Below are 144,179 nucleotides of genomic sequence, written 5' to 3'. Positions count from 1 at the left end.
AACATGGATACAAAATTGGCTGAATAATAAGTAGAGAATAATAGTCAATGGATAATTTTGGGCTGGAGAAGGGTTTGCGGTGGTGTCCCCCAGGAATCGGTATTGGGATCTTTGCTTTTCCTGATGTAAATTAATGACCAAAATCTTGGTAAGCAGGAAACAATTTCAAAGTTTGCAGATGATGCAAAACATGAAAGTATTGTAAATTGTGAACAGGACAGTGTAGAACTTCAAAAGGGCATAGACACATTGGTGAAGTGGGCAGATAGATGGCAGATGAGATTCAACACGGAAAAGCGCAAGGTGATTCATTTTGGTAGGAAGAACAAGCGAGTGACAACATAAACTAAGGGGTAAAATTCTTAAGAGGGTGCAGAAGCAGAGGGTCTTGGATATATATATGCATAGACATTGAAAGTGGCAGGACAGGTGGAGACAGCAGCTAATAAAGCACATTGTATTCTGGACTTTATTAATAGGGGCATATAGTACAAGAGCAAGGGGGTTATGCTGAACATGTGCAAGACACCAGTTAAAATATTATGTACAGTTTTGGGTGCCACACTATAGGAAGCATATGAATGCACTGGAAAGCGTGCAGAGGATGTTTGCAAAAATGGTTCCAGGGATGAGAAACTTCAGTTATGATAATAGATTGGAATGTTCTCCTTAGAGAGAAGTAGGCTAAGACAAGGTTTGATAGATATTGAAAATCGTGAGTAGATAGACCGAAGTCATTCCAACTTGTAAAAGAACCAAGAATGAGAGGGCACAGACTTAAAGTAATTTGCAATAAATTAAGTGTTACATGGGAAAAACCTTTCCACAAGCAAGTGGTTCGGGTGTGGAAAACATGGCCTGGAAGTGTGGTGGAGGCAGGTTCAATCGTGGCATTCAAGAGGACATTAGATGACTACTTGAATAGAAACAATGTGCAAGGGGTACAGTGAAAATCCAGGGGAATGGCACCAAGTCATCACGCTCATTTGGACAGCCAGTGTAGATATGATGGGCCAAATGGCCTCTTTCTAACCATAAAATTTATCGCAGGAGCACAGAATTGTTAAGTTCCACTGTCCCACACTCACCCACATATTCATCCATGTTGAATGTCTTCACGTATTTGAAAGACAGACTTCCGTCATTATAATATTCAATTAGCTTTTTATAGCATCCCAGTGGAGTGCTTCCTGCAGAAAGATATTAAAGAAAACAATACTGCATATGAATTCTGCAGAGTTGCACAGCAATAAAAGAAACAAAATTCAATCACCCACATTTATTTATTGCCTCAGCCAGTATAATGGAACATATGGTCTGTGATTTAATCAGAGCTGAGTTTTAAAAGAAGCTCTCATATTTCTTTCCTTCTTTCATTGGATGTGGGTGCTGCTGAAAAGCCAGCAGCTGTTTTGCTATCTCCTGTTGACCCTCGAGTGGCTCACTGAAGGATAATTAAGAGTCACCCACGTTACAATGGATCTGGAGTCACATGTAGGCCAGATCAGGTAAGGATGGCAGATTTCCTTCCCTAAAGGACATAAGTGAGCTAGATGGGTTTTTACAACAATCAATGATAGAAGTTTCATGGTCACCATCACTGTGGCAAATTTTCAATTCCGGAGTTTATCAATTGAATTTAAATTTCAAATGGTGGGATTAGAACTTTTGCCTTCAGAGTATTAGCCTAGGCCTCTGGATTACTGTGACATTAGCACTGTACCATCATCTCCCCCAGATGGCAATATCTATGGATACAGACATATCTGCTGTACATTTTAGGCAGGATTATTTTCACAACTTTGAAAGGCTGGAAGCTCCGGCTGCTCTCAACCGCATTTCCCATCGAAAGCACCTTTTGTCACCAGGAAACTTGGTAGGACTGGAAGATCTTGCTGGCATGAATGGCTGGACAGTGTCGGCCTTTGTAAAATATGCACCATCCTATCTTTAAGCTTCACTTACAGGAGCTTAGAACTTAAAAGGTATAACCAATTCGTGAACTAGGATGTTCCGCTGGAGGCCAATCGAGTATGGCTTTTCAATGCGGAGTCAGGAACCCGACACCCAAATAAATTCCAAGTCTTGTGTTGCATTGCTCTTGCAATGCCATTTTTAAATGTAAATAGGCTACTTGGCCAAGAGGCCACGAGGAGGTGAGAGCTGCCTGCTTCTATCAAAGTAGGAGGCACCCATGGTAGTAGCTGCTGTTGCCTCCCATTCGGAGCTGGCAGCTCCAGGGAAGCTGGGAAGACCATGGAGATAAAACAAGGCAGACAGTGGCCTTGCACAACAAGATAGCACCAGCAATTGCTCCAATGCTAGTTAACCCCTTTGAAAATCCCGTCCTGGGAGTGTGACTGCTCCAATGACTCATGAGACAAGGTAAAACCATTTGGTTTAATAACTGCACTTGAAAGCAATAGACTACAGACTGGAGTCGGAATGCAAGTTTCTAAGCAAGTATCAGAGGATAGCACATTCACATCAGGTTTTACCCCAGGTGACTCCATTGCACTACCACTGCAACATGTACGTTCTAACCCTTCTTCCCAATTCCCAAATCCTGCCATGGCTTTTACTGAGTTTAACACATAATTCTCCCATTTAAATGGTTGCTCGCATTACTGAGTTGCTGCACATGTCAAATTCAGAGAAATGAATCACTTCAGTGAATCGCTGAATCAGCAGCCTGAATAGTGTTTAGCCCCCAAGTTCAGATTAGCTCACCTTAGAGTGCAGGAACCACTGGTTCATAAACTCATATACTTGTGATAGAAGCCCAGCAAATATATACTAGTGTCAAAGTAGTTTCAGATGATAGGGTGGTAGGAAAGAGAAGGAGAAGAAAGAAAAACTGTCAGGTGGAAAGGTCTACTGCATTCATGGAAATGGCCACCTGCTGGACCATTTGCAGGCTTCTGGCCAAAAGTACCACTTGTAGTTTTTTTCATATTTATATAGAGAAAAGAGAGAGAAATATTACACATCTGTTTATTTCGTTCAGGTCTGACTGGCTGTTAACAGGACATCAGAATACAAATATTCAATCTCAGAAATCAACCTTCAAAAGTGCAGCATGGTGGCATTGCTGCCTCACAGCGCCAGGGACCCGGGTTCAATTTGGGCCTCGGGTCACTGACTGTGTAGAATCTGCACATTCTCCACACGTCCATGTGGGTTTCCTCCAGGTGCTCTGGTTTCCTCCCACACTCCAAAGATGTGCAGGTTAGGTAGATTGGCCATGCTAACTTGCCCCTTAGTTGTCAGGGGGATTAGTAGGGTAAACACGTGGGGATGCGGAGATAGGGCCTGGGTAGGATGCAGACTTGGTGGGTCGAATGGTCTCCTTCTGCACTGTAAGGATTCTATTTAAAAAAATGCCAAATAAGATTGATGGAATACAAGACCTAGATGATGAGTTTTCTTTTTAAACACATTGTCAAGAATACAACACAAATCCACCCATAATCAGACACTATTTTGTACCACAGTGAAAAGACCTATCTTTTGATGTTAATGGGCATTGCTGAGCATGTTCCTGCACATCAAATTCAACTCTGAAAGATTCAACCAGACTAAATGACCAACATTACAGACTCAATTCATATCAAATATCTTTCATTGTTGCTCTTGTTACATACCAGTTGGCAAACCTAGGGTGAAGTACCTGTCTGGACCAGGATTGAACATAATGATCCGATTCCTAATGTATTTTGCAGCCCATTCGCTGACTTTCATGCCGTCCTCCAATATTATTAATTTCATAATTGTTTCTCATATATTCAAGGAAACTGGAAAAGGAAAACAAAGGGCTTGGTGTTAACTCTTTAAATGTGCAATGCTACCTCAATGAGGTATCCGAGTTCTGCCTGGATCCTGGAGCAAAGGATCCAGTGCCCTGTTGGCCAAAATATAACAAATTTCCTTTAAAATATTTCAATGACAGAGACATTATTTTGCAATTATAAATGTGTGAACTAAACATCATTGCAGGGAAGCAGAACATTATGCTTGTTAAGTAACAGGAGAATGTGTCTAAAAGTTGAGATATGACAGAATGTTTGCTGAATGTAGTTGAAAGCCAACTCATTATTCATAGGGTGCCCATCATTAATTAGAGTTATTAGCCAGTTCTGGGTAATGTGCTCTTTCAGAGAGTCAGTGCAGACTCGATGGGCTGAGTGGCCTTCTTCTGCATTGCAGGGATTCTATGATTCTGCTGTTTCTTCAAGTCATTTATAGCCTTTAAAGACCATGTGCTGGACATCAAATTAAAGTGTTTACTCAAAGGGAGGAAACAGGGAGGATTAATTAACTATTGTAAATCATTGAATTGTACAAACACTGTCAAAAATCAATTTCCAGTTTTGGTTTCCTCCCCTTACACTGAGATTTTTCAGTAAATGAATTATTTAACCATTATTAGATAATAGGCTGCCTTAGATGATGACAATTCAAAAACTTGCAGTGAAAATAAATAAGTTAGCAGGAAGTGAATTTTATTTTACTTAGTTGATATTATTCCTGTTGATGAATATAAAATATATTGCTCCTCCTTTCCTGATTGGGTTTTTTTCTAAGTGAGTGGGAGTACAATCAGGACATCAAGCAGACCTGACTGCTTCCATTCAGCCTCAGCCCACTTGTACCAAGTTCCGTGCTCTCTTTCCATAATGGATCAACAATGAAGAATGCAGAGAACAAATTGTTCAAATAGTACTGGAGGGTGTACCTGTACAGGCAATAAGTCCTGGCCTTGTCAGCAATGCTCATATCATAAGCATGAAAGTAAGTACCATTCAATGGGTCACACAATTTTGAACAGCACTTACCCCCAGGGTTTAGGCTGAACCTTTATGACTGATGATTTTACCCTGCCAATGTGCCATTTAAAGCCCGTAGCTACATCAATACATCTTCTAGCTAAGTGTCAGGAATAATCATAAACCACACACATTGGGCTGAAGAGTGGTTCAGCACCAAGCTGAACATACAGGACTCTGCATAGCAAAGGGGCCCGTATTGCAATTCTTTCATTCAAAAATACATTTAATTAAATAGACTGGAACACTAACTTCACACCCACCCTAGAATTGGCTTCCTAGCTGAAGAGGTCATGTAGAGGAAGATGAGAGACAGGTTTGATTTGATTTATTATTGTCATGTGTATGAGCATACAGTGAAAAGTATTGTTTCTTGCGTGCTACACAAAGTATACCATACATAGAGAAAGAGAGGAGAGGGTGCAGAATGTAGTGTTACAGCCATAGCTAGGATGTAGAGAAAGATCAACTTAATATGAGGTAGGTTCATTCAAAAGTTCATTCAAAAGGGCAGCAGGGAAAAAGCTGTTCTTGAGTCAATTGGTACATGACATCAGACTTTTGTATCTTTTTCCTGGGGGAGGAAGGTAAAAGAGGGAATGTCCAGGATGCGTGCGGTCCTTGATTAGGGGATATCAGACTATGTTCACAGGAAACAATATAAATGGATAATCAAAACAATATATTTTAATATAGTATTATTAATTGAAATGCTTTACTGAAGCATTCTAAAATAAAGCATTCCGAGAAAAGTTTAGGTCAGATACCTAAAAGCTTGGTCAAAGAGATATGTTTTATGGAGAAAAGAACGAAGGCAAGGTAGAGAAGTGCAGAACATGAAAAGGGAATTCCAGACCTTGGGGACCAAAGCAACTGAAGGCACGGCCACGAAGGGGGATGCACAGGGGGCCGGAATTGAAGTGGCACAAATATCTCAGACAGCTGAGGGGCTGGTGGAGATTACAGATACCCAGAATTTACCAGTCTCCTTTTTCAGTTCTGAAATTTGTTTCCCTACCTTTGAGAAGAGTGCCAACAACAACAAAAAAAAACACAAATGAACTGAAATCTGCATGCAAAATGGAAGAAAATCTGATGAAAATCAGCTGAAAGGTTTTTCCTGGAAGAAAATCGGAAAGCAAAAAAATGAAATAAACAGACACAAAGGGACCGAGTAGCCATCAGGCTGTTAACCTGAAGAGAAATATGCAGGTGTTTCAAGGTGTTTGGTGCAGCTTTTAAACAGACAAACCACCACCATTGCTGAATGAACCAAACAGCTCCCTCTGTGGGATTAAGCAAAGAATTGCTGTTGCCAATGGCACAATAGATTTAAAGAGGATGTTTAAGAGGACACACAGTACAATGAGTGAGGTTGTTGGGGTGGTGGTATAGAGAGGTGGATGGGGCAGGAAAGAGAGAGAGGAATCACAGAATCTCTACTGTGTTGAGGTGGCCATTCAGTCTATCGAATCTGCATTGACTCTCTGACAGAGTAACTTACCCAGCTCTCTCCCCTGCCTTATCCCCATAACCCCACACATTTCCCATGCTTAATCTCCCTAACCTACACATCTTAAAGTTAAAGTTTATTTATTGGTCACAAATGAGGCTCGCATTAACAGTGCAATGAAGTTACTATGAAATTCCCCTAGTCGCCACACTCCAGTGCCTGTTGAGGCCACCTAACCATCTAACACCAAGGGGCAATTCAGCATGGCCGATCGACCTAACCCGCACATCTTTGGACTGTGGGAGGAAGGAAACCCATGCAGACACGAGGAGAATGTACGAACAGTACAACAAAAACGAATAATCACCCAAAAGCAATGTGACCTATCAGTGGTGAGCTACGCTCTCAAAACAGGAAATATAAAACAAAGCACTGAATATTCATACTTTAAAAACACACAACAGAACTCTACTAATCAGTGTCTGCGAGAAGAAATCTGCTCTTCAAGATGTAAACCAGTGGTGTCCAAACTGTGAAAGTGCAATCTAACTGGCTACAAGGTCCAAGATACCCAATCTCATTCACAATTCTATTTCTTATGTGCTGTTAGTTCATTTATATTGCCTGGACCATTCCCAGTGATGTTAGCTATTCAATCTAAAAGCACAAGACTTTAATATGAGCAGCCTGAGGCATATGCAGATGAATAAGAACAGTTGCCCCAAATAAGCCAACGTCACCCGAGAGAGGGAAAGCCTATGGGCTGCTGCAGTGGACGGTCCAGTGATCACCAGGGAATACTTTAAACTCACCTTTCACACCAGATACAGTTATGATGCAATTTGGTTTGGCTTCAAAGCGAAGGTGGGACAAATGGGGCACTCAGCCCCCCATATACCTGGTAACAGGTATATTGGGGGCTTTGGGCACTTTCACTACTACCTTGTTGAGGAGGGTCAGACACAATTTCCACCAGCCACACTGGGGGGGGAGGGTACACACTGATAAAGGGATGGTCTTTTTGTTTCTTCCCCCCTCCCCGGAAAAAAGATCTGGAAACTGTACATTTGCAAATTAAAGTGTAAATATGTCCAGCTTGCTTGTGTGAGGAAGCATTTCAGCCCCAGCCCCGCCAAGATAAACTTTGAATACTGGTAACGCAGCCGGTCTGCACCTTCTGTACTTCCCGCCTTCCATACAGTAGGAGATACAATGCAAGTTAGCTCGTTGATACTAATCTGGAGCGACCACCCGGATCCTACAGCCCACCCTTCCCAGCCAGGGTGCTTTTCCACCTCCCGGCTGTCCCACAAATAGCCGGGTTACTATTGAGGTTGGTGTGGGTGCAATTTAACTCCCAGTGCTACACTGCCCCCCCCCCAAAAAAAAGTAGCAAAACAGACAGCGAGCTGCAATCACACAGCACAACCCCCGGGGACAATGCAACATTGGAGCGAATGTTGCAGTTTCTGTTCCTGCTTTCAAACCCGTCTGAGTGGCGAGAGACACTTTGCAAGTGAAATGCAGAGACCCACTGGCTAAGGGGGGCGGGTAACAAATTGCAGAATCTGTGTTTTTAAACAAATGGCAAAGTGGATAACTGATGGGCAAGAGTTTAACCCTCCCTAGAACCACTATCAACCTCATTTCCCCCGATCTCTGATTCAAATCTACAGCAGGTGAAAGGGACACACACACACACACACACGGGGCGGAATCTCTGCCCAGACCAGCAAGGTTAAGCGGATTGATGATGTTGTCACATTGCCCGAAAAATTAAAAATCTCACTTTGCAACACAAGCTCAACAATTCATTCAATCTCCCCGCAGAGTGAGTCCCGTGGTGCTGGTGAACTCTCTTGTTCTCAACACAACACTCAAACCAGCCCCGTCAACATCCCCAGCAAGGAGCCTATTCGATAGGTTGCAGCTCAAAGGGATTTAACATCCTGCTCCCCAAGACTTCCAGTGACCCTGTCCCTCGCCCATGACAGTGAAATCACTTACCCGGGACTCTGGCGCTGACACTTTCACTGGGTTTTGTTATTTTTTTAAAAAAAAACACCACCGGCAAATGCCAGCTCTTCTCACCCTCTTCATCAAATGGTAGGAATCCCTTTTATCTTCTGGCTTTCCTCGTCTTACAAGCCCCCCAGCGCAGGAGAGAACAAGTCATCTGATTTTGCTGCCGGTCAGATGATCGGAAGGAAACAGGGGCAGGCAGAAGCCAAACCTCTTGTTAGGATGGTCCGGAAAAGGGCTGACTCTGCTTTCTGAAGTTTAACACCAAACCCCACACACATAAACACCACGAAAAAAGGTCGCCAAAGCATAGTTATTCACCTTTGTGCTTATTTGTCTCCATGTCGCTTTTTTTTTAAAAAGACAGGTTTGCATTCTACATCATTGATAATGGACTCCCGGGTATTTCTGACATTTACCCTGTAATCTGAACTCACATTAATGATCGGGGTAAAGGGACTGAAGGGATGGTTTCTAAATTTGCTGTCTGCATAGATAGATAGGGAAGTAAATTGTGAAAAGGATAATAGCAACGTAACAGTTAAAAATGTTATTTGTTAGTCACCAGTAAGGCTTACATTAACACTGCAATGAAGTTACTGTGAAACTCCCCTAGTCGCCACTGTCCGGCACCTGTTCGGATCAATGCACCAAACCAGCACGTCTTTCAGAATGTGGGATGAAACTGGAGGAAACCTACGCAGGTGCAGGGAGAACGTACAGACAGTGACCCAAGCTGGGAATCAAACCCAGATCCCTGGCGCTGTGAGGCAGCAAGTGTTAACCACTGTACCACTGAGTTAGTATCAGAAGTAGGCAAATTCAGCTCTTTAAGCCTGCTCTGCCATTCGATCAGATAGATAGATCATGGCTGATCTCTCCTTGGTCTCAAATCCATCTCCCCACCTGTTCTCCATACACAAAGAGGCTACAAGTGGGTGGGCAAAAATCTGGCAAATGGAATATGGGTAAATGTGAAATTGACCATTTTGGAGGAAGCATAAAAAAGAAATTTATTATCTAAATGGTGAGAGGTTATAGAGCTCTGAAGTACAGAAGGATCAGGGTGACATAGTGCATGAATCACAAAAAAAGTGTACACATACAGCAGGTAATTAGGAAAGTTATATAATGATATTGTTTGGTGGGAAGGGTTTTGATTACATAAGAACATAATAAGAGCATAAGAAATAGGAGCAGGAGTAGGCCATCCAGCCCTTCGAGCCTGCCCCGCCATTCAATAAGATCATGGCTGATCTGTCGCTGCTCAGTTCCACTTTCCCACCCTCTCCCCATAACCCTTAATCCCCTCTCCTATCAAAAACCCATCAACCCGCGTCTTAAAAATATTTAGCGAGGCAGCCTCCACCACTTCAACGGGCAGAGAATTCCAGAGATTCACAAAAATAGTGAGGTTATGCTTCAGTTGTGCAGGGCATTAGTGGGATCACATCTGGAGTTTCCCTGCCCCCTCTCTCCCCTTCTTCCCCTGCCCCCTCCCTCTGCCCTCTCTCCCTGCCCCTCTCTCCCTGCCCCTCTCTCCCTGCCCCCTCCCTCTGCCCTCTCTCCCTCTCTCCCCCTGCCCTCTCTCTCCCCCCCTGCCCTCTCTCTCCCCCTGCCCTCTCTCCCTCTGCCCCTCTCTCCCTGCCCCCTCTCTCCCCCTGCCCCCTCTTCCCCCTCTCCCTCTGCCCTCTCTCCCCCTGCCCTCTCTCCCTCTCTCCCTCTGCCCCTCTCTCCCTGCCCCCTCTCTCCCCCTGCCCCTCTTCCCCCTCTCCCTCTGCCCTCTCTCCCCCTGCCCTCTCTCCCTCTCTCCCTCTGCCCCTCTCTCCCTGCCCCCTCTCTCCCCCTGCCCCCTCTTCCCCCTCTTCCCCTGCCCTCTCTCCCTCTGCCCCCTCTTCCCCTGCCCTCTCTCCCTCTGCCCCCTCTTCCCCTGCCCTCTCTCCCCCTGCCCTCTTTCCCCCTGCCCCCTCTCTCCCTGCCCCCTCTCTCCCTACCCTCTCCCTCTGCCCTCTCTCCCTGCCCCCTCTCCCCTTGTCCCTTCTCCCACTGCCCCCTCTCCCTCTGCCCCCTCTCCCCCTGCCCTCTCTCCCTCTGCCCCCTCTCCCCCTGCCAGTTTCTGAAGTTAGACTCAACCCCAACTCTGACATTTGAATCTGGTATTTGGGTGAGCATAATGTATCTGACTGTAGATATGAGGCAAGTGAGTCACGAGGAAGCTTTTGGCTCTGCCCGTTGAAGTGGTGGAGGCTGCCTCGCTAAATATTTTTAAGACGTGGGTTGGTGGGTTTTTGATAAGCGAGGGGATTAAGGGTTATGGGGAGAGGGCGGGAATGTGGAACTGAGCCACGACAGATCAGCCATGATCTTATTGAATGGTGGGGCAGGCTCGAAGGGCTAGATGGCCTACTCCTGCTCCTATTTCTTATGTTCTTATGTTCTTATGTATTGTGTACTGTATTGTTCTTATTTAAGGAGAATATAAATCAGTTGGAAGCATTTCAGGAGGTTTACTAGGCTAATACCTGGAATAGGCAGTGTAGATTTCTGTGGTTTCCTGTAACACTGGCTGCAGCAAGAACCATAGTAACAGTAAATTTATTTAATTAACTCTGTAGCTGCAAGAAACACTTCTCCACTGCCCAAGGTACCAGGGAATTCTGGCCAGCTTTCATCACATGACCACATAATGCCCAAAGTGACCTTGTCATCACTTAGTCATGTGATGGCCCGGTATACATTCTCCCCACTTAGTTTGCGTCCTCCATAGTATGAGGTGCAACGATGTGTGCAGTGCAAACTATATACAAAGATCTTGGTTTTGGATTGAAGACAGCATTGGTCAAGCAGTTTCCTGTTTGTTCAATATGCCACAAGATTGTGTTCTCAGCCCCTTATTTTATTCCTTATACACATATGAGTGTGTGGCCAAGTTCCCCTCCAATTTTCAAGTTTGTTCACTGCGGCGCCGTAGTGGGTCGGATTGCAAACAATGACAAGACAGAGTACAGGAATGAGATAGAGAATCTGGTGAATTGATGGAGCAACAATAATCTCTCCCTTAATGTCAACAAAATGAAGAAGATTGTCATCGACTTCAGGAAACGTAGAGGAGAACATACTCCTGTCTACATTAATAGAGATGAAGTAGAAACAATCAAGAGCTTCAAGTTTTTAGATGTCTAGATCACCAATAACCTGTCCTGGTACCCGCCCTGCTGAACATAGTTCAGAAAGCCCACCAACTTTCTCAGAAGTCTAAAAAAATTTGACATGTCAGCTTTGACTCTCATCAACTTTTACAGATGCACCATAGAAAGCATTCTTTCTGGTTGTATCACAGGTTGGTATGGTTCCTGCTTGGCCCAAGATTGCAAGAAACTACAGAAAGTCATGAATGTAACCCAATCCATCACACAAACCAGCCTCCCGTTGCCTTGGCAAAGCAGCCAGCATAATTAAAGACCCACGCACCCACGTTCTCTCTTCCACCTTCTTCCATTGGGAAAAAGATACAAAAGTCTGAGGTCACGTACCAACCGACACAAGAACAGGTTCTTCTCTGCTCCCATTAGACTTTTGAATGGACCTACCTTGCATTTAGTTGATCTTCCTCTACACCCTAGCTATAACTGCAACACTACATTTTGCACTGTCTCGCTTCCTTCTCTATGAACAGTATGTTTTGTCTATATAGTGCACAAGAAACAATACTTTTCACTATATGTTAATATCTGTGACTATAATAAATCAAATCAAATCAAATCAAAACATGCCCATCATTGAGGCACTAATCACTCAAAACCCACAGAGCAGGACATGTCATTCATATTCCTGACAGCAGGCTGCCAACGTAATTCTCTACAGAACTCAGTTATAGCAGGAGACTGCCAGGAGTTCAGCAGAAACATTGTAGGGGTATTCTCAGTGCATCCCTGAAGAGGTCAAACAGCCTGGCCAACAGGGAGGAGTCCAGGCTTTGTCACCAACCAAAATGGAGAAGGATGATTCAGGAAGATATGGAACATTACCAGTAATGGGAACATACAGAGAGTGAACAATGTTTCAAAAAACTCATCTATCTGACCCTCCAACACCACCTGGCCTACATGTGGCAGAATTTGCGGATCCCACATTGGACTTAATAGCCATCTCATGTCCACCAAACTGGAGTGGAAGCAAGTCTTCCTCAATCATGAAGGACTACCTAAAAAGAAGACTGGAACATTGGCCACTTTTGTCCTTCCCAAATCTGAGGATTTTGAGATCAACTGTTGAGTCCCAATAGCAACCTAGTCAAGGTCAGATAACTCAGCACTGTCTGAAATTTGAACCTAGGACTTTTCTAATCTGTATAGTTCAGTTAATTACTGTTATATTTTTCTAACATAAGCTAAACAATGACCTAATTTTTTCTTATTAAAAAAGGAAAGAGTTTAATGAGGAGTTGGCATATTTGTCCCCTCTCCCATTTTAGAATAAGTATACATCAGGTTAGTTTTACCTCAAAAGGGGTTCAAAGGTTAAACTAACTGTTATAGCTAATGGCTCATTTTAGATCCCAAAAGGGAAAATGCTGGAAAATCTCAGCAGGTCTGGCAGCATCTGTAGGAGGGAAAAGAACTGACGTTTCGAGTCTAGATGACTCTTTGTCAAAGCTATTTTGGTTTCAGATTCCAGCATCTGCAGTAATTTGCTTTTATTGACTCATTTTAGATAATGAGGACATTCACTAGATTACTAATGTGGTGTTAATTTGGCCTGGTGGAATGATCAAATTCAGGAATTGACTGATATGCAGGAAGGGGATTGAGCTCGGAACTAGTGAATGCTTCTTTATGTATTCCGAATATGGAGCTGTGGACTGCATAGTTTCAGGGCAAAGATATTTTACAGTGAATCCTGAGAGGAAAATGGTGGCAGTCCTTCAAAGCTACCTTAAAATGATTGGTAGGGACCATGATACCCACTGAAACCTCCACACGTCCCATCATTTTTACCCGTAGCATTCTACTGTTCCATTGTGATGACTTCTCTTGCTCTAGCTGCCTTTCAAAAGCATAATCAAAACCCACATGTTATTGAGACTGTCATAGATTAGGTATCCTAATTATTCAAGGCATTGATGCACTGGCACATTCCATAATCAGACTGAGCTTGATCCTGTATATCTCATATGGTTAGCAGTCAATACTGTCTGTTGCATCAGAGGGTAAGAACACGAAACAGGAAAACCAGAGGGCAAATAACATCAAATGATTGTCCTGCCTCACCGAGAAGTGAGTAAAAGTTTAACTGTCACAGGAGGCTAGGGGCACATCTGGCTTCATTATTGTGTAATAACTTATGGTATCCAAAGAATGGAGAGCAAAATGTAAATTTCAGTAAGGGTTTTACGTCAATTGCCCATTGCTTAAAACATGTGCAGCACACCATACTTTCCATATGGCAGGTATCCATAACATCACAAATCATCCATCAGACTTTAGTAAGCCAAAAATTCTTCCCCATTTAATATCTCCTTATGAGAGTTAGTGTCAAGGACTTGTAAAGAACCTGGGAAATTTTTATAATTTGCATTTTTCCAGGGAAAAATGCAAGTTATTGTTATTTAATAATCATACATTAGTTGTGGTATAAGTTGATTTGCTCAAGTATTTTTCTGGCACTGGACAGTTAGGAAAATCTACCACTGTAATGTCCTAACTATGTTAGAGATTGTGGGCTTTACGCAGAGGGGACATGGGCAGCATGGTGACCCAGTGGTTAGCACTGCTGCCTCACAGTGCCTGGGACCTGGGTTCAATTCCCAGCTTAGGTCACCATCTGTGTGGAGTTTGCACATTCTTCCTGAGTCTGCATGGGTTTTGCCTGGGTGCTCCGGTTTCCTCCCACAGTCTGAAAGACATGCTGGTTACCTGCACTAACCCAAACAGGCACCGAAGTGTGACAACTAGGGGAATTTCACAATAGCTTCATTGCAGTATCAGTGTAAGCCTTACTTGTGACTAATAAATAAATAAATAGACTTCACTTTGAAAGAAAAGCTGTGATCTGCACACGTAGATTCAAACAACAACACAACATGTTTTATTGAAAAGCTGCTCTCGTTGCACTGCAGTGTACAAAATTGAAAGTAAAACAGCAGCTTAATGACCCTAATGACATCATCACTAAATCATGTGATCAGCTCTTAAAGCAACCTGCACCCTTTTTTAAATATATAACAACCACTATTATTAAGGAGAAAACAACCCAGACAAAACCAATTGAATAGTTAAATATGCTTTATCAGTCAGAGCCGAGAGCATTCCTTACAAAGAAAATACTACCGTGGATGGCTAAAGAGGCAAGGGACAAGATAAAACAAAAAGAAAAAGCATTCAAAAATAATAAAATCCAGCACGTACTCTGGCAATTGGGAGAAATACAAAGAACAGCAAAAGATGCCATTCAGATGGAGTAACAAGAAGGGAGTAAGAAAAGCAACTTACACAGTATATCAAAATACAAAAAATTGTTACAATTATATTAGGAAAAGAAAATCTTCATGACACTCAACAACTCAAAAAAGGCGAGAGAGGGAAATCAAAGAACTCTAGACTAGTTAATATGACATCTGTTGTTAGGAAATTACTATAATCTATTATTAAAGAGTGACTGAACACCATTTTAAAATTTTCTGTGTTTCCAAGAGAGCCATCATAATTTGTAAACGCTCGGTCATGTCTGACAAACGGGTACCTTTTTTTGAGGAAGTAACTAAATTGGTGACAGAGGGATGTCTATATTGTCTACATTTCCCGCTGCCTCAGAAAAACAACCAGCATAATTAAGGGCCTCACACACCTGGACATTGTCTCTTCCACTTTCTTTCATCAGGAAAAAGGTACAAAAGCCAGAGGACACATACCAACCGACCCAAGAACAGTTTCTTCCGTGTTGCCATCAGACTTTTGAATAGACCTATCTCACATTAAGTCGATTTTTCTCTACACCCTAGCTATGACTGTCACACTACATTCTGCACTCTCGCCTTTCCTTCTGTATGAAGGGTATGCTTTGTTTGTATGGTGCACAAGAAACAATACTTTTCACCGTATACTAATACATGGAACAATAATAAATCAAATCTATGAATGTTATTCAAAGGGACTTTGGGGAAGCAGTTGATAAAATGTCTTATAAGACACTTATTTAAAATTGAAGCTCATGGCATTGAAAGCAAGACCTGGCTAAAAACACTGACTGAACGGCAGCAGACAGAGAGTGGGAATAAGGTGCAGGTAGTCTAATTGTCAGATATGATCACTCATGTCCTGCAAGATTCTGTGTTGGGGCTTCAATTATTCACCATTTTTTAAGCAATTTAGATGCTGAGATAAAAAGTCACTCATCAATGTTTGCCAACGACATAAAGATAGGCAGCATTATAAAGAGTAGATTGTGATGATACTGTGCCCTTAAGAAATGTATTTGAGCCACGTTCTTGTGCATGATCTGTTGGCGCAGTTTTTTATGCACTCAGAGCCATTGTGTCTACTATTATGCTGTATTGTTGTTGCAGCAACCTAATTATTTCTAATGGTTAGAATGTTGGTTTTAATCTGAACTAATGCTCTTCTGCTGTTTTCCCCTGGGATTTTGCAGAGTGAGGCTTCATTGGGATGATTGGCAGGTTATGTGATGGGGAAGTTGGGCTTTTTCACTGAATATTAAAACTTAAATGCTGCTTTTGAGTTCTCTTTACACCTCACTAAAGTTGGAGGCAGCAATCTGCCTGGAGATAAGTCTCTTTTTTGAAGACTGTGCTCTATGACAGTTGCTTCTTTGGAAGTTGTAGAGGGACAGGTATCCTTTTCTGTCTCTGGGGTCTGGAGACTGAGAACTGCAAGAGGCTGGGTTTGATTCTCTGAAATTTTGCTCTTTTGAAGACATATCCTTCACTGAAAACTGTTGCCTGAACTTTAGCACCGTGTAAGTGCTAAAAAACTGAAAACCCAGCATCACGTGAGCATTCTTGTTTTTGTACTAGTTCAGAAGAAGACTCTGTGTCTATGGGGTAACACTTTAAGTTGGAACAACAGAGTTAGCTAGCTGTTAAGAAATATACTGTGTTGTATTTAAGTTTTGTAATTTGTAAAAGTTATACAATTCTTTTTGTTATATTCTAACTGTGTTGAATAAACTTTGTTTGATAAAAGCTTCCTAGTGGGTCAATTGAATCATATCTGGAATGAAACACCTATGCTCACCCATGTCAAAATCGAATGTACCATTGCCAAAAACAATGGCCTAGCCTAACTTCACAAAACACCTTGGAGTTTCTGGTCTGGGTCGTAACAAGATAGAAGTGTAAAATTGCGAATAGATATTAATAGATTAAGTGAATGGCCATAACTGTGGCAAATGGATATCTGTGTAGGCAAATATTAGATCATTCACTTGAACCTATAAAGGTTAGAGCAGAGTACTTTCAACATGGTGAAAAGCTGGAAATAATGTGGCTGAAAGAGATTTAAGGATCCAGTCACATACGTTAAGTGTTATGAACATGGACAGAAAATAATCAGAAAACCTGTTCTTTTTTCCTAGAGGACAAAATACAAGGAAATAAAAGTTATGCTTCAGTTGTACAAAGCCCTCGGTAGACCACAACTGGGAGCACTTATAAGCAATACACGTTTGGAAGTTACGTGTAGATTTACCAGATTGATACTTGGACTCCCAAAATTAAATGGCAAGGAGAAATAACGTAAAAAGTCTGACAACACCAGGTTTTAGTCCAACCGATTTACTTGATAGTAAACGCACAAGCTTTCGAGGTTTCCCTCTTCATCAGGTGAATGGAGAGTTCTGGCCTCAGACAGAGCATATAAAGCACAGACAGTTTAGAGATTACAGATTAGAATGCGAATCTTTACACCTAACCTGCTGTTCAAGTCCTAAAGTGGCTGACAATGTGTGTGGAAGGAGCACTGATCACAGGTTAAAGAGATATGTATTGTCTCCAGACAGCACAGTGAGTGAGGTTTTGCAAACCCAGGCAAGTCACGGGGGTTACAGATAGTGTGACATGAACCCAAGATCCCTGTTGAGACCGTCCTCATGTGTGTGGAACTTGGCTATCAGTCTCTGCTCAGCGACTCTGCGCTGTCATATCAGTCTCTGCTCAGCGACTCTGCGCTGTCGTGTGTCGTGTGTCGTGTGTCGACAGCGCAGAGTCACTGAGCAGAGACTGATAGCCAAGTTCCACACACATGAGGACGGTCTCAACAGGGATCTTGGGTTCATGTCACACTATCTGTAATCCCCGTGACTTGCCTGGGTTTGCAAAACCTCACTCACTGTGCTGTCTGGAGACAATACATATCTCTTTAACCTGTGATCAGTGCTCCCTCCACACACATTGTCAGCCACTTTAGGACTTGAACAGCAGGTTAGGTGTAAAGATTCGCATTCTAATCAGTAATCTCTAAACTGTCTGTGCTTTATATGCTCTGTCCGAGGCCAGAACTCTCCATTCACCTGACGAAGAGGGAAACCTCGAAAGCTTGTGCGTTTACTATCAAATAAATCGGTTGGACTAAAACCTGGTGTTGTCAGACTTTTTACTGTGTTTACCCCAGTCCAACGCCAGCACATCCACATCAAGGAGAAATAATACAAACTAGAGTTGAATTCTCTGGAATTTATTAGGTTAAGGGGAACAAATAAAATAGACAGTGAGATTTCTGCTGGTTGAGGAATCTCTGATGAGGGGATAGCCAGGCCATTCAGGCATGAAGTTAGTAAAGACTTATACACATAAAGGGTAGTCGGGGTTCAAAATTCTTCTGCAGAATGCTCCATTATTTTAAAACAATAAGCCTTCCGACTCACTGTAAGCAAAACCACAAGGGATTAATTATAATAATAAAAATAACGGCATTCAGTCACCTTAAAGTGCTAAGTGCCAAATATAGAAAATATAATTTAATTCTACATTATAGCTAACCTTGATGGAAATGAGTCCACATATGGACTCATAGTTCAAAAATGTGAAGTTATCCACTTTAGTAGGAAAAGTAGAAATGCAGAGCATTTCTTAAATGATGAGAGAAGTGTTGATGTCCAAAGGCTCCTGGGTGTCCTTGTTCATGAATCATTGAAAGCAACATGCAGGTTCAGTAAGCAATTAGGGAGGCCAATCGTATGTTGACCAATTGCAAGGGATTTGAGTACAGGAGTAAAGCTAGTCTTACTGCAATTGTATAGAATCTTGGTGACACTGCACCTGGGTTATTGTGGTCGCCTCATCTAAGGAAGGATAATAATTGCCACATAACCGCTAAGGTTCATCAGACCGACGCCAGAGATGGTAGGTTTATCCTATAGGTGACTGCACCTGTAATCTCTAGAGTTTAAACGAGTATGAGATGTTCTAATTGAAGCGTACAGGGCTCAATGGGGCGGATACAGAAAGGATATTTTCTGTGGCTAGAGGGTCTAGAACCAGAGGGCACTGTCTCAGTTTAAGGGGTAGGTCATTTAGGGCTGAGATGAGAAGGAATTTCTTCACTCAAAGAGTGGTGAATCTTTAGAGTTTTCCACCGCAGAGGCCATTGGAGACTCAGTCAATTAATAGTTGGAGACAGCGATGAGTAAATTTCTCGATGTTAAGGGATATAGGCATAGCAAAGGAAAATTGCTTTGAAGTAGATCAGCCATAGAAATCATAGAAACTCTACAGTGCAGAAGGAGGCCATTCAATCCATCGAGACTGCACTAACAACAATCCCACCTAGACCTTATCCCTGTTGAAGTGGAAACTTTCCTGCTTCTTGACTGTGATAGTAAGACTCAACAAAAGTACTTCCGACAAAATAATTAGTCTTTATTTGCGAAAGACTGCATGCAGTATTGGCAGTAACTTGAGTTTGGAGGGCAGTTGTTACGACTTGCTAATTCCTTCTCAAATCCACACTTACATAAAGAATCAGTTCAATATTTATACATAATCGTTATCAGTTTGCATGACCAGAGCTTATTCAGGAATTCGATCAGTAGTAGCATCATAAGCAATGTCATAAATCATGGTACAACCTGCTGACCTCCTAGAACTCTTTGTCTCATCAGTCATACCTTTATCTTGTCCTTTGATAGAACAGAAGAAGGTCAGTGACTCCTTCATCCCTGACCTTATCTTGTCGTACTCATACAGCCCTGGGTATGTAGATTCAGCCTTGTCAGGTCTTGATCTTCTCTGGTCTTATTCATATCTTAGATTATGCAGAGTCAATTTTCCTTATTTGTACCAAATAGTTGACCAATTTTCCCATCATGCCATTACTTCATTCGTAAAACACCCCCACTAGCTCACACATTTACCCCATTAATCCCTCTAACCAACACATCCTAGGACACTAAGGGGCAATTTAGCAAGGCCAATCAATCTAATCCGCACTTTGGATTTGTGGGAGGAAACCAGAGCACCCGGAGGAAACCCACGCAGACACAGCTAGAATGTGCAAACTCCACACAGACAGTGACCCAAGCCAGGAATCGAACCGGAGCTGTGAGGCAGCAGTGCTGACCACTGTGCCACCATGCCACCCATAATCTATTTGAATGGCAGAACAGGCTTAAGGGGCCAAATGGCCTTCTCCTGTTCCTATTTTCTGTGTTCCAAGAACATCTCATGTTTCCTTTAATTAAATATTTTATGAAGCAACTAAAGAAACAATTGCTCTGTATTGTTTGTAATATTAAGTTTTCAGATAGACCCGCAGTTCACATTATCGTCTCCCTCTTTCAACTGTTAATGAATTAGTTATACCGCACCCTCTTGATAACAATACCAGCTACACCACCTGCATTACACCTCACTATAAAGATCCAAGTGAGAAGCGTATAAATCCCATTATAATACAAAATATTTTTACCTTTTGCATGCAGCAGTAGCTCATCATTTTGTCCAAAGAAGGTACTTAGAGCAATCCTGAGCAATAAAATGTATAACCTCCAGCAGATTGAAAAGGTGGGTTTTGACTTTTCTGAAGATAAAATGTGAACAAGTTCCAAAGGTTCCTGAAAATGCTACAATCAGAGGTGAGGCCAAGGTAGTCTTTTAATATTCATTTAATTAGCTGGTATGTTATAAACCCGGACAGGTTAAAACAATATCACAACAGGCACTTCAAGTCTGCAGATTCTCACAAGATAAGTTCATAATTTTGGTTGTTTCATTAAGGATCAGTGCACAAAAGGGAGACTCCACATGAAAGCAGTTTTGCAGCACAGGTTAGCTATGGAAAGGTGTGTTTTGCATACTTGGACTTGTGTCCTTTGTCTTTTGCCCTGAGGAGTCGATTTCTGTAGCTGGCAGGAAGTCAAGATGAAAAAGCAAAGGTTAATGGGGTCAGTGCTTATCATCAGGTGAACAGTGAAAATGTGAATATCTTTTATAAAGCAGACTTTGAAACAATAATCTTTGATCTTCCTTTCAACTAAAAAGAACTACAGAGAACTCATGCAGTTGAATTTTTCATTTAATTTCTCATCTGAATCATTTTGTGGCTATTCCATTCTGGTCATAAACGTGAATGGTTTCTGGAGTAACAGATATGCTTTTATTGAAGGGTCCAAAAAATAACTCTGTTAGGAAATTGATTAGTCCGTGGAATGATTTCCTTTCATAGTTGGCCACTCATAATTATATGCTCCTTTCTACTAATTAATAGTAGCTGTGTCAGGTCTGATAAGGTTAGTCGCCATTACTGATTAAAGGCAGGTTGTTCTGGGCCTTTTGACAAGTTCAATAAGTGCAGGATCTGTATTGACGTTGCGTTTAGAACGGAGTTGAGGAGGAACTTCTTCACTCAAAGGTTGGTGAATCTCTGGAATTCTCTGCCCGTTGAAGTGGTGGAGGCTACCTCGCTAAATATTTTTAAGACGCGGGTTGATGGGTTTTTGATAAGAGAGGGGATTAAGGGTTATGGGGAGAGGGCAGGAATGTGGAACTGAGCCAAGACAGATCAGCCATGATCTTATTGAATGGCGGGGCAGGCTCGAAGGGCTAGTTGGCCTACTCCTGCTCCTAATTCTTATGTTCTTATGTTCTTATGTATATTATTCATTTTTCTCCTTCGATTGTATTAATGTTTGTAGTTGCCCTCACAAACCTGCAGGGTGAACTCTAGAGAGACCACATTTTCTTTAAATTAATGTAAAGTGTATTTTTGGATTGTACACTCTTTTGGTCTGACCTACCCCTGACCCTGTGAGTGGCACAGGTTTCTAAAGAAAATTAACTAAGGCAAATTGTCATTGGAAGAGTCCACCAAACTATAAGAAAATCTTTCCAAAATTCGCCACGCGATCCGAAAATCTTTTCTCATTCAGTTTGAACTGATGTTGATGAAAATAAACCACTAACTAGCTACGGGTGTGATCAAAGTGATTCTGATTTAGTCGCATGCAGTAAAATAACTGCCGCTTCTTGGCCTTTTGACTAAGATCAAGTGTCAGATCAAGCCCAAAATGGGGTGCAACGCCTTATCTTGTCAACTTGGATTTTGTTTGTTTCTGTTGTGGGGACTATGAATTGGATTCAATTGAATTTTGAATTTGATTTTTGGAGCAAGCAAGGAATGGATTTGGAGCTGCAAAGTCCATGCTAAGCATCAGCTTTATAACTTTCAGAACGGAGTTGATTCTTTCAAAAATGACAGCTCAATGGACATTGTGTGCAGATTTACTTAACAAATATTTAGAACCATTTATGAACAACCTTAGCCGTGTTTCTCAATCATCTAAGTGTGGCATGAATTTATCAAAGGAGCACATCTTGGTGTGCCTTCTAGATTTTTGTTCAGATGTTGCGACCAGTATTTTGACTTTCTCAGAGTGATAGTGTGAGGCAACATTCTTGGCGATGAAAATCACAAAGCCGGTCCCAGCTCTCCATCTGGAATGTGGGCGAGTGCTCTTTGTCTGTTGACATAATGTAACCTTTTAGAGCTGCCCCATTATTACTGAGGCCTGCCAACTTGGAAAGTTGATTGATGTGAGCTGGGCTGAACCCAATGATGTACTCACCCTCTGTATAATGCTGCTGCTGCTGTTTCCGTGGTGCTGGTCCAACTTTTCCACATCCCCCATCTCCCCGTGTAACTCACCATTTTAATAGATAAGTAATAATCAGTGACCAAAGAAGTAAAGACTACACAGTGATTCAAAAAAAAATACTATTTAGCTTTTGGTCTTGATTTTAACCAGTAAACTTAGAAAGAGCAACTGCTGTGTGTGGTGAGATCTGGGGCTGTATTTTACAGGGGTGGGGGGGGGAGGGAGAGGCAAGTGGAGGGTGCAGGCAGCTTGTCACCCGAGGAAGGAAAGTTGGCTGGATACCTACTTGCTCCATGCCAGCCTGCCCCACCACCATAACACATTGCGGCGGGCCAAACTGGTGGAAAGTGGGTCTTCTCTCCCCCACGAGGTAAACTGTTCCATCCTGGGAAGCTGCAGGTTAATTGAATTAGCCAGCAATCCCGGCAGCACCAAGCTCTCATTAATGGGCATTTGTCAGGGCTGCAGCCAGATACAAGAAGGAGGCCCAATGGATTTCAGACTGCGGTCTGTCCAGTATATTGAGAGGGGAGGGATTGGCCAGTTTAGGGGGTGGTGAGCTTTAGGGAGCATGGGGGGAAGAAGAAAGGACAGGAGTTCAATCTTAGGAGGGCTTCCCCTCACCACACAAAGTACGCTCCTTAAAGATAATAACCCCTTTCTTCTCACCCTTTTAAAAACATTTTTTAAAAATAGCGTGCCCACTCCTGACCAACTGCCCAATCATATGTCAGAATGGGCAGTATATTATCAGGGTCAATTGGCTTGTTAACAAGTTCAATTGACCTTTAATTATTTATTTATGTATGGTGGGCACCCATCCACCTATTTTGTTCTGGGGGCAAGTAGGAAGATGGGAGGCTGGGCACCTATCCTATTTTACATGCGTTCCCACTGAAAACACACCCAGTGGCGAGCATATAATATCCAGCCCCAGCATCTATTCATTGCTAATTTACACATCAAAAATACAATTAGCCATATCTGGTTGCCCTATTAACCAAATGTGGGTAGTATATATATTAAACAATGCTATTTTAGACAAGTTATAGTTTCACATCTAGATTTTTTTCCCCATTGCAAGTTTTTGTTCAATCCAATGCCAAACAAAGTTGCATAGTGGTTGGCACTGTACCTGGGTTCCATTCCCGGCTTGGGGCACTGTCTATGTGGAGTCTGCACGTTCTCCCCAAGTCTGCATTCCCTCCAGGTGCTTCGGTTTCCTCCCACAGTCCAAAAGACAGGCTGCTTACTTACATTGAGGGAGAATTTAGCATAGCCAATGTCCCTGAGCAGGTACCAGAGTGTGGCAACTAGGGGATTTTCACAGTAACTTCATTGCACTGTGAATGTAAGCCTATTTGTAACTAATGAATAAACTTTAAAGTAGGTATATGTAAGTAATAATTTAATTGCATTTGGCTTTTTGAAGAATGTATATTTAGAATTTTGTGAGTTTTAAACAGGTTTGGAGGTTGATTGAGCGAGATAATGGAAGTGAGCAGGTAAACAAATCCAAGCAGTACTCAGAGATCTGTTTTCTGCTGTTGCCATTGTACAACAATCCATGTAAATGTATTGTTTTCTAAAAATATACTTTATTCATAAAAAAGTTGCAAAATTACATTCTACAACTGTTTAAATTGGACATTACCAAATTTGCAACCCAATTCAAGTTTTCTTCCATGCAGTATGTGGCAGTCTTGAGGCACTGCAGTACAATTGCAATTACACATACTTAAAATGTACATACCATATAAAGATACCACTCAAGGGGTAAAGTTCATTTATTAGTCACAAGTAAGGCTGACATTAACACTGCAATGAAGTAACTGTGAAATTCCCCTAGCACAGTTGCAATTTCTCACTCTTCAGTACACATTGACAGATGGACCTTAGACAGTGTCCTTTCCCCATTGAGCCAGTGTGGTGGCTACCCACACTTTAGTGTGTCCCTCAGCACATGGCTCTGGACCTTGGAATATGCCAGTCCGCAACACCTGGTTGTGGGTGCATTGGGGGACCAGGAAGTTTCAAGCAGATCAAAGAGCATCTTCACCAAGTTACTTCAGCAGCCATCGATATTTGTCTCGAGTGCGTCCCTGGGAATAGCCCGTACGCCACAGACTTCTGAGTCACAGAGCTGCATGATGAATTTCACCAAAACCCACAGTTTCTCTTTCCATATTTTCTTTGTTAAGGCACATTCTAGAAAAAGGTGAGCAAAAATCTCTTCCCCACTGCAACCGCCTCAAGGGTAATGTGCAGAAGAGGGTGAAACCACATTACATGTTTTGACTCCTCCAGTAACAAACACAAATAAAAGACATACATTTTCCAGTTGTATTTGGAACACGTTACAAAACACATAGGCTTCCTTCAAGTCTTGCTGACTGATATTCTTCCCCCAATGACTAGTTTCTGTCTTTGATTCTTTTACCATCTTAGGCACCTGCAATTGTGGGAAATCAACTTGTGTATGGTGCACAGAGTTTGGCATTCAAAGTAATCTCCAGAGAAAGGTTTGAAAGTTAATGTTTCACATTGTTCTGATGTTTCTTAATTTATAAAAACAAATTCAGTTCACAAATTCAGAACAACATTCACTTGGCAAGCACTGCTGCCTCTCAGCACCAAGAACTAGGGTTCAATTTCAGCCTTGGGTGACTGGTTGTGTGGTTTACACTTTCTCCCGTTTCCATGTGGGTTCCCTCCCATATTGCAAACATGTGCAAGTTAGCTAGATTGCCTATGCTAAATTGCCCCTTAGTGTCCCAATATGTGTAGATTGGGGGGTAAGTTGGGTAACGGAGATTGGACCTTATTTAGCAGAAAGGAAGGAGATGAAATCTGTATAAGTCAATGGAATAATAGATAATGTGGAAGTGAGATTGGCCAGTGAGCAATGCAGAGGAATGGTAAAAGGTCGCTGGAAAGAATCAAGCAGCAAGTTTAAGACAAGAGGATGGGGGAAGGGAGGAAAAAAAAGAAAAATCAGTCCCCTCAATCCAATAAATTGGGCTTGACAAGCCTGGTTAGTTATGCAAAAACATTTTAAAAGGCATGACATTTTCAAAAGCAATTTAAAAGAAACGGGAAAGTTCATAACAGGGAACAAAGAAATGGCTGAGGAACTAAATTGCTACTGTCTTCACAAAGGAAGGCATGAATAATGTACCAGAAGTTCTGAGAGAAACAAATTTTAGAGAGGAGCTGAAGCAAATCAGTATTAGTAGTGAAATGGTTTTGGGGAATTGAAGATGAATAATCTTCAGGTCCTGATAATCTTTATCCCAGAGCACGTAAGGAAGTAGTAGATCCATTGGTGGTCATTTTCCAAAATTATTTGCGCTCTGGACTGGTTCCTATAGATTGGAGGGTAGTGAATGTAAGCCCGCCATTCAAAAAAGGAGGGAGAACGAAAATGGGGAACTATAAATCAGTGAGCCAAACATCAGTGCTGGGGAAGTTGCTAAAGTCCATTATCAAGGATTTCATAGCTCAAAATTTAAAAACTGGTATAATTAAAGTCAGCATGGAGTTACAAAGGGGAAATCATGAACCCAAAAGAGAAAATGCTGGAAAATCTCAGCATAAGAACCCAAAAAAAAAGTAAGAACTAGGAACAGGACTGGGCCACCTGGCTCCTCAAGCCTATTCTGCCATTCAATAAAATCATGGCTGACCTTTTTGTGGACTCAGCTCCACTTACCTGCCCACTCACCATAACCCTTAATTTCCTTACTGTTCAAAAATTTATCTATCCTTGCCTTAAAAACATTCAATGAGGTAGCTTCAACTGCTTCACTGGGCAGGGAATTCCACAGATTCACACCCCTTTGTGTGTCGAAGTTCCTCCTCAACTCCTAAATCTGCTTCCCCTTATTTTGAGGCTATGCCCCCTAGTTCTAGTTTCACCTGCCAGTGGAAACAACTTCCCTGCTTCTATCTTATCTATTCCCTTCATAATCTTATATGTTTCCATAAGATCTCCCCTCATTCTTCTAAATTCCAAAGAGTATAGCCCCAGTCTGCTCAGTCTCTCCTCATAAGCCAACCCTCTCAACTCTGGAATCAACGTGGTGAATCTCCTCTGCACCCCCTCCAGTGCCAGTATATCCTTTCTCAAGTAAGGAGACCAAAAATGTACACAATATCCCAGGTGTGGCCTCACCAACACCTTATACAGCTGCAACATAACCTCGCTGTTTTTAAACTCCATCCCTCTAGCAATGAAGGACAAAATTCCATTTGCCTTCTTAATTACCTGCTGCATCTGCAAACCAACTCCTTGTGATTCTTGCACAGGTCCCTTTGCACAGCAGCACGCTGCAAGTTTTTATAATTTAAACAATAGTCCATTTTGCTGTTATTCCTATCAAAATGGATGACCTCACATTTATCAACATTGTACTCCATCTGCTAGACCCTCACCCACTCGGTTAGAATATCAATACCCTTTGCAGATTTTCAGTGTCCTCTGCACATTTTTCTCTGCCACTCATCTTAATGTCATCTGTGAATTTTGACACGCTACACTTGGTCCCCAACTCCAAATCATATGTGTAAGTCGTAAACAATTGCAGTCCCAATATTGATCCCTGAGGCACACCACTAGTCACTGATCGCCAACCAGAAAAACTCCCACTTTTTGCTTTCTGTTAGTTAACCAATCCTCTATCCATGCTAATACATTACCCGTAACACCATGCACCTTTATCTCATGTAGCAGTTCTTTGGTGTGGCACCTTGTCAAATGCCTTCTGAAAATCCAGATACACCACATCTACAGGTTCCTATTGTTCACTGCACATGTAACGTTCTCAAAGCATTTCACTAAATTAGTCAAACGTGTCCCGCCCTCTGTGAACCCATGCTGCAACTTCCCAAAGAGACAATTTATATCTCGATGTCTCGCTATTTCTTCCTTGATGATAGATTCAAGCATTTTCCCTCCTACAGAAGTTAAGCTAACCAGCCTATAGTTATTTACACCTTGTCTTTTTTAAACAGTGGCGTCACATTTGCTGTTTTCCAATCTAAGGGAACTACCCCAGAGTCCAGCGAATTTTGGTAAATTACCACTAGTGCATTTGCTATTTTCCCCACCATCTCTTTTAGTACCCTGGGATGCACTCCATCAGGGCCAGGAGACTTGTCTACCTTTAGGCCCATTAGCTTGCCCGACACTAGCTTGTTCGTGATGATAGTTTCTAGGTTCTCATCTGCCATAGCCTTCCTGTCATCAATTTTTGGCATGTTACTTGTGTCTTCCACTGCGAAGACCGACAGAAGATACCAGTTCAATGCCTTAACCATTTTCTCATTTTCAGTTATTACATCCCCCTTCTCATCCTCTAAAGGACAAATGTTTACTTTAGCCACTCTTTTTCATTTTATATATTTGTAGAAACCTTTATCTGTTTTTATATTCCTAGCTAGTTTATTCTCACAATCCATCTTACTTTTCTTTATAGCCTTTTTTGTGGCTTTCTGCATTTTATTTCAATTTGATACCCTCAGAGCTGACGCTGAGGCCAGATAACGCTTTGTCAAAGCTTTGCCAAAGGGTCATCAGGACTCAAAATGTCAGCTTTTCTCTCCTTATAGATGCTAAGATTTTCCAGCATTTTCTCTTTTGGTTTCAGATTCCATCAGCCACAGTAATTTGCTTTTATAAAGGGGAAATCACGCTTGACAAACCTATTGGAATTTTTTTGAGGATGTAACTCGTAGGGTTGACCAAGAAAAACTAGCAGGTGTGAACTAATTAGACTTTTAGAAGGCTTTTGACAAGGTCTCAGATAGCACACTACTATATAAAGTTACAATGCACGGGATTGTGGATAGTGCTTTGAACAGAACAGAAAGCTGGTAGCAGACAGGAAGCAAAGAATTGCATAAATGGGTCTTTCTCTGATTGGCAGTCAAAGACTAGTATGGTTTTGCAGCATCCTATGCTAGGATCCCAACTGTTCACATTATATATTCATGATCTGGAAGAGGGAACTGAATGTATTATCTCTAAATTTGCAGTTGATACAAAGTTGGATGGGAAGATGAGCTGTGAGGAGGATGCAGAGATGTTGTTGTTTCTTTTTCAAAACTGTGCAGTAACTGGTCTGTATTAAGAACTAGTTGTGTGTGTGGGTATATGCAATATACTGGATAAAAATGAGGTTATCCACTTTGGTAGGAATAATAGGAAGGCCAATTATTATCAGAATGAATGAAAATTGAGATTGGTGGATACTCAGTGTCCTTGCTGAAAGCAAGCACACGGGCAATAAAGAAAGCAAATGGTATGTTTGAAGCGAGAGGATTTGAAAATAGGAATGTTTTACTGCAATTGTATATGGCATTGGTGAGGCCACACCTGGAATAGTGTGTGTAGTTTTGATGTACTTATCTAAGGAAGAATATCCTTGCTAGGAAGTACAGCAAAGATTTACCAGGTCTGTCATACGAGGAGAGTCTAAGTCAGTTAGGATTATATTCACTGGAGTTTAGAAAAGGGAGAGGGAATCTCATAGAAACTTATTAGATTCTAACAGGGTTAGATAGGGTAGATTCAGAAAGAATGTTCCTGATGGTGTGGGAGTCCAGAGAACTGGGGTGGAGGAGAAATTCTTCACCCAGACTGGTGAACGTGTGGAATTCATTACCATAAAGTAATTGATGCCAAAATGTTGTGTGATTTCAAGAAGAAATTAGATATAGCACTTAGAGATAAAGGAATCAAGGGATATTGGGGAGGGAAAGGCAGGATCAGGATCAAAATGAATGGCAGAACAGGCTTGAAGGGTCGAGTGGCCTACTTCTGCTTCTATTTTCTATGTAAAACTGATCCCAGCCACAGAAGACAAGATTTCCTTTTCTTCAGTGGAACAGAACAAAGAACAAAGAACAACCCAGCACGGGAAACAGGCCCTTCGGCCCAACGAGCCCGCGCCGCCGCATCACCCTACACCTATTCTACCCTGCGTGTCTACGAATGGAACCCCTAACTTAGCCAGATTCAGGGGAGAATAGTGTCAATTTGGTAAAATCAATCAGCCTAAGAGCACATCTTTGGGGTGTGGGAGGAAACCGGAGCGCCCGGAGGAAACCCACGCAACCACAGGGAGAATGCACAAACTCCCACAGACACAGGCCCAAATCCATGTATCTGCACAGCTAGCAGTGCTAGTCACCGAGCTGTTGCGGCGCCCGTCTACCGGTCCAGGATCAAGCACACACACCGACACAAAGTACTAGGCCACTCCCGGAACCTCCAAGAGCAGCCCACACACGACCCACCGTGTGCATGCCCCTCGTTTGACAACGAGGTGGACCTCCACCTGCGGAATAAAAAGACAAAAACATTAACCTACAGGTCTGCATTTCCGGTGTCTCCCGAGGTTCTGACCTTATCTAATAGCCCCTACCATAACCCTCCATCCTCGTTTCACTCATGTGTCTATCTAACTGAACCTTAAATGAGTCCAACGTTCCTGCCTCCACCACCCTACTCGGTAGCACGTTCCATACCCCCACAACTCTCTGCGTAAAGAACCTTCCTCTCACATCCAAATTATACCTCTCCCCCCTCACTCAAGAGGAAGCCATGGCTCATGGATAATCCTGTGTCAGCAGATATTTAGGGGAGATCAGAGAAGCCAATTGGGCCTTATGCAGTGATTACAACACATTCACTTTGTGGGAGGTTATAATTACAGTACAAATTCAAATTGGCAGTTTGTTATAAAATTAGATGTTGGAATTTATTGCTGAAAAACTGCAAGATCTTTAATACAAACTTACTTCGTTACACACGTAAGTCAAAACCAAGTGTAGTCTTTAGGTAAAGTAGTATATACTTGAATCCTACACAAGCAAGAGCACAGGAACTGTTCCAGTGAATGGGGTTCGAAGCTTGACAGATTTACGCAGTTTCTCACTATTATAAACGTGGAAGTAACTTATAATGCACAATATTGATAGGGAATGCATTTAAAAATATACTATGGATCTACATTGGGAAGATGAAATTTTCCATTATAGTAATCTTATAGGGGAGAAAAGCCTTTTCCACTTTATGATAAATTAGTGTTCAATTTCAAGATCAAACACAAAAAGCTCTGTAAACTTTACCAAAGAATAAAGCCTAGGCCAATGTGTCCATCAATTGTTTATTTGACAGAACTGTAAACCTCCATCACATCCTTTGATACAAGAAAATTTTCAATTTTAGACATCTTGTTTGTATATCTTAACAGTTCAATCTAAATACACTATTTCACACAGGTAAGGTTTTTATTGTAAAACAATATAATCTTTGAAGATTGTATTTTTAAAAAACACATCTCAAAATTATGCCTATTTGAAGAATTTCATAAAACTAAGAAAGCAACATTTCCCGATAAGACTTTTCTAGTGAGCTGATCTAATTGTAACATCAGTTTTGGGTAACAGAACATGCCATGAAAAGTAGAGCTATGTGGATAAAACTAGGTGTTTTAATTGAAGACCTTAAATCAGGAGTACAATAGGAAAACTCTTAGTGATGGCAAGTTCAGAGGATACCAGAGGGATCAAGTATGTACCCAAGAATGTAGCAATCTTAGGATTAAACAACATCTTAAATGGAGGGTGCTTCCACCATTTGCCAGTTTCTCCAACTAGTACTAAACGTGGTAGACGTGCTTCCTTAGTGAGTTAATAAACCTCAGTGATTATAAACTAAACATAATGCACCAGTATGAAATCACTACACTGCACATTAGCTACAAAATGATCTCTTATCAAATCAGATTTAAATGATCTACATTGCAAAAGTAATAGGATTTTACCATTGTGCATACTTAAGTAATTATAGGGGGTCACTAAATTCAGGAGGGGGTGGAGGGCACAGCAAGAAAGGAAACACTAAATGTTCAAATAAGTTACTTGTGTTATTGCATTGAGTAATTATCAAGGATTGGGATAAATCACTGAAAGCTCAGGTGCATTATCATGGGTAACCAGATATAATTAAATAAAACAGTTAAAGTTGCCAAGTGTGACTTCCTTCAGTGTGGACTTTGTGGTTTTTTTAAGCAGGAGAAATTTGATACAAATCCAGAATGGCCACTAAATCAAAACCAGGGTGATAGAAGGACAGTGGGTCAGGTAAACATGTGGCTCCATCAATCATAGTAAACTCAAATACTGCGTGCTATGCTTTTATGTTTTTTAAAAAATTTCAAATTTACAAAGTGATCAGAGATATACTTTTCAATGGCTACACCCATTAATGAAACCCCAAATAATTTGCTAACTAAGAAAAGAACTTGAAGCTCTTTGGCTATTTCCTTCACAGAAAAACTCATTGTTGAATGTTAACTTGTAACATTCACTGCCACTGAAGTAAAAATGATCGGTGCACATTTTGTCCATGTCACATTACTGAAATGAGACTGTAGGCTGTACTATATGACATTATATTAATTTAAACCTAAGTTAAACCTAAGTTAAAGCACCCAATGATTATTCAATAGGTACATGGTTAACTAAAGATAACTAAATATTTTAGTGTTGTTGAGAACATAGGATTACCAGAAGTCGTGAAAAAGTCTTTTTATTCAATTACTTCTTGGATTTTAAAGAATGTTTCTTTTCCACGATACTTTAAATGAGACTTACACGAAGGAACATGGTGGCATAACAGATTACGATTGCACAGTTTAGATGAAAGAAACGCCTTCCTTAAAGGCATAAAGCCAGCAGTTTGGCTTATGTAACAATATCAAGGAAGCATTACTGGAATGCAGTCCAAACAACTAAAAAGCATTTATAACATGACAAGCTCATCATTTTGGCTGATCCATCCTTTAAATAATTTTAGATTTAAACCCCTTGCTCATTTCTATCACGCACTTGCCCAGGAGAGGGATTACAGATTTGCTCCTGGACCAGCTGAAACAGAAAGGCCAATAGGTTTATAGTGCATTGCAGATTGAAGGAGCTGACAGACATTTTCCTCTCCCTTCATAGATGGAAAACTCAAGGATCCAATTCCCTTTCTTCAACTGACCAGAATCCTGCTAATGCCATAGTTTACTATTTGCACTGAGTTTCTCAACTGAGTACAATGTTGTTTCACTAACACCCAAAACAAATGGGTCATTAGGAAACAAAGAAAAAAACCCAGGGGATTTCTACGTGTATCAAAAAACAACAGAAAGATGTTTGGTTTGTGAAAGTACTAAAATCCAGCTCAAGCATATCAAGAAGGTAAATTGCCACTTAGAGATTCAAACCCAATTCACCCAAACAGAATATCATAACCAAATGTCTTTCAAAATTACAAACAATCATTAACCTGGATATCCATTTTTATTAATTTCTTGACTATTTATACAGAGTTGAACTTGCTTGGAGGAGATTATAAGCTTGTTACATGGACTTATAATCACTTATGAAGGTTATTGTGATTTCTAGGTTCTGCAGATTCCTTTATTTGAAAAAAGTTGTCACTGTATACTCCAATATATTGCTCTGCTATAAGCAGCTTGTTTTGAAGTATGAAAGGCAAGGAGGAGTGCAAAAAAACTGTTCTTATTCAAATTCTTGCCTATAATATTTAAGTTACAACTGCAATAAATGCCAATGAGTTATGGCTCTCTGGTTTACAAATTCTTGTTCGCCATTCCTGAAATAAGTAGAGGTATCTCCTTCTTGCAGCAATTCTCTATTTTAGTCACCATCACCATGAGACATTGTGTATGCATATTTAGAGGAAATAAATAAAATGCTCAAATGACTGACAAGGCTTTTGAGTGAAGATGGATACAGTGAGAAATAGCAGGATGAGGCATCATAATTTTCTCCACAAACCAGCATTCCAGCAGTAAAGTGCACCCAAGTGATTACAATAGAGAGCAAAAAATGAATTAATTTCTAGGAAAGGAGTGGTACTGGTGGTTGGGGGAGGTGGCTGAAGAGAAAGCAGAATAAAATCTGACTAACTGGTCCATATTTGTCTAAAGGAGCATTAATTTCACCTTTTAATTTCTAAAGTGTCTGTTTCCTCCTGTTTTAACATGTCATAAATCATTCCTTTGGTGACAAGTTTTGGGCAAGCAAAGGCATCAAATAATGAAGAGTTCAAAGGTGCGGTTCTGTGTAACAGATAACGAGTGCCACCTGCCATGGGAATTCAAACAGCACTGGAACTCAAGGATGACTGCTCCATTATTACCACCTTGCACTTTTTTGCATTATACAAATGTAAACTTTTATATGGCTCTTTTCTCTCTTCCCTACCACATACCACCACCACCACCTGCCCCCTCCCCACCCCACTGCCTTGCTCACCCCCACAAAAACCAAGTTACTGAAACCAGTGGGTAAAAACATTAATTGAGAAAAAAGGCAAAAGACTGTGTATGCTGGAAATATGAACTGAAAACAGAACATTCTGGAAACACTCAGATTGGTTGGTATCTATGGGATAGAACAGAGTCAATGTTTTTGGTTCTGAAGATAGATCATTGACATTAGTTGTCTCTCTCTCTCCACAGATGTGACACAATATGCTCAGTATTCCCGGCATTTTATCTTTTTATATAAAAGAAACATCAGGACTAGGATAAAACCTGTGTCTGTTCCAATGTCCAAACTGAAAATAAATCAATAAAAGCACAAAGTAGGGAAATTCCATTCAGAAACTATAGCCTGTGTTGACTTGCAGACCTCCATGATAAAGTTTGGACATCAATATCTTCGCCAATAGGTCAAGAGCTGCAGCAAGAGGTCTACAAACAATTGCTACAGTGGGCATTATTTCAAGGTCAAAATTTCTGGAAGTTGGGAAGGTTGTGGAGGAGAAAATCTTCTATTAAATTGGAAAATCAAAATAGCATTGATATTTCTCTACGGTCAATTATTTTTGAAAATGGCTCTCATTGATAAGAGTTCTTAATTTTACTCAATTATATGAATACTTTTCTCTCAAGTTAAATGAAACATGATCTTCCTCTCAAATTAAGCTTAATCTGCTCAAACATATTGTGCGTGCATAAATATTTAAAGGTGAAAACAAAAATCCCTGCCATACTATATAATCTGAGCCACATGTTTCATCACAGATAAATGCTAAATCATTGCCAGGGTTGTTTCAACTATGATTGATGGCACTGAAGAGAAGTTGCATTTCAGTTTAAGTGGTCAAAACATGAGCTTTACGTAATGATGGTTCAGTAGCTTCAGAAAATAACTCAAACAATTCCATCATCATCTTCATCGCTCAAGAAATCCTCTTCTGCTTCAAACTCAATACCTTGGAAAAGCCTAAAAAATAAAAAGTATCATTATAAAAAGCCCACAATTGAATCTCTCGAAGCTTGACCTACCCATTTCATTATTTCAGTTTAGTGTGCAACAGTCATAACTGCAACATTTAAAAGAGCAACTTTTGGGCTCTAGGACAGGGCTTAAATATAGGCACAAGGCAGTTGGTATGAGTCTTCTGTAAAATTAGTTCTGTTAGTTGAGTGGACAATGTTGTTTTTGTCATCAAGCAAGATCAACGGACATTTTATGTCTGGAGTACTTTTTCTAGACAACAAAACTGTAAACAGAACATGGGGAACATTCTGACACATTTACAGGAAGCAAGCAGAGACTGATTTCTGGGAAATTACATCTAATCAAAGCACACAAATTTGTCTTCAAACATGTTGCTGAAGAACATTTCCAAAATTCCTTTCAGCACAGGATGGGTCATTAGCCACCCAACAATAAATCCGTGAAAATATAATTTATAACCAACATATTCTGTGGAAACAAAACTTGTCAAGACTCACCTATTATATCTTTCTATAACAGCAGAATGTTTATTTCCCCTCTTCTTGGTAGCTTTGTCTTTGTTACTTCTATTTCATTTATCTAACACTGGCTCCTGACACTTGGGCCTCTATGTATACATCATAATACAGGACTCTGCAGATTCACTGCTCCTTATGAAACATGTTTTCACAAGTGCATGTGTCATCTTCTCTACAATGATGGATTCTCTATACAAAATATGCCACACATGCAGCAAAAGTCCATATCATTATTTCACTGGGCACACCACAGGACACAGATGTATGAATATTTTCAATTTGCACTTAACTTCACCACTGTTTTCACAATTACTGGGGACGTTGAGACTGCTTTTGATGTTTTAATCTGTATTACCAAGGAATTAGGACTTCTCTATGCCATTCTACTACCTTTCTTATCCTACAAAGAATCAGTGAGCACCCTCTTCTCTGGTGTGAGATGCCATGGAGCAGTCTTCTACATTAATAGGTGCTGAACCAATAAAAGTTGTTGGGCAGGATCTTGAACCTTCACTCTCCATCTGCAAGATCGCCAGCAGGGGCTCAGGATTCAGCAAAACCTGGAAATCATGAATCTCGCTGGTGAAATTGTGAGCTCCAATTTCTGCTGCCCCTCACCGGCAACACACAAGAGAGAGGGACATGGTCTGGCTGTGCCCTGGCACTGCCACCTGACAGGTTGGCATTGCCAGGCTGGAACAGACATTGTGAGCAATGGAGATGCCGACAATGTTCGGTGGAAGGCGGCAGGCCACAGATACCTTTGAGTTGAAGAGGGAGTGGAGGGAGATTAATTTTTGTTTCAGTGATCTGAGTACTCTTTAAAACGGGCACCTGCCCGAGCCACAGTGCAAATGACACCCACGTTTTCTTTTGGCGGTTGGTGACAAGATGTTGAAAGAAAACCGGTCAGTGGAGCTGGAGAGTTCCACGTCAGTTTTCTCACCAGAACTGACACTCTACCAAATTCTCCTAAAATTCTGCCTGTGGCTTCTGCCCCTAACCTTCGTGGGATGGTTTCATCTTGACAGCTTGGCCACATTCAGGTTGCTCTACTTTCAGCTCTCAGCCATTACAAAATCTCTCTTCTCGTTGAGCTGCACTGTATATACATAGCTTTGTATCCACCAATGCTATTCAGCCATCTCCAAACTCATGCCCACAAGTCGGAGGTTCACAGCAATTTCAAATTGACATCACTATCCATAGTCCGATGTCCAAGCCCCTGAAATCCTCCATCCTTCTGGCCCCTTCACCTTAGAATCATTCCACTTGCTACCCATTCAAGTGCTTCTGGTGAATTACTGCACTTGTTAAAAGCAATGCCACAGTAACTCTACAATGCCGTTGATTATAAATCACATGTTGCAAGTCTGTTAAAGAAAGGTACAACCTACAACTCAAACATCAAATTTACTACTTTTTTTTAGTTAAAATGCAGTTTGAACTTGTAGCGACCTATAATTCATTTACTTTGTTTATGAGATATAACAATCACATGACAAATACAGCAAACAAATAATAGGTGAATGTAGTTTCAATCTGTATTACAGCAAGGAATTAAATAAACTAAATACGGACACATCTTCAAATTTACAAGATTTGCTGCAGTTTGCATCATTTTGTGATCAAGACAACCTGCACTATCTGAACAAATACAGCTGTTGGTCAGCACTACAAGCAGCAAGCTATCAGAGGAAGATAAACAATTTAATGTTTAAGAAAATGGCAGAATAAAACTATTTTAATAATTAAACTCACTCATTGAAGCAGGGTGATGTGGAATCGCTGAAGTGACTGTATGGATTTACTTTTGAAAGTGGTCGAATACAAAGCCAACAGAAGTACTGCTTACAACCAGTACAAGTCATCTTATTGCATCCATTCACCTTCTGGAAAAGAACATAAATAACATCTTACTGCAGCAATCAATAACAAAGTATTCCATTATAAACTAGTTAATTTTACACTGTTACCAGGCAAACATTTGGTAGTTCTTATTTTACTTATTAGTGTCATAAGTAGGCTTACATTAACACTGCAATGAAGTCACTGTGAAAATCACCACACTCTGGTGCTTGCTTGGTTACACTGAGGGAGAATTTAGCATGGCCAATGCACCTGACTAGCACATCTTTTGGACTGTGGGAGGACATCAGAGCTCCTGGAGGAAACCCCGTGCAGAGATGGGGAGAACATGCAGATATGTGGCTTAGGGCCATTGATGGTAGGAGCTGCAGCCACAGAACCAATCATCACGAAGCTCTAACAATATCTGAAGTTTATAGAAGTAGAAATGTGATAAAATGTGCATTGTGTATAAGAATTTGCAGTTAAGTAGCATCCCATGATATCCACAAGCACTTTACAGCCAACAAGGTACTTTAAGTGGTCACTGTTGGAAAGCAAAGAACTTAATGCCAAGCAGGTTTTATTTTCCGCCTGGTTCCCAATATCAAACTTGTCACTGCACAACAATGATGAGTACGCTTTAGCCATTTCCCCATCAGGGTGAAAGAGCAAAAAAAAGGATTTCCTTGGGTTACCCCACTACACTTTAGTAGCTGACTCAATCTGTCTTAATACCAGAGCCATTACCATTACCAGTATCATGCTTAAAGTGGCATACAAGTAGACATACCTGGGGATTTCTGAAAATGGATTCCTAAGAATGATCAAAAAATGTTTAGCTTAAATAGTAAAAGTACTAAAAAAGTAGTATGAAATTAAATGTTTCTATTTTAACCAAATAGTTCCAATCAAGTTACGTAAACAAAGAAAACTGTGCCTTAATGTAACAAAAACAAGATAATTAGATTGGGTTAGGCATTCAAACCTCAATTATAAAGGGTGGCATGGTGGCACAGTGGTTAGCACTGCTATCTCACAATGCCAGTGACTCAGGTTCGATTCCTGGCTTGGGTCACTGTCTGTGTGGAGTCTGAGCATTCTCCCCATGTCTGTGTTTCCTCTGCTCTGGTTTCCTCCCACAGTCCAAAATACAGGCCGGTTAGATGCACTGCTATGCTGAATTCTCCCTCAGTGTACCCGAGCAGCTGCCGGAGGGTGGCGACTAGAGGATTTTCACAGTAACTTCATTACAGCGTTAATGTAAGCCTACTTGCGATGCTAATAAACTTAAACTTAGAAATCTCTTTGCAACAGAGCAAATTAAAGTAAAAACACTGAATTCTATGAACAAGAAAATTTGAAATATTTACACAGTACATGAAAAACATCTAAAACAAATGCAAAAATGATCAACATTTAAAATGTTTCAATTCAATAAATTTGTAAATTGCTGAAAAAATATTTTTAAAATTGAAAAGACAAACCTCAAACTGAAGATCACAAAGAACAATGTCTAGTAATGTTAGAATAACAACATGAATTCAGTGTGTCCCCTTAGAATGATCAACTAACCTGTATGTTTGTGCCACAGCGAGGACATGGCTTTGAGTTCTTATCAAGCCATTCCTGGCTACAGAGCTCCTCCACAGCTTTTTGAAGTACTCGGCGCCCATAAGACTTCTCCAAACGCTGTTTGCCAGATTCATCAGCCTTCAAATACTCATCGCGCAGTGCAGAAAGTTTCTCTGAAATGGAAGAAAATCCCAATGAGGACTGAGAAACAAAGTAACTAGCTGGCTCACAAATAACAGATTTCTTTCCTCATACTTCCTGCCCATCTAGTCAAAGTTCAAGTGTGAATTCAAAGCCTAGCACGTCCTAGTCATCAATTCTATTGCTCCAACATTTGAATTACCAGAACGAACATTATGTAGAAAATCAGGATCGTCACCAATTAAAATGACAAGTAATACAATTAGTCAAACCAAACAATACAATCCTTTTTTCATTTAAGATCTAAAGATGCTCCTTGCTAAATTGCACACGTGATGAACAACTCATTTTCCATGTGCTAAATTTGTATATCATTGAGATCTAATCTACCTCAGTGGAATTAAGGCTCTTTAAACAATATGGTTTATTTATTAATTTTCAATACAAATTGAATCAAGAGCATTTCTAAAAAGCAATATCAATCCGAATGCCTGACAATTTATATATAAAGTAACTACCAATAATTAATAGCTCGAATTTTTCACCCGGTGGGTGTGCACACTCGACAGGTTCAGAAGCAGATGTGAAATGCATTCCTGGCCTTGTTCAGCTCTGGGGCACAATTTCACTCTGGCACACCAATTAACAATCATCCACAGTGAAATGAATTCTGTGAAAGGCTGAGTGCTACAATGGAGGGCAGGAAGAGGGTAGGTACTGAGGAAATCAGCAGACTGGCACTTCCAATGTACTCCCGCAGGGACAGCCACTGTGGAACTATCTCAGGGAGTCACTGACCTCTTAAAAATAAATATCAATGTTAAAACTATGCCACGAGCATCCAGATAGCACATTCATACAGAGACCTCAGTCCCCAGATGCACTTGTTAATTTTATTTGAGCCCTGACTTTCATCCTGCCCTTGATCGAGGTTGCAACATAAATGTAAAGGCTGCTTGTCAATCACCCCATTTGCTAACCGTAAAGGCAGATGGGCAACATAAAATCCCAGTCAACGGCTGCTTAATTAAGATAAGTCGGCTTTGATTGTCAGCAGGCATGTAGTAAGGCAACTCAGGGAGCATGGGCTGCAGCAGGAGAGGAAAGAAAGGAAAGAGATCAACAGACAACCTGACTGTAGCATCCACACTCACTGCAAGCAGACAGATGGCAAATTACAAATAACTATATCCCAGACAGCACTAAACAGTCACACAGCAGGTGAGATCTCTCTGAGGTTACAGCAACAATAGGAGAATCAATATCACTTAGCAAGACTCCACAATGTCTAGAAGAGCTATTGTGCCTCTGAAAAACTAATCAAATATCAGGGAAATGGGGACAATTAACACACCATTGAAATCAACTTGATAACTACAACACTTTGATATCACAAACAGGTAGAAAGGATATGTTCAGAAAATGATTAAAGATAAAGCACACAGGACAATGGATCAACATAACGCAATCAAAACAGAACTTTAAAATATTTAAAGTAATAATACGATGACCTAATCCAAGTCTTAGCATTTTATAACAAAAAAGTATAAGAATGTGTAAGAACCTATGATTAACAGAGCAGTTTAGGATCAAGCTGGAATTACAGCTCCGAGTACTGCTCTTCCTCTTGCATGTTGAATAAAGCCATTTTTATTGAAGTTCTATCCAGTCTCAGAAGACTCAGTTTATTCATTCCCTCCAACACGCCATGCTTTTGGCTTGCAAGCACATGCCAACCAAAATATTGGGCAAGAGCTAGACCACACAATGGACATCTTCCCATGTGGTTTTATGTCCTTCCAGGTCAGGTGCACACCCAAAATTCTGGCCCATACCTAATTCCACTTTACATATTGTAGGTGAAGACACAGATGACTGAAGTTGACCATCTTTTCACCTACATCTAATTCTAATAGGTACAGGGAATAGAATTATTTCACGCGCTCTGCTGACTGAAGTTTTCTCCATCCAATTATAGTTGGTTAACCAAAACAATAACTTGATTATCTGCATTATTAAAAATTCAGACAGTGAACTTGACAAAAAGAAATTAACAATTCGGATTATGTTAAATAATGCAAATTTTGCACATGTTGTAATATTCAGGAGCTACATTCAAGATCAGTAAAGTTTCCCGACAATTCAAAATCATCTGGTAATAAAAGTTCTATGATTCTACGAAAGGTGCTATATAAATTCAAGTTCATCTGCACTTTTGCACTTCCTGTCTGTACCCTTGACTTCCATCATATTTTATGCCAACTATTTCCCCATTATGATTTATGATGCCCATATTTATTATTGTTTTGCCAAAATAAATTATTCAAAATGTAATTACAAAATCTGAGTGCTGAAGGGTTCCGTATCAACTGTTCAATCTTTTAGAACATTTTCAGAGCCTACATCCACCTCTTGTGTTCTCTTCAAGTACATTTAAGTTTAAGGTTTCAACTTTTTTTGCCAGAATTTCTCCCACCTGTGTTTTATCCAACAGCAAACTTAACAGGTCCATCACCACCATTGTTGCTGACCTACAGTTCTCCAATGTCACATTTAAAATTCTCATCCTTGTGTTAAGATCATGGTCTCACTTCCTCCTCACTTCTCCCATCCCCATAACTTCCTCCAATCTCCCCTTTCTGAACTTCCCTTCCTCTAAAGAAAAGTCAATGGGACAGTGGAAGACAGGATATCAATTTAAGAAAGCAGCCAGAAGTGGAGGGGATACAGAGAGGAGAGTGTGTGCCCCTTTCCCCACCCCATACTAACCTATGGAACACTTTAATGTAGTTACCATCCATCTATTAAAAACTTTCCAAATTAGGTATACATTAATCCAAGACAGACTAACAAAAGTACAATACAACTATTCTTAGCATTTTTGTTTAAGGGAAAACATGGCCCTTACCTCTTTTCAATCTACACGGGGAAATTCCATGATAAGCCATTTCACATAACGCACAAAAAGCATAACGACATCCTGGACAGAGGCCCATGGTGTTTCCAGGCTCAAGCATCACCACTGATCTGCAAACAGTACGAGGACAATACACTACATCTGTCATTAGGTCCAATGTAGACTGAAGGAGAAGGCGATCATATCGTGCAAATGTCTCCTCCTTGACCAGTTCTTTGACCTATAAAAATACAATGCTTCAAAACGTTAAAATCAAATTCCAGAAATTGAAACTTATCTTAAGACAAGTTTAATTCAATATTATTTTTAAACATCTAAACAGGGACAGCACAGTGGTTAGCTGTCCTGGGGACCTGCGTTCAATTTTGGCCTGGGTGACTGTCTGCATGCAGTTTCAGGCTTTGGAGTAACTGCCTGTGTGCAGTTTCCAGCCTAGGGTGACTACCTGTGTGTGCAGTTTCTGGCCTTGGGGTGACTGCCTGTGTGCATTCTCCCCATGTCAGTGTGGATTTCCTGAGTGCTCCAATTTTCTCACACAGTCCAAAGATGTGCAGGTGGATTGGCCATAGCAAATACACAGGGTTACAAGGATAGCTTTCAGAAATCCATGCAGACTCTTTCTACATTGTCAGGATTCTATGGTCCTAGAGGACCTTCTAAAATGGATTTTAAGATCAATCTGTTTCTTAGCTGATTCCTTTTTCTAACTTTCTAAAAATTCTGCTCAGATGAAATTTGGAACGAATTAACCATTACTTCAAAATACATGCATTAGTAATCAAATCACTAATGTTCCAATACTAACAGAACAATCAGCCTGAATACAGAATTTCTGGCAAAGTAGCAATGATTCCATATGGGTGGAATAAAATATTTTTCTTTCTGTAGTTTTTTTTCAGCCAGTACTTGGGAAAAGTAATGAAGATAATAAAAAGGGAAATAAATAATTAAATTTTAATTTGAACTAATACATTAGAAAAGCAAGAAAAGACTTGGGAAGACTTGAGATGAAAGTGTGATTAATGAGAAGTGGCAGATAGAAGCAATTAAGCAAACTAGAAGGAAAAATGGAGTCTGGATTAAGTCAGGTGTGCGCAAACTCAAGAACTCCTTCCTAGGTCACAATGTTTTAATCCAGCAAGGAAAGAACCTTGATTTCAGTCTGGGAAATGAAGATCGTAGGAGACTCCCCATTCCACCCACCCAGTGCCTTTCCGATGTTATTCTAGTACAATAGGTCACATACTGCCCTATGTTTCAAATTCCTATATGGCAAATCATTTCCCTCATATCTATGAGGATGTGCCTAGGGCGGTGGATAGAGGAGAGCCGGTGGATGTGGTCTTTCTGGATTTTCAGAAGGCGTTTGACAAAGTACCTCATAAGAGGTTATTGCAGAAGGTCAGGGGACTTGGAGTTGGGGGTAGGGTGTTAGCGTGGATAGAGGATTGGTTGTCAAATAGGAGGCAGAGAGTGGGGGTCAACGGGTGCTATTCGGATTGGCGGACGGTGACTAGTGGAGTGCCCCAGGGGTCGGTGCTGGGGCCTCAGCTTTTTACCATTTATATAGATGATCTGGAGGAGGGAACCGAGTGTAGGGTGTCGAAATTTGCGGATGACACCAAGATTGGGGGAACGGCAAATTGTGCGGAGGGTGCGGAGAGTCTGGAGAGTCTGCAGAAGGATCTAGATAGGCTGGGCGAATGGGCCAGGAAATGGCAAATGGAATTTAATGTTGGCAAGTGTGAGGTGGTCCACTTTGGAAGGAAGAATGGTAGGAAGGACTATTACTTACGTGGCAAAAAACTGCAGCAGGCGACGGTGCAGAGGGACCTCGGGGTCCTTGTGCATGAGTCGCAAAAACCCAGCTTGCAGGTGCAGCAGGTGGTCAGGAAGGCGAATGGGATGCTGGCCTTCATAGCGAAGGGGATTGAATATAAAAGTAGGGAGGTCTTGCTGCAGCTGTATAGGGCATTGGTGAGGCCGCAGCTGGAGTACTGTGTGCAGTTTTGGGCGCCGCACCTGCGCAAAGATATTTTGGCCTTGGAGGGAGTGCAGAGGAGGTTTACTAGGCTGATACCGGAGTTGAGGGGGTTGAGCTATGAGGAGAGGCTGAATGAACTAGGCTTGTACTCGTTGGAGTTTAGAAGAATGAGGGGAGATCTCATTGAGACGTATATGATGATGAATGGGATGGATAGGATAGAGGTGGAGAGACTCTTCCCGCTCAAAAAAGACAGTAGGACTAGGGGGCACAGCCTCAAGATAAAGGGGGGGCGTTTTAGAACGGAGTTGAGGAGGAACTTCTTCACTCAAAGGGTGGTGAATCTCTGGAATTCTCTACCCGTTGAAGTGGTGGAGACTGCCTCGCTAAATATTTTCAAGAAGCGGGTTGATGGGTTTTTGATAAGAGAGGGGATTAAGGGTTATGGGGAGAGGGCCGGAAAGTGGAACTGAGCCACGACAGATCAGCCATGATCTTATTGAATGGCGGGGCAGGCTCGAAGGGCCAGATGGCCTACTCCTGCTCCTATTTCTTATGTTCTTATGTTCTTATCTCAGTAAACTGAGGACAGTTCACTTTCATAAGCCCTTTGTAGTTTTCTGTTGGATATTTACCAACTCATATTTCTCACTTTAACTGAACTGTTTAGTTATTTTAGCTGATTAGCTGGAGCGGCATGGTGGCAGAGTGGCTAGCACTGCTGCCTCACAGCACCCAGGTTCGATTCTCGGTTTGGGTCACCAGTTGGAGTTTGCACTTTCTTCCCATGTCTGCGTAGTTTCCTCCGGATGCTCTGGTTTCCTCCCAGTCTGAAAGACATGCTGGTTAGGTGCACTGACCCAAACAGATGCCAGAATGTGGCAACTAGGGGAATAACACAGTAACTTCATTGCAGTGCTAATGTAAGCCATTCTTGTGACTAATAAATAAATTTTATTTTACTTTATTATTGATAACTGACTTGAAATTCTGACTTCAGAAATTAGTTAAGTGCAAATTTAACACACTTCAGAAATCTGTTTGAGATGTTAGGGATGCAGTGTAAAGCCAGCAGTGTTTCAGCTGTATATATGTGCGCACAACCCATTTGAGTTATGATGCCAGTAACCAGACCAATGCTTAATGCTTTGGCTGTGTAATAGAGTCACACTGAATAAATAAACTAGCTAATGAACAGTTAATTACAAAGCTTGAAATTCAAAAGATCTTACTTGAGCTGGTGTGGCAATAGAAGTACACTTTGGCTCAGGGCAGTTAAGGCACTGAACATTTCCATCGCGGATCTGTATCTCAAAATATTCTTTCAAACAAGCCTTACAGTACACATGTTTACACTCCTTGAAGTGCATGCAGTCAATGCCCAGCTTTTCGTAAAAGCATACATTACAGGTGAACATCTTGCTATTAAAGACTTTCTGTTGCTGATTCTGATCAAAGTCCAAAATTTCACGCAAAACACAAGACCATGACTCCACATCCTGAATAGCTCTTGGGTCAAGAGGAAATTCTTTCAAGTTCTTTGGTTTGTTCTGTGATCCAAATTCTTTATCCTTATTATTAGAGAAAGTGCCCTCAGATTTCTCAATGTTTTCTCGGATTTCTAATGGAGACTTGATCAGTAAAAAGGAGAGTGTTTCTTCTTTTAAGAACTGCATCCATGAAAATAGCACTACACAATTATCATTTTCCTTCCAAATTCTATCCAGGTGAGCACAAAGTGCAGAGAGCTGTTGGGAAACAAATAAGCAGATTATCAAGCAACATGAGGAACAATGTAACAGCCCGAATTTTCAGATCAGCATTGAAGCAGAGTGCTCAGCGCTGACCTCAAAGGTCATAAAGATTCTGATGGCAGTTTAAATCAAGTCAAGGGGCTCTTTTGAGATATCTTCAAGCAGGTTGGCAGCATTAAAGTATCCATACACAGCAAACCAGGAAGTTAAAAGTATTTGAATCTATTATATTTAAGTTACATTTTCAAATGAATAAATTATTAGATTTTGAAGCTAAAATAAAGATAAGAACACAAGAAATGGATTACCTATTTGCCTCTCCGAGCCTGATCAACGAGATCATGGCTGATCATCTAACTCAATTCCCCCTTACCAAACTATTCACATGTCTCTTAGTACCCAGAAATCTATTGAATATATTCAAAGCAGAAGTCAATGATTGAGCAACCTCAGCTGTCTGGGGGTATGTGCAAAGATTCACAACCCATTGAAGAACTTTCTCCTCGCCTCAGTCCTAAATAGGTAACCTCTTAGAGTCTACGAACAAGAGATTTTAGCTTTCCCAATCAGGAGGCGAATCATTTTCTCAGGGTCCACCCTCTCAATATTACTTAATATATTATTTTTTAATGTGAATTTTTAAAATCATCATTATGGAGAAATTTAACACTTGACAAATGTAAAATTAGCTTTTCAGGGCCAGTGAAGGCGTTTATTAGTAATCATGAAGTTAGTACATCTTTGCAGATAAGGTTGCACTTCCTTCAACAAAGTTTAACATCTAACAACACTAACAGCATTCAGGTTCATTCAACAATTCAGATTTCCCAATGACTGCAAACTTGCTGGGTGTGGGGTTCCTTAAAAGCATGCTCTCTGAAGAAGCATAGAATCACTGGTAGGGACATCTGTGCTGACTTCAAAGGACGCCATCAGTTTCTACATAATAACGATGAATAAGGTTTTGTCGTCATTACAGCTTCAAAAATGCAGGGCATAGAATGAACACCAGCAGTAGAACAAGGCGTAAGTAAGTGAACATAAGAACGTAACATAAGAAATAGGAGCAGGAGTAGGCCATCTAGCCCTTCGAGCCTGCCCTGCCATTCAATAAGATCGTGACTGATCTGTCGTGGCTCAGTTCCACATTCCCGCCCTCTCCCCATAACCCTTAATCCCCTTGCCTATCAAAAACCCATCAGCCCGCGTCTTAAAAATATTTAGCAAGGCAGCCTCCACCACTTCAACGGGCAGAGAATTCCAGAGATTCACCACCCTTTGAGAGAAGAAGTTCCTCCTCAACTCCGTTCTAAACTGCCCCCCTCTGACCTTGAGGCTGTGCCCTCTAGTCCTACTGTCCTTTCTGAGCGGGAAGAGTCTCTCCAACTCTATCCTATCCATCCCATTCATCATCTTATATGTCTCAATGAGATGTCCCCGCATTCTTCTAAATTCTAACGAGTACAAGCCTAGTTTATTCAGCCTCGCCTCATAGCTCAACCCCCTCAACTCCGGCATCAGCCTAGTAAACCTCCTCTGCACTCCCTCCAAGGCCAAAATATCCTTGCGTAAGTGCGGCGACCAAAACTGCACACAGTACTCCAGCTGCGGCCTCACCAGTGCCCTATACAGCTGCAGCAAGACCTCCCTACTTTTATATTCAATCCCCCTCGCTATGAAGGCCAGCATCCCATTAGCCTTCCTGACCACCTGCTGCACCTGCAGGCTGGGTTTTTGCGACTCATGCACAAGGATCCTGAGGTCCCTCTGCACCGTCGCCTGCTGCAGTTTTTCGCCACGTAAGTAATAGTCCTTTCTACCATTATTCCTACCAAAGTGGACCACCTCCCACTTGCCAACATTAAATTCCTTTTGCCATTTCCTGGCCCATTCGCCCAGCCTATCGAGATCCTTCTGCAGACTCTCCACACCCTCCGCACAATTTGCCGTTCCACCAATCTTGGTGTCATCAGCAAATTTCGACACCATACACTCGGTTCCCTCCTCCAGATCATCTATATAAATGGTAAATAGCTGAGGCCCCAGCACCGACCCCTGGGGCACTCCAACCGCCAATCCGAATAGCACCCACTGACCCCCACTCTCTGCCTCCTATTTGACAGCCAATCCTCTATCCACGCTAACACCCTACCCCCAACTCCATGCCCCCTTACCTTCTGCAATAACCTCTTGTGAGGTACCTTGTCAAACGCCTTCTGAAAATCAAGACAGACCACATCCACCAGCTCTCCTCTATCCACCGCCCTAGACACATCCTCATAGAACTCCAGTAAATTTGTCAGACACGACTTCCCCTTAACGAAACCATGCTGCGTCTGCTCTGTCAAGCAATTCCCCTCAAGATGCCTTGCTATTTCCTCCTTGACGACGGATTCTAACATTTTACCTACAACAGACGTTAAACTAACCGGCCTATAATTCCCTGCCTTTTGCCTGCCACCCTTCTTAAACAACGGCGTAACATTAGCCGTTTTCCAATCTTCCGGCACTTCCCCGGAATCCAGCGACGTTTGGAAAATAACCACCAAGGCATCCACTATCTCCTCCGCCATTTCTTTCAGAACCCTTGGATGCATTCCATCCGGTCCTGGGGACTTGTCCACAATCAGTCCCTCCAGTCTATCGAGCACCGCCTCTCTAGTAACAATAATGTCATTGAGACCCTCCTGTCCTACCATCTTTCCATCGCTAACACCCGGCAAATTATTCACGTCCTCCTCCATGAAGACCGAAACAAAAAAGTTATTCAAGGCCTCAGCCATTTCCCCATCCCCTACCACTAAGTCCCCCCTCTCATCCTCTAAGGGTCCAACGTTCACCCTAGCCAGTCTCTTCCTTTTTATATATTTATAAAAACTCTTGCTATCCTTTTTTATATTAAGCGCTAGCCCAGCTTCATAGTTTCTCCTACCCTTCTTTATCAACTTTATAATTGGTTCTATACAAACATAGAATGTATATATGTAGGAAATTATGAATCATAGAACCATTGAATTCCCACAGTGCAGATGGAGGCTATTCAGCCCATTGAGCTGCACTTAATATAATCCCACCCAGGCTCTATTCCCGCAACCCACATATTTACCCTGTTAATCCCCCTAATGCTAGGGTCAATTTAGCATTGCCAATCAACCTAACCTGCACATCTTTGGACTGTGGGAGAAAACCCATGCAGGGAAAATGTGCAAACTCCACACAGACAGCCACCCAAGGCCGGAATTGAACCCGGGTCTCTGGAGCTGTGAGGCAGCAGTGCTAACTACTGTGCCACCAAGATAGTCAGAAGCTTTTTCCCAGGAAGAGTCAATTACTTGGGGGCATAGGGTTTAGGTGCAAAAGGCAAGGTCTAAAGGAGATGTGCGAGACAGGTTTTATTTTACACAGAGGGTGGTGGATGCCTGGAACTTACTGCCAGGGGAGGTAGTGGAAACAGATAAGATAGTGACTTTTAAGGGGCTTCTTGACAAATGCATGAATACGATGGTCCCCAGAAGGATAAGGGATTTTAGTTAAGTCGGGCTGCATGGCCAGTTCAGGCGTGGAGGGCCGAAGGGCCTATTCCTATTCTGTAATTTTCTTTGTTCATGCTTAAGTCATAGTTTGATTACTTATTAATGAATTATATTTGGTGAATTTCACATACACTACAGTAGTTTCAGAAAAATGAAATATATTTGTAAATAAAATGACAAACCAACAATCGTGAAAATAAAACTTTGTTCCATTTTTATTACCCTACACAAGTGTTGCAATATACTGTGTTGTCTTCCAAATAGTTCTTTTAACTGTATCTTCCAAAAACCCTTGCCCTTTCCATAAATGTTCTATTTTGTTAGAAACAAAATGAGCCACAAACCTGAGTTTGGAAAAGCCACTTGCAGCTCAAAGTATATTTAGGAGCTGAACACGATGGATAATCTGGTGGAAGTTCAAAGTTCAACATAAGAGGAGGCAGGAAAGAAACTACATATTCTATCAGGTCCTTTTTATTCTGCTTTTCATCACCTGAATTAAGGAAAGTAATTGTCATTTTCAGGATGAACTTCAGTTGTAATTTTGTTAATCCATTATGTACTTCAGACCTTAGAATTATAGATTAGAGACTTTTAAAAAATTACTTCAACTTACCATAAACAATTACTTTGAAGTTTGGGGGCAACTCCAAACAAATGCTTATTTCTCCACCCGAAGCAGATTCTGCACGTTTAAATTCATCCTCTTCGTAAATACTAGCAAGGGCCAGTAGCTCATCCTCCTGTTCTTCTTTATCCCTGGTGGACATCTAGATTCCTGGAATTGAACTAGTTTTTAGAAAGAATTGGCCAGTGCCAAATAGCTCCTTATGAGTTGCAAGTGGTTACAGTAAGATCATGTTTTCAACCCATTCTCACTTTGAATTGATGCGGAATTGCTAATTGAAAGGATAAGACAGATTCAGTGGGAGAATTAAGAGAAAACTTCCCAGGAAGCAAATCAAGCACATTTGTGCGGGAAAACAGTGCAAGTGAAAACCCCTTTTAGTGAGATGACATCACAATCAAGTTGTTGCCCCTCCCCCAAAAATGCTTTTTGATGGGTAAAGTGATTAAGAAGGTGACAGATGAAGTGTAATCTGGAAAATGTGAGGTTATTCACTTAAGAATAAAAAAGCTTTTTTGTACAAAAAAGTGATATTAAAAAGTGAGGGATTTATATTGACCCTTTTTGTAAAAGGGGGCTGAAGTAAAGAGCAAAGAAGTCTTGCTATAATTTTACTGGGCTTTGGAGAGACCACAAGTGTATTCTGTGTACTTTTGATCTTCAAACCCAAGGGAGGATATAATTAATTACCTGGAGCAGGGTGCAACAAAGGCACAGTGGCTTACTTCTTGGAATGAGGGAATTGTCCAGGAAGAGAGATTGAACAGAAAATGTTTTTTGGAGTTTAGAAAATGGGAAATGACCTCGTAATATTCTGAGAAGGCTTGACAGGCTAGCTGCTGAGAGGCTATTTATCCTGGTTGGAGCATCTAGAATGAGGGTGGCATAATTTTAGGATCAGCTCAGTATAGGACTGAGATATGGAATAACTTATTCACTCAAAAGGGTTGTAAATCTTTGGAAACTGATGCCAGAAGGGTGTGAATGCTCATTCATTAAGTGTATACAAGGTTCAGAATGATAGATTTGTAGACTCCAAGGAAATCAAGGGATATGGGAATTGGGTGGAAATGTGAAGTTTAGCTCAAAGATCAAGCATGATCTCATCAAATGGCCCCAGGGCTGTATGGTTTGTTCCTATTTCTTAGCTTCTTAAACATTCTACAACAAAACATAAAGGGACAGTTTCCAAACAGTTCTACCTTAACTGATTTATTCAGCAAACAAAAGTAAAAGCCAACACTTTAGCTGATTTTGCACAATTATCAATTGAATCAGCAATCCTATACAAGCAAAGTGAATAGGAATGAGTTTGGTATATTGGAATTCAATACAATGGGAAGTGAAAGGCACGTTGCTATGCAGCAGTTTCAGCACACTGCTCCTTAACAGTATGGACACAGTATGGTTTGAATCTAGCTGTTTACTGTGCAGAAGGCTGCTATTAGAAAGGAGACTGGACAACCTTAATTTGGCCCTGTACAGGTAGTAAAGTAACAAATTGTGCTCTGTTTTAATTGCTTATTTCACCAAGGAAGTCTGGCAGGTTGGCTGCTGGACAAAATTAAATAACATTAGCTTGCTAGGGGATTCTCTGCATTCAGTGTGTAGAGAAATATTTACTCTATCTCTGATATATGTTATCTGAAATGGCTTTATTGAACTATATAAATCACGCACAACACTTTCAGGCAGACTGTCCATTCTATTCGCCAATTTTAATCCTGGTGTCAGTGAGATGTTACAATTCTTCTTGACATCCCTGTCATAGCTAGTGGAATGGAAAAAAGCACCAATCCACGTTTTCACTCTTGATTTTCCTGCCCAACAACCCCAAAAAGAGAGTAGACTTGATATCAATTTTGATACCATTGCAACCACCTCATCTCAAGTCAAAAATCAGCATTTGCAATTAAATCTCACATATAAACAAATAATGGCCACTTAGACATCATGCTAAAGTTAGACTGGCATATATTTGGATAGATTTTTGAATTCTGACATTGACAGCAAATTGTCTTTGAACCTGCAGCACTAAGGTATTTTGCTTTAAATGCACATGTTCTATTGTATAGGTGTAAGTAACTCTAAAGATAAACAAGTGGGAAAAATTGGTCCAATGGAATTGATATTCAGAAAGTTTAATCCACAGCAGTTTTATGTTTTGGCCAAGTGTGCATGTATCTAAAAATGTTGTTGTGATACATTAAATGAGCCATTAAGTTAGCCATTAAAATGTTAATGGACAGATATCTAACAAAAGCAATTCATCATTAATTCAGAATCAATTATCATCACACTCTTAGGAAATAATAAAGCAGCTTCATTGCTCCAAATAGTAGATACTTGCCAATGCATTATAATGTCGGTGCCAGTTAGAGTTTAATATAGAAGGAAAGATTAGAGATGATTTTCACTGAATGAGTATGGCTAGCACAACAAGTTTGCACCCAAATTAAGATAAAGCAAAGTACTGCAGATGCTGGAATCTGGGAAAAACTGAGGAAGCTAGAAAATCACAACAGGACCCCAGAAACTAAAAACGGAGAAACACAGTTAATATTTTGAGTCATGGACCCTTCATCAGAATTGAAAAGGAGCAGGAGATTAGAGTAAAGTAATCTGCAACGGAAATAGCAACTTTGAGAACAAATGACAGGTGTCCTGGTGTGAGAGGAGGGGGTGTTTTATATTGAGGAAATATATGTTTGGAATATTAAAAAGATGAGAGTTTAAGATGGAGGAGAAAGGTTAAAATCTAAAATTGCCTAAATTTGCACCTGAGGCAGGTGGTTTTCCTGCATGAAAGACAGCTGTGTTTGTCAGAGAACTATTAAGAGCGAGGTCAAGTAATTTGCTATCTACTTAAATATATGAATGTTTATTATTCAGAGCATTTCAAAATACATTGCATTTTGAGCTGTCACTCAAGAGGGAAGGAGAGGGAGAGAGAGAGAGAGAGAGAGAAAGAGGGAAGGAGAGGGAGAGAGAGAGAGAGAGAGAAAGAGGGAAGGAGAGGGAGAGAGAGAGAGAGAGAGAGAGAAAGAGGGAAGGAGAGGGAGAGAGAGAGAGAGAGAGAAAGAGGGAAGGAGAGGGAGAGAGAGAGAGAGAGAGAGAAAGAGGGAAGGAGAGGGAGAGAGAGAGAGAGAGAGAGAAAGAGGGAAGGAGAGGGAGAGAGAGAGAGAGAGAGAGAGAAAGAGGGAAGGAGAGGGAGAGAGAGAGAGAGAGAAAGAGGGAAGGAGAGGGAGAGAGAGAGAGAGAGAGAAAGAGGGAAGGAGAGGGAGAGAGAGAGAGAGAGAAAGAGGGAAGGAGAGGAAGAGAGAGAGAGAAAGAGGGAAGGAGAGGGAGAGAGAGAGAGAGAAAGAGGGAAGGAGAGGGAGAGAGAGAGAGAGAGAGAAAGAGGGAAGGAGAGGGAGAGAGAGAGAGAGAGAGAGAAAGAGGGAAGGAGAGGGAGAGAGAGAGAGAGAGAGAAAGAGGGAAGGAGAGGGAGAGAGAGAGAGAGAGAGAGAGAAAGAGGGAAGGAGAGGGAGAGAGAGAGAGAGAGAGAGAAAGAGGGAAGGAGAGGGAGAGAGAGAGAGAGAGAGAGAAAGAGGGAAGGAGAGGGAGAGAGAGAGAGAGAGAGAGAAAGAGGGAAGGAGAGGGGGAGAGAGAGAGAGAGAGAGAAAGAGGGAAGGAGAGGGAGAGAGAGAGAGAGAAAGAGGGAAGGAGAGGGAGAGAGAGAGAGAGAGAGAGAGAAAGAGGGAAGGAGAGGGAGAGAGAGAGAGAGAGAGAGAGAGAAAGAGGGAAGGAGAGGGAGAGAGAGAGAGAGAGAGAAAGAGGGAAGGAGAGGGAGAGAGAGAGAGAGAGAGAGAAAGAGGGAAGGAGAGGGAGAGAGAGAGAGAGAAAGAGGGAAGGAGAGGGAGAGAGAGAGAGAGAGAAAGAGGGAAGGAGAGGAAGAGAGAGAGAGAAAGAGGGAAGGAGAGGGAGAGAGAGAGAGAGAGAAAGAGGGAAGGAGAGGGAGAGAGAGAGAGAGAGAGAGAGAAAGAGGGAAGGAGAGGGAGAGAGAGAGAGAGAGAGAAAGAGGGAAGGAGAGGGAGAGAGAGAGAGAGAGAAAGAGAAGGAGAGGAAGAGAGAGAGAGAAAGAGGGAAGGAGAGGGAGAGAGAGAGAGAGAGAGGGAAGGAGAGGGAGAGAGAGAGAGAGAGAGAAAGAGGGAAGGAGAGGGAGAGAGAGAGAGAGAGAGAGAAAGAGGGAAGGAGAGGGAGAGAGAGAGAGAGAGAAAGAGGGAAGGAGAGGGAGAGAGAGAGAGAGAGAGAAAGAGGGAAGGAGAGGGAGAGAGAGAGAGAGAAAGAGGGAAGGAGAGGGAGAGAGAGAGAAAGAGGGAAGGAGAGGGGGAGAGAGAGAGAGAGAGAGGGAAGGAGAGGGAGAGAGAGAGAGAGAAAGAGGGAAGGAGAGGGAGAGAGAGAGAGAAAGAGGGAAGGAGAGGGAGAGAGAGAGAGAAAGAGGGAAGGAGAGGGAGAGAGAGAAAGAGGGAAGGAGAGGGAGAGAGAGAGAGAAAGAAAGAGGAAAGGAGAGGGAGAGAGAGAGAGAGAAAGAAAGAGGGAAGGAGAGGGAGAGAGAGAGAGAAAGAAAGAGGGAAGGAGAGGGAGAGAGAGAGAGAAAGAAAGAGGGAAGGAGAGGGAGAGAGAGAGAAAGAGAGAAAGGATAGACAGGAGGAAAAAGGAGGTGGGGTAGCTCTGTTAATAAAGGATAATATCAGGGCGGTAGTAAGAGAAGATGCAGGCTCCAGAGCAGAACATGGAATCGTTGTGGGTGGAGATAAGGAATAGTAAGGGGACAAAGACACTGGTGGGTGTGGTCTATAGGCCCACTGATAATAACTTCAAGGTGGGGCAAGCTATAAACAAATAATTGATGTGTGCAGAAATGGAACGGCGATAATTATGGGAGATTTTAATCTGCATATTGATTGGATGACCCAAGTCGGATGCGGTGGGCTTGAGGAAGAGTTCTTGGATTGCTGTCAGGATAGTTTCCTTGAACAGTATGTAACAGAACCTACGAGGGAGCGAGCTCTCTTAGATCTGGTACTGTGCAACGAGGCAGGTAGAGTTAGGGGTCTTCTTGTGAGGGATCCTCTTGGGACAAGTGATCATAGTATGGTTGGATTTCTGATGCAGATGGAGGATAAGAAAGTAGGGTCCTGCACCTGTGTCCTCTGTTTGAACAGAGGGGAGTATGATGAGGGCGGAATTGGCGATTGTAGATTGGGAGTGCAGATTGGTTGGTAGGACAGCTGAGGAACAGTGGAGGATTTTTAAGGAGACTTTTGTCGGTACTCAGCAGAAATATATTCCAATGGTAAAGAAGGACTGTAGGAAAAGAGATAACCAGCCGTGGTTATCGAAGGAAACAAAGGAGAGTATTAAATTAAAAGCTGATGCGTTCAGAGTGGCTAAAAATATTGAGCTATTAGAAGATTGGGAAAGATTTAAAAAACAACAAAGAATGACTAAGAAAGCGATAAAGGAAAGATAGAGTATGAGGCTAAACTAGCTCTATATATATAAAAATGATAGTAAAAGTTTTTACAAATATATGAAGAGGAGGAGACTGGCTAGAGTGAACGTTGGACCCTTGGAGGATGAGAGGGGAGATTTAGCGGTGGGTGACGAGGAAATGGCTGAGGCTTTAAATAAGTTTTTTGTGTCGGTCTTCACAGAGGAGGACACAAATAGCTTGCCGAATATTAAAGATGGAAGGATTGGAGGAGATGAGGTCCTTAATGCAATTGCTGTCACTAGAGGGGTAGTGCTTGATAGACTAACGGGACTGAAGGTAGACAAGTCCCTGGGACCGGATGGAATGCATCCCAGGGTTCCAAAAGAAATGGCAGAGGTGACAGCGGATGCCTTAGTAATTATTTATCAAAATTCGCTGGACTCTGGGGAAGTACCGGAAGATTGGAAAACAGCTAATGTTACGCCGCTGTTTAAAAAAGGTAGCAGACAAAAGGCAGGGAATTATAGGCTGGTTAGTTTAACGTCCGTAGTTGGAAAAATGCTAGAATCCGTCAAAGAAGAAATAGCAAGACACCTAGAAAAGAATGGTTTGATCGAGCAGACGCAGCACGGGTTCATGAAGGGGAAGTCTTGTTTAACGAATTTATTGGATTTCTATGAGGATGTGACTAGTGCGGTAGACAGAGGGGAACTGGTGGATGTGGTGTTTTTAGATTTCCAGATAAGGTTTTTAGATTTCCATTTGATAAAGTGCCTCACAAAAGGTTGCTGCAAAAGGTTAGGGTGCACAGAGTTGGGGGTAAGATGTTAGCATGGATAGAGGATTGGTTGTCTAATAGGAAGCAGAGTTAGAATCAATGGGTGCTATTCTGGTTGGCAGCTGGTGACTAGTGGAGTGCCGCAGGGATCGGTGCTGGGGCCTCAACTGTTTACCATTTACATAGACGATCTGGAGGAGGGGGCTGAGTGTAGGGTAACGAAATTTGCTGATAACACAAAGATGAGTGGAAAAGCAAATTGCGTCGAAAGCGCAGAAAGTCTGCAGAGAGATCTGGATAGGCTGAGTGAGTGGGCGAGGACCTGGCAGATGGAGTATAATGTTAGCAAATGTGAGGTTATCCGCTTTGGTAGAAATAATAGTAGGAGGGATTATTATTTCAAGGGCGAAAAGCTGCAGCATGCTACAGTGCAGAGGGACCTGGGGGTCCTTGTGCATGAATCGCAAAAACCCAGTCTGCAGGTGCAGCAGGTGATCAAGAAGGTGAATGGAACGTTGGCCTTTATAGTGAGGGGGATAGAATATAAAAGCAAGGAGGTCTTGCTGCAACTGTACAGGGCACTGGTGAGGCCGCAACTGGAGTACTGTGTGCAGTACTGGTCGCCGCATTTGCGAAAGGATATATTGGCCTTGGAGGGAGTGCAGAGAAGGTTCACTAGGCTGATACTGGAGATGAGGGGGGTTAGCCTATAAGGAGAGGTTGAATAGACTGGGTCTGTACTCGGAGTTTAGAAGACTGAGGGGGGATGTTATAGAGACATATAAGATAATGAAGGGGCTAGATAGGGTAGAGGTAGAGAGATTCTCCCACTTAGAAAGGATAGCAGAACTAGAGGGCACAGCCTCAAAATAAGGGGGGGGGGGGGGGGTGCAGTTAAGATCAGAGTTGAGGAGGAACTTCGTCACTCAAAGGGTGGTGAGTCTCGAATTCTCTGCCCATTGAAGTGGTGGAGGCTACCTTGCTGAATATATTTAAGTCATGGGTAGATAGGTTTCTGATAGACAAGGGAATTAAGGGTTATGGGGAGAAAGCGGGAAAGTGGAACTGAGCCACTTCAGATCAGCCATGATCTTGTTGAATGGCGGGGCAGGCTTGAAGGGCTAGATGGCCTACTCCTGCTCCTATTTCTTATGTTCTTATGTTTTCATATGTTCTTAAAAAGAGAGAGAGAGAAAAAAGAGACCTGTTTCTTCTGACAATCTAAGAAGCAACTGCTTCTGTTTTAAAACAAAACCTGTATTTCTTCCCTGCAAGCTTAGCGCCCCCCATTAAGCACATAACTGTCCATGACAATTAATCTAATCAAAATTCTACACCGAAATCCACAGGGATTCCCAAGTAAACACAAATGCATTAGTTCTGCTTAAAACAAAAACTCCAGGTCTAAGACGAGTATCTATCTGATGCTGCCAGCTACCAGTTTATAAGGTTATGCTCGACAAATCGCATTCTGCAAAACAGATCTGAATTCTAAACATATCCCTTGCAAGAAACATGATATACATATTTTTTAAAGACACAGTATCAACACAATATGATCTAGCAGTATCTGAGGTTATTATGAAGGAGGAAAAAACAAGTCAGGCAACAATCTGCACCCTAGTTTCCCAAATGCTCTATCGTTCTCATTGTGTCTTCAGCTACCCAGTCTCCCCCGACTACTTTCTTCATTAGCTGCTGGTTCTTGCCTTTATGCTCTGCTATAAATGCACATATCGCACCATTAGTCAGATTGCTGGCTTCTACAATTTTTAAGTGAATATAATTCTTTTTAAATGTTACTTCAAAGTTCTCTTGTTCACCTAGTTTTAAGTAAAAGAAAATCCCTTCACTCGAAAAAGATTCATAAGGAAGGTTTTTAGCAGGTTTTACTGGAGAGAAAATAGAGTAAAGGAGGAGAAACCTACGCACCAACCAAATTCTGGTGGCACCCAAGCAAAACAGAAATTATGGCTTTTGTTATTCACAGCAGTGTTAATTAGGCATTTTGTTTGACTGAGCATTTCACAACAGGAAAGCTGTTCACGTATTGAAGGAGGCCTACCTGAAATAAATCTGAGAGAAGTCAATCTTCAACACACTTAAAGGTCTTTTGGAAAAAGCAGTGACACTCCCAGAATGAGGGGGCCCTACACTTCTATGCCTATTGATGCACTGACTGCATGCTAGGGACTTTTTTTTGCCAGCCACATCAGCTCTGAATACACCTAAGAAAATATTCTGTCATTCAATAAGAATGCGGTTGATCTGATCTTGATTTCAACTCTACTTTCTTGCTTGATTCTCCCTTGATTCAACTATAATCCAAGATTCTGTCTATCTCAGCCTTGAATGTATTCCAGGATATCCCTCCTTAAACAAGGAGGCTAATACTGTAAAAACCACTCTAGATATGGTCTCACCAACAGACAGTCACTCAAGGCTGGAATTGATCCCAAGTCCTAGACACTGTGAGGGAGCAATGCTAACTAGTGAGCCTCCATGCCATCCATAGAATGTGGGCATTGATCCCACTAACATTCTTGTTAGTTAACCAATTCTCTATCCACGCTGTTATCCACACACCATGAGCTCTTATTTGTGTGGTAACCTTTGATGTGGCACATTTTCAAATGTCTTTTGTTAATCCAAATGTACCACATCCACAGGCTCTCCTTTATTCACATTGTTACTGCTCAAAAATTCTAATAAACTAGTCAAATACAATTTCCTTTTCACAAAGCCAAGCTGTTTTGCCTGATTGCATTGAGATTTTCCAAGTTGCCTGCTATAATCTCCTTCATACTAGATTCCAATATTTCCCCTGCTACAAATGTTAAGCTCTGCTTCCCTCCTGTATTGAATGGAGGAGCTGCATTCACTATTTTCCAACCTGATGGGGCTTTTCCAGAATCTAGGGGATTTTGAAAAATCAAAACCGCAATCATTTGAAGCAGTGGCTCACAGCCATCTTCTCAAATGCAATTAGGGAAGGGCTATGAATGCTGGCTTTATCAGTGGTATCCATGTTGCAAGATGGGTGGTAGGCAGCACAGTGGTTAGCACTGCTGCCTCAGCGCCAGGGACCCAGTTTCAATTCTGGCCTTAGGTGAGTCACAGCGTGGAGTTTGCACATTCTCCCCATATCTGCATGGGTTTCCTCCAGGTGCTCCAGTTTCCTCCCGCAGTCCAAAGATGTGTAGGTTAAGTTGACTGGCTATGCTAAATTGCCCCTCAGAGTCTGTGGGGCTAGCAGGGTAAATACACGGGGTTATGGGAATAGGGCCTGGGTGGGCTTGTGGTCGGTGCAGAGTCCATGGCCTCTTTCTGCACTGTAGGGAATCTACGATTTTATGAAGGTGAATATAAAAAAACTAAAATAATGTTTAATCAGGAACACAACTATTATACATGGGTATCTCCCAATATAAATACTCGCAAAGGCCTTTTCATTGCAATCAAAACCTGGTGACAACCGGGAAGTGAAGTCTGTAAACAGATGGTATAGAGATAAAAAAACAAGATAAAGACTCGCATTGCTCGAGCAAATTAAAAAAAATACACAGGGTCATTGAACTCAATTCCAAAACACCACCAGCAAAAAAAAATCCAAGAAGCATTGGCTAAAATGCGACTGACAGATCATTTAGTGATCCCGGTGTGTCCATAGCAGCACCTCACCCCTCCCAGATTATAAACAGTACAGCACCGGCCTCACCATAGCAACCATCCCTGGCAAGATGGTCCAAAACCACCCCCGTGTTGGACATTGATTTTTCTAATATGGAGCGGTGGGGGGGGGGGGGGGAACGGGAGGAAGAGCCCCCCTCGCCTCACAGTGGCATCGTGTGCCGGCCGGTTTTGCTGCCGCCCCACCAGAGAGGTCAACACCAACGCGAAAGTAACTCCACGTGCCCTTCCCGAACACCCGTCCGCCCCCAGACCCCCAAGCTCGCAAACATAATTTATTAAACGCTTCAGACAAAACAGCAACAAAACAAAAAAAAGGGTCTTATTACCGGTACGTCAATAGGAATGGCTTTTGCGCCAGGGCGACAGCTTCACCTCCAAGTCCCCTCCCCCTCCGCCCGCTGAGGGTAGAGCGCGCAGGCGTAGACCCCGCCCCTCCTCGAGCTCGGACTTCTGAAGTTAGTAGGCGCAGGACCTCCACCTCCGTCTTCTCGCTCCCCCTCCCATTTCCAATGACGTCGCGGGAGAACGCCGTCTGATGTCATCGCGCAACAAATCACCTCCCTCCTCCTTTGCGTCACTGACGTCAAGCTAGTGACGTCTGAAAGGGGAGGCCAATTCTCGCGATATCGGAGCTAGCCGGCCGGCGCTGCGCGAGAATCTCTCGCAGTGACTGAGAGGAGCGGTGGCGGCGGTTTGTGCTCTTCATTAACCAGAACCGTATCGGAGAGAGGGAGCAGATTAGGGCATTGATATCGGAGACCGGTTACCTTTAGGAGAGCAGAGGCTTTGTCTGCCTGTCTGTGGAGGAGGCGCGTTGGGGAGAGTGAAGTGAGGCGGTCAGTTGAAGCGTCTGGTCGAGAGTTTATCCGCAGTGTGCGCTTGTCCTCCCCTCAAACCCGGAGATGTCGGTGGTCGGCTTCGATATTGGCTTCCAGAGCTGCTATGTGGCCGTGGCCCGGGGTGGCGGTATCGAGACGGCCGCCAACGAATACAGCGACAGAAGCACCCCGTAAGTAACACCGGCTCCCTCGCTGTGTCTATCCCTGCAGTGAATGTGCCGGTTGCTCTGCGGCCTACTTTCCATTCCGCCCCACCCCCCTCCGCTCAGCCACGCGCGTGGCCGGCCAGGGGAGGGAGGCACTGACTTGACTTGACTGACTGACAGCTTACTCATTGCCCCATGCGCTTCGCCTACCTTCTAGAATTTTCCTTCTAACTTCTCTCTTGATCAATGGCGCCAACATTTGTGTTTCTTTTTCTGTCTCAAAGAAAACGTCATTATCCGGTTCAATCTTACAGAAAATCCCTCTTTGTATTTAAAATCAGCACCTCGTTTTTTTCCCCCATTGCAAGTTTGAAAGTGAGCTGCCCTGTTCTAAGATTGTTGCGAAATCTTATCACTTGCATTGACCATATTGCCCCTTTTTTTTGTTTGGGGGTACTAGAGGGAGTAGATTGGTGAGTGGGATCTGTTTTTTTTCCAGATCAAGACTTTTGATCCCCTCTCTTTCTACTCTCACCCACCTTCAAATAACGTTTACGGTTGCTGTCAATCGTACGTTCTCAATAAGCTTCAATAATGTGTAATTCTATTTAATGACATTTGTGTGTGCTGGGAAATTGATGTAGCATGTAAGGTTGATTATGATTTCAATCGCATTTAACAAATCCTGCACTGGAATTGTTGATCTGATTTCTTCCTCAATGAAAGGACTGCATGGTGGCACGATGCTTAGCAGTGCGCGAGAAACTTGGGTTCAAATCCTTGGGTGACTATCTGTGGAGTTTGCATGTTCAACCCATGTCTGCAGGGGTTTCTTCCCACAGTCTAAAGACGTGTAGGCTAGGTGGATTGTCCATGCTAAACTGCCCCTTTAGTGCTAGAGGGACCAGCAGGGTAAATACATGGGATTAAAGGGCCTTGGTGCAATTGTTATCACTATGCTCAATGGACTGAATGGCCTCCTTTTGCACTGTAGGGATTCTATGATGACACTATCAATGAAATGTCATCTGCCTACGAGGTTAGCTTCTATCTCTGGAGTGGCAGCCATACCTGAGTATTTATGGCCATTTTTTGTTTTTTCCCCCATTTTCAGGATCCAAAGTGTTTGATTTTTGACTTGTCATCTCTCTTTGCTACTTTACATCTTTATCTATCTTCCTACGTTGCTTGGCACCCCTGCCCTTTCTCAAAGCATGTTGCGGTGAAGGTGTGCAATTTCTCTTGGACTAGGGCAGGATTGTGCTACTGCTCTGAACATGTCTAAATCAACTTCCCAACCTGTCAGTAAAAAGTGATCAGTTTTCCACTGACTTTCACTCTTGCATGCTGCACATCTGTCCTCATGCTAAACCAGCCTCTGACATATTGCAGTAGTAAAGACACTGCAGCTCACTGCCTATGTTAATTGACACAACATGAAGGAGTTTTAGCCATTTTTGTCTCTGCAGTGTTTTTTTAAATCAGGTTTTGCTTATGCCATGTTAATTAGGTTGTTTCTGTAGGTTCTGCAGTCAATTTAAGTTGCACAGTTTGCTTATGTTTACTTATCCGTACCATTCACATTTTAAAGGCCTACCTAGATTTCCTTTTCTCTGATCAAATTTAATTGGTTTTTTCTTGACTTGGATTCGGCATCATGTCAAGAACTTAAATCTCTCATCATTAGCCTCTTGCTGTGCTGTAAGATGCTTTCAGTCTACATTGCATATGTCAGCTATTTTGAGAACTATCCAGTTTAGTAGACGTTCCAGCATCTTTCCCTAAAACTCTGCAAATTAGCCCTCTTCGGGTACACGAAAGGGCTTACAAAATCTGATTTTGCCACCATGTCAGGTAATGCATTTCAATCTTAATTCTGTGATGAACAGGGTGAGCATCAGGAAGCGGGAAAAGAAACACGTAAAAATTCTGGTAACTGACCCACTTGTCAAAGGGAACCATTTTCTCCTCGTGCTCAATGCATCTTTTTGAAAACGACTAGAATTGCACACCATAGAGTCAAAGATGTGCGTTTATAAACGCCTTGTTTTCAAACGTAATGCATTTGTGGTGGCATGGTATAGGAAAGTGGGTAGCGATACATGGCGCACAACCCTGACTCCTCAGCATTTACTTTGTGTAAACCAGAAGGCTTTTCCAAAGTGGTTAACCAATATAAAATCAGCAATGGTGTTCAGCCAAAATCAGGACTTTGGGGAAGTTAGTCATGAAAACTTGAACTGCATGACTTTGGAGGCGGATTTTTGTATCTTACGATCAAAAGCGATATAAATTTCTTTGCGTTTTCCTCCGTTTGTGAAGGAAAATGATGACAGGTTCTACTGAGATGCACTTGTACCAGTCGTGGATAGCTTGCATTTGCTGTTAACCCACACAACCATGCCTACTAAGCCAGGTACTTGTACCTGAGTGACTGTTTCATCTGTAAACAATGTATGACCTGCAGATAACCGTCTCCATAATAGAATCTGCAACAGAACTACAAAAGGTCATGAACATAGCCCAATCCATCATGCAAACCAGCCTCCCATCCATTGACTTTGTCTACGTTTCCTACTGCCTCGGCAAAGCAGCCAGCATAATTAAGGACGCCACGCTCTCCGAATGTTCTTTCTTCCACCTTCTTCAGTCAGGGAAAAAGATACAAAAGTCTGAGGTCACATACCAACCGACTCAAGAACGGCTTCTTTCCTGCTCCTTTTGAATGGATTTACCTTGCGTTAAATTGATCTTTCTCTACACCCTATCTGTGACTGTATCATTACATTCTACACTCTCTTGTTTCCTCATCAATGAATGGTATGCTTTGTCTGTATAGCGAGCAAGAAACAATACTTTTCACTGTGTTCACACATGTATAATAATTAATGAAATCATAGAATCCTACAGTGCAGAAAGAAGCCGTCCAGCCCGAGTCTGCCCTGACCACAATCCCACCCAGGCCCTTTCTCCATAATCCTACTTATTTACCCTACTAATCCCCTGACACTAAGAGGCAGTTGAGCATGGCCAATCAACCTAACTCGCACATTTTTGAGGCAGTGGCATTATGATAATATCACTAGACTAGTAATCCAGAGACCCAGGGTAATGCTCTGGGGACCTGGGTTTGAATCCCACCATGGCCGTTGGTGAAATTTGAATTTATTTGAAGTTAAAAGTCTAATGATCACCATGTAACCTTTGTCAATTGTCGTAAATCCCTGTCTGTTTTACTAATGTCCTTTAGGAAAGGAAATCTGCTGTTCTTATCTGGTCTGGCCTATGTGTGACTCCAGGTCCACAGCAATGTAGTTGATTCTTAATGCCTTGTGAAATGGCCTAAAAGCTACTCAGCCCAAAGGATGGGCGATAATGCTGCTGAGCCAGCAATGCCCACATCCAATGAATAAACAAAAAAAAGGCAATAACAATTAAGGTCACCATAATGCTTCAGACTCTCTCCAAGCTAATGCGTCTAGTTCACCGTCTATGGGTACAACAAGTAGGTCACGTACTTCAGGAAAAATTGACAATTTTCCTGCGTCACCTAATTTCTAGCAAATTAATAACAGTGGCAGTGTGGCTATCCAGATCTCCCCACACATTGCAGCAGTCTTCATGAACTTTCATTCCATCAGTGTGTAGATGATTCATGCACAGAAAAGCACACCTGTATGCTGACATCCCAGGTGGCAGCTATAATTTTCATTTCAGATAACCCTGTGGACTGCTTAAAGGAGATAAGGATGGAAAATGATTCCTCAAAGAACAAGGCTACTTTGAAACTTCAGTTTGTGACACTATTGTTAATGGCCAGCAGGAAATTGAACATGTATGTTATGGCAAGTCAGATCCTGGCAGAATTTGGTTCCATCTGCACATCGTGACCAGCCAGATGAGATAGAGAAGACCCACAGATATCCTAGTGCATAACAAGACCCTGACAACTTAACAGAAGGTATCTCTGCTGTAATAACTTTCAGCAGAGCCTCATTCCAATGTTGTCCAGCAGCAGAATTTGCGCAAAGGCCTCTTCAGACATATGAGCTTAAACATTTTGTGACACTTTTTCTGTCATGGCTTGCATCTTTTGTCCTCCTTGTGGCCATACCCTATTAGTAGAGAATAAATGTTCAGATGTTGAAATTTGAAGAGCACTCGGTGATATCCAAGTGCCCATCTTGCCCATTCTTGCTGTGGGTGAGTAAATAAATTTGCATCATTCACTTTTTTTAAGGGGAGCTCACCTTCGAGATTGGAACAATAATTTGGTGTCTGTCTGTATTCGTGCCTAAAGACACCGCCCAAACATCAAGATCTCAGCATAAGCATATAATTATGGCTGCTGGGCTCAACTGTTCCTAATCTTTGCCAATGCAAAGTTTGTAATACAGCTGCACTCAAATGTCAAGTCAGGGGATCCGAATCAGTGTTCCAGAAGCAGGTTGTACTGATAAATAAGGTATCTTTGTGGTAGTTTCCAGCCCTTGATATAAAATGACCTGAATTTTATGAATGAGCTAATCATACAATTCTTTTTTTTTGAACTGCCTTCTATTTATTCATGTGCCATTCCATGACTTGTTGCAACAAATGCACCAAACCTAATTTTTGCATGACAAATTTCGTGGCATTACTGATCGTGCTTTCTTGTGATTCAAAGCCGAGAGATTCTGTCCTTACTAATTTTCTTAATGACATGCAATACTTTGGCTGTGGAGTAAGGGAGAAAGTAGGGGTGGAAAGCCACCTGATGCTCACTGAAGACATAGTAGTCCATAGTTCATATTTGCCTACACTAGGAATGCAGATGGTTGTTTTGACTCTGATCTTTTACAATGTGTGTTTTCCAAAAGAAAATTTACTCTATGTAAAATAGCCACAGCATTCATTGGTTTTTTTTCCCTCTCGAGTACTTGCGATTTTAAACATTTATAATTCCTTGATGTTCATTACTCTATCCATGTACGTTCTAAATGCCCATTCCTCATTTGGACTCCTTCCATTAGTGTTTCTGGAGCTTACACATTCCCAATATCTTGCATTTTGCTTGCTTTTTGTTTGAGGGGGGAAGAACAGAAACCTTCAAGAACCTTTCTTACGTTACTGGTTAGATTGATGTATGAAATGATCCCATTTGGGTTTCTGGTTGGCAAATCTTGTACCAGGAAAGTGTGGGTGGGGGAGATGGTGTATTACTTATGCGGCGAAAAACTGCAGCAGGCGACGGTGCAGAGGGACCTCGGGGTCCTTGTGCATGAGTCGCAAAAACCCAGCCTGCAGGTGGTCAGGAAGGCTGATGGGATGCTGGCCTTCATAGCGAGGGGGATTGAATATAAAAGTAGGGAGGTCTTGCTGCAGCTGGAGTACTGTGTGCAGTTTTGGTCGCTGCACTTACGCAAGGATATTTTGACCTTGGAGGGAGTGCAGAGGAGGTTCACTAGGCTGATACCAGAGTTGAGGGGGTTGAGCTATGAGGAGAGGCTGAATAAACTAGGCTTGTACTCGTTTGAGTTTAGAAGAATGAGGGGAGATCTCATTGAGACTTATAAGATGATGAATGGGATGGATAGGATAGAGGTGGAGAGACTCTTCCCGCTCAGAAAGGACAGTAGGACTAGGGGGCACAGCCTCAAGATAAAGGAGGGGGGTGGTTTAGAATGGAGTTGAGGAGGAACTTCTTCACTCAAAGGGTGGTGAATCTCTGAAATTCTCTGCCCGTTGAAGTGGTGGAGGCTGCCTCGCTAAATATTTTTAAGACGTGGGTTGATGGGCTTTTGATAAGCGAGGGGATTAAGGGTTATGGGGAGAGGGCGGGAATGTGGAACTGAGCCATGACAGATCAGCCATGATCTTATTGAATGGCGGGGCAGGCTTGAAGGGCTAGATGGCCTACTCCTGCTCCTATTTCTTATGTTCTTATAATAAATAGTTTTAGAATGGCCAATGCCCATGCTCTGCGGTCTAAGCAGAGTGGGAAGATCATAAAACCATGGTCACAACACAGAAGGCTGCCATTTGGCCTATCGTATCCATGCCAGCCTGCAAGAGCAGTACAGCTAATGTCCCCTACCATTTATTCTTTTATTTGGGTCACACGTAGGCTTACATTAACACTGTAATGAAGTTACTGTGAAAATCCCCTAGTTTCCCTTTAGCTATGTAAATTGCTCATCTTCAAGAACTTATCTAATTTCAGTTGTGGCTTCCACCACACAAAGGTGGTGCCATCTAGATCCCAATCACTGGTTGCCTAAGTGTTTTTTTTCCCTCATCTTGAAATTAGCATTTGCCATTCACCATAATGTGTATTCGAGCTCTCAACCCTTCCAGAAATGGAAATAGTTTCTGTCCATCTTCTGTGACTAGAACCCTCATGCATGATCTTATTGAATGGCGGGGCAGGCTCGAAGTGCCAGATGGCCTACTCCTGCTCCTATTTCTTATGTTCTCTTCCCAAGGAGACCTCTAATGTGTCCATATCTTCTTTGCACCCTCTAAAACCTTCACACCCTTCAAAGTACAGTAACATATTGAACATTGTACTTCATTTTGAGGCAAAGGTTTATTATAACTTCCTTGACTTTTGTATCCTATGCTTCTTCATAAAGGTTAGGATCTTCAAACCTTTTTAACCACTTTCTCAACTCACATCCTGCATTAAAGTTCATCTTTCGTGTGTCTGCCTATTCCGACATCCTGTGTCTTCTTGAGGTATATCTCTATCGTGTGCTCAGTTCGCAATACTTCCAAGTTTGGTGCTTTCCACAAACTTTGAAATTGTGCCCTGCATATCCAATCCAGGTCTCCGGTATACATTAAGAAAAGCAGGAGTTTGAGAATTTTTCCCTGAGCCCCACTACATATATTCCTCCAGTCTAAAAAGCAACAGTTCACAACTGCTCTCCATTTCCTGTCACTCAGTTGATATCTTTTGCATGTGTCACTGTTCCTTTTATTCCATGGACTTTGATTTTGCTGACAAATCTATTATGTGATGATATATAAAACTTCTTTGGAAGGCCACATTGCTCTGATCAAAAATTTCAATCAAGTTAGTTAAACATTGTTTATCCTTGGCCAGCAAAACCATCCCATTCTGGCTTTCCTTAATACGTGTAACAGTCCAAAATGGCTATTAATTTTGTCCATATTATAATTTCTCAAAGCTCTCGCTGGTCAGGTTAAACTGACTGGCATTTGGGTGCTGGTCTTTCACCCTTGTTCAAAAACAGGTACAAGAGTAACATATGCAATTTCCAGCCCCCTGGCACCACCATTGTATCTAAGGAGGATTGAAAGATATGGCCAGGACCTCTGCAGTTTTCTACCTTTGTTTCTATATACATCTGATCTAGTCTTGGTGACTTCTAATATTTCCTATTCCCAAATGTTAGCCCATTCATTGTCTTTAAGTATTTTCTCTTTCACTGATTTTTGCAATATCACCTTCTTTGGTAAATATAGGAGAGTACTCGTTTACTACCCCAACAATGTCCTTTGCCTCCATATGTAAATCACTTTTTTCATTCCAAATTTACCCCACTCCTTTTATCACCTATTAAAACTATATGCTTTGGAAAATTTTTGGATTCCCTTTTTACATTACCTCACATACTTTGTTTTTTTCCCTTTTTATGTTCAGACTTGCTCTTTGTCAGAACTGGTTCTAAAGAGTTCAATCTGACTCAATTTGTTAATTCTGCTTCTCTGGCACAGATACTGTCAAACCTGCTGAATAATTTCAGCGCTTTGTTTTTATTGTGTTTTGATTTTATTTTCATTAAAGTTGAGTTTCAAAAGAAATTTGCTTGATGCTCAATCAGTTACCAGTCTACAGTTAATGTACAAATGATTTACTTTTAGATGGGCCCCTAATGCTGATTCTTCAGCTTTTCTCCATTTAAAGTTTATTCCATCTGAGTTAAAGTACCACCTTGAGGTTACAAAAAATACAATAGATGTATTCAAGGTCAAAAATCATTGTAAAAGATTGATTGTTATTGCTTATTGTCCAATGCTACACAGCAATGGCCTGTACTTGCCTGACAAGCAGGTTGAGTGCAGATAATTCTTGATTTGCTCCTTTTAATCTAATGGGAAACGTTAGTCAATGCTTTATTTCGGAAAAGGTTTTCTTCAATACACTGCCATGACACACAGCCCGTCTATTTTCATCAGTCATTCACAAACTAAATCTTTTATCATCTTTTTCAAACTGCATGATGCAATCTAAACATAGTACTTTTATACATCACTCGTTTTGCTTCAGGCATTGAATCTGGGACTAGGATATCACTACAGTAACGCTGTGGTGATTAATTCGCTGAAATGTTTATCTTCGTAGTGTAATGGCCTGCAATTAGCTACAAAGTCTTCAAGCCTAGAATATATTTCATGAAAGCAAAAGTGTGTACAGTAACTTTGCTCTTTCTAGCACCATTGCATGTGATTCAGGACATGCAAAGGTTTTGTGACATATTGAAACAAATACCGATGATAAATAAAGTTGTGGTTACTACCTATTTCAAGTTTCTTCTCTTGCCTGTTTTTCAAATCAAAATCCATCTGCCATTTTAATTCTGCCTGCTTCAGATTTTGAGCCCAGTTGAAGACAGCCTTGGTGGAATTAACAATTTGCTGGTTTGAGGAATATGGTCAATCTGGCTATGACAAAAATCATTATCAGCACTCTACAAGATCATGGCCTGCTTGGGAGTTCTATATTTGGGCTGTTTTTGGCAGGAATATCTGCGCGCAGCTGTAAGGCAGAACTGTCTGCTGATGATTTTGCCACAGAATATCATTGTTATCTCTAGATGCTGACACTTGAAATGCCATCTTGTATATAAAAATGCAAATTAAACACTTAACCATGAACCACAATTTAGTGACTTGACTTTCAACGAGTTATAGTTAACGCATTTTAAAAAAAATTTTGATACCTTTTTCAATTGGAATTCCTGGACACTGGCATCTGAAAATTTGTTTCCAGTGCATATGATGAATCTGGCATCATTACCCTGGTGGTAGCAATGGGATTTTCTGCTGCAGAGAGAGATTTTCACAGTAGGTTTGTTGTCATTAATCTGGAATTAAATGTGTCAATATAAAAGTAGCTTCTATGTTAACCAAGTAACAGTTCAATGCCTTTCCGTGCTCTCACTAACCAAAGGAACCCAATAGGGTGCATCTGCATTGGTGCATTTATTTTTTTTCTGTGATGTGGCTAGTATTTATTGCCTGTCCCTAATTGTGAAGGTAGTGATAGTCTGCCATCTTGAATGGCTGCAGCAATTCGATGTAGTGCTTTTTAGAGAATTTCAAGTTTTTAGCATAATGACAGTGAAAGGATGGTGAAATAATTTCATGTCAGGATGGTGTGTATCTTAAGGGATGTTCACATGTATCTGCTGCCCTTGATTTTCTAGGTTGTGGTCACAGGTTTGAAGGGTGCTACTTATGTACATGATTCATGCTGTTGCCACTTTGGATCAGTGGTGGAGGGAGTGAATGTTTATGGTGATGAATGGTGTGCAGATTAAGTAGGTTGCTTTATCCTGGATGGTGCTGAACTTTGAATGTTGCTGGAGCTGCAATCATGCATGGCAGAGAAATGACCAGTGATTGGAAGAGAAACTCCTTATTTTGTCACTTCCATGTAGGGGTTAACTTTTCTCAGGCTAGCCCATGATTTGAATTTTCCAGGGCTTTTGGGTTCAAATTCACTCGCTTCTGTCTATTTTGAAACCTGCGGTGATGCCCTAGTGTGGACGTGATGAGTCTCCAACAACCACAACCATCTTGCTTTGCATGAGGTATGACTCCCAACCCGTAGAGAGGTTTTCCCTGGTTCCCATGCCACCTTGATTTCAAGGGCAGTTGTTTTCACCTCACATTTGAACGTAAGAAATAGGAGCAAGAGTAGGCCATCCAGCCCTTCGAGCCTGCCCCGCCATTCAATAAGATCATGGCTGATCTGAAGTGAATTAATGTTGGCAAGTGTGAGGTGGTCCACTTTGGTAGGAAGAATGGTAGGAAGGACTATTACTTACGTGGCGAAAAACTGCAGCAGGCGACGGTGCAGAGGGACCTCGGGGTCCTTGTGCATGAGTCGCAAAAACCCAGCCTGCAAGTGCAGCAGGTGGTCAGGAAGGCGAATGGGATGCTGGCCTTCATAGCGAGGGGGATTGAATATAAAAGTAGGGAGGTCTTGCTGCAGCTGTATAGGGCATTGGTGAGGCCGCAGCTGGAGTACTGTGTGCAGTTTTGGGCGCCGCACCTGCGCAAGGATATTTTGGCCCTGGAGGGAGTGCAGAGGAGGTTTACTAGGCTGATACCGGAGTTGAGGGGGTTGAGCTATGAGGAGAGGCTGAATAAACTAGGCTTGTACTCGTTAGAGTTTAGAAGAATGAGGGGAGATCTCATTGAGACGTATAAGATGATGAATGGGATCGATAGGATAGAGGTGGAAAGACTCTTCCCGCTCAAAAAAGACAGTAGGACTAGGGGGCACAGCCTCAAGATAAAGGGGGGGCGGTTCAGAACGGAGTTGAGGAGGAACTTCTTCACTCAAAGGGTGGTGAATCTCTGGAATTCTCTGCCCGTTGAAGTGGTGGAGGCTGCCTCGCTAAATATTTTTAAGAAGCGGGTTGATGGGTTTTTGATAAGAGAGGGGATTAAGGGTTATGGGGAGAGGGCGGGAAAGTGGAACTGAGCCACGACAGATCAGCCATGATCTTATTGAATGGCGGGGCAGGCTCGAAGGGCCAGATGGCCTACTCCTGCTCCTATTTCTTATGTTCTTATGTTCTTATGAATCAGTTCCACTTTGAATTAAGCATTTTTGTCTGTTTGAATGAATGCTGTAAATTAAGTCAGGAGCCAAGTGACCCTGATGGAATTCAAACTGATCGCTGGTAAGCAGGTTAATGCTACTTGATAGCACTGCTAATGATAGTTTCTATCACCTTGCTACTGATTGAAAGTAGTTTGGGATGTGAATTTTCCAATTTGATTTTGGCCTTTTTCTGTAGATTGGACATAAATGGGCAAGTTTCCATTTGTCAGGTAGATGCCAGTATTGTAACAGTGCTGGAGCAGTTTGGCTGGTATGTAGCTAGATCTGGACCAAGTCTTTGTTGCTACTAAGGAATCAAATTGGCAAAGATAGCCTTGAGAGTGAAATCATGGGAGTGCATTCAGGATAGCTTCTTGGAAGAATGCATTCTAGAACCAACGAGGGAACAGACTATTTTAGACCAGTAATGTGTAATGAGACAGGATTAATTAATGATCTCATAGTGAAGGTTCCCTTTGGCGAGAATGTTGATAAGATGATAGAATTTCACATTCAGCTTAAGTGTTAGAAAGTTGGGTCTAAAATTATTATTTCAAATTTAAAAGCAATTACAAGGGTATGAAGACAGAGCTGGCTAAAGTGAATTGGGGAAAAAGGTAAAAGAACAGAGAACTGTGACAGACACACATTCCACTGAGCATTAAAGAATCCAAGAGAAGGATGCACTATCTGTGGCTAACCTAGGAAGTTAAAGACAGTATCCATTCGAAAGAAAAGGTAGCTATTACTGTGAAGATTAATGATGGGCTAGAACATTTTGACAACCAGCTAAGGATGACTGAAAATAGGAGAAATTAGGCAAGTAAACCATCAAAATATAAAATCTGATCTTTGAGTGTATAAAAAAAGAAAATTTTTTGGCCCTTGGGACTGGGAAGTTAATGAATTGGCAGAGACTTTGGGTGAGTATTATATTTTTCACAGCAGAACACTCAAAAGCATCCCAAGATATTAGAAAGTCAAGAGACAAAAGGGAGGGATCCCAGGACTCAGTGTTGGGACTCTTGCTTTTCCTGGTTGTGTATTAATGACCTAGCCTTGGTGTACAAATTAAAGTTTCAAAGTTTGCACATGATACAGAGCTTGGAAGAATTTTGAGCGAAGGGAGCATAGTGTACAACTTCAAAGGGATAGTGACGTCTTGGTTGAATGGGCAGAAAAGTGGTGGATGGATTTCAGTGCAGAGAAGTGAAATGATTAATTATGGTAAGAGGAATATAACACAATAAAAGAAAGGTACAGCTCTAAAGGTGGTGCAGATGGATATATATGTGCATAAATTATTGAAAGTGGCAGGACAGTTGAGATAGTAGTTAATAAAGCATTGTGTCCTGAGATTTAATAATGGGGCATAGAGCACAAGTGCAGGGAGATTATGTTGAATTTGTAAATGTCACTAATTCAGCCTCAGCTGGAATATTGGTTGCCACACTTTAGGAAGGCTGTGAAGGCATTGAGAGAGTGCAGAAGTAGTTCATGGATGTTTTCAGGGATGCGTTTCAATTGTGAAAATAGATTATAGTGAAATTAAAACTGTTTTCCTTAGAGAAAAGAAGGTTGAGAGGAGATTTGATCAAAGAACTCAATAATGAGGGGGTCTGGGCAGAGTACGTGGTGAGAAACTGTTCCCACTAATGAAAGGATTAAGAATAAAATGAGATTTAAAGTAATTAGCAAAAGAAGCAAGAATGATGTGAGGAGAAACTTTTTTTAAGCAGCAAATGTTTGGCGTTTGGAATGCACAGCTGAGTGTGGTAATGGCAGTTCCAATTGAAGCATTCAAACTGTAATTAGACTGTTACCTGAAAAGTAAGAATATGCAGGCTTTTGTGGGTTCAGCAGGGAATTGCTCATTCAAAGAGCTGCTGAGTACGCGTTGGGCAAAATGGCCTCCTGTGGGAGAGAGGAGCTTAAAATAATCACTATTACCAGAAAAACTAGTGGGGTTAAAGAATGATGAGTCCCCAGAACCTGATGGTATGCACTAGTTGTAATCTTCCAAGTTCATTTTTTTTGTAACGGTCCAAGTGGATATGAAAACTGCAAATTACAACACCTCTGTTCAAAAGGAATTAGGGGGCTCTGTTTCAAAATGAGATCTCCCATTTAAACTAAGATGAAGAGTTTCTTCTCTGATTTAAGTTTGAGGAAGTTCCCTCCTGAAAGAGCCATGGAGGCCAAATCATTGCCTAATAAAGCCTTGTCACAAATCTTCAAGAGTTGAGGGTGATGGGAATTAAGCAGAAAAGTGGAGTTGATTAACAATGATATCAAAGAAAGGAACAGGCTTGTGGGACAAATGGTGTTTTCCTATTTCTTGCGTTCTTCTGCCAGAATGCTGTCAGGGCCCATAGCCTTTGCTGCAGCCTTCGGTTGTTCGGTAATATCATGCGGAGTGAATCGATCGGCTGATGATTGGTATCTGTGATGCCGGTGTACCTCGGGATGAGGTTGAAATGGATCAAAAGACAAGGCTGAAGATGGTTGCAAGTGCTTCAGCCACGTCTTTTGCACTGATTATGCTACAATTCCCGCATGAGGATGGGGATCATTGTGGAGCAGCCTCTTCTGTACTCCACCTAGTAGTACTTTCTGTGCAAACATAATACAAATTGGCATTCAGGAATGGTTAAATTATGCACTCTGCTTTAAAATTGCAGGTCTTGTGTCTCCTTGGGACCCAGAAATCGTTCAGTTGGAGCAGCTGCCAAAAGCCAGGTAAGAAGAACTCAGTGCGTAGTTCTTTACAAAAAGTTGGAAATTTCCAGACACAGGTGTCTTAAACATATTTATTGCAACATAACTGTAATCTAGCTGCTTTCTTCGGTGTACAGATCAGGCAATATTTTAAATAATATTGTGATTCTTCCCCCTCCTCGCTACCTCCCAAATCCATGAGAATTAAGATATTACTGAAAAATCTATTGAGAGTCTTCCCCGTAAAGGTTTTCTACCCAAATCAATGAGAAGATAATAGTAAGCTATTCAAGGTTGGTAAAGTATCCTGAATGCATAGGAATTCAACAGACAATCTTTGGGTCACCTGCGAGGCACATTTAATAATGTAAAGGAGCCGTGGTCTTGTGTTGCAGTAGTAGTTAGGTATGCAGTTTGTTTGAACCACATTCAACATTTTTCTAAAATCACTGATCCTAATTCCTTGCTGATCTGAACCAGGAAGGTTTGACCAGAAGTGTTGAGTTTCACAGCACATAGACAAAACCATCATACGTTGTTGTGGAGAAACCTGTTTGGTTCACTAATGTCCTTTAGGGAAGGAAAGTCAGCCCTTTTTCCCAGGTTTGGTCTGAACAACAGGTGACTTCAGTCGCATAGTAAGTGGTTAACTCTTAATTGTCACTGTCCGCTGAAATTACTTACCAAAACCAATTAGGAATGGGAAACAGATACTGATCTGGCTTCTAACACCAATGCCCTAGCAACACACGAATCTACTGTCCAGTAAACATGACAGACAAAATGAACAGAAAAGTATTCTGAAATGTCACTTTGATTGTATTGGGGCAGGCTTGAGGGGCTAGATGGCCTCCTACTGCTCCTATTTCTTATGTTTGAATTAAAACTAGTCTTTCTCTGTTTAATGTTCAACCAAACAGCCAAAGCAGTAATTGCGTTAATTTAACTGTTGCCATTCTATTTTTGATTAGAACTATTTTCCAGTCCTGATGGATTTGAAACATTAACTTTCTCTCTGCTCTTGAATATCTATAGAATTTTTCTATTTTTTTTATAAGCCTGCTAAAAGCTGCCCATTGAAATTTGAAGAAGTTAACAATACTAAGTGGCTTTTAATCATAAGTGAGAGGAGTTAGCCATTCCACCCATTGAGCCTGCTCTTTCATTCAGTAATATTATGGCTTTAACTTCACTTTCCTGCCTGGCTTTCATAACCCTTTAAATTCCTTGCCAATTAAAAATCTTCTAATTCAGTCTTCAATATTTTCAGTGACCCAACATCCGCTCCTCCCTGACAAAGTAGATTGTCTTTGGGATTCCCACAGAAATGAAATTCCTCCTTATATCAACCTTAAATGGGAGACCTCCTTGTTTTGAATCTGTGACCCCCCCCCCCAAAAGTTCTAGATTTCCCATGAGAGAAACATCCTCCCAGCATCTACCTCAGATGCTTATGTGTTTCAATAAGATCACTCTGCGTTCTTCTAAATTCCGCTGAGCATCAGCCCAACACAAGAAATGGGAGCAGGTGTAGGCCATATGGCACGTTGAGACTGCATTGGCTTATCTTGGGCTCCAACTCCATTTTCCCACCTGCTCCCCATATCACTTGATTCTCTGCAAAACCAAAAGAAATGCCTATCCCAGCCTTAAATCTATTCCAGTATTCCAATGGAATATCCACAGTCTACTGGAGTAAAGAATTCCAAAGATTTGCAACCCTTTAAGTGAAGTAATTTCTCCTCAGTCCTGAATGATTGACTCTTTATCCGGAGACCATGCCTCCAGCAGAAACACAGGATAAAAGCAAATTACTGTAGATACTAGAACCTGAAACCAAAAGAGACAATGCTGAAAAATCTCAGCAGGCCTGGCAGTATCGATAAGGAGAGAAAACAGCTGACATTTTGAGACGAAATGACCCTTTGTCAAAGCTTTGACAAAGAGTCATCTGGACTGGAAACATCAGCTCTTTTCAGTCCTCACAGATGCTGCCAGACCTGCTGAGATTTTCCAGCATTTCCTCTTGCCTCCAGCAGAAACAATCTGTCTCCCCTGATTGCCCTTTCATTCTTCTTAACTTCAGGAAATAAATGTCCAATTTGCTAGGCATTTCAACCTTTTTGTTTTAGGATGGCATCTTCTCAATCCTTCCTCACATGAGGATAATTCCTTATCCAGGAATTAGTCTAGTGTAACTGCAGCATTCTGCAGTCTCCATTTAAATAATATTCTGCTTTTCTGTCCTTCTTGACCAGTGGAACTCACATTTTTTCACATTATACTGCTCCTTGTCAGTGTTTTACCCACACTTTTGACTTGCTATATCCCTTTTTCAGATTCTGTATCCTTCTCCCAACTTGCTTTCCAAACTAGTTGCCTATATCATCGGCATGTTTGGCTTCAGTACAATCGGTTCCTTTATCCAAGTAATCAGTGTAAGTTGTATAAAAACATTTGAGGCCCCAGCACTGATCCCTGTGGCACTTTATTTGTTCTAGTTCGCCAACCTGAAAATGAGCCATTCATCCCAACATGCTGTTTACTGTTAATCAATCAGTCCTCAATCTGTGCTAATATGTCATCTTCAGTGCCATGAGCTTTTATCTTGTGCTTTAAATCCAAATGTAATGGTGGCATTTGAACCTGCGATTCCAGAACATTAGCCTGTACCTCTGGATTGCTAATCGAGTGACATTAGCACTACATGACTTTCTGCCTTGCGTCTTAATAATGGACGCAGTAATTTCACAATGACAGATGTTAAACTAACTGGCCTAGATTTTCTTGCTTTCTGTCTCCCACCTTTCTTGAATTGTGGTGTTACTTTTATAGTTTTTCCAAATCACTGGGATTTTTCCAGAATCTAGAGAGTTTTGGAAGATTACAGCCAATGCATCTATTATATCTGCAGGCACTCCCAAGGATGCAGGCCTTCAGTTGTATAGGACTTGTCCTTAGTTCACTTAGTTTCCCTAGTATGTTTTCTTCAGTGATCGTACAAGTTTCTCCCTTTCTTTGCTTCTTGATTTCCTACTATTCCTTCTATCTTCCATTGTGAAGAGATATACAAAGTACTTATCGCTGAAGACGACATACTGTCAAAGCCTTTCATATTATACTCATCAGGACAGGTGCAGTAATATCAGATTTCAAAAGGAGCACAATATACTGCATGAGAAAAGGGTGCTAATTGGTTGACATTAACTTTGGTTGAAAGATTGCTATGACGATGCAATGGGTGGGCATGCTTTTTTTAATTGAAAAAGGTGCAATGCCTGGACAAACCGAATATGTCCATCCGTTTTCTCTTCTTGGTCTTTCCCCTCCCTATCTATAATAACCTCTGGCACCAGAGATAACTGTGCTTCTGTAATTTTGGCCCCTCGAGTATCTGTGATTTTAGTTACTTTGACATTAATGGTCATGCCTTTATCTGCCTAGCCCTTGCATAAATCTTGCCTCTCTTTAAACCTACCTCTGACCAAACTTTAGGCCAATTCTCTAATATTGTCCTCGATTGCTTTATGTCAAATTTTGCTTTATTAAAGCTTTGTGGAGTGCATTAGGGCATAGGTGAAATGTAAATACTGCTGAGAGTATTAATTGTGATGTCCCATGCACAATCAGCATAAGGTGATTAGTTCAGTGTTTTATTCAAAACTTAAAATGTGGCATTGCCAGAGATGGTGTGCTCCATGGGAATATGTACAATAGATCTTGAACCCACAGCTGTGTAACTGAGGCAAGATTGCACTCAAATTTGGAAAACTGAGACAAGGTTCTCGGTGCAGGACAAAAATATTCCACCTGTTGCCCTAAATTGGTGCCTCTGCATAATTATAATTTTTAAAGTGAGAAAGTAGAGATAACCTACTGAGTGAGGTAATTGTCAGAGGCAGTGGTCAGGGTCTGCAAGAAAGTTGCTATTGAGGGAACAGTTGCCCTTGATCTTCCCCAAGTTATTTAAAAAAAATCTGAGTGAGAATGATGGGGGTAAAGTGCAAAGATTGTGGGCACCAGTTTCAAATTCTGATTTTACAAGGTCTAATACAGTTGAGTGAGGTCCCAAGCTATCAATCAGTAAATATCTATCTTGCTAATTGCCAACTGTCTTGTGATATGTTTGTATAAAGATGATTTTCATAAAATTTATTACTTAAACTTCCTCCCACTTTTTTAAAAAAATGAGAGCTCATTCACGAAATTGCTATGAATATTGATGAATTATGTTGATTTAGGACTGACATTTTACGATTTTCTGGAAAACATTATTTCACAATTCCAAACTGTTGTCAGTACAAGATACAATATTTCAGTAAGCTAGTAATTGCCAAAATCACACTTGAAAGGGTAAGTGCATTGTTTCATATGCTGGTGAAATATGCAGGCCAGGAAAGTTGCACTTCAGGACCAGCACAGTACAAGGAACTTTCTGCTTTTAAAGAGATAAAGAATCCCATTCTGTTAGCTGTCTGTGTCCTAAATGTGTTGTGTGCTGATAGACACTGCTTGCACCTTTGGATTTGTACATGTAATTATCCTAGACATTTTAATCCTTACAGTTAATTGTACTGCATTTTGAAATTACAGCAACTAGTTATCCATTCCTGTACAAGGGTTAACATAAGTAGTATTAGAAATATCTGAACCTGTACAAAATCTTAAATGTAACTTGTGATGAAATTAGAACCAGACCAAGTTGCACCTCGTATTTAAAAACAAGAATTTATGACAAGTTCATTCAAGACCTTTGAAAGTAGCACTAATTGTTTAAAAGTATTGAGAATCAAATGTTAATTTCTCTTTCTATAGCTAGTGTCCAATGTGAAAAACACCTTACAAGGATTTAAAAGGTTCCACGGCCGAGCTTTCTCAGATCCATTTGTGAGAGCTGAACAGCCCAAGCTTGGGTATGAACTCGTCCAAATGTCAAATGGTACCACAGGCGTTAAGGTTAGTGTCATTAAACTCTCTGACTACAGTGCTTCAGCAGTAGAATGGAATGGAAATGAAAATTGTACTTCTTGCTCCTAATACTACTTCATATGTTATGGCTACCTCCATATTGATGAAGCTTGAACACTAAAGAGCTTCAAAACTTTTTTTTTTAAACTTCTATTTTGTCAAATCTATTTAGGTTTTATCTTTTTAGATTTTCAAAACAGAACTGAAATTCCTCCAATAAAATTGGACAAGTGATAGCATTCACTGGTTCAATAACTTTTTAAAAAATTATCCAGTGAAAGTTAAGTAAAATGTTTTATTTGGGATAGTTAGTGAAAACTTGCTCGAAATGGTTCGTCTACATGTGAATACCACACCTGAGTGACAGAGTATTCTGCAGTATTTGTTGTAGTGTTGTGAATTTTTAAAATTTATCATGTTCTCTAATCAGGACACACACACACCCCCAGCCCCCCCCTCAATGCGCATACACAGATGCTCTTAAATAGAAAATACCCAAGTATGCTCCTTGGATCCCCAAGCCTATTGACCAGCTTTTAAGTAAGTATTTCCTTAAGAGTAGTGCAGTGTCCCAACCCCTTCATTGCAGATCTAAATCCAGTGCACATAATCTCTTAAACTCAGGATGGTCTGTCCAAAGTTGCAAACTTGTCATAGTAGGATGTGCAGACACATCCCTCTATGTGGTAGACACATTTAAAACCATACCAGTAGTAACCAGCTGGTGACTCAGCTAGTTAAGGTACTGAAATAACTGAGTCATATAGACCATGAATAATCCAGGTTAAATCACCAGTCTATGCGAAGTTAGCTGATTTTAAACAGAACTGCAGGACGGATACTATTGGTCTTTGCCCCTAAAAGGAAGAGATCAGTAATTAAAGTTTATTTATTAGTGTCACTAGTAGGCTTAAATTTAACACTGCAATGAAGTTACTGTGAAAATCCCCTAGTCGCCACACTCTGGCATCTGTTCAAGTCCACTGGAGGAGAGTTTAGCCAATGCACTGACCAGCATGTCATTCGGACTGTGGGAGGAAACTGGAGCACTTGGAGGAAACCCAGACAGACAAGGGGAGAATGTGCAGATTCTGCACAGCGACCCAAGCTGGGAATCAATCCTGGGCCCCTGGCACTGTGAGGCAACTGTGCTAGCCATTGTGCTGCCCCATAGTTTGTTTTTGGGTGACCTCTTGATGGAAATGCATGCTTTTAATGTCTGATAGAACCTCAAGCAGAAAGCTCACATGAAAAATGGCCACCTGCCTCAGGCATCTTGGAGTGTCTGGTGCAAAAGTTTGTTTGAAAAGTACTTCACTGGCTATGAAGTGCTGTTGGGCTTTATGAAATGCAATATTTTAGATGCAAACCCTTTCCCCCACGATTGCTAGTTATTTTCCTGTCACCTCTTTCTGCAATTTTAAGAAGATATTTGAACAATAGCTGCTTCTGACCAAGATGCATTTTTTAATAAAGTAATTTTGCTTTTTTTTTGTTTTAAATCCTTGTTTTATATTTTAAAAGGTTTCGTACATGGAAGAGGAACGATGCTTTAGTGTGGAGCAAGTGACAGGAATGTTGATGACTAAACTGAAGGAAACAGCTGAAACTGCCCTGAAGAAACCTGTTCTAGATTGTGTAATATCTGTAAGTGGCCAAAGTAGAATATTAATTTTGTGCAGTATAATATGTAGTAGTTTGTTTTGGGCGGATGCCATCTTTTCATCATCTTTATACTTCCTGTAGGTTCCATGTTTCTACACAGATGCTGAGAGGAGATCAGTAATGGATGCTGCACAAATTGCAGGGCTCAACTGTTTAAGGCTAATTAATGAAACCACTTCAGGTAATAACTAATTTTTTTTGGGTCTGATGAGGTATTTTTGTTATGGGAGATAGTACTGGATTAATCACATTCTGATTGCCTTGTGCAAAAAACAAAAGTGTATGCATGTTCAGGAGAAAAATAAACATGACTGTATAGAATTCAAACCATTGGGCTGTCCAATATCTGTTACTAACCCTTTGCAACTTGTGCAAATAATAATGCCAGTATTCATTTGTGCTTTTTGAGATTAGTATTTTCAAGTTCATTAAGTGCTTCACATGCAAACAATTAATTATTGTAATGTTGCTACGTAGGCTGAAGACAATCATTTTAGCGTGTTGCAGGATTGCATGCACAACATCAATGAGATTATTTTACCTGGTTTTGGTTGAGGAAAGAATTTTGGTCAAGATACCAGTAGTACAGAGTTCCCTTTAAGAAATGGAATGGTGCCTTTAAGGTCACTGGTTTAGTGTTTCATCTGAGGGACAATGCTATTTGGCATGTGGTATTTCCACTGCACTGCATTGGAATTGCAGCCTTGATTCTGTGGACAGGTCCTTGCACCCACAACTTTATATAATGTCAGCAACCATGAGTAATATTTGTTAAGCATTTGAATCCTAACTGAGTTTTATATATGCTTCAGAAGACTTCTAGGAACTTTCTTGATGCAGGATAACTTGGACTGTTGAATATATAATTGATGTGATAGTCACAAAACAGTTGTCTGTGACTTTAATCTGTTTACAACAAGAGAGAAGCTCAATGTGAATCTGCCATCTGAGTGATCCAAATTCAATATACTGAAAATTACTTCTTAAATTCTACTTAAATTGGGGTATACGAATGAATTTTGTAGTACGTTTTAGATCATTCAAAACCTTTTACAATGTACATATTTGTATCCTTGCAAATGAAAGTCCTATTTGACTTGATCTTTGAAGCACCAATAGAAATTCCTGCTGGTGGTTTATTCACTATGGGACCAGTTTTGTTGGCAGACTTGGCATGATGTTTTTAAGACTGGCACGAAGTCCAGTCTTCATGGAAGCTAAGAAATGAACCAAATACAGTTTGTTCTTAAAATTGTTTTCAACCAGTTGCATCAAATAAACCAGTGCAATTTAAGCAAAAACTCTCAGGCTTACTTCCTTTTTTTCTCAAAAGCCAGAGCTAGTGCTGGGTTCAATCTCATTCATCATCCTTTTTGGTACTTTATCCAAGTGATCATTGTGAATATAATAGAGACAGCAACAGTCTAGGTAATGAGGAAACTACAGGTTCTATTGCAGTATCCACATTAGTGTGCAGCTTCTGGTAAGGATCATTGACTTGCTGATCAAGAATATAAATTTACCCTCCTTAGTGCTATAGCCATTGCCAACACTGGTCTGAATTGCCTTATTCACAGGCTTCAGTGCATTCTTATTATATTTAAAATTACTTCCTTTAGAGCACTAAGTTGTAACTTTTTTTATATGCAGTTGCACTCGCTTATGGGATATATAAGCAAGACCTACCAGCCCCTGAGGAGAAGCCAAGGAACGTTGTTTTTGTTGATTTGGGACACTCAGCATTTCAAGTTTCAGTCTGTGCTTTCAATAAGGGAAAACTAAAGGTAAGATGAGACTCTTTTTAATGTGTGTGAAATCTCCTTTGATATTTTATGCAACAAGTACAATGATCGTTTCTTGATAATAGGATCTAAGTGAAACAGCTTCTCTATTTCCACTACATAAAGATCCTGCACTCAGAAATAATCATTTTTTTAATAAGGTGATTCTAGTTGGAATTGTTACTTTCATTTAAGTAATGCTGTAGAAAAGGTATTCTGAGAGAAATTCTTGCTCCACTGTCTAGCATAGTACAGTGACAAAGATGTTCTATCATTGAAAAGTACTTCCAATGCCTTTTATATTCTCAGCACTATATTTGTATAGTTGGTGGGCTAAAAAGCGATGATGCCTTAACTATTATTCTAAAGGAAATAGTGCAATTTATATAGTGACTGAATTCAGATTAGAACCACTTCAAACATAGTCTAACTTGAAATGGCTGACTTATTTCATGTTTTTTCCTTTTTCGAATGGGAATATGTGAACATTGTTTCTGGAACTATTTAGCAACTATAATCAATGCACCTAGGCCTTTTAAGCAATGTGTCACCATGATCAAATTCGTTGGCTATTTGGCAGTCCACCACAGAAATAAACAAAGAACAACCCAGCACGGGAAACAGGCCCTTCGGCCCAATGAGCCCGCGCCGCCGCATCACCCTACACCTATTCTACCCTGCGTGTCTACGAATGGAACCCCTAACTTGCCAGATACAGGGGAGAATAGTGTCATTTTGGTAAAACCAATCAGCCTAAGAGCCTAAGAGGTTTTAATGCCATGGTGACTTAATACTGTGGCTCCCACAAATTATTAATTCCTGTCACAAGTGTATGTCAACCAATGGTTAATTCTTGTGCATCTGTGGAAAATATTAACAGAATCTTGCAGTTTGTGTAACTGCATGGTGTACTGAAGTTGAGCTGCAATCTTGTCCTGTAAGTTGATGCAAACTTCTCAGTTTTTCTTAAACAGCATTGTGTAGTGTCAAATATTCCTACTGTGTAAGTGTTTGCAACAAGAGCACTTAGGATATTGACATGCAACATCTGTATTGTGAGATTTGTTTTCTCCACGACAGACAGCCATGTATTAAAACAAAATAAGTGAAGTTGTGTTTGTGACTGATGGTTGTCAGATTTAGTTAGTTATATTTTTGGCAATCACCAAAATTGAAGCAATAAAGCACAACCAGGGAGATAAAATGTTCATCTGTTTGTCTGCATATAAACATTCATCTTTCAAGATAATCCAGAGGTGCGGTTTTGGCATTAAAACCCAATATTCTAATTGGTGATTTTTTGATTATAAAATTATGCAGTGGTTCACAGCATCTCTGGAAAGACAGGTTATGATGTTTGGTGTGTCCACTCTTGTTGGAACAAATGAAGGGTACACTTCCAAAAAAAAACACTTTTTTAATTTCATATTGGCATGTGCAATTTTCTTTCCTTGCCATTTAACTGTAGATTTATGTTGCTGTAGGTCCTCGCTAGTGCTTTTGATCCCTACTTGGGTGGAAGAAACTTTGATGAGATTTTGGTCAATCATTTCTGTGAAGAATTCAGTAAGAAGTACAAACTGGATGTTAAATCAAAGATCCGAGCCGTAATGCGGCTTTTCCAGGAATGTGAAAAGCTGAAGAAACTTATGAGTGCCAATGCATCTGACATACCAATGAATATTGAGTGTTTCATGAATGACATTGATGTTTCTGGATCATTGAACAGGTACAAAATATTGAAGTTTTGGGATTGTTGTCCTTTAGATGTGCTGGTAAATGGGCATAGACATATTACAATTGAATAAACATGATGAAATCTATGTTGTCATCTCACCTAAGATGTATCTCACTGCACTACGTCATTTTCTTTTAAATATATTTAGTTGGTTGTCTTGAACCATTGGTTACACAGTTGCTGTACACAGTCAAGAACGCTAATGCTAGTTATGATGTTGAGGTAAAAATGCGTGTGTATATAAACTGAACTAAATATTTAGGGGCAGCATGGCAAGTCTTCCCATTTAGATGTATAAAGTATGTTTCTTATCTCTCTCTCTCTCTCTCTCTCTCTCTCTCTCTCTCTCTCTCTCTCTCTCTCTTTCCTCCCCCAAATTAATTTTATTTTGGTAAAACAAGTGTGTATAAAAATTCCAACGGCTAATGAAAATCTTTGCCTAGGTCTGCACCTGAGGGCAGATATCACTATATTTATTTTGCCTGTGCTACCCCTGCCTTATCTCTTTGACCTAATGTTTTATTTCCTGGTATCTGATGGGGTGATGTGTTGTATTTCAAATCAACAACACTTTTACTGCATACTGAATTGGTCTGTCTCCTGACTTTTCTCCATGCTGGAGAAAGTACACATAACTGAAATCTTACAACCTTTACTTGACTGGGCACTTAAAACATCATAACATTCAAGAGATCAGCATTGTCACTGTTCTGCCCTTGAGCAGTACACAAGTCATTTCAAAAGTTGATCATTTCTGCTGTCTAGATCATTTCACAGGTTTGTTTACTGAAGACTAAATAGTAATATTGTTCAACTGGATGTCAGAGGTAGAGTTAACTTGTGTTTGGCAAGTCTGAGCTTTGGGGTGTCCATCAGTTTGTTTACCCCAGTCCAACACCGGCATCTCCACATCATCAGTTTGTGAACAGGGCTATATGAAATACGCACTTGCGCACACACCATGCTGGAACCCAATGCAGTTATGACTGTCAGCTGTACAAAACTCAAAATATTAAGTGATCCAAGTTTAGATAACAATCTGACTTTAATTGCTTTTTCAAATGATACAGCCTCAAAATGTAATGGTTTCAGCACAGTCTACTGACTCCCTAGCGTGAGTTAGTGTGGGCTACTTGAAGGCCTGGTTTGAAGGATGAACCTTGTCTTGCTGGAGGATAGAACTTCCACTATATGTTAAAGTAGAGAAATTGCCTACTTTTACAGATATTATTAAATAGTACCTGTTGATTTGTGATACCATATAATACATGGAAATACTTAAAACTTTGGGGTTTTCATAAGTGTTCAGATAAATCAGTTTTGCAAAGTTGAAAAGCTTTCTTTCAGTGCATAAAGTCACGCATGTTTTGAAAGACAATGTCTGATTTGCTGCTAGCTCTGCTTATTTAATTATAGCAAAACAATGCCATTTTTTATACATCATTCTGCAGGATGGGCGTTGTTAGACTAAGACTAGTTGTCTTTTGAGTGGATGGATTGACTATATTTTTGCATTCTAGGTAACAGGACAGTGAGTTCTCAAATGTTATCACTTTTTTCTATTTTGTATTATTTTAAAGGGCCCAGTTTGAAGAGATGTGCAGTACACTTTTGTCCAGAGTGGAGGCTCCTCTTCGCAGTATTATGGAACAAACCAGTGAGTAAATAACTTAATGCAGATTGTGATCCTTATCTTTGGGTTTTCAACACATATTTCATTAATTATTTATAAAATCACACTATTTGCAGTGCAGAAAGAGTCTATTTAGCTTATAGAAAGGCAAAATGCAGCAGATATTGGAAATCTGAAATAAAAACAGAAAATGCTTGAAGGAAGCATTTCAGGCAGCACCTGTGGGGCAAAAGCTTTCAACTTGTCCCAGACTTCAACTCTAATCCCACTTCCTTAACCTGTTCCTGTAACTTTTTTAATATTCTTTTCAAAATACTTATCCAGTTTATGTAGAATGTCAGCTCCCATCTAGCATAGTGTTCAGTTTTGGGCAACTAAGGAAAGTCTTTGAGAGGGTGAAGTACGCATTTACCAGAATAATGAATCGGGAAGAAGAGAAAATAATTCGGGCACAGAAGTTGACTTTGCCATTCGGTTGGATCACAGCAAATCTGCATCTCATTCCATTTACTCAGCTTTGGTTCCTGTCCCTTGATACGCTTTGCCTAACAGAAATTTTATATAATTACATGGACAGATGTTTTTCATGTAGAATTGCACAATAAAACTTTCTCCAATCAAAACTTAAATTCTGAGAAAGGGTTGTATTAAACTTGGCTTGTATTCCTATGAGAATAAAGAACTGAAAAGGTGAACCAACAGAGGTACTTGCCAAAGGGGTTTTGTAGTGTACGTAAAAAAAAATCTAATTCCTCTGGGTGGGGTGTGGCAACGAGACGTTATCTTGAATTATAATTTTGCATCTGAAGTGGCACTTTTCCACACGATAACAGAAGTCTGGAGTGAATGCCAGGACAGTTGAAATTTTCAGTACTGCAATAACAGTAATGGAGGGTGGCTAATATCCTTCTGTTGTTTAAGAAGGGTAGCAAAGACAAGCCAGGAAATTGCAGGCCAAAGAGCCTGACATCCATAGTGGGTAAGTTACTGGAGGGGATTCTGAAATTCAGGAGCTTTTAACATTTGGGTAGTCAAGGTCTAACTATGGATAGTCAGCATGGCCTTGTGCATGGGAAGTTATGACTGACAGAGTTTTACAAGAAAGTAACCAAAAGGATGGATGAGGGTAGGGCGTAGATGTTTATATGGACTTTATCAAGACCTTTGATAAAGTCCTGCATGGCAGGCTAGTCTGGAAGGTTAGGTTGCATGGGATCCAGGGAGAGCTAGCAAATTGGATTCAAAATTGGCTCAATTATTTGAAGCAGAGGGTGATGGCCAAAAATTATTTCTTGGACTAGAAGCCTATGACTAGTGGCATTTATTAGGGATCGGTGTTGTGACCCTTGTTATTTCTTACTCATGTAAATGATTTGGATGTGAATGTACAAGATATAGTTTGTAAGTTTGCAGATATTAAATGAAACAGTATCGTTGATAGCAAAGAAGTTTACCAAAAATTACAGGGGGATCTTGATTTAAGGAAATGGGCTGAAGATTGGCAAATGGATTTCAATGCAGGTAAATGAGTTGCTGCATTTTGAAAAGTCAAACCAGTTAGGACTCGTACTGTGAATGGTAGGGCCCTGGGGAGTGTTGAGGAATAGAGGGACCTAGGAGTACAAGTATGTAGTTTGTTGAAAGCACCATCATTGGTAGACAGGATGGTGAAGAAGGTGTTTAGCACACTGGCCTTCATCAGTCAGGGCATTGAATATAGGAGTTGGGACATTATCTCATAGTTATATATGTCGTTGGTGAGGCTGCACTTGGAGTATTGTGTACAGATTTGGTCACCCCATTATGGAAGAGACATTGTCAAACCGGAAAGAATGCAAAAAAAACTTTGAGAATGTTGGCAGGACTAGTGGCCTGAGTTAAATGGAGCAGTTGACCAGGCCAGTTGGCTTTGTTCCTTGCAATGTAGGAGAATGAGGGGTGACCTTTACTGAGATGTATAAAATCATGAGGGGCCGAGACAGGATAAACACCATTTCCCAGCGTAGGATAATTGAAAATGAGAGGTTTAAGGTGAGGTGGGGAAAGATTTAAAAGGGACCTGAGGGACAACTTCTTCATGCAGAGAGTGAAGCATATATGGAATGAGCTGCCAGAGAAAATGGTTGAGACAGATACAATAGCAACATTCTAAAAGCATTTTCTTAAGTACATGGATGGGAAAGGATTAGAGAAATATGGGCCAAACACAGGCAATTGGGACCAGCTGGGAGAGTACCATGGTCAGCATGGACTGGTTGGGCTGAGGGCTTGTTTCCTTGCTGTATCGCTCTAACAAAATTTGTTGTACGGATATTTAGAGCCATCAAACAGTGGTGTGTAAATAGTGTTGAAATGCAAAACTGCTGGTATCTAATTGAATGGAAGAGCATGTTAAAGGGGCTGGTTATCATTGCAGTGTTAATGTAAGCCTATGTATGACACAAATAAATCCTGCCCAATCTTTCTAATTTCTCATAGGGTAGTCTCTATCTTGGCTATTGTGCTAAAACGTTCAATATTCTGAAAAAGCATCCATGAAAATCTTTCTTCTAACTGTTGATCTAATTGCTCTTGACGTTACATGGAGATATCTCCAAAAGCAGACAAAAATCCTAGATTTGATCCCTGATCTGACCTTGTCCGAGATTGTTAAATTTGATGTACCTCTGGGATGGGGAAGACCAAGGACCTGCTGGATGTGGATGTGTACAAATATGGATGTTAAATTCAATTGCGTGTTAAATCAGTATTGCAGTGAAATAGTGGCCGGTACCCTCTATCCTGACTCATGCATACCAAATGACAACTTGAGCGAATGCTCAAGAGCCTCCAATTCAGTATGGAATTGGCTCCTTGATAAAAGATAACATCTTGAGAAAGGTGGGGGGACTATTTTCTCCTAAATATCTTGTCTTGACTAGCTTCTTTTGGTTTATGCATTTGTGTTTTATTAAATATAAAAGTCTGTCCTGTTAAACAACATAGTTTCTTTAAATATGTATGTCATGTAAGTATTTCTGAAATAAATTGAGCCTTTCCCCCAAAAAGCCAACTTGATGAAAATGTTACAATTTCGTTAAAGGAACCAAAGGTAATGAAAGTGTTCCCCTACAATGATTCTGTCACATGGTATAAGTGACATCAGAACTCAGTCTTGGGAAGTATGAATTCTTAAGTTTTTTTTTTACATTTTTTAAATAGATTATAGGTATTCTAAAGAAATTCTTTCTGAATGGAACATTTTATTTTTGTCCGTTTCTTACTCTTGTACTATAAACATTGTAAAAATGCTACCACGTTCCTTCAGTAACAAGTGGTTCTCCTCCCTTTAGAACTTAAGCGAGAGGATATTTATGCTGTTGAAATTGTTGGTGGAGCAACTCGTATCCCTGCCGTTAAAGAAAGAATTACCAAGTTCTTTGGGAAAACCCTGAGTACAACTTTAAATGCAGATGAGGCTGTAGCACGTGGTTGTGCTTTGCAGGTGAGAAGTATCTATTATTTTTGGTTCATAGTTCATCTTTATGTCGAATGTCCTGCCACTAAAAATATTTTGTATCAAAGAAATATTTGAGTTGAAGGATCATTTTTAGTGCAGATTGAACTATAAGGAACATCCTACTCTGGATTGGTATGTATGTAGGATAAGACATTCTTACACCTGTTTGTCCAAATGGCCGTATCAGTGCTGTAAAATCATTTTAACTCAGCAAAAAAAACTTATTAAATCCTGTTGGTGTGTCTGCTGCCATTAATTAAAGCATGGGAATATCACCAAATTTTAAAAAGAATATTAGTGACTATTATTACATGATATTGACAGGTGGGGTACATTGTGAAGATTAATTTAGTTCTCAGAATTAAAAGTACAAAAATAAAACTTCTGTAAACAGACTAGACTCTAACACCACATAATCTCTACAGTGCAGAAAGAAGCCACTCAATCCATGCTCTCCACTGACTCTCCAAAAGGGCATCATACCCAGGCCCCTATTGTGGCTAATCCATCTAACCTATATGTTGTTGGACTGTAGGAGGGAATCCCCACAGACATGGAGAGAATGAGAAACTCCACACAATTGCCCAAGGCCAGAACTGAACCTGGATCCCTGGTGTTGAGGTAGAATGCCCATAAGCAGTGTGCTTTGCTTATGATTTGGGAGGGTTAAGGCTTATGCATGTGATATCCCCACCATAAACTGGATTCTACATGTCCCTACTGGGTATTTTTCTGGCAGGAAGGCATAAAATAGTGTGGATCCCCAGCCTACCACCTTCCCACCCACCTTTGAGCTCACCCCATAAGGTCAGATGGCTGACGTCCGGATTGGCAGCCTGCACACCATTTTTTTTTTTGAAAAGGGTGAATTGAGCCAATTGGTAAGAGAATAGATTGATTGGTGGCATGCAGCTACTTGAGCTTTGGTGAAATGATCAACAAATCTTTTAAAATTTAAATCAATCTTAAAGCCCTAATAAGCTAACCATCCTCGGGCTACTTTTTGCAGTAGTATTGCAGAGGTAGGATTTCATAAATTGGAGGAGCTGGGCCTTCTGAAGTAGAAAAGATTCTGGTGAAATTGGAAATAAAAATTATTTTTCAACTTGTTGCCTGTACAAATTCTTGTATAGTTTCATGAGTTTTGGCAGTGCTCTTGACCATTGGCATTTTCCCAAACTAAACTTTGGCAGTTGCTTTCTCTTGGGCCAAAATGGAGGATTATGATGCATTTTACATCCCCTGACAACATGCTTTTGGTGCATTGCAGCATTCTTGGTCCAGAGGAGCATTAGTGAACTGATTCAGATATAAATCTTTATATCCTAATTCAGATTTTGGAAAGTAGTGACTTCACACGTCTACTTCCAGTTGTGTATTGTTGTTCCTAAAGCAGAGACCCTCTTTTTGCCACTACTTAAGTCAGATTTTCAGTTATTCAGCAAGTAGTGTTCTAGTTTGATTTAAAATTGAATATTGTCAGCTTTTCTTCCCCTCCTGAATATTCATTAGAATTGCTGTATGCAATGACCAGAAAGTAAAAATAATTGCTGCATTTTGCTCGCAATTATTCATTTCCACTTGATTAGAAATCAAGAATTAGACAGAATTTGAACTGTGGTTCATTTTTATGAAGCGATGTTTACAGAATCTAATTTGGAATACAAATTCTAAATTTTTAGTGTAGAAAAATAAATCTAAATCCAGGTGACTTAAATTTTCTATTTCAGTCAGAATTATGTCTTTGCATGGCTATTCAGTTCTAATTTTGATCCTTGAATCCTCCGTAACATAACTAATCTAATTAAAATGGTTTGTGATGGAAAGAATGCAATGTCTTCTCCAGGCGGCTTGATTTAAATTGTTTTTGTTTTTTGTAACAAATTTTCAGCTGTATTATTCAAACTGCACAAAGTTGTCATTTTTTAATATGTTGAATATTCAAATGCTTCCCAATTGCACTAGTTCATAAGATATTTACATTCTGCAATACACTAAGCAGAAACATGAGCCGAAGACATTCTTGTCAAAGCAGGAACTCTACCCCATAATTCATTTTCTTTGTTATATTTTGATATCCATGAAGCATATCAAATTGGTTGAAAGTTGGTTTCTGTGTTGATGGAGATGTGTTCATTGCTGCTTTGTTACTGGGCTTTTGACTACCTGATCTGCCGCATGTGAATCTTGTCTTGGTCAATCAACTATTTATTTATTTAAAGTCCTATAAATGTAGCAAGTTTTTAATCAGTAGAATTTACTTGTAGAAGCAGAGTAGGCTACTCAGGCCCCTTGTGCTGTCTTTGCCATTCAATTAGATAATGGCTGATGTATGTCAATGCTGTTTGCCTTCTCTTTCCCCACATGCCTTAATGTATTTACCATCCAAAAATTCTTTGATCTCTGTCTTGAACATATTCAATGCCTGAGTCTCCAAAGTCGTCTAGGGTAGAAAATTCCAAAGGTTTACCACCCTCAGAAGAAATTCTTCAACACAGTCTTAAAGGGCCTGTTTCTTCATCAGTCGTGTCGTCTGGTTCTAGACCACCACCCTCCATCCATTTCCCTACCCAGTCACGGGAAGCATCCTTTGCTGTATATACGTTGTTGAGAGCTGGAAGATTTTTACGTTTCAATGAGATCATGCTTCTAAGATCTACAGAATATAGGCCCAGTCCCTTCAATCTCCTCCCTAGGACATGTACTGACAGGAAGGGAGTTCAAGAATTTTGATCCTGTGACATTAAAGGAATGGCAATATGTTTCCAGGTCAGGGTGGTGGTGATGTTTGGAGGAGGATTTAGTGGTGGTGTTCCATGCATCTGCTGCTTTAACTTCTGGTGGTAGGAAATGATTGGAAAGTGCGACTTGACAGGGCTGGAGTTGAGAGCACTTAAAACTGCTAGACATCCCGTGAGTGATTTCAAGAACCAGTCACCTATTTATAACATTGTTTCTATGGGAAAATCAGTCCTGACTTGCAAAGTTTCTACCTACAATGCAGATCTCAGGAATCAATTGTGGCAGAAGTCCAAGGGCTACATGTACTCATAGGAAGACACCCTGCTGAGTTGCTGCAGTGCATCTAGTATATGGTGCACATTGCTGCAGCTGTGCTGGGGGGAGTGCCAGTTATGCAGACTGTTTTGGCCTGAGGCAAAACAATCTAAGGTTTTTCTTTCTTCTTTTCTGTTCTTTTTCTAGTGTGCCATTCTTTCACCTGCATTCAAAGTGAGGGAATTTTCTATCACAGATTTGGTTCCGTTTCCAATTTCCATGAGGTGGAATTCTCCTGCTGAGGAAGGGCTTGGGTAAGCATCCATTTCATTTAGCATCTTGCATCTTGGGTGTCTGAAATTATAAGTCTCTTCAGTTCCCCACATACAATTATCAGGGGTCTTTGTATTGCATTAACAGAAAAAGGTAGAACAATAATCATCTGTTATCACAGTTTAGATTGCTTAAATGCCTGGTATCTGTTGATAGTGTTGGAGACAATATGAGCACAGTTCTTGTGCTCCCTCAACCTGTACTGCAAATCCTTCAGTAAGGGCAGAATCAGCTTGCCTCTGGCTCCTGAGTTGGAATGCCTGACCCTTGCTCTTGTGACTCTCAGGTGATGTACCAAAGGGCTGTCAACAATCTTGGAACCGTATCTTAACAAGTCCCAGAGAACAAAAGTGAAGAAACTAGGGTGATAAAGTTGTCCTGTAATCTGTTGTATATGAGAAGTGAACTTGTGGTCTGTACATTTTTTTTCTTAATCAGCAGCAGAAGCTATCAATTAATTCCTGAATTTCTCTGCAAATGCATTCACTATTCTTCTGCCAAACCACTTGATATTCCAGAATAATACCAGAAAATAAGTAACCCCTATCCACTATCAACACTCCACTTTCAAACCCTTTCAGCCTCACTAAGTACAAGGAATTCATGTAACCAAAACTGTAACCATCCACTCAGCTCCCTCCACCACATTCCTTTTCCTTTCCCTGCCTGTAGTGCTAATCTTTCCAAGAGATTTACTAAAAATAAAATTCTGGAATACTCCTGTCTAGCAGCATCAAGGGTAAGTGTTAATGTTTGATTTGTGCTTTCTACAGATGCTGTTGGACCTCTTGAGTATTTCTGTCATTTTCTGGTTTCCTACACCTGCAGTGATTTTTTTTTTTGTGTTCCCAAAACGGTTTCCCCTTTTCTAGTCCAGAACCCACACCTGTATCTTGTTTCTCTCCTGCTATTCTTCAATGGCTTGGACAGACTTATGTTTGGCAATAAGGCATGCTAATGTCACTATTCTGCCTGGTACCTAACTTTCCTTCCTGATCCTATGTACCTGGGCTGAGCTTCCAACTCTTTGTTCTATCAGAACATTCTCCTGCTTCTACTACTGTAACATTAATACTGCCTCAGCCTATCTACTTCGCTATTACAAACCACGTCTTTGCCATCACCAGATTCTTATTCCAGTATTCTTTTGGCTACTCTCCTTTTCCCCATGCTTTGGCAACTTCATCTCATCCAAAACTACTCTGCCTGCATTCACCCCTGTGTTCGCTATCTTACATTCACTCCAGGTTTCCCCAACTTCTCCAACCTAAAATTCTCATCTTTCTATTTCGATCTCTCATGACCTTTTCCACTTGTCTTACCTTTCTCCAACTTGGCAACCCTTCTAAGAGCTCTTTGTTCCTCCATAATTAGCCTCTCTTCTGTTCTTCCTCTCTTTGTACTAGCATTGGAAACTGTGCCTTCAATCATCTAGACTTTGCACTCTTGAAATTTCCTCCCTATGCTTCTCTACCTACTAATATAGGAATTATGAGCAGGAGTAGGCCAGTTGGTTCTTTGAGCCTGCTCTGCATTCAATAAGGTCATGGCTGGTCTGATGGTGGTCTGAAATCCACTTTCCTTTCTAACCCTTGTCAGTCAAGAATCTATCTAATTTAACCTTAAAAATATTCAATGCCCTGCCTCCTCTATTCTGGGGATGAGTACCACAGACTGACAGCCTTCAGAAAGGAAAAAAATCTTCCTCTGTTCAAAAATTAGTCTCCTATTTAAGGTGGTGTCCCTCAGTTCTCATCCCTTTTGCAATGGGAAACATCCTTCCAGCATCCACCCTGTCAAGTTTCCTCAGGATTTTGTGTTTTAGGATCTTCTAAACGCCAGTGGATGAGGCCCAACCTGTCTGTCCTTACAGAATAACTTCTCATTTTGCCTCCAATGCAGTTATGTCCTTTCTTAAATAAGGAGACTAAAACTATACACACTACTTCAGATAAGGCTCACCAATATCTTCTACAACTGTGACAAAAACATCTGTTTAACATTCCATTCCCCTTGAATTATTTCATTTATTGCAATTTGCTTTCCTAATCACTAGCTGCAACTACATATTAACTTTGTGTCATTTATCTACCAGGCCATCCATATCCTGGAGTTCTGTAATCTCTCCCTGTTTAAATAATTTGTTACATTTTTATTATCCCTGTGGACAATTCCACATTTTCTGTCATATTCCGTCTGCCAAATTCTTGAATGCTCACTATCTATACCTCTTTGCAGAAGAACAAATATGCAGGGAGATTGGGAAGGCTTGCAGGAGTAATAGGGTTGTCCATAGTAGAAAATTCTAATTTTCCTAACATAGACTGGGACTGCCATAGTGTTAAGAGCTTAGATGGGATGGAATTTGTGTGTTCTGGAAAGTTTCCTCAGGCAGTATGTGGAAGGTCCTACTCAGGAAAGGGCAAAACTTGACCTACTCTTGGGAAATAAGGCAGGGCATGTGACTGAAGTGATGGTGGGGCACCACTTTGGGGTTAGTGACCATAGTTCTATTAATTTTAAAATAATTATGGCAAGGGACAAAACTGGTCCATAGGTACATGTTCTGAATTGGAGCCGTGAATTTTGATGAAATTAGACAGGAGCTTGCAAATAGAGAGGAGCTTGTTTGAGGACGTGTTTAAAGTGAGAGGCCTTTAAAAGTAAAATAGCTAGAGTTCAAGGTCTGTATGTTCTTGTTAGGGTGAAGGGCAAGGTTGGCAGGAGTAGGGAACCCTGAATGACAAAGCATTTTGAGATTTTGGCCAGAAAAAAGGAGGAGGCATGGTTCAGGTACAAGCAGCTGGAATCAAGGGATTGCCTGGAGGTGTGCAGGGGATACAGGATTATACTCAGAAGGAAATCAGGAGGGGGCTTGAGGTATCTTTGGCTGAGAGGATTATGGTGAATGCAAAGGGATTCTTTAGTACATTAGAGGAAAAGGAATAACTAGAAAGAGAATAGGACCCCTCACAGACTAAAGTGGACATATTTGTGGAACTGCAGGAGATAGTCGAGGTTCTCGATGAATATTTTTCCTGTATTTACTGTGGAGAAAGACACAAAGACTTGGGAACCTGGGAAAGTTAGTGATGATATAATGGGGACGATTCGCAATACAGTAAAGGAGGTGATGGACATATTAAAATGTACAAAGGTGGATAAATCTCCCGGCCTTGACCAGATAATCCAAGAACACTGAGGCTAGAGAAGAAATTACGGGAGGCCTGGCTGAGATGTTTGCATCGTTGTTAGCCTTGGGCAAGGCACCTCGAGACTAAATTGGAGGATAGTAAATGAGTTATTTAGGAAGGGCTGCAAAGAAAAACCTGGCAATTATAGACCAGTAAGCCTAACCTCTGGCGTTGATGAGTTACTAGAGAGGATTCCGAGGAAAAAGATATACAGACATTGAGAAAGGCAGGGTTTGATTAGGAGTAGTCAGCATAGCTTTGTCTTTGGGAAGTCATGCCTTCCAAATTCGTTAGAGTTCTTTGAAGTGACTAGGAAGATGGTTGAGGGCAGGACGGTAGACATAGTTGATACCTCAGTAAGGCCTTTGAAGTTCACATGGTAGGCTGCTCTGGAAGGTTAGTTCACATGGAATCCAGGGAGAGCTTGCAAATTGGATATACGATTAGCTTGATGATAGGAAGCAGACGGTATTGGTGGAAGGATTGGAAGCTTGTGATTAATGGTGTGACCTGAGTCTGCGCTGAGCCCATTGCTGTTTGTTATTTATATTAATGATTTGGATGAGAATGTACAAGGCATGATCAGTAAGTTTGCAGATGGCAAACGCTAAAAGAGGTGGTATTGTAGACTCGGAGGAGGAAGGTTATCAAAAATTGCAGTAGGACCTTGATCAGTTGGGGAAGTGGGCCAAGAAATTGCAAATGGAGTTCGATATAAATAAATGTGAGGTGCTACGTTTTGGAAAGTCAAATCAAGGTGGGACTTTCACAGTGAATAGTGGGGTTTTGGGGAGTATCATGGAGCAGAGGGACCTTGGAGTTTGTATGCATGGTTCTCTAAAGGTGGAGTCGTGGGTAGATAAGGCAATGAAGAAGACTTTTGGCATGCTGGCCTTCAGTCGGGGCATTGCGTATAGAAGTTGGGAAGTTATGTTGCAGTTGTACAGGACATTAGTGAGGCCGCATCTAGAGTATTGCGTTCAGTTTTGGTCACCTTGCAATAAGAAAGATGTTATTAAACTGGATAGTGTGCAGAAGAGATTTGCAAGGATGTTGCCAGGATTGAGTTATAGGGAGAGATTGGATAGGTTAGGACTTTTTTTCTTTGGAACACAGGAGACTGAGGGGTAATCTTAGAGGTGTATAAGATCATGAGAGGCGTGGATAGGGTGAATGCACTCAATCTTTTTCCCAGTGTTGGGGAATGGAGAGCTAGAGGGCATAGGTTTAATTTGAGGGGGGAAAGAATTAATGGGAACCCAAGGAGCAACATTTTTTTGTACTGGATTGTGCGTTTATGGAATGAGCTGCCAGAGGAAATGGTTGAGCCATTGACATTGGCAACATTTAAAATGCATTTGGACAGATACATGGATAGGAAAGGTTTAGAGGGATGTGGGCCAACTGCAGGCAAATGGGGTTAGCTCAGATGGGCATTTTGGTTGGCATGGAACAGGTTGGGTGGAAGGGCCTGTCCCCATGCCATAGATTCTATGATCCCTTATGTCCTTTTTCCTCTTTTTTTTCTTTTCCCCTCTCTTTTTTTTCTTTCCCCCTCTCTTTTTTTTTCTTTCCCCCTCTCTTTTTTTTCTTTCCCCCTCTCTTTTTTTTTCTTTCCCCCTCTTTTTTTCTTTCCCCCTCTCTTTTTTTTTTCTTTCCCCCTCTCTTTTTTTTTCTTTCCCCCTCTCTTTTTTTTCTTTCCCCCTCTCTTTTTTTTCTTTCCCCCTCTCTTTTTTTTCTTTCCCCCTCTCTTTTTTTTCTTTCCCCCTCTCTTTTTTTTTCTTTCCCCCTCTCTGTTTTTTCTTTCCCCCTCTTTTTTTCTTTCCCCCTCTCTTTTTTTTTCTTTCCCCCTCTCTTTTTTTTTCTTTCCCCCTCTCTTTTTTTTCTTTCCCCCTCTCTTTTTTTTCTTTCCCCCTCTCTTTTTTTTCTTTCCCCCTCTCTTTTTTTTTCTTTCCCCCTCTCTTTTTTTTTCTTTCCCCCTCTCTTTTTTTCTTTCCCCCTCTCTTTTTTTTTCTTTCCCCCTCTCTTTTTTTTTCTTTCCCCCTCTTTTTTTTTCTTTCCCCCTCTCTTTTTTTTTCTTTCCCCCTCTCTTTTTTTTTCTTTCCCCCTCTCTTTTTTTTTCTTTCCCCCTCTCTTTTTTTTTCTTTCCCCCTCTCTTTTTTTTTCTTTCCCCCTCTCTTTTTTTTCTTTCCCCCTCTCTTTTTTTTTCTTTCCCCCTCTCTTTTTTTTTCTTTCCCCCTCTCTTTTTTTTTCTTTCCCCCTCTCTTTTTTTTTCTTTCCCCCTCTCTTTTTTTTTCTTTCCCCCTCTCTTTTTTTTCTTTCCCCCTCTCTTTTTTTTTCTTTCCCCCTCTTTTTTTTTCTTTCCCCCTCTCTTTTTTTTTTCTTTCCCCCTCTCTTTTTTTTTCTTTCCCCCTCTCTTTTTTTTTCTTTCCCCCTCTCTTTTTTTTTCTTTCCCCCTCTCTTTTTTTTTCTTTCCCCCTCTCTTTTTTTTTCTTTCCCCCTCTCTTTTTTTTTCTTTCCCCCTCTCTTTTTTTTTCTTTCCCCCTCTCTTTTTTTTTCTTTCCCCCTCTCTTTTTTTTTCTTTCCCCCTCTCTTTTTTTTTCTTTCCCCCTCTCTTTTTTTTTCTTTCCCCCTCTCTTTTTTTTTCTTTCCCCCTCTCTTTTTTTTTTCTTTCCCCCTCTCTCTCTTCCCCCCACCCCTGCAGCTTAAGTTGAAAGATACTCATTATTAAAATCCACCCTTGTGAAGATCCACTTTGGCTCAGTGTCAATTTTTTTATTCTCTGTTAAAGGCTATATATGATTTCAAGCAACTATTTGATTTAATTTTCTTACATTAAGTTAACCAAAGAGCGAAAAAATATTTTTGAGATCTAAAGTATATTGCATGTAAATATTTTGTTGTTAGACTTCTGTAATAACATTTATACCATCATTACATGTAATTTTCCTCAGTTCAGTGAATTTGTTTGGAGAATAATATATTAAAGTTAATACTGATTTTAATTTTTTTTTCAGTGATTGTGAGGTGTTCCCCAAGAACCATGCAGCACCGTTCTCCAAAGTTCTTACTTTCTACAGGAAAGAATCCTTCAATCTTGAAGCAATTTACAGTTGTCCCAAGGAGTTACCTTATCCTGACCCAAAAATTGGTGAGATGTAGTAATACTTGAGTTTTCTCTAAATGCAGTTTTCATGTTGAGAGGAAAGTTTCCACATTTTAAATAAGGTTCTTTGGCGGATGTTAAGACTATACTGGAGTTTAATGGATGTCCATGAGGCTCAGGTATAGTTTCTTGGGGCTAGGTAGAGAATCTTTAAAGATCTCTGCAAACTGTACTTTCATGCTTCTCCCATACTTTTAAAACGATTGACTTAGAACACTTTACTTTTCAATATTTTCATCCATTTCCCTGTAGGACATTCAAGCAAGTGCTGTAGTGAAATGTTGAGTTAAAGTTAATGTGAATGAACAAAGGGCCAAAGTCCAGTGTATTGCCATGTGTGGTACATAGAGGGTGAATATGATGAGCAGTGTACTAGTTATGTTCTCTTCAAACAATGGGATGCACCAGAAGCCTGTCCTTACAAATCATCCAGGCTTACTGAATTGCTATAACATTCTTCACCCTGAAACTAACTATAGTCTTGGGAGATAATGTAGGGAGGGTAAAACGCAGTCAATGGATGTAATAGGCTGACTTGGTAGTTCTGCAGTGCAACTTCCAAGTAGGGAAGACGTTAGGCTACAACTGCCGCCATACCTTTTTGTTCCAGGAAGCCACAATAACAATGAAGAGATGCATGTTCAAAATAGATTAGTAATGTTACCTAATGCATGTATGGCTCAGATCAGCCTACCCTAAGGAACCATCCAGGCCCAAAGTCATCTTTTGTTTTATTCAGCCATGGAGGTTGACCAAAATGAAGTGTTAATTTGGGTGAAAATTTAGGACAGCATTGTGTAACTTCATTGTTTGCAAGGAGGTATTTAATGTGCATTGTTTAGAAGTGTAATTTATTATTAATGGATGCTCTTGTGTTCATATCCTCTCACTAGAGTATTAATCAATCCACCCTCTGAAGCATAGACTAGCATGTGAGGACACTTGTGAGAATAGTCATAGCCAATTAGTTGGTACTATCAAATGAGGGTTTTACTGGAATCTAATTGAAAGGACGGTCCAATGACCTGAGACGTGAGTTCAGAATCCATCTTGCAGCTGTAGAATTTAAATGCGGAATTAAAAGCTAATATCCGCAATAGTAATGACCATGAAATTAGCAGTTGTCCTAAAAACGCACCTAATTCGCCTTCAGGGAAGGAAATCTGCATAATGGTCTGGCCTATTATATGACTCCAGATCCACAATAATATGGTTGCCTCTTAACTGAAGTAAGCTACTCCTCAGATGTAGTGTTGTAAGACACTCAGTTGTATTCATAAAGGCGAATCATACTAGTACCACAGGGATAGCCAGTAAACACTGGTGGCTGTGCTAATGAAGTCCATATCCTATGATGAATATTTTTTTAAAAATTATTTATCCACCCCAGATTATGCTGTTGTATATCTAGACATTGAATAGCAAAAGTAAACTCCCATGGATTTGAATGTGTATTGAAGAGAACTGTAATTATACTCGGAGACTAGTTAAGCTGGACCTGAAATTTTTATTCTCTATGAAAATTCTAGTAATATTGAAGCTATTACATACGATATTAATATGAAGAGGGAGAGCACTTTGGTGTACAAATTTTTAGTAAATTTTCATTTTATTATTTAGGTTACTTTACCATTCAGAAAGTGGTTCCTCAAACTGATGGGTCCAGTTCCAAGGTGAAAGTGAAAGTACGAGTTAACATTCATGGTGTCTTCAGTGTATCCAGTGCCTCATTGGTGGAAGTGCAGAAATGTGAAGAGACAGATGATGTTCCAATGGAAACTGATCAGCAATCCCAGACCAATCTAAAAGAAGATGAGGTATTCTTAGCTTGTATTGTCTTGCTCTTAATGAATAGTTTTGTGAACAATGTTTATATCTGGCCGCTGTTTGAATTCTTGACTAACTATGCAATTTGACAAGTGGAATTATCCATCATAAAAAGATCGTCTTTGTGATGATGTTGAATGTTATCAGTTCAGCAATAGTATTAATTCACTAGTTTCTGGCTAAAATTAAGTCCTAACTTCTTATTCCCCCACCACTAAAAACCAAACAATCCACCTTTCCCTCAAAGTTACTAAGCATCCTCCCTACCTGAACAAATGGACGTCTTGGTTTGGTGTGCATTGGCGCATGATTGCTTAACTCTCTGATTTTGTAGATGAATGTTATTGATCTTTGTTCTGTATTTGCACACATCAACAACATTGGAACTCTTGTGTGGATTAATGTAGATTGAGACAAATGCTCTACACCAAAACTAGTACTGAGTTTGAACAAATGTGCTCACTGCTGAGGTTTAAGGATTAAAGTTTTGATCCTATTGCAATCTCCCCCATCCCCTGATCAAAACAACTACTAGTCTGCATGATGTTTGTTTATGCAATGAGAGGTTGTGAAGCTGAAATTTTTTTCTTCTCTTCAGAGTAAGATGCAAATTGACCAGGAAGAGCCAGCTCACGGAGATGGAAATCACCCACCAGGGTCAATAGAGAATCAGAAAAATGAAATTGATGAAATGGAGGTAATTTTTGTGATCCAGTTTGATTTTAAATTCTGAATGTCATTATGTATTATTCCAGTGATTAGTAAAGGATCAATGGACTCTTCTGAGCATAAATCTCTGTGCTTAAATTTTCTGTGGGGAAAAAAATAGAAAATCTTTATCATTTGACCATTTTATCGTATTGAAGGTGGTAATGAGCCTCCTTCACCTGCCATAGTCTGTGGTGCAGATACGTCCACAGTGGTGTTGGATATGAACTCGCAGGATTTTAACCCAGCAATGTGAAGGCATAGTGATGTATCTAAATCAGGTGGTGTCATTTGGAAGGGAACTCGCAGGCAATGGTGTTCCCATGCACCTGCTGTCAAAGAAGCCTTGGCAAGTTGCTGCTGTGTACTTTGTTGGTAGATGGTGTACGCTGCAGTCATGGGGTCCCACTAGTTGTGGAGAGTTGCCCATGAAGTGCTTTGTCTTGGATAGTGTTGAGCTTTTTGTGGGTTTTTGGAACTGCAAGGTGAAATTATCCATCACAGTCCTGATTTATGGTTTGTAGGTAGTCAAAGGCTTTGGCAAGTTACACACAGCTTCTGACTTGCATTTGCAATGCTTGGGGCTACTCTAAGTTTCTCATCAATGGTGACTTTTCACTCTCAGGATATTGATGGTAGGGGAATTGATGAATGTTAAGAGGAGGTTGTGTTGCGCAATGTTGTGTTGCGCAATGTTATTTTGCCTTTAATCAACCAAAGCCTGAAATGCTGTCTTAGACTGGAGTTGCAAATGGAACTGAACATTCTCACTTCTGACCTTGGTGGTGGAGGGAATGATGGAAAGAGCTGAAGTTAATTGGTCCTAAGACATTGTCCTGAGGAACTCCAGCAGTGATTCTTGCAGCTAAGATGATTAGCCTCCAACAGCCATGCCCATTTTCCTTTATGCATGGTGTGATTCCAACAAGTAAAGAGTTATTCCCCTTTGGTTCCCATTGATTTCAATTTTACTAGGGCTCCTTGATGCACATGTTGTCAAAGGTACTTGCTCACCTTGCCTCTGGAAATTTGGCCTTTTGGCCTCTTTTGCACCAAGGCTATAATTGGGTCTCAGCTAGCTAGCTGACTGGCAAAACCCAGTTGGGTACGATTTGATAGTGTCATCAGTGATACCTGTCACTTAGCTGCTGATTTGAGTAGACTGATGGGATGATGATTGACTGGATCAGATTTGTCCTTTTTGCAGGTAGGACATAACTGGGCAAATTTTTCACTTTCAGGTCAATGCCAATGTTGTAAGTGCACCATACAAATTGGCTAGAGACTCAGCTAGTTCCGGATCTCTCATTTTCTATAGCTAGTATGTTGGAATCCATAGACTTTATCTGTTCATAGTTTTATTGATATCACACGTAGGAATCAGATTAGCTAAATACTGGCAATTGTGATGCTACAAAGCTCAGAAAATCAGAGTGGATCATCCCCTCTGCATTTCTGCCCAAGGATGGTTGCAAGCACTTCAACCTGACCTTTTGCACTCAGGCACTGAGCCACTGTTGTTGACATTGGAGTCCACCACCAAATGCATTGTCTGTCTTTCCAGTGCTTTTTCCAAATGGTGTTAAATGTATTAAGTTGATCATTCACCCTGGCAATGACTGAAACATTACATTCTGCATTCTTTTGTTCTGGTGCTATGTAATGAGGCGGGTAGAATTAGGGACCTTGTGGTAAAGGATCCTCTTGGGGAGAGTGATCATTGTATGGTGGAGTTTCTGGTGCAGATGGAGGAGGAGAAAGTGGGTTCCCGGACACGTGTCCTTTGTTTGAATAGAGGGGAGTACGGTAGGATGAGAGAAGAATTGGCGAATGTGGACTGGGGGAGCGCGTTGGAGGGAGGGTCTGTTGAGGAGCAGTGGCGGATCTTTAAGGAGATCTTTCTTGGTGCTCAGCAGAAATTTATTCCGATGGTCAAAAAGGATAGTAGGAGGAGAGGTAATAAGCCGTGGATAACGAAGGAGGTGAAGGAAAGTGTTAAATTAAAAGCGGAGGAATTTAGAGTAGCTAAGAGTAGTGGGCGAGAAGAGGATTGGGAGAGGTTTAAATGTCAACAAAGATTGACAAAGAAGTTGATAAAGAAGGGTAGGAGAAACTATGAAGCTGGGCTAGCGCTTAATATAAAAAAGGATAGCAAGAGTTTTTATAAATATATAAAAAGGAAGAGGCTGGCTAGGGTGAACGTTGGTCCTTTGGAGGATGAGAAAGGGGACCTAGTGGTAGGGGATGGGGATATGGCTAAGGTATTGAATACCTTTTTTGTTTCTGTCTTCACGGAGGAGGACGTGAATAATTTGCCGGGTGTTAGCGATGGAAAGGTGGTAGGACTGGAGGGTCTTAATGACATTACTGTTACTAGAGAGGCGGTGCTCGACAGACTGGAGGGGCTGATTGTGGACAAGTCCCCAGGACCGGATGGAATGCATCCGAGGGTTCTGAAAGAAATGGCGGAGGTGATAGTGGATGCCTTGGTGGTTATTTTCCAGACGTTGCTGGATTCCGGGGAAGTGCCGGATGATTGGAAAACGGCTAATGTTACGCCGTTGTTTAAGAAGGGTGCCAGGCAAAAGGCGGGGAATTATAGGCCGGTTAGTTTAACGTCTGTGGTAGGTAAAATGTTAGAATCTGTCATTAAGGAGGAAATTGCGAGGCATCTTGAAGGGAATTGCTTGATAGAGCAGACGCAGCACGGTTTCATTAAAGGGAAGTCGTGTCTGACAAATTTACTGGAGTTCTATGAGGATGTGTCTAGGGCGGTGGATAGAGGAGAGCCGGTGGATGTGGTCTTTCTAGATTTTCAGAAGGCGTTTGACAAAGTACCTCACAAGAGGTTATTGCAAAAGGTCAAGGGACATGGAGTTGGGGGTAGGGTGTTAGCGTGGATAGAGGATTGGTTGTCAAATAGGAGGCAGAGAGTGGGGGTCAACGGGTGCTATTCGGATTGGCTGATGGTGACTAGTGGAGTGCCCCAGGGGTCGGTGCTGGGGCCTCAGCTTTTTACCATTTATATAGATGATCTGGAGGAGGGAACCGAGTGTAGGGTGTCGAAATTTGCTGATGACACCAAGATTGGGGGAACGGCAAATTATGCAGAGGGTGTGGAGAGTCTGCAGAAGGATCTAGATAGGCTGAGCGAATGGGCCAGGAAATGGCAAATGGAATTTAATGTTGGCAAGTGTGAGGTGGTCCACTTTGGTAGGAAGAATGGTAGGAAGGACTATTACTTACGGGGCAAAAAACTGCAGCAGGCGACGGTGCAGAGGGACCTCGGGGTCCTTGTGCATGAGTCGCAAAAACCCAGCTTGCAGGTGCAGCAGTTGGTCAGGAAGGCGAATGGGATGCTGGCCTTCATAGCGAGGGGGATTGAATATAAAAGTAGGGAGGTCTTGCTGCAGCTGTATAGGGCATTGGTGAGGCCGCAGCTGGAGTACTGTGTGCAGTTTTGGGTGCCGCACCTGCGCAAAGATATTTTGGCCTTGGAGGGAGTGCAGAGGAGGTTTACTAGGCTGATACCGGAGTTGAGGGGGTTGAGCTATGAGGAGAGGCTGAATAAACTGGGCTTGTACTCGTTAGAGTTTAGAAGAATGAGGGGAGATCTCATTGAGACGTATAAGATGATGAATGGGATGGATAGGATAGAGGTGGAGAGACTCTTCCGGCTCAAAAAAGACAGTAGGACTAGGGGGCACAGCCTCAAGATAAAAGGGGGGCGGTTTAGAACGGAGTTGAGGAGGAACTTCTTCACTCAAAGGGTGGTGAATCTCTGGAATTCTCTGCCCGTTGAAGTGGTGGAGGCTGCCTCGCTAAATATTTTTAAGACGCGGGTTGATGGGTTTTTGATAAGAGAGGGGATTAAGGGTTATGGGGAGAGGGCGGGAAAGTGGAACTGAGCAGCGACAGATCAGCCATGATCTTATTGAATGGCAGGGCAGGCTTGAAGGGCTAGATGGCCTACTCCTGCTCCTATTTCTTATGTTCTTATGTTACCTTCTCTATGAACAGTATGTCTGTAAAGTGCATAAGAAACAATACTTTTCACTGTATCCTAATACGTGTGAGAATAAAACAAATTAAATGTGGAAGAGTGTAGATTCATGAGCTGAAGGGAGGTGATAATCAGCAATGTTTTCTTTCCCGTATTTGGTCAGAATTTGACACCAAGTTACAAAGAAGTTGAAGGATAAATAATCAGAAGTTTGAAAGTAGTAGTTTGTAAGGAGGTGTGGGACAGTATTGGGAGGTTTAAGGAGAGAATTGTAGAGGATGTAGTCAAGGTTGTAGAGTGTGTGGACACTAATGCTGGGGCAAAGAGAATCTGGAATGTGCATGACTAGAAGTGGAAAATTGTAGGCAATGTTCCTCTTAAACTGTTCACCTCCATGAAGCAAATTGAAGGCACTGCGCAGGCTATAGACAAATTTGTTCCTTGTAAAACACTACGTGGCCACGCACTGGGAGCATTGGTTGTAGGGCTCGGTGATTATCTATAGGGAAAAGTGAAGTAGTTGAACACAGTAAAAATTTTAAAACTGAAGCTTTAATGGTGTTAGTCCAATTCCTGTTCCTTCCTGTGCATTGCCACCCACTTGCAGCTTTCCTCACCCACCTACCTGTTATAAGTTTATTATCTTCCTCCTTGCCTATTGCCTATCTATCACCAGCTTGGGGCTGGGTGAAGAACCAAGAGAGCAAATTGCCACGGGGGATACTTTCTGTTCGCTAATGACTGTGCACTTACTGATGGTTCAGAGCAGGGTATGAAGTGTAGCATGAACTCTTCCTGCAATGAGCATGAACTTCGGCCTTGCAATTGTTGCAAAGAAAACTGAAATAATTTACAAACCTATCTCAACCGAGGTTTCAGTCCATGATCAGAATGTGTCAGCAGTGAATAATTTCATCTTGCTTGGAAGCACACTCCCTTACAAGATGCCCAGGAATGCCAAAGGAAGTATAGCCTTTGCAGACTTTGAACATCTGTCAGAAAACAGAGGAAGTCTGTGTACCAAGCAGTGGAGCAAATAAACTTGTTCTATCTGCTTTATGCATCATGCCAAGAAGCTAAACCACTTTCACTTGAGTTGCCTTCAAAAACTTCTAAAGATCCGATGGTAGAACAAAATATCAGACATTCAGGTGCTCTGTACTGAAGCTGGCATGCCAAGTATCCGCACTATATTGACAGAGTCTTAACAGAACGGGGCTGATCATGTAGCCAGAATGTCAATACCCTTACCAAAGCGAATCTCCTATTGAGAGTGAGTCTGTTGTGCGTCTGTGGCAGTCAAAGGAAGTGCTCTGTGGGCACACTGAAGACTTCACTTTAGTGCACAATGTCTCATCTGGGGGAGCTCACTAAGGATCACTGCATCTGGCGCAACTAAGTGGAAACATTTTCCTTCTTCAAAAGTATCTGCATACGAGAATCAGAGAGAAATTGATGGGAGAGGATATATTACGCCAGCAACCCATTCAAAACTCAAATTGTCAGTGGTATTTGCAATAATACCTTTTTTGACACAATTCAGCCTTGGCAAACCAGTATGTAACCCTCAGACACACCAGATGTGTCTGGTCTTCACCTCAAAAGGACTACAAGACCACCCTATTCACTACCTTCCCTTTGCCTATCCACACTTTCTCTTCAATCCATTATATTATTCTCGTTGCTAACAGTAGGAGAAACTTCCTTAAATAGTTCCATAATAAATGTGAGCTTAAGAATTATAACAGGCAGAGAAGGTTGACATGTTAAAAGTATATTCGAACTGTGTTTTTAAAAAAACTGAACCTGTGACTTTAAAATGAGAATTAAAATATGTCACACAGCTTAATCATCATAACTCTACTACATCTGAAAACACATTTAAGAACTAAAATATATGAAATAAGAGCAGGAATAGACTAGAGGCTGCCACCCCCACCTCACACTAAAGCATGCACCACCATTAAGTGCAGTATGGCTGATCTACTTTTCCACCCTCTGTCCTTATCCCTCGATTTCCTGAGATATCAAGAATGTATCTGTCTCTGCTTTGGGAATATTTAACACTCGAGCATCCACAATGCCTTGAGACGTGAATTGAAATTTGGGATTTCAGCATTTATCCTGAGTGCAAGACAAAGTTTTGGCAACATACCTCTCTTTAATATAATAATAGTCCACAGCATGGAGAATTCCAAAAATTCACAACTCTTTCTGCTCACCTCCTTTTATCCTGAAATTGTGACCGTCTTCCTGATGTCCCCCCCCCCCCCACCCCCGACAACGTTCTGCATTGACCATGTCAAGTCCCTTAAGTACAATAAGTTATAAGTAACACAAAATTAATTATTTGCTGCATTTTTTTTTTAGACTGGTGAAACTGCTCCAAAGGAAGATAAAAATAGAGACCAGCCACCCCAGGCAAAGAAGGCAAAGGTCAAAACAAAGACTGTGGACCTACCCATAGAAAGCAATCTGCAATGGCAGTTGGATCAGCAACTACTGAATATTTTCGTTGAAACTGAGGTAGGAAATATAGTGGTATCTGTTTTCAAAATGTAGTAGATAAAATATATTTTTGATTTCTAGAGTTAACAGTCGCTTTGTAGGATAGAACTTAAATATCGTTGTAAAGAGATGTTACTGAGATTTGGGACAGGTAACCATAGAATCGTGCAGTGCAGAAAGAGCCATTCAGCCTATCAAGTCTGCAGCTCTCTGAAAGTGCATATTACCCAGGCTCACCCATTTTCCTGTAATCCTGTGCATTTATCATAGCTAGTCCACCCAACATACACTTCTTTAGATTATGGGAGGAAACGCGCGCAGACACTGGAGCTGTGAGGCAGCAGTGCTAGCCACTGTGCTGAAACAGAATAAATAGCAAGCTGGCTACAAAACAGACAAGGAGATGCGGGGTTAAAAATAGTTATTCAGACTGGTGGTCCACCGCCTTTCCGTATTTGTTTTCATTAGGGATTAGTGTTGCAAAGGGTTCAGTTGAACAACATATTTTTTGAGTGTCTTGGGAAATGCAATTTTAATTTCAACTGAATAGATGTTGTGCAATTATGAAATTATTGAAGTATTTTAATAATTTTTATCTTTCCATTTAGGGTAAAATGATTATGCAAGATAAACTTGAAAAGGAAAGAAATGATGCAAAGAATGCGCTGGAGGAATATGTGTATGAAAGTAGGGAAAAACTAGGTGGAATATATGAAAAGTTCGTCAGTAAAGAGGTAAGAATTTGGTTAGTGATATGTTATTTGTACACGATGAATAAAATTGGAGAGTTCTATAACTTTCCTCCTCTTGAGGACATTGACCATGGATGGATTGGATCAGTCCACGATTATGCACTCCTGCTATTGTGTTGGAAGGATTTACAGGCTTGCGATCGGTCTGCTTGACCACATGATGAGTGCACCATCCATTGCTACCAAGTCCTGAAGTTTCATTTCAACCCTGAGTTTCAGGATCTTGAATTCGATGATCAAAATGAATGCGGAGCAGGCTTGAAGGGTTGAATGGCCTACTTTACTTCTTGTTTCTATGTTTCTAATGCCTATTTCTTGAATTCATCTCAACTATAAATAAAGTGAAAGTTACCAAAAATGTTCTTCCTCAGTATAAGTGCAAGGATTGCAACACATAAATAGTAAATATGCACAGCCCTCATGTTGTAATACAACCATAGAAACTTGAAGCAGGAGTAGGCCATTCAGCCCTTCAAGCCAGCTCCACTGATCATTTTGATCATGGCTGATCATTGAATTCAATTTCCTAATTTTCTTTTTCCCTTTCTCTCTCTCTCTCTGTCTGTCTCTCTCTCTCTCTGTCTGTCTCTCTCTCTCTCTCTGTCTGTCTCTCTCTCTCTCTCTGTCTGTCTCTCTCTCTCTCTCTGTCTGTCTCTCTCTCTCTCTCTGTCTGTCTCTCTCTCTCTCTCTGTCTGTCTCTCTCTCTCTCTCTGTCTGTCTCTCTCTCTCTCTCTCTGTCTGTCTCTCTCTCTCTCTCTCTGTCTGTCTCTCTCTCTCTCTCTCTGTCTGTCTCTCTCTCTCTCTCTGTCTGTCTGTCTCTCTCTCTCTCTGTCTGTCTGTCTCTCTCTCTCTCTGTCTGTCTGTCTGTCTCTCTCTCTCTCTCCCCCCGCCCCGCCCAAGCATTGGGAACATCCTTTCTGAATCTACTGTGTCTAATATCTGCAAATAATGGAACCATAACTCCAGGTGTGGCCTCACCAAAACCCTATACACACTATCACAACACCATTTCTCTACAACCGCACCAGGACATATTTGGCTGTTCTTTGTCTCAGCTCCTGTTTGGAAGCCAGTACTATTGCAGACAACAATCGGAAATAAGTTAAAAATAAATAAAATAATAGACATAATTAACTACTATTATTTTTAACCAATGCTCCTTTGTTTCTCTTAGGCCATGTTCCAAACCACTGTGCTCTGAAATGCATTGTCAAAACGTTTCTATACCTTGTTAGTTCTGCCAAATTCCTTATGAAGGCAGAAGTAGTTCTTCTGCCAATTATAAGAGAGGAACAATATAATTCCAAGAATGTTGGACAAAATATCCAAACAATACTTGGGTAGCATCTATTTAAATTTTTAATTAGGAGTCCCAAGCTCTTCTCATTCCTACAGTGCAGATGAACATTTCAGTTCTATGATTACAAATTATGTAAATTTGTGAAGAAGTGTTTTTGTTTTGATGGTCTCTATTTCTCAAATTTAAATAGAGAAGTGACATTTGGTGTGATACTGGGTCATATAATACACCTTGGGTATGTTTAGAATTATGGGATTTTAACTATTGTTTCTGAGACCACAGTCATTTTTTTAAAAACTCCTTTTTGTTGGGATACTCGTTTTCACTTTCCATGAATATCGAGGATGCGTACTGTTACAAAATCCAACTTATCGTTGAATTGGGATCTACAAATCACCACAGGCTATGCACATGCTCAGTCTGGAGCTGTTCAGGCCTCTGACAATAGCGCTATGCACCTGGATGAAGGAAGGATTTTTAAAACAAAACTGCAAAAAACTTACTGGGTGACCCAAGACTAGGCAATTGTATTGGAGAAGTTTCCCAGAAAGGAGGCGGGAAGAGGTCCCAAAGGAAGTCACAGACAGAGGAGCAAAGAAAGAGACTCAAGTGAGAAAAGAGTTCTGGTTGGCAGACTCGATTGTGAGGGCTCAGGAGAAGCCTTGGAGATTGAAAAGGAAACAAAGTTCCTCATTCTGTGCTGCAGGCCATTGGAACAAAGCTACTCCTTTGAACCGTGATGTGGAGATGCAGGCATTGGACTGGTTTGGGTACATAAGAAGTCTTGCAATGCTAGGTTAAAGTCCAGCAGGTTATTTGGTTGCATGAGCTTTCGGAGCACTGCTCCTTCAGGTGAGTCCGATGAAGGAGCAGTGCTCCAAAAACACGTAGTACCAAATAACCTGTTGGACTTTAACCTGGTTTTGTGAGACTCCTTTGAACCAGTAGTGTTCTGCTCAATGCAGCCGAAGAGGTGAGTTATGCTTGCATCTATGCTGGAGTGCAGACTTCTGAATCCAGGGGAATGGAGTCTCAGGAGATAAAACTGAAGCCCTGCAAGGTGGCCGGTTGTTGAGGCAGTCTCCAAAAATGACTTTCAGAGAATTTCAAGATTAGATTTTCAGAGGCGAAGACTGAAATTCCTTGAATGAGTTTCAACAAAGTTAGTTGACTGATTAATTTACTGACACCTGGGTGGGTTGATGAGAAATCTGTGGGATTTGTCTTGGTCACATTTGCTATTCAGTATTTAGTCAGTGTTAAACCACAGTGTGCCGTTAATTCACTTGTACCTCCTTTTTACCCTGAATGTTAAGTGTATAAACTGTTAGTCTCACAACACCAGATTAAAGTCCAACAGGTTTATTTGGTAAGACAAGAGAGTTGGTATCAATGGGTGCTATTCTGATTGGTGGTTGGTGACTAGTGGAGTGCCGCAGGGATCGGTGCTGGGGCCTCAGCTATTTACCATTTATATAGATGATCTGGAGCGGGGGGGCTGAGTGTAGGGTGACGAAATTTGCTGATGACACAAAGATGAGTGGAAAAGCAAATTGTGCGGAGGGTGTGGAAAGTCTGCAGAGGGATCTGGATAGGCTGAGCGAGTGGGCGGGGACCTGGCAGATGGAGTACAATGTTAGCAAGTGTGAGGTTATCCACTTTGGCAGGAATAATAGTAGGAGGGATTACTATTTAAAGGGTGAAAAGCTGCAGCATGCAATGGTGCAGAGGGACCTCGGGGTCCTTGTGCATGAGTTGCAAAAACCCAGTCTGCAGGTGCAGCAGGTGATCAAGAAGGTGAATGGGATGCTGGCCTTTATAGCAAGGGGGATAGAATATAAAAGCAGGGAGGTCTTGCTGCAACTGTACAGGGCGCTGGTGAGGCCGCAGTTGGAGTACTGTGTGCAGTTTTGGTCGCCGCACTTGCGCAAGAATATTTTGGCCTTGGAGGGAGTGCAGAGGAGGTTCACTAGGCTGATACCAGACATGGGGTTAGACTATGAAGAGAGACTCAATAGACTGGGTCTGTACTCATTGGAGTTTAGAAGGATGAGGGAGGATCTTAGAGACGTATAATATAATGAAAGGGGTGGATAAGGTAGAAGTAGAGAGATTCTTCCAGCTCAGAAAGGACAGCAGGACGAGAGGGTACAGCCTCAAGATAAGGGGTCGGGGGGAGCAGTTTAGAACGGAGTTGAGGAGGAACTTCTTCACTCAAAGGGTGGTGAATCTCTGGAATTCTCTGCCCGTTGAAGTGGTGGAGGCTACCTTGCTAAATATATTTAAGACACGGGTAGATAAGTTTTTGACAGACGAGGAAATTAAGGGTTATGGAGAAAAAGCAGGGAAGTGGCACTGATCCACTTCAGATCAGCTATGATCTTGTTGAATGGCGGGGCAGGCTCAAAGGGCTAGGTGGCCTACTCCTGCTCCTATTTCTTATGTTCTTACGAGCTTTCAGAGTATTGCTTCCTCTTCAGGTGAGTGCCAACGCCAGCAAGTCCACATTAGAGTATAAAGGTGGATACTGTAAATTGTTTTATCTTCCTGATCTTGCATAGGAAAGTTTTTGTCCAAAAACTAGAATTTGGTGGCTTTTTTCTCTTAGTGGGTGTCTTGAATCTCAAACTCTCATCTACTTTAAACGAAACGTTATTAGTCCCTATTTAGATCGTACCAAAATCTTGATAATCCTGAATCAGAATATGTAACAGTCTTGGGGTGAATTGTGAAAATGGGCATGAGTAAAATTCTGAAGTAGCTAGAAATATACTGCCAAACATTTACTGAATGTCTATCTACATTAGTATTTGTGAATCTTTATTTTTGTACTGCGAACTTGAAAGAAAAAATGTTTTGATTGCGAGCTACCAAATAAATTTGTATTAAAATCTGATTGCCCGCTGCTGCCGCCGGTTCGTGGATGCACCCTAGTCCTTTACCTGCCAAGGTGAGGGGACCAACGTGAGAACTTTTTTCCCTCTTCTTCCTCTCCCCCTCTCTCTCCTCTCTCCTTCAGTATCCTTCACTGCCTTTTTGTTGTATTGTTACTGTCATTACCGGTGCAGTTAGGTGGGACTTGGACTTGGGTGGCATGGGTGCTGGGAGTATCAGGGAGTTGTCCGCTGGCCATGGGGAGCCCTGTGCCCAGTCGCACTGGAATGTACACGCAAGCACTGCGTGGATTTGTATCTGTGTTTGCTTGCTATGAGAGATATAAGAACATTTTCAATAAACATATCAAAAAACAAATCTGGGTATTAAAACAGATCCTGTGAATTAATATTAAGGTATTGATTTCTGCCTGTTAATATCAAGCTTTCTATTAAACCTTAGGAACAAACCAAATTGAGCATTCTGCTGGAAGACACAGAAAACTGGTTGTATGAAGATGGCGAGGATCAGGGGAAACAAGTCTATATCGATAAATTGACTGAATTGAAGGTATATTTGTATGAATTGTGTAAATATTTCTTTAACATGCAGCAAAACAAAACTTGGTCCTGTATTACTGAAGTTAAAACTTTTCGCCTACTTTGTGCTATACGTTTATGGGAGTAGAATTTTTCTGCTGATAAAACTCAATATGTACTATGCATTAATTTCTGTTTGACTAGCGTGTACTGTCACAGGCAAGAATGTTAACCTAAAGGTGAACACTAGAGAAAATCTTAAAAGCATGGCCCTTAAAAATAATCAGTAGCTTATTTTGCCGTGTTTATTTTTCCCAGTGAGTTGGCAGTAAAACTTCAGGAACTGTCTATTTTGAAACCTAAGCTGCCAAATGTGTGTAAGCAATATAGAACCATTTCAATATCGCAAAACATCCCAATGCAATAAGTGAAGTATTTGCAAGATAATAGCAGAACAGGAAGATCACTAAAATAGATGGTGAATTAAAAATATGGTGAACAGAAAAGGGCATCCAAAAATACAAATTTCAGCTCAGAGCAATAAGATATCTGACATGGGGTGGCGCAGTGGCTAGCACTGCTGCTTCACAGTGCCAGGTTCCTGTGTTTGATTCCCGATTTGGGTGACGGTGTGTGGAGTTTGCAAATTCTCCCCATGTCTGTGTGGGTTTCCTCCCACAGGTTAGGCTGATTGGCTATGCTAAATTGCCTCTTAATGTTTGGGGGCTAGCTAGAGTCTAGAACTAGCTAGCATGGGGTTAAGGGGATAGGGCCTGGGTGAGATTGTGGTTGGAGCAGGCTCGAGGGGCTGAACAACCTCTTCCTGCACTGCAGGATTCTATGATTCCAACTGCAAGCTATAGAGCCCCATGCAAGTTAGCAATTTAATATTAATGATGCTCCATCAGAATATGTTATGGTTGAAGTGCTGCAGGTACGTGTCATGGAGATAGCTGTTGCTGAAGTCTGACTAATCAACAGCCACAGTTTTGCTGCTGTCTACAGGCTGTGGCAGTCTACCTATCTCTACAACAATGAGATATCGTCGGTGTGCTGTCTGCTTTGGGGCCGCTACAGCAAATGTGTGAACAGGGACTGTAATGTTACTGAAAATTAAAACCTGTTTCCCTTGCTGTTGTATTTATTGCTTCAGGCTGGCATATGGATTGTTAATATATTGCTCGTATTTCGACAAAATAGATGACTTATGTCAGCAAAGCTGGTATGCACTTTGACCTTTTATTCCAGTGAATAGAAGTTGCACCATGACATTGGGAAATGAGCAATGCGGTGAAATTGAGCCTAGTACAGCTGTGCTTGCTGGCAGTTATATGGTTAAATAAGTATTAGATTGCTGCTCCTGTCCACACTAACTCTGGCAATGCTGCGTACTGCAGCTTGGGTGTTTAGCTACACTTGTGCATCTTCACATGCAGTGGAGGCTGTTTTGAGCTGCCAACTGATTTGGCCATGAATAGAATGGTACCTCCAGAAGGCACCTTTAGAATAGGTCTTGCATTGCAAAACAATTATCCTTGATGTGTTGCTGATGAGGCTAGTATTTATGGAACCCTTAGTGCAGGAGGAGGCCATTTGACTTATCAAGCCTACACCAACAATAATCCCAGTTGGGTCCTTACCCTGTGACTTCATGTATTTATCCTGCTAGTCTCCCGACACTAAGGAGTAATTTTGTATGGCCAATCAACCTAACCTGCACGTCTTTTAAGTGTGGGAGAAAACCAGAGCACCTGGAGGAAACCCAAGCAGAGAGACACAACGTGCAAACTCCACTCAGTCATCCAAGGTTGGAATTGAATCCAGGCCCCTGGCGCTATGAGGCAGCAGTGCTCATCACTGTGCAATCGTGCTGTCCAATTTCAAATTGTCCTTGACTGAGTTGTGGTGAGCTGCATTATTAATAATTTTGTACATGCGTTCATATGCCTGTGAGCAAGAAATGTGGGGCTGGGAGTGGAAAAAGTCACAGAACAATCCTCCAAACATGTGAACACCTTTTCAAATCTCTATGCCCATCTTTCTAACAGTTCCATGTTAGAATCTTTCCAGTCAGCTTTTTTGTCCCTATCAAAACACTGAAATGGACCTAAATAAAGTCTCAAATAGCCTTAAAACACTATCCCTCCTTGTCTTTCCTAACCCTTCTGCAGCCATTGAAATGCTGATGAATTAGGATGGTGTAGTTGACTATGTTGGGTCAGCCCACAATTGATTTCACTTTTGTCTATTCAATAATAGCCAAAACTTGTGCAGCAAAGTGTTCTCTTCCTGCCTTTACATTGTTTATTTCCAAAGTTCCTTAACACAAACTATTCTTGACCCTCTCTTAATTATCTGCCTGAAGGGCAACTAGGGATGGGCAATAAATTCTGGCCTAGCAAGCGATACCGATATCCTGTAAAATAAGGTTTTAACAAAACATTGCTCTGAGCCCATGCTCTCTGTCCAGATTGTATGTGCTACATTGGGAAAAGTAAAGCCGTTGACAAAGAGCTGTAGCAATGTTGAAATTCCCAGTTCCATACTTTTTCTCCTTCTCAAATTGAGAGCTCCCAGCATAGGCAAAATATGCACTTAGGTGGCTGCTCTCTAAGGTTTGCAATCACAATCCAGAAATTGCAGCATAATGGTGTGACAAGTGGGCAAAATTTTACATCATAATATTTTTAATTTTGAAATTATTGCAGAACTTGAAATTAAATTGAGATTAGCCCAAATTTTTAAGGACTGTTTTTCAACATACATATTTTTCAGATATGGATTCAAAGCAACAGGGAATATTGACCACTTCCTTTATCCCTGTTCTATCCTTTACCACTTTGTGCATACACATGATTCAAAGGATCAATATGTGATCAAGTTATTACGTGTCAACTTCTTTCTTTCTTAACAGAAATTTGGTCAACCAATTCGAGACCGCTACCAAGAGTTTGAGGAGCGTCCACGAGCCTTTGATGAGCTGGGAAGACAGATGCAACAATACATGAAGATAATAAACTCCTATAGAAATAAAGTATGTAAGCAAGAACATTTGTCATCAAAGATAATATCTGATGGAATAAAATGTGCGGTGAAAACATATAGTACAATTAATTCATAATATTTGTAATAGTAGTGCTGCTTAATCTTTGATTTAGTTTTGCAGTACTCAGGTATCTTTTAAAGGATACCTGAGGTAGAATTGCAGTAGGAGATTCAAATGTCCTACTTTTGAATGAAGTAGAAGAAATTTGTAACTTTTTACATGTTTCTTTTATTTAAAATTTATTTAATTGTACATTTTTTTTCCAAAAGTACCAGTGCATCATCATCCCATTGTACGTAGAAATACAATTGACACCATTTTTTTTCCACCATAATATTTTTGCTTTAGATTGTGTCCCATGTAAATTGTAGCAATAACTGAAAAGCTACAGTCTCAATTTTTTTGAGCTGTACAGAATCTTTAGTGCACAGAGGAGGTAACAAAATAAGTTTCAAATCTCCATCAGCATTTTTGTTCCTGCCTACAGAACTGCATATTGAATTGAACAATCGAAAAGGCACTCCATTAGCTTTGAAGCATGAATGCAAATCATACTCTTGTCGTTGAAGTATTGTTGATTCTTTACGTTAATCCAGAGATGTTATGGTTAATGAGCCATACTGAATGTTTTAAATTGCTCATATCTCTGGGTTCAGCATGTAAGGCTTAGAAGGTTGCTGACTTGCACTAAATATTGACAGCAACTGCCTTCATTGTTGGAATGGCAGCTCTGGAACAGTTGTTAGCCAAAGCAGAAATGCTTAAATTCTCCAAAGAAATTTGGGAATAGAGGTTTTGTTTTAATTAAAATCTTAGTCCTTCCCAGCAATTTGTATTAGCATCAATTGCAGTATCACAACTTAAATCTTTCTTGTTCCGTAAAATTCACATTGCATATTCTAGCCTTTTAAAACTTTGAGCAGCAACTAATTATTTTTTTCAGGCTTTTGTCACTAGTAAAGCTAAGTGTGATCACCTGGCTCCAAAATGATATGCCTGACCATGGTGCTCCAGTGTCCTCCCATTGTCCAAAGATGTGCAGCTTAGGTGGATTGGCCATGCTAAATTGCCCCTTAGATGTTAAAGGAATTAGTGGGTAAATGCAAAGTGTTGCAGGGATGGGGGTTGGGCCTTGGTGGAAGCTTTGTTGGAGAATTAGTGTGGACTTGTTGAGCCCTGTGACCTCTTTCTGCACTGTAAGGATTCTATGAAATGGAAGTTTGGAACCAATTTGATCCTCTATTGTAGTCTTGGTAAGCCAATACTTTCAGCAGACAGATTTGCAATGCTTTTCAACACTATTGATAGTTGACCAACCCACCATCCCAGCTCACGAACGTAACCTAGAAGCATAACCATATCAATGGTTGAAATGCTTTTAATGCTCTGAAAGAGAGATTCACAATGATTGCAGGGATAAAGAACAGTTACTATTAGGGGATACATTGGGGAAGTTGGAAGTGTTTTCCTAGGAGAAAATGAGGTGACTTGAGAGAAGTATTTGAGACCCTAAGGATTATGGACATGGTTTATAGTGAGAAACACTTCCCGCTCGAGGCAACAACAGGAACTAAACGGCGCAAATTCAATATAATTGGTGAAAGGAGTAAAAGTGGTGTGAGGAAAAATATTTAACCGAGGATGGTTGGAGTCTGGAATGAATTCTGAGGGTGGTGGAGGCACGTTGGATAGAGATATTCAAAAGGGAATTGGGTTGCCATCTCAAAAGAGAATGCACTAGATTAAAGGTATGAGGCAGGGGGAATGGGACTAGGTAGAATGATTTTTCAGAGAGCCAGTGCAGACTAGGTATGCTGAATGGCCTGCTAAAGATTCTGTGGCACTCAATTCTTGCATTGTGATTAGTTTGTTCTGGTTGATTTGAGGGTAACACAGATAAATGTTTTCTCCTAGTGATTTAAGCATTCATCTATGGCAGATGATCTGGTTTAAAAAATAGCTGAAATGGATGTTCAAATGTGCTGTTATTTTGAAGATAGATGGTTTGATTGAACTTATTTATGTGAGTGAATCTTTTAATTTTTGTGGTTTTAATTCCCTCCTTTACAGGAAGAACAGTATGATCATCTGGAATCAGCAGACATAGAGAAAGTGGGAAAGCATGTTCAAGAAGCAATGGAATGGATGAACAGCAAGATGAATTTGCAGAGCAAACAGCCTCTAACACAAGCCCCACTTGTAAAATGTGCAGAAATCCGAGCCAAAGTTAAGGTAAGAAAATCCTTCCAAGCTGTTTAATAAAGTTACCATGGATTTGGATTTTTTTCTTATCTGTAATTAGAGCCCCCACAGCTTTTTTTAACATTGACTTGCCTATATTGTTTGAGCTGGTGCTATTCCAGGCCCCTGGAGACTTCTAGAAATGTGAAAACAGTTTGGTTACTTGGGAGAGAAGGAAAGAAAGGAAGAAACATTGTTATTACAGAGCATTAATCTATCCTCAACAGATTTGTTTTTTTCCCTCTCTGAAACCACATTACTGCTACCAATGTGGATGACATAAGTAAATGAATCGGGATGATGCTTGAGAACTTTTATTCCTTGCATTATCATTCTACTGTGATACTGTTTCTTAGAGATTGTGCAGTGTAAATACAACATTCAGTGAAACAAATTTGTCTGTTACTTAGGTTACTTGTGGTTTCTGTTTTAATGTGATTCAAATGGGATTTCTTCTGTAAACTATTTCCTTCCCTTAATCCTGAGAGCTAGCACCCCATCTACCTCTGGAATAAAGTTTAGGTTGTTATAACAATCTATTTAATACTAGCTTGGGAAAAAGTGTTACAAAGGATGGACACATCAAACTGGTGCCTTCAGGAATGCTGCCAAATATTTTTATTGGCATTGTTGCCGGGAAACCGAATAGTATCTGAAGGAATAAAGTACTTTACAGGTACTCTAATGGTTTTTCGTTAGCATGCAGGAAAATGTAGCATAGGCTCTTTAATCATTTTGAAGGATTTGTGGTGTAATGACTTTGTTAAATTGGTAGAGAAATGTTGATGCGCAAGCCCCCAAGATATGAGAACTTTGTGGAGGTAAGTGTGCAGTTAATATTTAGCTTTCCAGGAAAGCATTGAAAGTATCTCCTTGTTACAGGTTTGGAGAGGGTGGATAACTTTCACAGACTTGGATATGTAAAATGGGGAAGCTGTGACATTTGGAACAGCAGCTTGCATTTACCTTGTACCTTTTGATGTAGTCAAATTCACCTCATCAGAGCACTGTAAAACAAATGGCACTGAACCACAGATATTGAGGTAAAAGTCAAAAACCTTGGTCAATGAGGTAGGTTTTGAGGAGCCTCTCATAGGAGGAAAAGAGCGACAGATTGTGGGGCAGGTGACAGTTCTAAGAGAATCTGAAGTGGGAAATGGATAAAGTGGACCACTGACTGTTCTGTTCCAAAGAAATTTGGGAATATGTGTAGCAATGCATTGAACAAGCATGCTTCCTGGCTTTCTTATTATTTTATGAAATAGAGCAAGAAATTTTCCTGAGAAAACAAGTTTTTCCTGAGATTGTTTTCTTTTTTGTTTCGCATTCAGGAACTGGAATTACCAATGATTTCTTTTATCACCCTACAGTTTGTTAATAGTTTTCACTTTGTTTCAGGAATTGTTCAACCTTTGTAACCCCATTGTTAGCAAGCCAAAGCCTAAAGTAGAACCTCCAAAAGAAGAAAAAGAGGCAGAAAAGAATGGACCAGTGAATGGACAAACAAGCACCGACTCTGACGGCTCTACACCTGCTGCCACTGAGAGTGCCCAGAAAAATGCAGAACAGCACCAACAAACTCTACCAGAAATGGACATTGAATAATGGGGTGACAGTCACCGACCCAAACTGTTATGTCAAATTTAAAGTCATGGACTCTGCAGGGCAGCTTTCTTCACCTTTTTTATGGTGAATTGAGTAACCTGAACCTGGTATTCTTGAATCTCTCTGGCAAATTCGGTAGTTTTTTTTAAACCCCCTCCCTAAGTGCAATGGGACAGGTATTAACTAATACAACTGGGGCTTGAATTAAATGTTTTTGTTACAAAAATAGTTTTGATTTTGTTTGTGGCTTTGTTTCACTGCAAATCGTGATTTTTTTTCTTTGTTAGTGTCCCCCGGCCCCCCTGCACCCTGTAAGGTGGCGATTTGCTGATACTGCTAGATTTGGTTGTGTACCTTCCTAGCAAGCTTTCCGCTGGTAATTAGAATGCTGGGTACCAATGTGCCTGCCAGCATTTTGCGAAGTTGCTCATGTTATGCTCGAGTGCTGTGTTGTTTTTGTTTTATTGGCTGGTTTTGATTATTGACAGCTGTTAAATCAAAGCTACATGCCTCTTTAAAAAAGAATCCCAAACTTCAAAGATTGCACGAATCATATTTTTCCCCCTCTAGAACGCTACCATCAGTTTCCACCTATTACATGTTACTTGTATGACAGTCAAGTATTGAAGTTGAGATTAGTTTCGGTCACATATTAAAGGGAGATTGTTTTAGGTTCAGTATTCTGAAAAACAATTAAATCTTATGTTTGGACAACGAGAATTGCAGCCTGTCCAAATACTGGCAACATTGATTCACTTAATGTGTATATATAATATATACTATATAATATATACACATATATAATATTACTGGACAAAAATGCTTTCAATTACCTTTCTTTGATCTGTACACTGGTTACGTCCCTTTAATTCCCATATTAAATTTAAATTGTTTGAATTTACTTGTGTAAGGTAATTTTTTTTAAGTTGGGTGTCAAGACAGGTTTGGGGTGAAGTGGAGAGAAACAATGCAATACTATGTTGCATTCATATCTTGCAACGTTGACCCTTGCATAAATAGCAGCTTAAGAAATGACTGCACGGTCAAGCTTGTATTGCAAAAAGTAGTCCATATATAAACACTACAACCAACTTTGTAAATCATTAAAGAGGAATGTCACCCAGTATTTTATTTAATTTGAATGATCTATTACCTACCAAGTGTTCTGATTCGTGAATTCAAGAGAGCCAGATTGTGATACAACAGTATTCGTTTCTAACATCTTAGGATAATGGGCTGTTTTGAACCAATTGGAAGTAAAACCATATTCAAAAGAACAAGCCTAGCACAATGGCAAAGACAGTGGTCTTTTTAAGCACTGAGGGAATACTACTGATTATTCTTGTAGTTGACTTTTGGGAAGAATAGTTTTTTGACCAATTTTTCACTCCCTGTAACTGGATCAGTAAATTTTGAGTATTTTTGAGCTCTGTTCCCTTCTACTTGCTCATGCAAAGAAAAGCCCAGAAAATAAAGTACACAACTGAGTTATGACATTTTCCCCAAACGCAATGCATGAGAAAGCAATACTTGCACCCACTCACACCCAAAGCAATGTATTATTGAAACTTAGGCAGCTACAAATAATTGAGACACATCACTAGAATAAAAATAAGTTGCCAAGTTATTATTTTCTCCTCATAATTCCCCTACTACGTGGAATGAAGGTTGGTCTTTGCTTCAGTGTCATTAGTTTTGTCAGTTTTCGTAATGTTGTAACTGGATATGATCAGTTTTTCAAACGGTCACCCAAAGGAATGTGAGGAGAACAATGCTGTGCATATTGAACTAATGTGGCTATGCCAGTCTGTTTTCTTGGTTGTTTTAAAAAAAAGTGCCCCTTCTCTGTACACTTGCATTTCATCTCTCAATAGCCTTGTACACTGTATGCAGGTTACTTTACATACCAAGTTCTTAATGTATGATATTGTAAGACCAGTTAGGATATCCTGTTTGCTCAGAAATTAGTCAAGTCTGCCCCATTTCCAGTTCTTGTTGCTTAATTACTGCATACTGAGTTATGAAGCTGCACCTCAATATAACAGGTGGTGGTAATTCATTATTAGTCATAAAACTGTACAATTTCAAGAGCCCTGGTCTTGCGAACACTATCCATTGACATGCCATGTCAAGACTTGCAAGTTGCTACTTCCACTGTATATTTATACTCTTGCTATTTCACTGGTGTGAAATACAATAAAATGACATTGGGAAAAAAAAGTGTGCCTTTTATTTTTGAAACAAAGGCAGCTTAGTTGTGTAGAGTCTTGGGAGGTTTCAGGTAGGTAGGGAGAATGATCTTCAGCAATCCAGCAACTCTTTTGAAGAAACTGGCTCAGTGGATAACTGGTATACTGCTTTTCAGAGCATAGCTGTTGACCTTGTCCCTGCATAGAAGGTGGGAAAAGTGAGTCAAATTCAAGTTCCTATCTCTTTGCCTCCTTTTTAACTGGGTTGCATCTACAAAAGGCAGGGTGGATTTCCACTTGATGCAGAGATGTTGATCCTGGCCATCACTTTGCCCTCAATTTTTAACATGTTGGAAGCAGCCTTTAAAAAGGGGATAAAGTTCTAATGCAGCACACCCAAAGGAAGATGCATGCTGTAATATGTGTCTATAGGGGGCCTCACTGCAAAGTTTTTGAAAACGTTCTTTCAAATTGCACAAAAAACTTTGGCCAAATGAACCCAAAGTTCAAATTCCAGGAAATTAGCTGAATCCTGTTCTTTATCTTTTGCACATTCCTTACATTTGTGCTGACCATCAGCCTCTGAAGAGATCCTCAATGTGGAAGAATAAGGCTGCTTCAAGTTAAAATGTCAGATTGCTCAGCTGAGTAACTGTATGCACAGGCACTGCAATGCCTTGGTTCTGGTAATCCTTGTTTGTCTAGCATCCCAAATGCAAAACTAGGAACTTGACACAAAAAGGACAGAAAAGGCTGGTGAATTCAGAAGACAGTGACAGCTACAAGCTAATGAGAGCTTGGATTTGTGAAGATAATTTTTCATCCCTGACTAATGTTAGTTGAGTGGCAACTTTTATGTTGTTGTGTGGAAGTGGGCTTGTCTGTAGAGATTACCTCTTGACATCCTGAAGGAATTTTAAGGTCCAATGCAAATGAGTGTTGCCAATGGAAGGCAATGCATAAACCTGGTAAGCTGGATTGGCAATTAACTTGAATATAGAAGTGAGTTGTGTTCTCCAAATTGTGCTTTCTACATTACAACTGTGACTAAATTTCCAAAGTACTACTTAGAACACAGAACATTACAGCACAGTATAGGCCCTTTGGCCCTCAATGTTGCATTGACCAGTAGAACCAATCTAATGACCCTCTAACCTAAACTATTCCAACGTTATCCATATAACATTGGTTCAAATGGTCAACGTTATATGGATAACATTGGAATAGTTTAGGTTAGAGGGTCATTAGATTGTTGCACTGACCAGTGGAACCATCAATGGCCAAAGGGCCTGTACTGTGCTGTACTGTTCTATATGCCTATCTGCTGACCACAACTGCTGCAGGCAGGGCATTCCATGCCCTTACTACCCTCTGAGTAAAGAACCTACCTCTGACATCTGTCCTATAATTACCACCCCTTAATTTACAGCTATGTCCCCTTGTTAGCCATCACCATTTGAGGAAAAAGGCTCTCACTATCCACCCTATCTAACCCTCTGATCATCTTGTATGCCTCTTGGCTATAGTGCCTAGAGATTCCTATCCTCCATAAACTTCAGCTTACCCTACACTTTCAACTGGCTGTTGGTTAGTGAAGTGAGGGGTTGAGGGGGAAATACATCCTTTCAGGTCCTTGTGTCAATCAATCAGTGCCCCTGCCTAACACATTTGCTGCCCTTTGGCTGACTTACCAACAAATTAGTACTGCTTTTCTTGTGATTATAAACAATATAAATTATACCCCTTGAAATATGAAAGTGTATCATGATGAGCACAAGACAAAAAGCTTTGACAACAGGTCATTTTTCCAACAATAAAACAACCTGTTTCTTCATAGGGATGATGATTGACCTGATGGTTGTGATTTTTGTTTGTGCAATTTGTATAATGGACAGAACATCTTTTTGGCTTGACAGCTGTGTCCTGTTGATGGGAAACACCACTTATGTTGTCCCTGCCTAACAGCAATATGTTGTTCAAATTTGAAAATTTCACACTTCCAGGGTAATTTGCAGTGGACTGGTGTTATGGTGGCATATGTTAAGTTCCAGGCTGTCCAAATCCCAAAGGGAAACTTAAATCAGCTACCACAACAATTTAAGCATTGAGTTACCTGAAGAAATGATAATTCACTCAGCCCAATTGTGATGTTTTTAACTTAAATGTAGTTTTCAAACATTTCCTAAAAGATTTTACCTTAACTAAACTCTGAGCTAAGCCCCCTTTGATGACAAGTACTCAGAAGTTTTTGATCTGTAGCAAATGCTAGAAATATAATCACAGTGCTGTGCTTTTCTTACTGAAAATCTTACATAATATCCAAAAGTGGCAGTAAACATACAGTATAATTTGAGATCTCAGCCACAACAACCTTCCCCCTTAACATTCCACTGTTATTTCTACAATTTTTAAAAATTCCTCTTCCTAGAATTGATCAACCCTTTAAAGTAAACTTACAGTTTAATTGTCAAGAGGCAGGGACTCTTAGGGGGTTGGTGGTGCCTGTATTATGTTATTGATGGGGAGGGGAAGTGATTGATGCCAATGTCAATTTTATTTATTAGTCACAAGTAGGCTTACATTCACACTACAACAAAGCTACTGTGAAAAATCCCCTAGTAGCCACATTCCAACATCTGTTTGCGCACACAAAGGAGAATTTAGCATAGCCAATTCACCTAACCTGCACATCCTTGGACTGTGGGCGGAAAGCAGAGCACCTGAAGGAAACTCAGACATGGAGAACATGCAAACAAGACACACACATGACCTAAACTGGGAATTGAACTCAGGTCCCTGATACTGTGAGGCAGTGGGGGTTGTTACATCACCCCAGTGCCAGTTATGATGTGGGGAGTAACCCATTTATCATCAGGGAAAGGTTGCCCTTCTGAGGATGTTTCCCTTATCAGCCAAATGTCCTAATGTCTTTAGGCAGCCCCTCAAGGATACAATGCAAAACATGGTCCCTGCTTTTATTGTCAGAAGATCTGGAGTGAACACCTGCTGAAATCTACCATATTAGAAAAATTCCACCCAGTTCTTAGATTGTTGAATGCATTTTTTGATACTCTGATGTCCAGTGGAATGCCTTGTTTCTTTTTAATAGCTGACAGTGCTGCAATCACATTGCAAAAATCTGACTTTTTTTGTAAAAGCTATTTATGCACAGAAATCGTAAATCTTCTCTCATTGAAGTCACTGGGAATTCTACAGTTGCTTTTACTTCTCATGGGGCCATCTGACCATGGCCAACATTAGAGCCAAATTCACCAACAAATTAGCTTCTTGCAGGTCAATCAAACAGTCCTTTGATTTTGTAAATGCTCAACAAAGAACAACCCAACATGGGAAACAGGCCCTTTGGCCCAACGAGCCCACACCACCGCATCCTCCTACACCTACCCTGCCCCTCCCATATTTGACTAAAAACCAGCAAGTCACCAACATACATAGCACAATTACCCAGTTCTGTAATAATCCTGCTCATCAGTCTTTTGAAATGTAGTGGGGCATTCTTTGTACCAAATGGCATAACTTTAAAGCTGATATCATGTGTCCTTTCCAAAAGGGGTACTTGCCAATATCCACTCAGTAAATCTTTAATCCACTCAATCTGATTGTCCCAGAAATGGAATAGGATGCAAATCTGCCTTTTCACTGCATTCAAAGAATAAAGAACATTAGTGCAGGACAGGCCCTTTGGCCCTCCAAGCCTGCACCAACCATGTTACCCATGTGAACTAAAATCCCCTACTCTTCCAGGGACCATAATCCCTCTATTCCCATCCTATTCATGTATTTGTCCATTTGCCTCTTAGAAGTCACAATTGTAATTGCTTTCACTACCTCCCCTGGGCAGAGAGTTTCAGGCACCCACCACACTGTAAAAAGACCTACCTTGTACATCTCCTTTAAACCTTGTCCGTCACACTTTAAACCTGGGCCCCCTGGTAATTGACTGCCACCTTGGGAAAGCTTCTGACTATCCACTCTGTCCATGCCCCTCAATTTTGTGGATTTCTATCAGGTTACCCCTCAGCCCCTGTCTTTCCAGTGAGAGCAAACCAAGTTTCTCCTGCCTTTTGTCATGGAAAATGCCCTCCATACTGAACAATATCCTGGTAAGTTGTTTCTGTACCGTCTCCAAAGCCTCCATGTCCTTCTGGTAGTTTGGCAACCAGAATTGAACACTATATAGTCTTTTCAATAATCCACACAAGTCTGTGTTCCATCTGGTTACAGTACCATCACAATAGGTGAACTCTAGTTGCTTCAACTCAACTCCTTGCTATCATTCTGAAGCACAAATCCAATCTCTACATGCACTTGTGATAATTTCACTGCATTCATTCTATAAAGGATGTTGCCTCATTGGAGTGGCATTTCCTACATCTACATGTAGAAGCAAAATTGGTCTACCCCAGGTTTATATTATCAGTCTTCAAGCATATGTTTAACAGTCCAATGGTCTCATTAATAAATAAAATATATTTGAGGCACAAGGAAGAGCTTCTCATTTCTTAAAAAAAATCAAATTTATTGAAAAGCAATCATCTCCACACAAAATACCTTTGCTTGTATTGAAATTGAATGTTTTCAGAATATATATATTTTAACTTAAATCTGTTGAAGCACAGCCAGGACAGTTGTTTGGAAACTGTCCTGTCCCACCTTAGATGTTTAACAAAACCTGTCATATTGCACTGCAGTGAAAAATCAATTCATAGGCTAAAAAACTAGGCTAATTTAAATAAATGAAAACACAAATAACAGGGTAGCAATAAAAAAATTCAATACACAGAGTTAGAATGCAAATCTTTTAAAGTAAAATGGCTTAAAAGTTTCCATTTGGAGGGTCCTGGAATAAATTCACAGTGTAGAATTTTAACATGTGTCTGAATTTCCATGTGCTTAGATTTTAGAAACAGAAACTAGAAGCTGAGTAGGCCATTCAGTCCTGTGTCTGTTCTGCCATTTGATTATGGCTTAACACCAAATTTAATATCCTGATCACACCTTCCACCACCCCCCATAATCCTTAAGCTATCTAATTTTTACTTTATTATAGAATCCCTACAGTGTAGAAGGTGGCCATTCAGCCTGTCAAGTTTGCACTGACTCTCTGAAAGAGCATCTTATCCAGGCCCAACCCCCATAACTCACATACCATGGCTCAGCCACCTCCTAACCTGCACATTTTGGATTGTGGGAGGAAAAATCAAAGCACCTGGAGGAAATTCACACAGACAAGGTGAACATGCAAACTCCCTGGCACAGAGAGCAGTATTATCCACTGGGCATTTGTTTTTTTTCCTATTTTAAAACACACTTCCTTTATGATCACTTTCAGTCATATTAAAACAAAGTCATAGCAAATGGAAACATGAAGCATTTCCATCACAAAAACATTTAACAATAACAACATTTAGTGGTCTGAAGGCATGTTGAGCTGCTTTACTTTTCCTCTCCCAGGTTTAGTAAAGATTCAAATTAGTTGGCTGCTACTAATCTGGTTAAACAACAAGCTTAAACCCCTCAGTGCAGATCACACAATTCAGAAAATACAATAAATCAATGAAGCATCAGCACAAGCAAAAGGATTAGAGTGGCAAACAACAACAAAAATTCAATAAAGTTTCCAAGTTTAGAGTTTTATAAAAATGTAAAAATTCTGAACCCTTCAAGTGATGTAACGTGGACTTAAAAATAAATTAGAAAGTATACTAACCTGGTAACATTCTAACATATGGAAATCAGCCTTTCAAATAATGAATGCACTAGATCTGCCTGACATTTGGATTTTTTTGCTTTTATAATTAATAAAAAGTGTGAAATCTCACTACTGAAATAAATATTCCAAGCATTCCTTTCATTAATGGGTTCTACTCAGCTGCATGTAACTTCATTATGGTTTAGGTATAAACTTAATCTGATTCTAACTCAAATCCATGCTCAAAAGACTACTCTTCATTGCAACCAAACTTCTCACTTTCTCAAGCCATTTGCTCCCAAAACTAGCTAAAGTTCATGTCTCCTAGTGTCAAAATCCCACTCCAACATTTACACAACTGAGAGAATTACATAGTCAAGCATCTGCTCTGTAGAGAACTATCCCCAAATGAAAGCACTCTACCATAGAATCTCCTATAGGAGAAAACAGTATCTTAAATTATGTATGGGGTATTGCCCAAAACTGGAAAATCCTGCTCAAGATCAAGACCTTTGAATGGTTCATTTCTCCCACCCACTACGATTTCCAAAGGCAAGTGAGATGGGAAAATTCCCTATGTTTAAATGAAGCCCAAATAATAGCCCTCATAAAAGGAAACACATCACAACTGACTATCTTTTTACCAGAGAATGAGTGGTTCCACTAAAAGGGCACAGGATTCTAAATGAAAGAAGGACTGCCAATAACAGAGCAATGGAAGCATGGGGATAGTCAGTATACACATGGCAATAAACATACTCACAACAACTTGACATACTGTGAAAACTACCTCCACTCCCCTACAAGGCAATTCCAATTGCTAGCATTAGTTTATTAGAGGTGTTAAATCAACATGGTAACATTTAATTAACTTTGAATTTAGGTTAATATATAACTGAGAACCACACAATGCATAAGAACCTGGTTAAAGCATGGCCATTAAGAAGTGGTCTGTATTAGCTTTGCCCATTTGCAACTTAAAGCCTCAAAGCAGCTGCACTACAATATACTGATTTCAGCAACAGTTGAAGGATTAAAACTTTAAATACTGCACGTCTGTAAAAATCAAAAAGTCTGACTCCCCACCAGTCTTTTTAACAAAAAGACTACACCTCCCACACCAGAAATTAAGTTGCATCAAACAAGAGCACTCAGCAAATTTAAGCTTTGTAGGGTTTAGGAACTTTGACTAAGAGAAACAAGTAATTTCCACTATTAGAGAAAATGCTGGAAAATCTCAGCAGGTTTGGCAGCATCTGTAAGGAGAGAAAAGAGCTGATGTTTCAAATCCAAGCAACTCTTTGTCAAAGCTTTGCTGTCAGACCTGCTGAGATTTTCTAAAATTTTCTCTTCTGGTTTCAGATTACAGCATCTGCAGTGATTTGCTTCAATTCCTGTTATTACTGAGATAAAGTGAATCATTACCTAATACTATCAACCTTGATCAGTTCAAATCAAACATTTACCAGGCTGGGAATGGACACTCATCCTTTACATTACCAACATAGATTCCAAACACAATTCAATTACTGGCATTAAGTCACAAAATGATTTGATGTGATGGATCTATGGGATACACCTTACAACTTAGTTTATTGCTAAAGATTAGCCAGAACAGAAATTTATAGGACTGCTTTTCTTTTGATAAGCAGAATATAATGAAAAAGATCTACACCACAAGGAAATGGTAAATGATTATGAGAGATAGAGTGCACTCTGTCTCCAGCATGTGCCAAAGCACTTTACAACTGATTATTACTTCGTGAAAAAGTAGTTCAGATAGTAGTGCTTAGGTTAGTAAATCAGAGGTTGAGTTCAAGTCCCATGCCAAAAGGTCAGGTATAAAATTTCTGGCTGAACCACCAAGAGGGGGAAGTTGGTATCCTCTTTCAGAGACCTTTGAGTCTCCATTTGTCCTCAGATGGAGATGAAAGAGCCTGCATCAAAGTAGTGCAGTTATCCCCAATGTTTTCATTAGTATTTATTCCTCAAATCAATGCCACTTATAACTAGTCACTATCATCTTGCTGGGTGTGTGACAGCTTGCTGGGCAAAAATTGACTACATTGGAATGGTGAATACACTTAAAAGTATTTCACTGGTGATACAAGATCCCTTGATCAGGTACTGAGTGGCTGCAAATGGGGGCACCAAACCCCCAACCCACTCCTGCCAGGGTTTTAAATTAAGCCAGGCAAACCAAACAGGGTTCACTGCACCACATTCAGGAGCCATGATAGACTGGCTGCCATGGGATCATTGTTGTCAATTGGGGTCCTGTTGCCAGTAGGTGGGATTTCCATGTTGGGCCCTTCATGCCTCAGCTTAATTGGGGACAATTTTCCCTCACCGAAGCTAGGAATTGGATGCGTTGTCCAAATCTGCATCCTACTTCTCACCCACCATCTTCCTCAGTCTGGTAAAGTTCAATTAAATTCCACCTATATAGTTTGATGCAGCTTCAGAAACTGAACATTGATCTGGCAAGAAGACTAGATTATTTCATTTGATAAGAGAAATCTGCAATAATAGCCCAAATTGAATAACTGAAAATTAATCACTTTTCAGTCCATTTATGGGATTGGCTGCATCAAATTGCAATTAGTTTAGTGTGAGGAAGAGAAGGTCATGATCAGTGACTTGTAGACTAATGGGACTTGATTCAGGAAGAATTAATAAATTTCCCTAATGACTGACATGCACATTAGAACTAGAGTTATTAAAACTTAACTTGAGGTTTTAAATTAAACCAATAAAACTGAAAAGTCATTTGTTAGTACAGAACATGGAACATTGCTAAAAAAGTGTTGAAGCTTTTCATCTTGAATTAAGTACTTGCACTCAAAAAAAATTGCACAACATATAGATCACAGCTCACAAATTCAAGTGTAGAAATGTCAGTAAAAAAATAGCTGCCAGTGTTATTCTTCAGAACTACATCCTACGCACTAAGAACTACAGCTTGCAGTGAAGCAAAGACAACATGTCTTCTGAAGATGAGAATAACTGTTGATGAGTTAACTGTTGAGGCACTTCATCCGACAAACTGTCATTCTGTTTTGTGCATGACGTATTAAGGTTCTGGAGGAAAAGGAATGAAAAACAAGTTAGTGTTCATCTTTCTAAAACAAAGCAGATGGTATTAAAAGCTTAATGCTGACCATATGTGCATAACAAAATGTGTCCATGCCCCCAGATCACTGAAGATCTTACAACATAGATCAGCCAGAGCATTCCTACATTTCTGCACGAGTAATGGCATATGAAGTGTTAAAAACAAGTGACTTATGTTTAGACTAATGCAATACTAGGTTTAGAATGAAGCATTACTATGTTTCTAGTACAGATTAAAAGCCTTGTTTTAAGATATTCTGGACAAGTAAAGATGGACAACAAATGCTGGCTGAGCCAGCAATGCTTGTAATCCCATGAAATGATACAAGAAAAATCATCTAAGATACTGCAGCAATGATCAAAACGCCTCAAGTTTAAGGATTTGTACTTCCAAATTTCTAATTTATGGTAACAATCCAAAAATTGTATCCCAGTCTGGGTTATTTGCCTTCCCAAATGAGATTCAAAAAAAAGCATTTGATGGAAGCTTAGAATTGTTTTCCTTGAAGAAAAGACCAAGATTTTTTTAATATTTAATTTATGGGATGTGGGCATCAGGGGCTGGGCAATAAAGCCCATTACTATAATTTAGAGGGGCATTTGAATCAACCACATTGCTGTGGATCTGGAGTCACTTGTCAGAACCAGACCAGGTAAGGACATTGGTGAAGCAGATCAGTTTTTATGCCAATTGACAATGGATTCAGGGTTTTAATTCCAGATTTTTTTTTTTATTGAGTTCAAATTTCACTGTCATGGTGAAGAGTTATTCAGAACAATTCTTCTTTGTGGAATACATACAGTTTTGCCTACCATCATTAAAAGGAAGTGCAATTCTAATTTGGTCATTTCTGTTCACCATGTGATGCAACAGAAACAAAAGCACAGGGAACAGACTGGCAGTTTGAGGTCAGGTAATACTAATGAGCAGGGGAGGAAAAACAAAATTCAGAGGAATCATTGAGGGGTGGGGAGAAGGAAGAATAAAGGTTTGCAATTTGGTTCTAAAGTAAACAAAAATCAATTACAAGCTGAATTCGTTTTTGCACAAAAAGACAAATGTCCACACCTCGCTCCGTACAAATGGCTGCTTCAGGAATTGTTGGAAGAGGAGTTATACGATGGTAACTGTGAAGCTGCCGAGATGTGCGTCTTGAGACGATCCACATGAGCTTTTTGTTACTGGGTCTGGAGCACCTAGATGATGAATACTCTGCTAAACATTCTGCAACATGGCCTCTCCAATGAAACAAATCATGGTCACTTATCTGCAGAAAATCAGAAAATACTTGTAAAGTTAGAACATTTCCCCAAATAGAGGAGGCACACAGTCAAGAGTGTTTTATTCTATTGCAATATTAAAGAAAACTCAGTGAATTGTAAAGCAACCCAAAAAGAATGGCATCACTGATTTTGCAGGGAATCCTCAAAGTAACAAGGGAGTGCAGATCACATGGTTGGCAATTTTATTGGGGCCTCAGGATGGGAAAGAAGGGTTCACTGGATTTGAGATTCCAGCTTCTGGATACAAAGGGTGGCAAATTGATGCCTTTAATAGTCAAGATATGCATTACCCAAGTAAGCAACACAACAGAGCCAAATGTTATGGGGTGAAATTCATCTTGAACTAATTCACAACAGGGCTATAGCAAATAGACTGCCTGATTTAAAGTCTACCTCACATTTACATAGCACCTTTAACCATATTAAAAACACCAAGGCTCTTGGCAGGAATAGTATCAAACAAACTGATCCTCATAAAACAGACACATGGATACATGACCAAAGATTTTGCTCAAAGAGGTAGATTGAGAATCTTCAAGGAGGAGAGAGAGGGGGAGACATTGTAGGACTGAATCCTCAAGCTTAGAACCTAGGCAGCTGAAGGTATGAATACCAATGGAAGCAATGAAAATTGGGGATTCTCAAGAGAGGTCAGAATTGGAAGAGCGCAGATATCTTGGAGGGTTTGGGGGAGGCTGAAGTGGTTGCAGAAGCAAGGAGGGGCAAGATTTCAGGAGCCAGGATGAGAATTTTAAAACTAATGCATTGGAAGCTGGAAATCTCAGTTAGATAATTTAAATTGGGCACATAGGCAGCTGATTCTACCAGATTGCCAATTTTGCACCTTGCCTCTGAAATCATGTTGATTTTCCACAATATTTGTTCAAACAGAATGCAAAACCCTCCTCAAATAAAAATCCAGTTTCAGTTGTTACAGTTAAACTATTTTTGCCAATTCCTGAGTTGCTTGGCATAGTTCCTCTTTAAAAAAGTCAGCACCCACAACAGACACATCTTATATTTAAATCCTCAATGCATTACTCTAAAAGGAGCTCTGTCAGCTGTTTCACTTTTAACGACAAGGTAAATCTGCAGCCTAATGACAGCAGTTGATGTAAGACGATATCACTCACTTTGGAATGTTGCTGTAGTCTCTCTATCATCTCTGTTAATTCATGTAACTTCTGTGTTTGGACCTCCAGAGCAAGAACTGACAGCGCTAATATGGACCCCTGAAAAATAATGTTTCTTTTAATGAAACAATGAGTGGAATCTTCCCCCAAAAACCTGGAGTGCCTTAAATGGCAAGGAAATAGGAGTCATCTACGCTGGTTTTTCAGCGAACCCCGCAATACAACCTTTTGGTACTGAGCCATTCCCACCACCCCTCCTCCCCCAGCCGCCAAACACCATTGTGACCCCTCACACTGAGTTGGGTCGCTGGCATCAGTGCCCTCCCAATGGGTCACCTGGCAGACTTCAGACATGAGCTCTGTGTCATGAACCCCTCTGCAATCCTCCCAACATGATACCATCCCATCCCCTACATCAGTCCTCCTCTGTCAACGTGTATGGCGCCACTCCCATGGTACACTCAGTACCAGACCAGGCACTACTAGAGCACCTAATGGGCACTGCCCAGCCATCCAGAGACTGCCTTCAATGGCCTCTGATTCTCTACCCCCACCCCACAACAGCCCAGGCCATGGTGCCTGGTCATTGGTGAAGACCAGTAGCGTTCTTGCCAGTGAGGTGAGAAGCAGAATGCTGACTCAATAACTACACAGAGATCCAGGCAATCTGATGCTAATGAGCTTCACACCCTTTCCAGGTGGGAAGCCATTCTTGTCAGTAAAATAGGGTTGAGGATGCAAATAGGATCTCTCACTATATTCCCAAGCTGATTGGGTCGTGCCCATTTAGAACATAAGAACATAAGAAATAGGAGCAGGAGTAGGCCATCTAGCCCTTCGAGCCTGCCCCGCCATTCAATAAGATCATGGCTGATCTGAAGTGGCTCAGTTCCACTTTCCCGCCTTCTCCCCATAACCCTTAACCCCTTTGCCTACCTGCATCTTAAATATATTTAGCAAGGTAGCCTCCACCACTTCAACAGGCAGAGAATTCCAGAGATTCACCACCCTTTGAGTGAAGAAGTTCCTCCTCAACTCCGTTCTAAACTGTCCCCTCCTTATCTTGAGGCTGTGTCCTCTGGTCCTAGTTCAACTTGCAACTGTTCCTCAAAGGAAAAACCTTGGGCGACTGTCTTTGGAGTCTGCATGTTCTCCTCGTGTCTGAGTGGGTTTCCACTGGATGCTTCTCCCACAATCCAAAGATGTGCAGGATAGGTGGATTGGCCATGCTAAATTGGCCCTTAGTATTCAAGGATGTATAGGTTAGGGGGCTTAACGGGGTAAATGTGTAAGGTTACAGGGATGGGTTGGATGGTCTTTTGCAGAGTCAATGAAGACTTGATGGGCCAAATGGCCTCCTTGTGCACTGTAGGATTTCTATGGTTCTATGAAAAAGAATGACCTAAAAATATAAGTAAATTCAGGGTCTCTGAAGGGAACAAGTATTTTATATTTGAGTATTGTTCCACTGACTACCTGCCTTTTAAACCACAATAAAAGCACCCTATTGGTAAGTGTTCGCCTAGTCCTTTGCAGAGTAACACGCAAGTATTTACTGATGTCTAAACTTACTTTCGTCTTGGAGAAGACAAAACGACAATTACAAGCTTTAAGCTGGGATTCAAGTCGCTCAAGATTCAGCATCTTTTTCCTAAAATGAGAAGCAGTCAGATAAGATTCTATTCCTGAGTTATCTAGCTGTGTTAACATTTCTACACACAAATTAACAGTTATCAATCTACACCCAGAAGGACTGTCATTGTTACTAAAAGTTGATTTAAGCCTCCTCATTTTACCTGTACAATATTCACAACTAACTTATGAGTGACAGAAAGGAAGTAAATGGTAGCCACATCACTCCAAGTCACTAAGTATGCAAGAGCCATCCTCAGGTAGAGTACATTAAGAACTACTTCCTACAAACAATCTTCCCATTCCTCAGTGGAATCATTAGAATTGCATTAGTTCCTCTCCACAAAGATCAGGAACAGTGTAGTGGAAATTGTCCTCAAGATTAATCCATGTTGTTGCAATGTTGGGATATCAGTATTCTTAATTAGGTCATGCACCTATAGAACTTTATTCTATCCAAATTTTTGTCACCTATATTCACAAAAATATTTTCACAGCAAACAGAGGTATATCACTTGTCGTTTATAATAGTACAATGCTGTCAATTAAGGGCATGAGCAACTTGCAAACCCCCACCCCAATCCCAACTTGGGCACAGAATTGCCAACATTGGGCACTATTATTTTTCACATCAACTATTCACATAAGTGCTTACAACATATGGACCACAGCTCTAATTAGTAATCCAGGTTACTGTATTAACTCAGTGTTTCATTTACAGTGGCAAAGTAATACTTTGAACTTGTTCCCAGCACAGCAGGTAACACCAACTGGTCCTGGGTTGACACATCTGACACAAGATAAACAAAAATGTTGACCCAAACCAAAACACTGAAGTCATCTATACCTTTCAGAAGAACAACAGCTCAGGATGAGTTTGTGATATAGTCGCAGAAAGTTCAGGGCAGTCGGACCTTTCAACCTCCAGTGCAGCTTTTCCAGTATAATATTCTCCATCCTCATCATATCTGAAACAGTGAATCTGCATTGGCTGATTCGAATCAGGTCACTAGCAAGTGGAACACTGTGCTCTTCCTCAGTCACCTTCACAGCAAGGTAGAAGCAGCAAAGGCCAACACAGCACAAATGCTTTGGCTGCACCTGAAACCAGAGAATATACTTTACTAATCAGCTGCATTTACTAGAGCACAAAATTAAAGGCTAACATTCTGGTCAGTACAGGGGGAGTATCACACTGTCAGAGGTACGTCCTTCAGATGACATTAAATTGAGGTACTATCTGCCTGTTCAGGTGGCTATAAAAGATCTCAACACTATTTCAAAGAGGTGTCCTGGCCAATAGTTATCCATTCAGTCACCATCACAAAAAAAAATCAGATGATCACATTGCTGTTTGTGGGAATGTGCAAATAGGAACATGATTTTCCTACATGGCAACAACTACATTTTAAAAGTATTTCATTGGCTGTAAAGTGCTTTGAAATGTCCACTGGTCATGAAAAACACTATGTAAATGCAAGTCTTTTGTTTAAAAGGAAGTTAAACCTGGTGCGAACACTCAAGAACTTACAAGTACTAAATCACAGCCTAAAACCATAGAAAATTACAGCTCAGAAACAGGCCTTTTGGTTCTTCTTGTCTGTCCCGTACCATTTTTTGCCAAGTCCCACTGACCTGCACTTGGACCATATCCCTCCACACCCCTCTCATCATGTGCCTGTCCAAGTTTTTTTTAAAATGTTAAAAGCACTTACCACTTTATCCAGCAGCTCATTCCACACTTCCACCACTCTGAAGAAGCCCCCCTCTAATATTCCCTTTAAAAACTTCTCCTTTCACCCTTAACCCATGCCCCCTGGTTTTTTCCTCCCCTAGCCTCAGTGGAAAAATCCTGCTTGCATTGACTCTATCTATACCCATCAAAATCTTATACACCGTTCAGACACCCTCTACCAAATCTCCTCTCATTCTTCTATGCTCCAGGGAGTAAAGTCCTAACCTATTCAACCTAACACAGCTTCTCAAGTCCCAGCAACATCCTTGTGAACCTTCTCTGCACTCTTTCAACCTTAATATCCTTCCTGTAACTAGGTGACCAAAACTGTACACAATACTCTAAATTTGGCCTCAGCAATGCCTTATATAATCTTACCATAACACTCCAACTTTTATACTCGATACTCTGATTTATAAAGGCCAACTAAACCATGTAATTCATGTTACATCAATCTATGGTTTTCCCAAAAACGTCAGTGTTTAAAATGTGAAACACGTGAAATAAAGGAAGGCATCAGAATATAGCCCTGATTGACACAACCCAGACCTGGCAATTGGGCCAGGCAGTCCCATATAATTGGTCATGCATCCAGAAAAGCATATTTCATTAGCTCAGTTGGCTGGATGGCTGGTTTTTGAAGCAGAGTGATGCCAACAACACAGGTTCAATTCTTGTACTGGCTGAGGCTATTCATGAAGGCCCAACCTTGCCCCTTGCCTGGGGGCGTGGTGATCCTCAGGGTAAAATCACTACTTGTTGCCTTCTTCTCCCTCAAAGCACAGCAGTCCATGGCCATCTGGTGCTGTGGCGACTTTACCTTCATTTTAGCAGACATGTATCCAAGTTGATAACTCAAGACCTTGTTTAGAAAGTCAATGCAATCTGCAGTTCAGCTCAAACAAATTCCCTATTTCTGGATTACACTGAAAGTCTCCCTTGTAATGGGAAGTTATACAATGGATCTGCAGTGCCAATGTGGCTCAGTTAGGCAAACCATTTTTCAAGTATTAATATCTGCAGAGGATTTAATACTCCAATTGTAAACAGTCATAAAATTGTTTTCCTTATGCATGAGGTCAAGGGAAATAACTCAATCACCTCACCTTCATCAGCCCTAGGAATCTATCGAGGAAACTGGCAGCCAGGACAAATGCATCAGTACTGAAGCCAAAGAACTGGGACAGACTAAGGAGATCCTTGACTTCAAGCTCCCTCAGCCGCACAGTCATCCGGATTCCATTTTCGTGCGCTGATTCAATGACCTTCAAACCACTTATCCTTGGCTGATATTTTGGTTCTTGTTCCAATTGCACATTAAGCTGGTTCACAAGTGCCAGGATTTCACTGCTTGCTCCTTGTGTGTCAATTCCAATCATCTGAAACAGAAGGGAGGAAGCCAATATTTTGTTATTTAACAGCCCCGAACCTCAGTTTATACTACAGTACCAGCATAATTTCAATCCTACACCAGAAGATGATCAGAGATCCAGGGACCTATCCCTTCTTCTTGAAGAGAGAATGGATCATGAATTTAAACACAGGATAGTTTAGTATTAACTTGTTTTTCAAAACCAGAATAGTTCTTAGCAACTGAGGAAAAAGCTTGATGGACTTCAGAATTCAACAGCATCTTACACAAAGTGGCACCCATAGGCCACCCATGGGCAGCACTGCGGTTAGCACAGCTGCCTTCAGCACCAGAGACCCAGGTTCAATTCCAGCCTTAGGTGAATGTCTGTGTGGAGTTTGCACATTCTCCCCATATCCATGCAGGTTTCCTCCAGGTGCTCCAATTTCCTCTCAGAAAAGATGTGCAGATTAAGTGGATTAGCCGTGCTAAATTGCTCTTTGTGTCTCAAGATGTGTAGGTTAGGTGGATTAACCATGGTAAATGCACAGGGTTCCAGGGAGTGGGTGGGCCTGGGTAAGATCCTCTTTTGGCACAGAGGATGAGCCAAATGGCCTTCTTTTGCACTGTAAGAATTCTATGGTCCTAAAAAGTGTCCCACAAAAACCAGGTAACAGTCAATGTGCTTGGTCATTTTTTCATCCATTGATTTGTCATCTGACTTTTGAGATTCTGCAAGGGCTTTCTTAGTATTGTCATCTCATCTATGATTAAATCCTAAATCCAGGACAAACAACATATTACTGACTTCAGTCATACAAATCATGGGATCACTTAAAATTTCACCCCTTGGCCCCACTCCCTCCTGCAGATTATTGATTTACACCCATTCTACCCACCATGACAAAGTCTGAAAGTCCATATCAGCAGTTAAATCTCTAAAACTGGAATGCAGTTGGAAAAAAAAGTGAGGAATATCTAAATCAGCATCTGATCACAGAACAAAAGCCTAATGCCCATGAGTTCAGAGTTCTGAGAAAGGACATCCGCACCCAATATTAACCTACCCTTGCCCTCTGCTCCCTCCGTTTGTGGATTGCTGTATATTTCAGCATTTGCAATACTCTGGTGAAGTTAGTTTGACTAGCAGTCCAGCCTGGTTAAAGACAAAGGCTACATACAGGCTAAGCCAGCTGAATGTGACACCGGCTCTGGAGTTGCAGAAATTCTGCTGAGCACATTAGCCCCTCCCTCCTCTCTTTTTTTGTGTCTCAGCCTCACCAATCAGCAGTTCAGGATCACAGCCCCACCCCTCAAAGATGGGGAATTACAGCCAGACACCAACTCAGATCTCAGAACCTCATATGCTCAGAAGGAACATGTACAGACATGTCCCTCTGCCTTCTTGAGTGGGGGTATCCACCAACTTTTCAACTGTTTCATAGGTAATCTATCTATTTAGATAAAAGGAATCAGCGGATAATGTGGTTCAGCAGCGACTCTGCATTTTATTGAGACAGAATCAGCAATTACATTGTAACTCGCCGTAACTGCATTGTAACTGCAGCGCAGACTGAGCACTGTACAACATAGCAAGCTGAGCCCAAATACCATTCTCCATAAACTATTAACTCATTCTCAAATATAAAGCCAACACACATATATAAAAAACTAATACACACAATTTTAAACAGATATCATTGAACAAATCTCTCTTCCTTTCAAATACTTGGACAGTGGATCGTTTTTTCCTGCAGTAAGATATTTTAAACGTATCAACTTTACTCGAATTATGGCATTTTCCACTTCTTAATGCACGGGTTTAAAACGTTACCTTCTTTTCCTTCCCTCACTGACCCGACTCTCCGGGAGCTCTGAGGCCAATCGGCTACTTTTAAAGCCACAATCGTGTCCCGCCCTTTCTCCAAATCGATTGGTCTGGAAAGCCCAGCTCAGACCTCCCTTCGCTCCCCATTTGTCAGCTGTCATGTCCATCAGATAGCTTTTTACTTTGTTCAGTGGATGGACAAGGTCGCAGCTGGCAGGGAAAATAAAAAGGTGGAAAGGAAATGACAGCCCGGTCATTCTGTTCTAAATTAGGAGACAGCTGGGGAGGGGTGGGGGGAGGTGTAATCTGCAGTTTTATTTTAACATGAACAAACCTTTTCTGCTTTACTCCCGTTTACTATTTTCCACTGATGCAGCAATAAAACGTTTAGCTCGGTTTGAACCAGTTCAATTCCTTTCTAGAAAGAGGAGAAGGTGATTACAGAATTTGCAATGTGCACACACACAAGTTGATTTTACCCCTCATTATCTTTGCAAAACTAAGTCAAATATAAAGCACCTAGGCAATCTGTGTATTTTTGCAAAATATGGAAAGGAACATTACCCAGACAGAAGCAATGACCCAGTGATATTATCGCTAGATTATCAATCCAGAAACTTAGCTAATGTGGAAGCTATTGAAAGGGCGCAGAGGAGATTTACAAGGATGTTGCCTGGATTGGGAGGCATGCCTTATGAGGATAGGTTGAGGGAGCTAGGTCTTTTCTCCCTGGAGAGACGAAGAATGGGAGGCGACCTGATAGAGGTTTATAAGATGTTGAGAGGTATAGACCGGGTGGATTCTCAGAGGCTATTTCCCAGGGCTGAAATGGTCGCTACGAGAGGACACAGGTTTAAGGTGCTGGGGAGTAGGTACAGGGAAGACGTCAGGGGTAAGTTTTTCACTCAGAGGGTGGTGAGTGAGTGGAATCGGCTGCCGTTGGTGGTGGTGGAGGCAAACTTGTTGGGGTCTTTTAAGAGACTTCTGGATGAGTACATGGGATTTAATGGGATTGAGGGTTATAGATAGGCCTGGTAGGTAGGATATGATCGGCGCAACTTGTGGGCCGAAGGGCCTGTTTGTGCTGTAGTATTTTATGTTCTATGTTCTGGTGTCCTGGGTTTGAATCCAGAATTTAAATTCAACAAAAAAAATCTGTAATCAACAATTTAACGATGACCATGAAGCCATTGTCAATTGTCGGAAAAGCCCATCTTGTTCGCTAATGTCCTTCAGGAAAGGAAATCTGCCGTCCTTACCTGGTCTGGTCTACATGTGACTCCAGCCACAGCAATATGGTTGACTCTCAACTACCCTCTGAACAAGAGCAACGAGGAATGGGCGATAAATGCGGCACCCATGTCCCATGAATGAATTGAAAAAATGATATTGTGAACAAAAACTCAGCAGGTCTAGCAGTATCTGTAGGGAGAGACAACAGAATTAACATTTCAAGCTTGTTTGACTCTTCATCAGAACTAAAAGAGAAGGAAAGTGTGTTGGATATTATTCTCTCGCTGGGAGTGATCACAACAAAGATATAGCAAACTTAGGAACAAAAGACAGATGGCCTGGTGTTGGGGGAGGAGGGGTTGGAGGAGTGTACAGTTGTACACAGTGCACTGCGAGATCAGAGTGCCTGCGCAATGGGGACGCTACAGCTCAGTAGCCATGAATAGGCTGTGCCAACTCCCCCTATTGGCAAGAATCACATTTGGGATTTTAATTTTCTAAGTGCCTTAAGATATCATCTGGGAGCTCATCCAAAAAATGGGCGCAATTCTATCACATTTTCACACTCGTTCGGCACTTAGAATGTTTTGATAAGATTGCTCCAATGGACATACTGGTAGAATGGGTGAAGAAGTGGCAGATGCAATTTAATGCAGAGATGTGCAAAGTGATTCATTTTGGTGGGAAGGATGGGATTCAGAGCAGAGGGACCTGGGCATATATTTGCATAACTCATTGAGGGTGGCAGGACAGGTTGACAGAATGGTTAAGAAAGTATTGGAAACCCTGGGCATTATCACTGGAGGCATAGAGTATAAAAACAAATAAGCTATGTTAAACCTGTAAACTGCTTCAGCCTCATCTCGAACATTGCTTTCACTTCTGGGTGCATTACTTTTGGAAGGATGTGAAGATATTAGAGAGGGTGCAGAAAATATTCAAGAAAATGGTTCCAGGGATGAGGAACTGCAGTTACTTACAAAGATTGGAGATGCTTGGACTGTTTTCTTTGGAGAACAGAAGAGGTGAAGAGATTTGCTAACGTTATTTAAAATCTTGAGGGGTCTGCACAGAATAGCTAGGGAGACACTTTTCTGTTGGTGGGAAAGATCGAGAATGAGAGGGCAAGAAGTTAAGGTAATTGGACAAAAAAACAATGACAACAAGAAGAAAATAATTTTCAGGCAGACTAGGATCTGAAGTGGACTGCCTGAGATTGTGATGGTCAATTGAGACTTTCAAAAGGGAATTGGATCATTATAAAATGTATTTATTAGTGGCTTATATTAACACTGCAATTAAGTTACTGTGAAAATCCTACATTCGCCACACTCAGCTGCCTGTTCATGTACACTGAGGGGGAATTTAACATGGCCAATGCATCTAATCAGCAGGGCTTTCAGACTATGCAAGGAAGCCAGAGCATCCAGAGAAAACACGGGGAGAACATGCAGACTTTGCACAGAAAGTAACCTAAGCCGGGAATCAAACCTGGTCTCTGGTGCTGTGAGGCAGCAGTGCTAACCACCGTGCCACCCTCATCTGAAAATGAAAAGAATTGCAGGAATATGTGACATAGAGAGGGGATTGGCACAAGGGAAATGCTCCTTTGGAGGGACAGACAGAGATGATGGGCTGACTGTCTCCTCTTGTGCTGTACCCACTCCACTTTTCTTCAATTTTCACACCAGAAGATGCATTCATTTGTTTTTGTGAATTTGCAGAATACACAACAGGTCAAGCTGGCAAGAACGTAAAACAAATGAAAAGTAAGACCGTTACAGCAGGGGAATAAAACTGAGCTGTGTGAGTATTGGGTTGATTTAAATGGAACGCCTATCATCATTTCATTACCACAGTAAGGTCAGATGTTACTTGTTGTTTGCCCATCCAATGATAACAATGGCTAGCATGGAACAAAAACAGTCCTTTCAATGGTCATTGATGTCTGTCAGCTGCACAGGCGGATCAGCACAGGCAAAGCTACAGCAACAATTTTAATGCCACTGCTAGCTGGATTTAAGTCTCAATTGTTTAAACCTTTGCAGCAAATGCAATATCTGAAATGAATCCATCACTCTAACTACTGGTCCAGCTAATATTTAACTAAGAAGTGAATGTACTAAAAAGTCCCAGTGCTTTGCCTATGTATCCAATTTTCAAAAATCAGGAAGGGTTATTCTCACAAGGCATAACATTGTGAAGACAACATACATTTTCATTCATGCGTACAAGGAACAAGAGCAAAGAACAGTACAGCACAGGAACAGACCCTTCGGCCCACCAAGTCTGTGCCAACACAGATGCCTCTCTAATCTAATATTTTCTTGCCTCTACATAGGCCGTATCCCTCTATTCCTTGCCTATTCATGCATCTATCCAGATGCTTCTTGAACATTGTTATGGAGACATTCTTTCTGGTTCTATCACAGCTCCCTCGCTGCCCAAGACTGCAAGGA

At 40.9% G+C, this 144,179-nt stretch overlaps 4 protein-coding genes across 10 annotated transcripts in view; 1 reads left to right on the top strand and 3 right to left on the bottom strand.

The window, feature by feature from the left end:
• LOC145351473 (glucosamine-6-phosphate deaminase 1-like) overlaps positions 1-8,481 on the bottom strand; it is a 21,279-nt gene extending 12,798 nt beyond the window's left edge. For 2 of the 4 annotated variants that reach the window (XM_080201066.1, XM_080201068.1), the window contains exons 1-3: positions 8,371-8,481; positions 3,645-3,794; positions 1,089-1,190 (exon numbers count right to left, since the gene is read on the bottom strand). In XM_080201066.1, coding sequence (XP_080057192.1) covers positions 1,089-1,190; positions 3,645-3,768 — 226 coding nt within the window. In that variant the 5' untranslated portion in view covers positions 3,769-3,794; positions 8,371-8,481. Of the gene's footprint in view, positions 1-1,088; positions 1,191-3,644; positions 3,795-8,286 lie in introns of all 4 variants that reach the window. The other 2 variants (XM_080201067.1, XM_080201069.1) reach the window with 2 other exon arrangements.
• Positions 8,482-33,739: 25,258 nt separating this feature from the next.
• Positions 33,740-60,000, bottom strand: LOC145351765 (E3 ubiquitin-protein ligase RNF14-like). Of its 3 annotated transcripts, none has more exons than XM_080201383.1 (8): positions 59,912-60,000; positions 49,624-49,785; positions 49,352-49,500; positions 44,953-45,468; positions 41,728-41,956; positions 38,679-38,851; positions 37,017-37,147; positions 33,740-34,719 (listed from the first exon to the last, which is right to left on the bottom strand). In XM_080201383.1, the coding sequence occupies exons 2-8, from the start codon at positions 49,775-49,777 to the stop codon at positions 34,647-34,649; spliced, it is 1,425 nt and encodes a 474-aa protein (XP_080057509.1). In that variant the 5' UTR covers positions 49,778-49,785; positions 59,912-60,000; the 3' UTR covers positions 33,740-34,646. The 3 variants fall into 3 exon arrangements, with proteins under 3 accessions (XP_080057509.1, XP_080057510.1, XP_080057511.1); XM_080201384.1 differs by having other exon boundaries at positions 49,624-49,796; positions 59,912-59,956; XM_080201385.1 differs by lacking the exon at positions 59,912-60,000 and adding an exon at positions 59,611-59,632.
• Positions 60,001-60,213: 213 nt separating this feature from the next.
• Positions 60,214-122,715, top strand: hspa4b (heat shock protein 4b). The gene is made up of 19 exons (XM_080201382.1): positions 60,214-60,594; positions 74,095-74,152; positions 78,947-79,087; positions 80,624-80,746; positions 80,846-80,945; positions 82,415-82,548; positions 84,030-84,274; positions 85,864-85,940; positions 89,249-89,400; positions 92,620-92,726; positions 98,957-99,090; positions 100,726-100,922; positions 101,531-101,629; positions 108,014-108,169; positions 108,760-108,885; positions 113,540-113,647; positions 116,531-116,650; positions 118,733-118,894; positions 120,302-122,715. The coding sequence occupies exons 1-19, from the start codon at positions 60,488-60,490 to the stop codon at positions 120,506-120,508; spliced, it is 2,553 nt and encodes an 850-aa protein (XP_080057508.1). The 5' UTR covers positions 60,214-60,487; the 3' UTR covers positions 120,509-122,715.
• A 5,036-nt stretch (positions 122,716-127,751) lies between these two features.
• ccng1 (cyclin G1) lies at positions 127,752-140,559 on the bottom strand. 2 transcript variants are annotated; one of them, XM_080201380.1, is made up of 7 exons: positions 140,494-140,559; positions 138,415-138,687; positions 136,421-136,674; positions 135,514-135,592; positions 133,942-134,040; positions 132,594-132,792; positions 127,752-131,491 (listed from the first exon to the last, which is right to left on the bottom strand). In XM_080201380.1, exons 2-7 carry the CDS (start codon positions 138,685-138,687, stop codon positions 131,484-131,486), a joined length of 912 nt encoding a protein of 303 aa, XP_080057506.1. In that variant the 5' UTR covers positions 140,494-140,559; the 3' UTR covers positions 127,752-131,483. The 2 variants fall into 2 exon arrangements, with proteins under 2 accessions (XP_080057506.1, XP_080057507.1); XM_080201381.1 differs by lacking the exon at positions 140,494-140,559 and adding an exon at positions 140,445-140,465.
• Between the last annotated feature and the right edge of the window lie 3,620 nt (positions 140,560-144,179).

This window comes from Carcharhinus amblyrhynchos, chromosome 13 (assembly GCF_965287045.1).
Source record: "Carcharhinus amblyrhynchos chromosome 13, sCarAmb.v2.hapA, whole genome shotgun sequence".
NCBI classification, from domain to species: Eukaryota; Metazoa; Chordata; class Chondrichthyes; order Carcharhiniformes; family Carcharhinidae; genus Carcharhinus; species Carcharhinus amblyrhynchos.
This window is presented reverse-complemented; position numbering and strand designations above follow the sequence as displayed.

Bases quoted from the DNA above. Each gene is read 5' to 3' on its own strand.
- LOC145351765 (XM_080201383.1), bottom strand. From the start codon at position 49,777: ATGTCCACCAGGGATAAAGAAGAACAGGAGGATGAGCTACTGGCCCTT. The intron at 41,957-44,952 runs GTAAGATCTTTT...GTATTTTTATAG, and splicing joins CTATTGCCACACCAGCTCAA to GTCAAAGAACTGGTCAAGGA. The intron at 38,852-41,727 runs GTAAGGGCCATG...CTTCCATTTCAG, and splicing joins CCCGTGTAGATTGAAAAGAG to AGAAACTTTCTGCACTGCGC.
- ccng1 (XM_080201380.1), bottom strand. From the start codon at position 138,687: ATGATTGGAATTGACACACAAGGAGCAAGCAGTGAAATCCTGGCACTT. The intron at 136,675-138,414 runs GTGAGGTGATTG...CTCTGGTTTCAG, and splicing joins GATTCCTAGGGCTGATGAAG to GTGCAGCCAAAGCATTTGTG. The intron at 132,793-133,941 runs GTGAGTGATATC...GATTTTCTGCAG, and splicing joins GACTACAGCAACATTCCAAA to ATAAGTGACCATGATTTGTT.
- hspa4b (XM_080201382.1), top strand. From the start codon at position 60,488: ATGTCGGTGGTCGGCTTCGATATTGGCTTCCAGAGCTGCTATGTGGCC. The intron at 100,923-101,530 runs GTATTCTTAGCT...TCTTCTCTTCAG, and splicing joins CCAATCTAAAAGAAGATGAG to AGTAAGATGCAAATTGACCA. The intron at 116,651-118,732 runs GTATGTAAGCAA...CCTCCTTTACAG, and splicing joins TAAACTCCTATAGAAATAAA to GAAGAACAGTATGATCATCT.